The sequence below is a fragment of the Ylistrum balloti genome, unplaced genomic scaffold, assembly GCF_031769215.1.
Source record: "Ylistrum balloti isolate Yb309-2 unplaced genomic scaffold, AGI_CSIRO_Ybal_v1 Utg369876, whole genome shotgun sequence".
Taxonomy (NCBI): domain Eukaryota; kingdom Metazoa; phylum Mollusca; class Bivalvia; order Pectinida; family Pectinidae; genus Ylistrum; species Ylistrum balloti.
The window spans coordinates 1,281,443-1,425,621 of record NW_026782016.1 but is presented as its reverse complement, the minus strand read 5'-3'; the positions used below and the strand labels follow the sequence as shown (position 1 = coordinate 1,425,621).

Below are 144,179 nucleotides of genomic sequence, written 5' to 3'. Positions count from 1 at the left end.
TTGTTCTATCAGTATTAGACAAACGAATGGTATTTTATGCGAGGTTTAATGGCTGAAATAAGAGAGAATAAAAAACCCCAAGAAACAAGAAAATACCAACATATTAAGATAATCTTTACCCAACCCCGAATTCAATGAACAAGTGCAAAATGTTAACACGGAGACTACTGAAAAAGGACAAGAGAGAAAGACTAAGAGAGAATAGGACCAGGTGTTCCGGAAGTGTAAGCGTCGTCTGCTTCTTCGATGACATTCACCATGTAAATCATAGTCAATACGAGGTAAGACGTTAATAGTGTTAGTGGATGTGTTAAAACAAATGTGGACTTCTTTAATCATTTATAAAAGGACATACCAAATAGCCATCAATACAGATGCATAATATATGTTCCATCTAGTAGAAGCGATAAACTATTCGAGTGAGGCAGAGTATGTTAATGATAATTATACCTGATGGTACCAGATATAAATAACTCCATGACATGATTTATATCATTATAAAAGAAATCAAGAAAATACCAACATGGCAACATAATCATAATTCAAACTCAAATTCCATGAAACGAGGGCAAAATATGAACAAAGAAAGGTTTACAAGGAGACTCCTGAAAGAGTACAAGGAGAAAAAGACCAGGTGTTCCGGAAGAGTTAGTGTTTTCTGCTTTATCGACGACACCCGCCATGTAAATAGGTATTAATTATGTATCTGCAATAATAACAATACGCTGGAGATCGCTGTATACAATCGAGAAATGGAGGTTGGAATATTTTGTGATGTTATTTTATTCATTTGGTGGGTAGTATTCAGATTATGTACATATGTTTAATAATAACAGTTAAATAACCAAAATACTGATTTTTGTTTAGTTTAATTATAAATCCTCTTACTGTTAAACTAATGAGACAATGAATCGTTACTTACTCTGTATATGATTTCCTACACTGTAGTTGGTGTTTCCTCCGATCTGCATGTACAGAGTGGACGAGTCACTGAGCCAGTCTTCTGGACAGTCGTAGGTTGGCATTGAAAGGCTAAATATACCTTTTGGCCATACTGGACAGCGGGTATTAGAAATAAGCAGGGTGTAAATAAAATGAATAGAACTTACTGTTTTATGTGTTGTGTACTCTATTCGCAACCAGCATCTGTGCGTTGATCTGTTTTTGACCATTTACATTATTCGGAATACACTTAACAATACATATTTATAGTTTGTTTTATTTAATGTAAATAAAGAGTAATAATGAAAATATATCGGTCAGTACTTTTTACATTTTTTAAAAAAAATTTCGCACTGATACATTCATCTTGGAAATAACTAGTATTTCCGAAATAAAGATTTACCGACGTCAAAATGTTTAAGTACCATGGGTTTTTTTTGTTCGGCGACTGGAAATAACATTTTTGAGATTTACACCATCTATATAAACGAATGGATGTAAATATCTGCCGTATATAATAATGATGAAAAAACCCTAATTCTAATCTGCTGATTGTTACAATAGTTATGCTACAGTTTATTTCTATATCAATGTATGGGAGTTTATGTCAATGTAGGTGATTATGTTGTTGTCGCAGGGTTAAGCTGGCGAATACATGTTGTTTTGAGTATGGACGCATTGTAATTATGACAAAATATGACAACGTCAAGGCGTCACAGGTCCCTTATCATATTATTACGTCACAATAGAGATAAGATGATTTTCTACAATAGTAATCGTGTTAAAATCATGATTAACCCGATAAAACGATATCGAATTGTTTTAAATACAATTATTAATTTTAAACTTAAACTCGCCATTGAAAATTTCATGAAGGTCAAATGAAATGAAACCTTTGTTAAGACCATATATGTCGTTGAGTAATTAACTTACATAACTATCTTAATCGATAAAATATATATATTTTATATCGGCCGATTCATCATGATTCCTTCCCCCCTTTTGTGTTTTCCAGGTAGTGACGATAATCCTTAGCAGACAACTAGCTACGCTACTGATTCATATCATTAAATTAATATCATTTTTGCATTATCAAAGTACTATTGTTCCACATGAACTCAAACTTGCAAATTCCGATATTTACTGTAATGAAGGGTATTGAAGATGCATGATTATGATTAGAATATTGATACTTAGTATTTAGATACCTTCAGTCATGAAATGAAAGAATGTACAACCAGGATTAAAATTCATTGCCCTGCAATCTGCCACGTCATTTACATTCTCTCGATACAACAGCTCACAAACAGATCCCGCACTGGCATCACATATGTTCAAACCCACACATTTCGATGTGCTGGAAATGTCTTTTTCATTCGACTCAACGCAATATCGGGCGCACTGGATCTTGGACAGGCTATTGTTGAATAAAATCCCTATGTCTTGGTATCCCAATGTAACATCAAACGTGGAAAGTCCGCATGCACTCTCAAATCTGAAGTTTTCAGCGGAAAACACGGAAGAAAAATGCAACCATTGAATAGTGAAGTGGATTAAAATATGCAACATATCCATTTTTCTGCTATGCTTTCTGAAACAACCGATTTAAGGGTAACGTATTCAATCCTAGAGTCGGATGACAAACTTAATAATTTGTCGTTGTAGGTATCACTTCAGATAAAAAGTGTTTAAATGACTTTCCAGAATGATATTATACATGTATTTCTCTTATTTCCCTTTGGGTTTATACATCCTATTTCGATATTGGTGGTGGTTAATAGGATCATAAAATATTTCGCTTATGTGATGAATATTTAATGTCATATTCACTTTTCATTGTAGCACATGCCTTAATAGGCAGTTCTTAATTATTTGGTTTTTCTATTTAGAAAACTAATCGATAATTGATATAAAAACGAATCTAGCTTGACATTTACAGGACATAACTTATTTATTGTTTATCTGTTGATCACTGAACAGGTCCGCTTGTTTTCGAAGTTGTCCTTTATTTCATCCTATGTTTATTCCCCTGCGAGACCCAATTCAACTAGCCAGGGTATATGGAATATGTTGGTAGTGTACATCAGTGCTAAGTAACGAGCGATGTGGCTATATTAACTCATTGTATTTGTGCATATAGTATATATAAAAATAATTACCAATGTCAATATCAGTTATTAATTGCCAAAAGCCTTTTTCCCTCATGAGAAATGTTTTGATGGGGATATTAGTAAATCGACGGAAATATGCCTGATTAATTAGTCAAATAGAATACTCTTTGTATCAACATATGTGGGACAACGCCAAGAAAGAAATGAGAACAAGGATGCAATATAGGGCTTGTAGGGCGTGGTCATAACAACGTCATTATTGTGGACATGTCATTAATTTCTTAGCCACTTCCCAGATTGCCCCAGCTAAAGGCCTGTATGACCAATCAACAAACTGATTTTCTAGATTTTCAATCGTAACATTTAATAGATGCATACATACATACATACATACATACATACATACATACATACATACATACATACATACATACATACATACATACATACATACATACATACATACATATTGTATACAAATAACTTAATCAGATTACAAACAAGTACGACCACAGAAGACGGTAGATACCACAGTTGACACGTGGTATGATACAATGTATATGGTAGTTATTACGTGCTATTTTCGATTATTTTCACGAGAATATGTTGTTACAAGGCAGAATGATGGATAATTTAGCATTTTCATTGCACGATGCCATGTCTGTGATAGTGACATCATAAAGGAAAGTAAAAACAAAGAAATTGATTTACATTGATGACATTCAGATGTTATTGGATTGCATTGGTTACCTGTCGTCTGATTGGCTATGAGACTGAGAGATGAATCTTTTTTTAAAATACTCCGGAGAAATCGAATCATTTTAGAACAGGTTATTCAACGGTAACAACACATTGGAAATTGATCAATGATGATCCTCATCATCTACCACAATCAACCATCCCAACAATCCGGAACACCCAGCATCCTTAGCACCCTTCACCAACAACTCCCAATTATCTTCACCACCTACAACATTTAACCATCATTTTCGCTCACCAAGCCCAACGATCTCCATTAACCAGCTCAATCAACCATCCCCATCACCCAAATCCATTACCCACCAGCGCCTTGAAAATAAATATGAGAACTTCATGTTCAGTGACGAATGGTTCGATGGTTGATGGTATGTGCTATATATAAAAGAATAGACATATTATGATTCTTTTCTGTGAATATGTCATAATAGATATTATTTTCAAACATGTAGTTGATAAATTTTATCTCAAACAGGAGTTTTTTTTTTATTTTAGCAGGAAATAATTGTAAACATAAATACGTCCTCGAGGAAGATGTCTAGTGCTAACGGTGATAGATACCAAATTTAGAATTACATCATGTAATACCAGCGGGATTTCCTTTACGAAATTATCAATGGAAGTTAACGTTGCATGCATTTTTATTTCAATTACAACATTGATAAAACGTGCAATACAACAAATAACAAACATAGTCACTTTTGTTTCATATATATATATATACATCTCTGTCACCAATCAAAACTTTTGATATAACTTTATTTTTCTCAAAAGATACTAACGCACAAAACCTGTGAAAAATATGACTATATACCACATGGCATGTAGTCAAATGTGAAAGTGTTCAGAATTACTCAGAAACTTATATTTATGAGGCAGAAAAGAATAAATTACAACTGACTACAATTGTCACTGTCGTATATTGACCATGGAACTGAAGCTGAAGCCATAACTGATAGGCGGGAGTAAATGCCATTTTATTATAATACATAAGTGTAAAGACAACATTTATGATGGACACACTTTCAATAGAAATATTTACATGACATAAACTACATACTAGCTACGGCATAGGTTAGCGTTTTTCAAATCCGTTCAAAAACAGTTTTCCTTGATTGTTACAGAGGTTACACAAAACATGGCTGTGGTATATGGTATTTCTGTTAACCTTGAATTCGTTGCATTTTCAAAAGTTACAAGAAAACACAAACTTAAGCGACGGAAAATCATTAAAGAGAGCGGAAGAAATGTCATATTTTACAACCACGAGTTACCATGACTTGTTTCTTCCACTACAAAACTCTCTCCCGTAATTTACCTGTTCTGAACCCCTTTGTGTTTTGTTTACGTTATCAGTTAGGGCGTAATGTAATGTAATGTAAATCCGCTAATTAATGTATGAAACAGAAATACAGAAATATTTTTGCTAAAATAATCATGATGACTTATTTTTCGTTCTAATTTCCATGAGTGAATATGCGTCCTTTTGGTTCGGCCAATCATAATTTGTCAAATTGTTATACCACATGTGAGATATCACGTATGTTTACAACAGCTGAAAGAATAAGTTAATGACACCCATCTACTGTTAAAAAAAAAAAATACAATCCTGATATGTATGATATTGTCTCAAATATAAAGTCACAATTAAAGAGATATTCCACACAAGTTGCAAAATTTCTGACTGCTTTGTACGTTTTAATAATTCACTCTAATGTCAGCGTCAATCTTAGAAGGCGAAATTCGTAGTGCATCTGGAAATCCGTAACTGAAAGGTCACTGGATCACTGATGTTAAGCAGTGTATGGGGTTAATACCCAAGCGCGTATGCTTTTCACTAAAATTCCTACCGAGGTTACAATTTTATTACTTCATTACTTTTATGTCCGGTTGATTTTATAATCTACACAACTATTTCATCCTTTTTGGCTTATAGCAAAACAAACCTGTTATAATATAACCAGCGCCACAGGGACGTTTGTAATTTTTTGTAAATTAATTACCATAGGTTTGTTTAAATGATAAATTGAAGCGTACGACTTCCATAAGAATATAAGCAGATGCTTTTTGTACAGTTTCCTTCAAAGGAATCCCATGAAATCCTAAATTGTGCAGAATATTTCTTTAAATATTTCATAATCATGAGAATTTTAGACTCTCAGACATGCATTTATGTTGTCATTACTATCATGCTGATGTATCAGCCCTCTTCCTTGAGTAACATTATACGTCACCTGTTCCATTTCACAAATAAAATCCCTATTTTTTTTTAATGTCATGAGTCCTTGCCTTTAACTTTTTAGAAAGATTCATCATCAAATCACAGAAAAACTCAAGTAGCTCCATGATGGTCCCAATACTCGCTCCGATAAATAACCCCATATATCCTCCAACGGCAGCTGAAAGAAATTCAAACACAACGTGAAACTCCAAAATACAAAGTCCCTATATTCTTTGAAACAAACTGCGATAGAAAATATTTGAATAAGACCAGGTGTCCGGAAGAGTAGGCATCTTCTACTTCATCGACGACACCCGCCATATATAAACCTTCCATGGAAGTAACATTGTTAGAAATTGCTGATGTAGAAAAGTCTGTAGTGTTTTTGATTTCCAAACCTGGTGGGTTTATACGATGAACGTGGTCAATGAATTTATGAAACGAAAACCTCATACTCTTCAGACAGTAAGTTACGAAAGAAAATAGTGTTAAGTATTCTCCATTCTCCGATGTAAACTATAAAATGCACCATAAATTATGCAACTTAGGCACAAGTAGGTATAGCATGTTCTGTACTAAAACTAGATTATTTAGAATTAGTTGAAAATAACAAATTCCAGTGTGTCTATCAACATATCAGCTCTTTATCACTTATTTATCTTCGATAAGCACGTGGTCATTATTAACAGAAAACCAACATTAAAAAAAACTTACCTACGAGATCCGCTTCTGTAAATTCTAATATCTGCTTCCTCTGTATGTACATGTCACTTTTCATGAAGACCTCAAACATCAGCCCATTGCTCCTAATTCAAAAAGAAGCAAACTTTACCAAATATTGATCCATCTCTTCACATTGATTTTATTGGCTGATCGATACCACACAGGTAAGGATGATATATTTAGGCCTGACAGTATAACTGACGGAAATGGATCTTTTATTATTATTATTTTTCATTTTCACGGAAACTTACTTCATGTATTCCTCTGAAACTTGGATATCCGGAAATGTGGTTGTCAGATACCCAGGGTATGGAAATGAACCATAGGATACTTCCGGTAAATATGAGATTTCTTCACAGGGATTACCGCATTCACACGAACTGTTGCTGATAAAGGAAACTGAACAGATTTTTGTATGAATGCTCATTACCAGTTATGATGGATCGTTCAAATAATGATAATCCTAGTAATAATGATATTGTTTTTCTATTCTAATGCATTATTTATTGACTATTTATAATTTCAATTTATCACGCCTTCGATATAACAAAACTTCCTTTGGATAATTATTACAAAATTTAGACACCCGCGTGAAGCACATCACATTTCAAATTTTGAAATGGTTGGAATGGTTGAAAATTAAACATTGTAGATAACGACGATTTGATAATTATGAACAATTAATTTGGTAATTTTTCTTTCATGCAGTTTCTTGGATTGGTATTAAAATGATGTATAAAAAGGGTAAAAAGGTCATACCTTCAGCCGCCTCAAAACAATTAATCCTTTGGTCAATATTGCATACTGGAATGTCTCCTGAAATATAGTAAATATTTCAATTAAATTGTATGAAATATTGCATAGCATCGTCGTTGAACAATTCTATGATTACCGTGATATCACTCGTGTTTTAAATGTTTTAGCTAGAATTGTTTTGTAATTGTCTCTTTTGCATCTGAAAATGTTCATTTCCCAAATTTGACCACAATTGTTAACAAAAATGCAGCAGAATTTGTAAATATATCTTATTAATATGAAATATCGATACCAATGGATTGTACATTGGTCACTTGATTTAAAACTGTACAATAATGAAGCTTATTAATCGGGGGAAAAGTTACACAACTCTTTGTCAAATCTCTTTTACCTTACACAGAAATAAAATCATGTCATAAAATTTTCAGTGAATAAAATATTGATTGCGAATTATATATGCTGTGCGAAAACTATAAACAATTGAATTTGCTGGCAAATATATTTTGAGAAAAGTTGCATGTATCTCTTTTTTTTTCCCCACCGCGTTATATCAACATGTTTTAAGTGTTCTGATGAAATATCGGAGCAGCTTTTGCTTTACATTATATAGCAACTTTTAGTCACAAATTTCATGTTTTTGATTATTTAAATTCAGTGGTAAACGTTTGTGCCAGCGCTGAAACATTTAGATACAGACTGCCTTGCAGTAGATTCAATACAGAAAAAACATCATAGATTATGTACATATCCATGTTCATCCAATTCACTATAAATATGAAGGGAGAGGCTACACTCAAAAGGTACACATTTGGTAAAACATGATAAATAAACATTTGACTTTTGTGTATGAATATGTAAGAACATTAGATATAAAACGTTTTGAAGACTCATTTCTGCGATAAAATCTCTTTAGTTATTCAGGTACTGAGAGTAATGTTCAGTACTTCAGTGCTGTAAGTTCTTCATTGTTTTATACCTGTGATTGTATTGATATGATATCTCTCAGAGAATCATACCTGGCATGAACACATCTCTACAACCACAGATTTCTTGCACAAACGCAGTGAAACAGTCCGTAACACAGGCGCCATAGCTGTACTTGGAGATGTATTTGAGCTGATGAACATAGTCACTTGCCGTGGTGTCTACACAGAAGTCATCACCAAAGGCAGGAATGGGAAATCGCTGAAAAGATGTCTATAAGGTTTCCATTATCAGAGGGTATCATCATGTAACATATGACACAGACAATGGCACATGTATAAAGAAGTATTTCGTTTGATTCATTAGTTTTTAACCTTACCGCAAAAGCAGTAGTAATAACAATCTTTTGTTTTGAAAACCTTTCATCACTTAGTTTTAGATAACTAACTTTCGTCATAGTGTACGCGTTAGTACCTAGAAATAGAAGTATATATAGCAAGGGGAAAGCAGCATCCATTTTCAAGAATGTGAAAGGAAAATATTAATCAATGTGTTAACAATAATGTGTTTGGTCCTTAATACTGTGAAATAACATTGATGCATTTACACGTCAGTCCGTTAAGAACTAAGCTGATAACCACGTACATCTGTAGAATTCTGATACTAGTATTTGGATTTTATTATTAGATATATGATTGGTACGTTTAAGGACCTGATGGAACCTACCTGGTATTTCGTCACAGCAATGATACTTGCCGTACCAGGAGAGAGCGCGAAGCCATGTTCTTCAACATCCGGTTCCTCATTATGTGTGTGCAGCAGCACCTGTTTGGGTTTGTTTGGAATCACTTATCAATGTATGTCAATGTATAATTATTTATGTAAATATAGATACACATATCACTATCATCTTAAACACAAAAAGCAGCATGCTTTAACTGAAAAACTCTCTGATGATGCGCAATTATTTCAATACAATATCGATGAATTTATTCGGCAAACTTTTATGACCAAGGAATATTCCGATGTTCAAAATGTCATTTATTCTAGGTTAGTGATGGAATGGCATATGGTTTGAATTTAGAAATTTACAATCCGATACAGTGTCGCAAAATAAACTACATCATAATTTATTTTGTCATCTAGGAATCGAAAGTAATACTAGATTCCTGATGTGAGGAAGTTTAGGAGTCGACTGCGGAACATCAAATTTGTTCGGTTTAAATCAATGTCGAAATCTGAATGAAGAAACGCCATACTAAAATCAAACAAATTTCGTAATATTTCTTATCTAATAATTTATAGAAAATCTCAAATACGTGTGTATATTCTGAATCATGATGGTTCGATTGAGGTTACTTACCCTAAAGCCTGCACCAGCTCGAGAGGTGACAAGATAATCCGAGATGTTAGAATGAAGTATTACTACAAGGCCATTTCCGCTTCCAACGCCACCACTTTCCGAAAGCACCATGCCCTTATGGGTAGCACATATCCCCGCACTTGTCACCCGTTGAATGAAGATTGACGAACACGGGATTGGTTTTTTCTCCCATGTACACAGCAAAAACATATCAAACACAGAGTGGTTATAGAATATATCAGAAACGTTTATACTTCTTAACCAATTCACATCAAGGTGATTAAAATAGGATTTGTTTGTTGCGCTCTCCATGTATGTCTTGGTAAGGACCTCTTGGACTTGTGGATTCTGGACATTACTTTTTTTGACATTGTTGACATCGCAAATCGTAAGAGATGGGAAAACTCTATCTTCGTTAAGAGCTGAATGTTCATTGAGTATAGTTTCCCTCTGCAGATATCGAGATATTTGAGTGTAACACTGCCACAGCAGTAATCCGAACATGGCGGCAAGGAAGACGTACCAGACGAACCTAGAATGGACAATCGCATTTTATACAGCCCTGTTTCTACACAATGTATTCACTAACCACTATCATTTGTATTTCATGCATGAGTATGAATGTTTATTGAAATGGAAATCAAAAACAATTTTGATGTAATGTGGTATTTTATTTCAAAATTTACAAATGAGATTGTATTACGTTTAGCTATCAAACATACAGCTGGAACCACGTTCGTTTTCTATATAATATAAAAAAATTCACAGATATTAATGAGATGTTATTAAGATGTTAATGAGGCTAAACATTGCATAAATAACGAATAGTAAAGGAACGTGAATTCACAAACAGAGTTATATGACACACTGATTCAAAAAGAGCGGCTAATTATAGAGTGCGCCTTTCTCTTTATTTCTTCCAATGGGAGATAACAATTTTTATCTATAAGCAATTAAACCTCTTTCCTGTCTTTTTCCAACATTAAGAAAAATATGTTAAAAATGAAATTGAACGTCAAAATTTATACAAGGTCCGTTTCTGCATACTCCTACATGACGCTAAAAAATTTGATTTCGACTTTAATGGCAGGTCAGCTCAAAAGAAAGCAATGTGAATTTTCGGGGAAACATACGATTGAAAGGGCATGAGTCTAGCGAACATGTTCATTAGATTGTTTCTTAAATCAAGTGATATTTAGTATTGTTTTAACAGTTGTGATGAACGTTTCTGCTTTTAATTTACTGAAAGTGATCAAGATACTACTTACATTTATATTAATACGTGACATGCGAAGCCAAAAATAAAACAAAAAACGTGAAATTGAAAAGTAATTGTTAATGTTATAGATATATATAAATAAGAATGGGTTACCTCCTCATAAGTGATGACTCGACCTTGGCAGCTCGCGAGAGACAGTGAAGAGTAGTAGATGAAGAATAGTTGTGCCATACATTAAACAATCCATCTTTTATATCTTTGTCATTGTTACATTTGCAACCGGAATCTTCAGGCTTTTCCAATACAGAACTGTCACCAATTTGATGTTTCAAAACCATTTTGTCGATAGAAAAAGTCGACATATCTAAAACGTTACACAAAGAATACAGTTCACCAGGACAGTGATGCTAACGACCCAATCACTTTCCTAACAGGGTTGGTTATACTGTCGCTATCACAGTACGCTGTGTTCAACCGTCAATACCATTACCAGGAATCTCTGGAACTGGGTTACTAACATCTAGTATTGTCAACATTATACATTTGTACAAGCTATAGACTTAATAAATACAATAAGTTATATACATAGCCGACAGGACCTAAAAGCATAGTAAGCAAGACCTTCGTTATTACATAGGCCTAATTTGTCAGGTGAGAAAGCTTTAAAGGGGAAATGCTATCATTTGAATATTTACATCACAAAGCTTCAAACACTTTGTATAAAATGATGATTGATGATAATGATCCTTGTATCGTGTAGTTAGCCAAATGTGTAAACATATTCGGTCAATTATGCAACAAAATGATTGTTCATTACTGGCGTTGATAGGAGTATGTTGGACAAGGCTAGACTTGCTATAGTATGTTGCTATATATAATTAATCGTTGATGTGTAATGCTTTATCAAAGACCATGGGAATACAAAAAAAGACAATAAGAAAAGAGAGGATTGAAACAGTTTTGATAACATCTGATAAACAATTTCCTTCGAAATAAAAAAGAACATTACATAATTTACGCATGTACGTCTGTTGTTTGGAGTGCATACCGCGATAAAGTATAATAAATATATGTTCTAATCAATTTCTAAACTCGAAACAAGAATTAAATATATATATATATAATGAATTCACTATGTGAAATGCATTAACACAATTTCTAAATAAATGTGCAATCTATATTTTGAAATGTTTTCATTATATTTATTTTTATTTAAGAATTAATGATATATTGCAGGGTACTGAAATATTTCATATAGTTGTGTTATATTGATGTTTTCTTAGGTTAGGACATTAGTCTCAATCACTTTCGCGAATACTTTATTTCGCAAACTCACCTCTTCAGACATATTTTAGAAATATATGAATTGACGAACGGTATTCTAGAAATGACTTTAAATTAACAAATGATGGGCTATTAGATATTTGGACTCCGATATCGGTAACTGAATCAGCATGGATGCCATCATGATTATTTCTGTATCTGATTTGGATTGAAATTCGCAATTGACTCTCCTCGCGAAAATAAATCCTACACGAAATATATGTGATTTACAGTCTCACTTTTCTATCTAATATTTGAAATATTTATTTATCGAGTATGACAGGATTTGCACATATCAAAAGTTATTATCTGAGAGCAAACATTGTCTATTCACGACTGTCTAATTGATATATGAACGACTGAGGTTTGTATTTTAATATAAATTTCAATCACTTTCTATGAAAAGCACGATGAAAAGTCTGTCTTGTTCCCAACCATATATTTTCTTTTTATTCAATATTCAAGGGCATGAATTTCAAGAGGGAAGTCGACAAATAACGGATAAACTTACAACACAGAGATGCAGATTGATTGAGAATACGGGAAAGTGTTGAATGCGCTAACATGTCATTGGGGAATATCCATTCGCTTTTGCGATATAAGTTATATGTAACAATGCACGGTCGTTTTAGTGGTAATTTGATGTTGACTTAGACTGACTAGGATTAGGACGACAGTTGTCGTCAATAAAGCGATATTTTCCTGTTGTTAATGGCCATATAGTAAATAGAAAATAAAACAATGGCATAAATTTTGGAAATGCTTTTTGATATTGATAATGGTTTTCAGCGATTCTAAAATGAGGCCGTACCGTACACATAGAGCACCAATTGACATTTTGTCCTGGTCAATCATGATTTCGATATTTGCTCATTCATTGCCATGAACTTTGATATAAAATCCATTATCAATTAAGCTTGTTTACTGGACAGCGGGGGCGTAAGACATCAATGAACCAATCACAGAAAATAATTTAAAGGCAAAGACTACATTACTGATGGGTCAATAGGTAGCACTCTCAGTTTTGTTCATATAACAATGAACAGTTTGTAAATGACTATATTTGGAAACGTAATCCGCTCTCAAAGGTGATCATTGGTGCATTCGGTTAAATGTGTTGTATACTTGACTCGGAAGCCATGTTTAGATTCATATGTTTACATATGCGCTGCCACCAACTATATAAAGATTAAAAGAAAACAAAACGTGCATAAGGCTATGAATACAATAATATTCACATGTCATTTGATAGAATATTTCACACGTAGTAACCTGCAAAACAGAAGGAAGGGGGGACCCCAGAGGATTTCGAATAAGGCATATCATCATCTAGAAATGGATTTTTCCGTATTGCATGTGAATGACCTTCTGACCTTGCTTTTAACTACTCCTACATTTCTTGATTCTCTAAAACTAATATAACCTCAAATCTGTCTGCAATATGACTGAATTGAGCTTTATCTGACCTTGGAACGTTTCTTTCATTGCCTTTTAGTTATCCTTTTCATCTTGTACATTGACTCAGACCGTTCAGAGTGTTTAATATCTCCTCGGACTTATTCTTTGAAAAGTTGGTGATATTCGTTTTCGATATGTATATACATTTATTATAATTAATAACATTATTAACTCCCCTTTTATAATATAACAATCATATTACGTCACAATGTAGGTTACTAAGTAAAGTACAGTGTACATGTAATGTTTATCACCTGAAGATGGCCGCGAGGCCTGAAAACGTTAGTGATATATATTTGTTTGTCATGTTAAGTGATTAATATCTCTCTCTCTCTCTCTCTCTCTCTCTCTCTCTCTCTCTCTCTCTCTCTCTCTCTCTCTCTCTATATATATATATATATATGTGTGTGTGTGTGTGTGTGTGTGTGTGTGTGTGTGTGTGTGTGTGTGTGTGTGTGTGTGTGTGTGTGTGTGTGTGTGTCTTTGCCTTGCTTAAGTGACTGTGGAAAGCTCAATTTAATGGAGCGGATATCATTCTTCATTTGTTGATCTTGAACGTTTTAGTAATTTGATTAGATTACTTATAGGTATACAAAACACCTGAAGATTTCAGTAACAAGTTTTTTTCTCTTTATTGAATAAATGTTAGTCCATGGAAAGTATCCTATATCGCAGTACATGTGCGAAATACTTATGTAGAATACTCTTTTCTGGTCCTGACCTCGTCCTCTATGCAATCGTCGCTAAGGACGGAGCTCAGCGTTCTCTTCATTGTTGATGTAAGTGGTGGTATGTAATCACGGGGAATGAGGAAAGTAGACAGGTTGAACAAATCAAGGAAAATCTTGTATCTGTCACTGAAATAAAAGTAATATGTACAAGGCACGACGAAATTTTTCATAGGTAACAGGTTACAATTCATAAATATTATAATGTAATACTTGTGTCCGAGAGGTAGACCAGTATTGTTCTGTAATCCAGACTTAAGATATTTGTAGATATCTCCAACTTATTACGGGCAGCCAGAGATGTTTATTCGATATTAATAAGTAATTACCGTAGTAACTACAAGCTATTTTTAAGACAACGCTATAAATGCTAAATATTATTCATGATTTCTTTTGACATTACATTTATATTCCTAAAATGTTTTGTTCGAATGAACAAATAGACGCATTGTCATGACCTATATACTATGCATCACAGAATCTGTAGAATACAGACATGTCATGCTAACTTTACTTTTTACTAGATAACTGCATCAAATATAGAAAATGTAATTCATCATTAAAAGATTTTCAACGTTGAACAGGTATGTTTTATCTATTTGATATAATATGAGCCAAAAGACCCCAATCAGATAATGCACATCAATCCTTTCGTAAGTAACACTAAATATGATTACTAAGATATCATGTGTCCCGGTAGCAGGAATGTCACGTGTTCTTGCATGTGACACGATATACGTTCTATATTGTATCCAGTAGACACGTGACGCTGTACCTGATTGTTGAGCGAAGGTAGTGGTATCCAGATGATCCGCCCGTGCCCACTTTACTGCCGATCATTCTCTGTACCATCATCACGTGGTTATCTGCATTAGTTTAAACACTGATTACAATATATGTGATCTATTAAAGATTTCGTAACGAATATGACCTATTTTTTTCATAAATGGTAATACCCTTCCCCAGTTACTAATAAAAGATAAAGTGTTTCGAAAATACACAGATTAGATTTGTAAATAAGCCTCAATTAATTGTTGATTTATTTGCCAACCATTGTATCAATAGCAAAGAAAAACTTCAGAATTAGATTATATTACAGGTAAGTTCATATTCCATGCGTATGAGTTATCGATGATTATATTCATTTTTCTACATTTCTCGGGATTGTAAAAACCGATATACAACTAGATAGCACGTTTCAATACAAATATACATTGAAATGGATTTCATTATTTTTTTTTAATATTCGTACGTTCCCGCTGTAAACATCTCTAGTCTCCAAATATGGGTAGTCGTTTATCCTATATAGTTTCATCTACTTTTCTTGTGGTGGATTGCCAAAAGACATTATGACTCATTTAGACAAAAAATGTTAGCTTTCTGTAGTTCATCTTACATCTCCATTTTGTCATGAGGGAGTCAATGTCCACAAGAAGCGTGAGGAGATGAAACGGTTGGTTGAAACGTGACTCGTCTCGGTACAGCGAAATCATCAAGGCACCCTGAAAAGCCTTGTGACTTAGTCTCCTTTCACCTGGAGGAACAGTTAATTAAACATTATCATATATATCATATATATACTGCGAACGATAAAGTTATCTCCCCTTCTCTTATGTTTTATGTATGACGTCATAATTTCGTTAACAAGACATTGTAATAAATGTATCGCCTGAACATGGCCGTAAGACCTGAAAACGTTAGCGGAATACATTTTTTCTCATATTTTATCGATACACAAACCATCTTTAAGTTACATATATATAGATATGTATGTACAGGTGTACATATATGTATGCATGCATATGTGTACCATCTGTGTGCATATAATGTTATCGACATTGTCAATTCATACTTCTATTCGACGATTTGTGCATAGTTATCAGTGGAAAGAACAAACAAACATTTCCAAATTTATGTACGCAAAATAGATTAATATTTATCTATTTCTTCAAGCAAACTACCCGCCATCATTCTGTAGGTCTGACATAAAAACGCTGGAAGATTTTGTGACGACGATGATTAAAAGTTAGGCTTAACGCTAGGGCTATCAAACGTAATGATTCGATGTAAATTTATCAGACATAAGCCACTCGCGATGGGTTTTTCATAGATGTTGCTGAATAGAAAGTCTTCCATCGACATCTGATCATTAAGATTTGTGAGCACATAAGGTAAGATGAAGTGGTCCCATACCAAGAGATTTAATATTTAGCATGTCTGCGAGGAAATGGGTTGTTTTTACAAAATTATAATTTTGATTTCATGTGTGTTAAGAAACGGGAGCATTTTCATTCGGTTATTAAATATACTTCTATCAATTTTCAAGATGCATCAATTATATAAACAGGTTTCAATTAACATATGAGATATGAGGTAGTTTGGGTCAACTTTTAACAAATCAAAAGATTAAGTATTGGTCGGGAATAAGTCTGAAATAATTATCATGGTACTTAATGACGTTTTTGCTCTGATGATGAAAGATACCTCTACCGGTCTTCGTATTCTCATATGAAGTTCAGTGATGCGTGTTTACTCTGCGGAGGTCACAATGACCTTGCAGAGTCCTTCAATTTCCCTTTCAGATACCAAGAGAGTAATTGACATGGTCATCAAACATAACAACCAGAATTGGAAATCAAGGACGCGACAAACTGCTTTATTTTAGAATACATCAGCGACAGCTTTCCAACAAGTTGTGTGATAAGCGTGGTGATTTCAATTTCCCTAGTATGAATTTCCCTTTTCTGGATGGAAGCAAATCCTATATCCCCATTCTACGGTGTTTATATGTTGCAGTTGATTCGATATTCTGGGGCGTGTTCCAATTGTCATGATTTTCGTGCAAAAAGGCAAATGACAAACTCGGTTTCGAGAGACACAAAGAAAGATTATGGAAAGTGATAAGGATTTCATCGAGAAATATTCTATTTCTTTGTGCGATATAAAGCTGGGCGTGCTTAATGTTCGTTATCGTATCTGTTGGTTCCGTTGTTGTTTACCTTCTTCTCATTTGGGAACATGACACTTCTTATGTGAATTGACAATATTATCACGAGTCAATGAAGCATATGACGCTTATCCTTCCGGAAAACCTTGTATTATCATCCTTGTACTTTTAAAGGTATCTCCGTGTAAATTTCTCTTTTGTTATTATTTCCCCTTGTTTCATAGCATTTGCGTTTTGAATTACGATGACCCTAGCTGTTCACGGGGTGATAATTCCTGTAAAGAGTTGTCTCTCTTCCCCTATCTTCTAATTAGTGGCCTTTTACCAGAAATAACGCTATTTTAGTTGAATTAAATTTACTTCGACTACCACGAAACATTCAACATTTGTTTTTCCCGATATTAGTAATCTTTGATACAATGGACGTGTGCACAGCCTTTAAAGTGTTCAAATAAACTTCTAATTCCGACATTCATGAAACACCAGTTTATATGATATTGTTCGTCAAAAATGCAATAAAGCGGAATAATTCCCGCGGGTTTGTTCCACGATAGCCCCTTATACATAATACTGTAAATCAGGTTTTTTCCGGTTCATCTTGTTTTCGCTTTATACGCGACGACTGCTGAACGCAAACTCTGCGATCGTGAAACATACCCTCAGACACAAATCTATATTCATATTACATGTGGGATCTATGTCAATGGAATTAAATAATGGCTAATTGACCGTGACAACAGTGGCAATACGAGCTGACGTTTGGTGTCATAGAGATACATGTGACTGTTTTATTAATCAATTTATCATTTACTGCATTAAAATGGCGTTTTGTTGTTACCAATCAGAGGATGGCGAAAATAAGGTCACTAGATAACATGCGAAATCGCGTACTTTTAATATCGCGAAAATAACTGGGTATATGGTATGAAGTATTGGCTGGATGTCGACTAATGGACAGATCGCGAAACGATATTCTAAATCCTTCTGACAAGTTCTTAGTGGGACAATGAAGAATGGTTACCTGACTTGTACAAATTAGCCTTTAATGCTTCCGCTGATTCAATGTAAATATTAAATGAATTTTAAATAAAGGATATAAACTGTCTGGGTGTAGTTCTCTTAAGTGTATTTTCGGTACATTGATACACTTCAGTATAATATGTGATTTTATAATTAATATCATTTATACTACCTCGTTCCATAGCTTTTTGATGTTTCTCCGGATCAAACACAGTGTCAAAACTGTCCTAAAATAAAGAATATCTGTATTATAAACAACGACGTTATTAATACATGACGTTATATACCTCATGAAAATATTACCACATGAAATATATATATATGAATATTAGTATATAAAGAGAGTGTAAGCTATACGGTTGTTTATCTTTACGATTTTTTGTTTGGTTTTTTAATCAGTAAACAGCTGGACAAAGATGTCTCCCCATACCTTTTGTTTCTGATATTCTGCCATTAGTGTTTCCTTCACTTGAGGATCGCTTTCCTCCTGTAATCAAATAAGAAATTTTGAGTTGATAGTCAAACAGGGCAATAGTCTGATACCATCTTCGTTAATTCTTTCTCATACTACCAGACAAGCAAGACATCTTACCATAATAGGTTATAGTCACTGGTCCTTCAACCTTGATATTCCGCAATATCAGGCTGTAAAAATTGATCCTTAAACCTAAATATTTCACTATACCAGGCTGTAAACATTGATCTTTCAACTTTGATATTACGCAATACCAGGTTGTAATAATTGATCCTTAAACCTAAATATTTCATAATACCGGGCTGAAAACATTTATCTTTCTACCTTGTTAGATATTTCACAATGCCAGGTTATAATGATTAATACACTTAGCAATATCAGGCCATTATTAACATTGTCCGTCAACCTACAATGTAAATAGCTCACAAAAGCAGACTGTCAACATTGGTCCTTCAACCGAGATATCACAAAATCGTAGGCTTTAAACATTTGGTCCTATTTCAACCTTAATATATAATAACAGAACGCTGTTACAATTACCTAAATATGTAACTATAGCTGGGTGTTGCGATTGGCCATTCAATATAGCTATCTTACCGTAGCTGGTTGTAGCCATTGGTCCTCCAACCAGCGGGTGACGGCATTCTGGTACCTCTCCCAAAAGTGGAACTCTGATTTCGCCAGTCCAGGAGTTCTTTCCAACCAACGCTTTATTGTGTATGATAAGTAGAAAAACGCAATCTGAACACAGTGTATGTTCTGACGAAAACAATGGAATTGATAAACAATTACTTTGTCATTTTAGATTCTTTCTTCTCCAGTATCTAGTTAAGCGATGAGTAGATCAGGTAAAAGTTTCCATCTGACCATGCATGAAAACATCTAATCATATGATGAATATCGTTTGCAAATCTATAGTTTATGCAGCATTCAACAACAAAATATTTATAAACTTTTCTATCTGTTTAACTCAAGATTAATGGAAAACGGTATTGTTAGAAATAAGCTCATGAATATTTCAGATTTGCAGGAAATTCGTTGATTTTTTTTGGATTAGGATTTTGGATTAGAAAACGATTAATGTAAGCACAGTTGTATTTGCAGTCTTCCACAAAGTGTACGGGGTCTTCATTGTAAAATATCTCAAAAGCATAATAAAACGAAAATTTCTAATTCGGCATGGTTCTCTCTTGACAGTCAGTAGTGAAGAACTTAAAATATAAATACATTGTGTGTTGTACCTACCTCGACCAGTGTAAGTAGCGAGGGACTGGTGATGGAGTCCTGTAGCTGTTCAATGTTTTCGGGGTCATTGAAAACCTTCATGTAATGTTGCTGGTTGTACTTCACACGACTCTCCTGTCACGGGGAAACATATATAATTACTATAATATCTGTGGTAAGTTCCGCCCTAACAGTAATGGCATTTTACAGTTATCAACAAAATACCTATAAACATTCTACCGGGGAGTTGTAAATGAACGAATCAACCTCTCTCGCTAAAACATTTAATTATCTGTGAACATGTATAATACATATCATATAAATTTACGGAACATCTCTTACCTCTTTTAGACCAAGTTTATTTTCAATCAAGCGGAATTGTAGACTTTGAAATCCAGAGGCAGTGGCAAGATGTGTTCTGTAAAAAAAATCATCAAATTAGAAAATCGTCCCAAATCAATCAGTAGGTATGATAAAAAGAAAGAAATACTGACATGTCAACAGAATATGTATTTATTCTCAAATGCGATAAAACAAGGGCAAGCTTGAGCAAATTAAGGCTTTACACGTAGTCCCTGGAAATTTTACAAAAGATAAGAAAGATAAGTGAATCGTATTTTTATTTACTTGTACTTTAGAGTTAGATACATTAGAGCCAAACAATGCATCATACAGCTGCTTGGTCCTTTTAGAACTCGCCAGTGATGTTAATGGCTTAGATTTAAAGGCAACTAAGGAAAATCTAAAATCTTCAAAAGAAATATATATCAGTAATTTCGTAATTTTCATTTATCTGATGTTTAAGGGGAATTAGACCGTGTCTTTCGGATGGATAAGTGTATTCATCGAAGACAACCACCGATCAATCGAAATGAGTCTATTCTATGCCTTATATAGTAGATTTCTATCCCCTAATGTTCATCCTAGCGACAGATAAAGCAATACCTAGATTGCGTGTCCTGACACATGAGCTTATTGAATTTTCACTAGGGATACTACTCTCTGCTTGACAAAGCTTTCACGGAGTCGCAGTAAAAACTTTTCTTTCTTTCATTTGTCATTATCTTATGACCGGATGGAGTGTAATATTTCAGCGTACCTCCTTAATTACCATCACTTAGCTGTATTCATATGACTGAAGCTATTGTGAGGAAATCAACCTACGCGAAACGCACACAAAACTGTTACGGTATAGCAAAATGATGAAATACAACTATATCACATAGTTGTGTCGTCCTTCTGGAACTCATCTGTGAAGCTATGAAAGCCTGAATTGTTGAAACATGGGAGGCGAAAGAGGGAAGTAGCCGATAGACAGATGGGAGTTAGGGTTGCACTAGCCTGTAATTCAATGTTCAATGACCGATGACATCAAAAGAAATCCTAGTACACGTGTAGCATCGAGGGTGTGGCTACAAAAGCGTATTCCTGCCACGTTGTGTTTTATTTTATCTCGAAATATCGAGATGCGAGTTAGTAATCCGAAATTTTGATATATTAACCCGAAATTTCGAGATAGCAACGCGAAATTTCGATTCACTAACTCAAAATTTCGAGTTGCTATATCAAAATTTCGGGTTAATATCTCAAAATTCCGGATTACTAACTCAAAATTTCGCATTACTAACTCGAAATTAAAAAATAATTTCGAGTTAGTACCTCGAAATTTCGAGTTAAAATAAAACACAACATGGCCGGAATACGCTTCCGCATGCGGCCAACTTCAAGGGCTAATTCTAACTGCAAACAGTCTTACCACGTGCAAATCCAGATATCTTTTTATAGCAAAGTTATATCACATACAATCTTTTTTAAAAACTAAAGTTTGATTTAAGAGAAGGAAAAATATAAACAAAGGTAATGGTGTAGTAGCTTGTTCTATTCAATCAAAGCACTATGACTGACAGACAATTTATTTCCCTCCATGCCAATGCCAGGACAAGGACGAGTGGAAAATAACGTGACCTGGGTTATTTATTTTGCAATGGAATTTACTTAACCAGTCAGCTTACAATACAGCATTACTACGCAGTGTGTGACCCAATTTTATAAAGCTGAGTACTTTACAAGGTGCTACTTGACACAGGTATTTGCATTCTCGGACCATTGTCTAGAGACCTTTAACTAGTTGTTGAATAAGACAACAGACTAAAACGATCAACCTATAGTCATACAGTGTACCGGGTTGTACACAATTTAAAAGGATCAAAGAGTCACATTTTTACCTCATAAATGGACACTCAAGATTACAGACTGATTTCGTTGGTAATCGTGTGATAATATGAAAAACATGTTGGTCAAGTATGAATGTCCGGTATTTGTTTGGTGATACTGACCAGTATACATTATTTAGTAAACATATAGCGTAGTTGTACGAATTGAACGATTCACTGGAAAGCAATATAAACGTTTATGCATATGAAAAATAATGAAAATATTACCTAACGTTGGATTTTGTTTTATCTACTTAAGACTTGGTTCAGCCTCAAAGACGCATGTCGTTGGGTAATAATAAAAAAAACTCCTAACTAGTCTTAATCTTACCGAAATTCTAAAAAGTCTAGCGGTGTCATTGTCTCCAGGATAAGAAACTGGTCAACCAATAACTAAAAACAGAAGAAATGACAAACGAGAAACTAGTCATATTTCATGCCTCTTTAAAATCATGAAGTTATGTATCAAGGCGTTATATTTTCTCTTAAATCTTTTCCATTGAAGTCACTAGCAACAAAAAGTGAAATTAAATAGTAGGTGTAAAATGTGGAAAGTCAATATCTTTTTATTTAAGATGAACAATATACAGTATGTTGTAAACACATGAGATTCCTTTACCAGAGATAAGATTCTCTTTTATATTCCTAAAATAGGAAAATACGCCTCCAAATTTCCATATGACATATATGAAATATTAAACGATTTATATGAGATAGTTTACAACTTTTTTGAATGCTCTAAATGTTTAACTGATTCACAATATAAATGCCTCATAAATATGTAAGATATCTGAAGTACGATCAAATTGTAATCACTTTCTTAGGAACGTGTAAGATATGAAAATTGCCATTTCCTATTATTTAGATGTATTAAGATATATTCCATAAAGAGTATGTATTATTTAATGGAAAAAAATCTTTTATGATAAATATCTTAACTAAGCAAATATGGTGAACATTACCTGAAAAAAATATAAGCTAGTTTAATTTATTCTTTTGTGAGGTAGCACAAGCAACAAGTATTTCATTCGCATTTACCTTTAGTATCAGTGTAATGCGGCCAAGTTGGTTGTTGATGTGTCGTGTTTTACCTTCATCCAGTACCTGAAACAAACATTGTACAAACTTGTTGACCGATTTGATCGCATGGTTGCCTGTTGGATATTGTCAGTAAATGTAAAATATCGCTTTTTATCACAGTCTCTGTCTTTACAGTATGAGATACGGACACATCGCTTTCAGATCTTAATGAGACCATGTCGAGACAAATCTGATGTTGCCTACTGCTTCATTAATGCTGTTATGCAATAAGTTTGTCTTGATATTGTTCATGGCTTTCAAGCAATGAACTTACCGGTGCTGTGAAAATGTCTCGCACAGAGTCCAGCTCAAACAGAATCTGCTTGAACCATAATTCATACGCTGAAATGGTAAATAATGAATAAAGAAATCTAAATATCCGAAAATATAAATGCAACAGAAAAAATATGTTCTTGTCTCTTTCTTACCTCATGTATACGCAACATAATCTACCAGTTTCATTTTTGGAAGCAACATTTCAAAACGTCCACGTTAGAACCTTTGTTGATGTACCTTGCCTTTTTCGAAATTCTATTTGCTGACAATAACCTTCCAATTATAAGATGAACTGAACTCGGCGCTTTTTACCTTGGTGTGTTATGATAAACAGATGTTCGTCATGTACCGGCTTTCCCGCCTCTGCACTGGTCATAGTCTGGCATTTCAACAGACCCGACAACTAAATATTCAAAAAATATATAAATATGGCAACAATTAATACAAAGTAGTCATTTAAAATTTTTAGATGTATAATTGTGCGTTATGTAAATTTAATCAAGATATAACTACAGTCGATCCTCGTTATCTCAAACTCGTATAACTCAAAGACCCCGTTTAATTTGAAGCATTTCGTCGGTCTCTGTCTAACTTTACACTGAACATTCGAACTCAATCAAATGAAACACTCGGTTATCTCGAAATGTTCCCGCCAAGTTCGAGATAACAAGGTTTGATTGTACTTATTTTTGAAAAAGCAATTTTACTTTGCTTAGACAATAATTGCACGATAAAGTGTAGCTCATACAACACAACACAAAAGTGTATTGTTGATACAGGTGTTCTTAGTATCTATCATAGATGCTACAAAGTATGGCTATATGGTTCAACATGTTGGCTACCATGTCCAAACGCATATAAATATATATATGTAAACAGCAGACACACACGTTTACATTGTAAATTATTTTACAATGCAATCATAAAAATATTGAAGTTAGAGATGAATCATAGCGTCATTTAATTAGATATAACGTTTTCTAGGTCTCACATTTATACAATTAGCATTACTGATGAGTCCCAAGAGGAATTCATAATATGGCTTCACTGCATCTTAATCAAAACTGAAAGGTGTTATGCGCGTTTGCCTTTTGTACAACCTTCATGAAGTATATGTATCTGTGTATTAAGACTTGGATTTAGTAATTTTTTATTCTGACGGTTATCAAGCTATTGTAGATAATGACTATTTGTGATTAGGATATAAGGTTCGGCCATTCTATAAGATTGATATCACACGATAACGTTTCGCTCGTTAAATAATTATGGACACTTAAATAATTCTGGTTGACATTTAGGTTATATCTATTCTAACGGTCATTTTTCTAATGATGTGATTTTCGTGGTAGAGGGAAATAAAGAGAGTGAAAACACAGTAAGTTTCAGTTATGGTAAACATATTTCAAGAGTGGGAATGATAATGTTTCCAGACAACAGACAGGAGCAGCGACTGAATAATTAACATGTATAATCTATTGGGTATGTTAATTTCTAGGAAATACATATTATCTGAAGTTTCGAGGACAGGAATATTTTATATTCTCTGTTTTTCTGACATGGCCAGTCTACCTCAGCCGCGAGCAGGAAAACCAGGTAACCCTAGTTTTTTTCCATGGTCATCTTTGGTTTTCATACTTAAAGACCTTTTTCACTTTCTAGCATAAATCATAAACAAGCCTTACAAACCACCTCTCCCTCTCTGAATTCACTTAAATGCCCTTTCCATGTGTAATGTAGCTTCCCATTAAAAATAAGGCCTTGTTTACCAATGCACGGTGTCCTGTCGAGACGAGAGAGTTTACAGAGAGGGAAAATATCGCGCCCGACTTACCTCCAGGTACTCCCCGTACAGTTTTGGCCTATCCTTGTTCGAGTCTTCTTCAGCCATCCTGAGTAAATAAGATTATGTAACGTTAGTATTTTTACTGATTCGTCATACAGGTATTTGCCTGAACGGATATGTATGGAAGATTTGACTTACACTATTTCATGAATTCCGTTATTAGTACAAATCCCGTCAACGAATACAGTAATATGTGTGGTTTATAAACGTGTTCAACCTAACGTATTGTTTACCACCAAAGTCTTACGTTGAGTTTGAAAAACTGTATAGCGTTCACAGTCTCCTGGACTGCTTTCTATTGTCAACGGGACATCGTTTTTACCATTTATTCAAATAACAGATACATTTAGTTAACGAGTTATTAATGGTGTCACTTTGATACTGATATGAATAAACAGATATTTAAATGTAATTTACCTTAATTAGTAACATTACAATGTCAAATTAATGATAACATACACTTTAATATATCTATTATGATATATTCCAAGATAACATTTGCAAATGTAGTAACACATTGAAAGGAATATGAGCGTTGGGTTAACAGGTAGTAATCACAGTGAAATAGCGCTTAATATTGATGTTAACTTTTACAATATATTACTGTAACAGGGAAAATTAAAGATGTCATTCATTTGAGTCGATGTTGATACTGTTTATATTCAATTTGTGCTATATCGAGATCATGTTTTTGATATCACAATTTAGTCCTATTTAAATTGCCGTGATCCGTGGCTCGTCCTGAAACAATTTTCATTTGAGCATTCTCTTGAAAAGCACTGGATGAATCGTTCAAAAAATAATATAGAAGTTTCCCCTGTCCACAGTTGTGATTTTTGATTGAAGAAAACCCTGGACTTTGTCATTTGGCCTATCTGTTTCCATGGTAAGAGAAATAGTGTCTAAATGAATAATTTCGCCATAGCAAAAGATACTCCTAGCTTAATATGTGTAAAATGTTTTTGAGCAATTAACTTGAATGGTTTCAGAGCACTAATTCAGAAAAACTGAAATTTGTGATGAGGGTTATCGGTTTCCATGGTAACAGATTTTTTTACTAGGGTACTCACCTAATATATACATAAGGTTTTGTGGAGTGGAGTTGAATGGTTTCAAAGTTGTAGCCAGGGAAGGAAAGTTAATACTAATTTCATATATTTTGAATGTTTCCATGGTTACAGAAAAATATAAAAACAAGAATGTCGTCAACAGCAAAAGGCACAACTTGGACACTTACCTATTATCTACAGAAAGTTTAGTAATTTGAGTGGAACAGTTTTGAAGTTATAGCCAGGAAAGGCCCTCGGACGGACGCACGCACGCACAGATGGACGGAGCCAAAATTAATATCCCCAGTAAACGCGTTTCGCGTGCTGTCTTAAGAATGACGAGATAAAGTTAAGGAAAACACAAACACAATTCTTTTCAATTTAACTTCCCGACAACGTCTAAGTCAGATAAGAAAAAAAATCCGCTTAACTCTGAATACGAGCAATATGTATTTAAAACTTGGCCTTGACTATAAGTGACCTTGTCTTGAAATAAGTTTATCTGGCAAAGGTATTTCTTAAAAAAAAAAAAAAAAAAAAAAAAAAATGCATTTCGTCTCTAGTGTTAAAACAGCATTCACCACACAAATGGTATGTAGGTCAATGTCAAAAACATATTTACGTAAACATCACCGATACCTGACTTTATTTGCTCGGAGTTCAGTTAGTTTAAACATATGGTTGGTGAAAGATTTCAAATACGAATATAAAACAATTTTAAAGTTTTACAATAGTAGATTTGTGAAGACTGGTAAAATTGATTTTTTGAGTGACACTTCCTTCGAAAAGCCTTGGGGTTTTTTCAGTGGCATTAATTATGCTTTCACACTAACTACTAACTGAGCCAGAGGACATTGACAAGTGTATTAAATAGGTATTTAGGAATCCATTCGGACATATAATTTTAGTACCTTTACTGTTCAGAATATATGTATAAACACATTTATTGATTATTACGTATTTATCTAAATGTTTCTTTTTTAAATCAGACTATTTTTTATCAATATATATCATGCAATAATCGAAAGACCAGTACATATGAAACATAAATATTAAAGATCTTTCATTTCTTCTATTTATGAAATACTATTATCTATTGTAAAAAATGTAAATATTCTGTAATAAACATTATCTAGTGTACACCCAACATATCCTATATACTCCTACCTAGTGTACACCCAACATATCCTATATACTCCTACCTAGTGTACACCCAACATATCCTATATACTCCTACCTAGTGTACACACCCAACATATCCTATATACCATTACCTAGTGTACACCCAACATATCCTATATACTCCTACCTAGTGTACACACCCAACATATCCTATATACCACTACCTAGTGTACACCCAACATATCCTATATACCACTACCTAGTGTACACACCAACATATCCTATATACCACTACCTAGTGTACACCCAACATATCCTATATACCACTACCTAGTGTACACACCAACATATCCTATATACCACTACCTAGTGTACACCCAACATATCCTATATACCACTACCTAGTGTACACCCAACATATCCTATATACCACTACCTAGTGTACACACCAACATATCCTATATACCCCTACCTAGTGTACACCCAACATATCCTATATACCACTACCTAGTGTACACACCAACATATCCTATATACCACTACCTAGTGTACACACCAACATATCCTATATACCACTACCTAGTGTACACCCAACATATCCTATATACCACTATCTAGTGTACACACCAACATATCCTATATACCACTACCTAGTGTACACACCAACATATCCTATATACCACTACCTAGTGTACACACCAACATATCCTATATACCACTACCTAGTGTACACCCAACATATCCTATATACCACTACCTAGTGTACACCCAACATATCCTATATACCACTACCCAGTGTACACACCAACATATCCTATATACCCCTACCTAGTGTACACCCAACATATCCTATATACCACTACCTAGTGTACACCCAACATATCCTATATACCACTACTTAGTGTACACACCAACATATCCTATATACCACTATCTAGTGTACACCCAACATATCCTATATACCACTACCTAGTGTACACCCAACATATCCTATATACCACTATCTAGTGTACACCCAACATATCCTATATACCACTACCTAGTGAACACCAACATATCCTTTATACCACTACCTAGTGTACACCCAACATATCCTATATACCACTACCTAGTGAACACCAACATATCCTATATACCACTACCTAGTGTACACCAAACATATCCTATATACCACTACCTAGTGTACACACCAACATATCCTATATACCACTACCTAGTGTACACCCAACATATCCTATATACCCCTACCTAGTGTACACCCAACATATCCTATATACCACTACCTAGTGTACACACCAACATATCCTATATACCACTACCTAGTGTACACCCAACATATCCTATATACCACTACCTAGTGTACACACCAACATATCCTATATACCACTACCTAGTGTACACACCAACATATCCTATATACCCCTACCTAGTGTACACACCAACATATTCTATATACCACTACCTAGTGTACACCCAACATATCCTATATACCACTACCTAGTGAACACCCAACATATCATATACCACTACCTAGTGTACATACCAACCATATCCTATATACTCCTACCTAGTGTACACAACAACATATCCTATATACCACTACCTAGTGTACACCCAACATATCCTATATACCACTACCTAGTGTACACACCAACATATCCTATATACCCCTACCTAGTGTACACCCAACATATCCTATATACCACTACCTAGTGTACACACCAACATATCCTATATACCCCTACCTAGTGTACACACCAACATATTCTATATACCACTACCTAGTGTACACCCAACATATCCTATATACCACTACCTAGTGAACACCCAACATATCATATACCACTACCTAGTGTACATACCAACCATATCCTATATACTCCTACCTAGTGTACACAACAACATATCCTATATACCACTACCTAGTGTACACCAACCATATCCTATATAACACTACCTAGTGTACACCCAACATATCCTATATATCACTACCTAGTGTACACCCAACATATCCTATATACTACTACCTAGTGTACACACCAACATATTCTATATACCACTACCTAGTGTACACCAACCATATCCTATATAACACTACCTAGTGTACACCCAACATATCCTATATACCACTACCTAGTGTACACACCAACATATCCTATATACCACTACCTAGTGTACACCCAACATATCCTATATACCCCTACCTAGTGTACACACCAACATATCCTATAATACAAACCTAGTGTACAATTAAGTGTGTCGTTTCGGCAACAGGGATTGGCTAATTGTTACACACCTTCTAAACATCGGGCTGGCAGTTTTCTCTCGTAAAATATGTGCTTGATAAACGATTTTAGTACTGTGGAAATTTACCCGGTTAGTCGGCAGGAAATTCAGTTGATACAAACAAAAAGAGTTGTTCGGGTACTACAAAATATTATGTTAAATGTGCTTTTGAAAACATCGTTACATTTGTTTATTCAAGTATGAATTATACAAGTTAAAATGCATTTCCTTACACTCAAACAAAAAGTTTCTGACACTGGCCTCAAAGGAGTGTCGAGATTACATGACGGTAAATTCGTATCGTGTTCCTTTGTGTAAAGTCCATTTAAACGATTGTATAACTTTCTTGCTTTTTAAGATATAGAAACAAGAAAGGTTAAAAAAACTGTGAATATTTATGAAAATGCATTGGGAACCGATGAAGACTACAGTAGCCATAAGCCCTGGAAATAAATAGATTTTACAAATTAATTTGACTCCGCAGTGTCGTCTATGACAAGTTTATGCCAGCGTCGTATTTCCAAGTATAACTAAAACACATGAAATTATCACACAATATATATATATATATTTTCAACATTACATACCTGTCCGACTGCATCTTATCCATGTAGGCCACAGTACTCTCCAACAGCTATTACACCTGGCTAGCGTAACGACTATGTATAAATGTTAGCTGGGTACAAAATGTAGTAATGTCCAGTAGGGTTTCGCTCAGTCTTAGTGTATGTACAGTGTGTGGTTATAAATCTGTACCGGTGACAATTTGAAAGGCAGACAAATCTACTAACACGTGAGCCATGACATTACCAGATATCGGTCATGTGTACGTTATGGCTTCTGTTTTATCTGACGCACCACATTTTCGTCGACTATTTATACAATAGAGAGATATTATTCGGACAACAAAATTTGGGTATATCGTGTTACCGATGTCTTATCTGGAGAAAATATGTTTAACCCTGCTTTTCATGTTTATAATTGTGTGGCTTCACACGACTGCATATGAGTAAGTACAGTGTCCGGACAAGACGGATAACGGCATTTGTTCAAAATGCTACACATTCCTTTTATTTAAATTACTTGTCAGTTTGAAAAGTGGAACGAAACTGAAACATTAAAAGTTGTAACATTGCTGTGATAGATTTGAGTCTTCCATTTCATACTCTGTTGATGCTTATTCAATAATTGCTTGTTCTCGTATAGTTACAGAACAATTATAATTAAAATAAAAGAAATGATTAATAAGGACGAGGATGATAAGGATATACGTAAATACCTACAGTAGATTCACTCTCCTCTATTCTGGTGTTTGTTTTATGGCTGTAGGATCAAATCTATTTTGTATGTGACAAGATTTAGTGGGTTTTTTTTTCATTTTCAACTCCACGACAATTTTTTACATAACATTTGCTGTTTGAGTATATTTTTTCTCATGGTCCGTTCAAGATTAATGTGATATTTTCTAAATTATGTAACCAATACACTCCTGAAGATGATTTGCGCAAAATATATTTATGACGTCATAGAAGTTAAAACAACACTGTGACGTCAGAGTGGACTAAATGAATTATTTAAAGAATAATTTACATTTTACATTATACTGAAATGACGTCATAAGAGTTTTAATAATCTTGTGACGTCAGAGTGGACTAAATGGGTTATTTAAAGAATAATTAACATTTTACATTATACTGAAATGACGTCATAAGAGTTTTAATAATCTTGTGACGTCAGAGTGGACTAAATGGGTTATTTAAAGAATAATTTACATTTTACATTGTACTGAATTGACTTCATAAGAGTTTTAATAATCTTGTGACGTCAGAGTGGACTTAATGGATTCTCAGCGATGAAAATCAATAATCTTAAGGGATCGTTTTTTCAAGATCACATTTTTTAAAAACCCAACATATCTCGTTGTAACTGGACTGATAGCGAGTCACATATAACAAGCATGAGTTCAGGACCTAAATATCTGAGTTACTGAATAGTAACTGAAGAATGTCGAATGTTATTGTTACTTCGTGATAATGTCATTATTAAAAAAATTCTTCAATTAATTTCCATGCTGTAACAATTAGTCCATTTGCATTATATATCATCATATATTTAATCTTCTTCAATATATACGTCTACTCGTGTACAAATGAAATGAACATAGGAAGATGCAGTATATATCGAAAAGTAAAAGAAATTTCTGTTCAAAAAATTATGGTACATGTATAAAGTATTTTTTTATCCCAAACACAGATCGGTACTGAAATACTTTTGGTGATTTCGAACTATACTAAAAGGGTCCGTATGTTTTTGCGATTATCGGTAGGTCGTTTAAATGTACAATACTGAGTATTCATTATTGTCTTATAGGGATGTTTTGAATACTTGTATTTCATATTTCAAGCTGTATGTAATGATTCTCATACAATGTCTAGATGATCCAAAAGTCCCGCATCAAATAATTATACAAAATTTAGCCGTTTTCATTACATCTTGAATTAAATGATCTTATTCTATCGACGACTGAATGACAATTGAATAACGTGATACATGTAACCTTCCAGAAATACCTTCCCTATCATAGATCTTATAAACTTAAACATTCATTAATAACATAAAATTATGAAGGAATATCCAAATCCTATACACGTCGTGTGAGTTAATGTCATTTCAGACACGTTATATAAAAAATCTGTATGTAAAGTTGATTTCAGGAAAGTTATATACCATTAATGTAAATTTTTAAACAAGTTTTCAAGCAATTGTGTATCTTAAAATGTTTTCAGACAGGTTATATACCATTTATGTAGGTTTTCAGACATGTTATATAACATTTATGTAGGTTTTCAGACAAGTTATATAACATTTATGTAGGTTTTCAGACAAGTTATATACCATTTATGTAGGTTTTCAGGTAGACTATATACCATTTATGTAGGTTTTCAGACAAGTTATATAACATTGATGTAGGTTTTCAGGTAAGTTATATACCATATATGTAGGTTTTTAGGTAGACTATATACCATTTATGTAGGTTTTCAGACATGTTATATACCATTTATGTAGGTTTTCAGGTAAGTTATATACCATTCATGTAGGTTTTCAGGTAAGTTATATACCATTTATGTAGGTTTTCAGGTAAGTTATATACCATTTATGTAGGTTTTCAGACATGTTATATAACATTTATGTAGGTTTTCAGACAAGTTATATAACATTTATGTAGGTTTTCAGGTAAGTTATATACCATTTATGTAGGTTTTCAGGTAAGTTATTTACCATTTATGTAGGTTTTCAGGTAAGTTATATAATATTTATGTAGGTTTTCAGACAAGTTATATACCATTTATGTAGTTTTTCAGACAAGTTATATACCATTTATGTAGGTTTTCAGACATGTTATACACCATTTATGTAGGTTTTCAGGTAAGTTATATACCATTTATGTAGGTTTTCAGGTAAGTTATATATCATTTATGTAAGTTTTTAGGTAAGTTATATATCATTTATGTAGGTTTTCAGGTAAGTTATATACCATATATGTAGGTTTTCAGACAAGTTATATACCATTTATGTAGGTTTTAGACAGGTTATATACTTATTGTGTATCTAAAGATGTTTTCAGGCAAAGTTTCATACCAATACAATACATTGATAAAGTTTCATGGCGTCAGTAATACAATACAATACATTAACAATTATACAATCCGACACACCTACGTGATATCCAGGTGTGTTCGGTTTACTGGACACTTTCAATGTGATTATTTATGGGTATTACTAAAAACATATTTAACCTAGAACTACAGCCGTATCTGTAACTTTATCATCATGTAATGGAGCTGATGATAAATATTAAATAAAATGATTTAGATCTTTATAAAGTGTATATATATTACTCTCCAGCAGGTGTATTAATTACTGCAATATTTTGCTTACCTTAATGTATTTGCTACAGAACGCCTATGACTCATCATAACATGGATAGTTTTCGATATTAAGTATTGATGTTTTTAGTTTGAATAATGCACAAAAACATGTCTCTTTCTTTTAGATAATGAAAATCCTTGTTTCGCAAATCAGCCTGACAAAATAAATCGGTACGGACATCACTGTAGATCAGACATTCACAAAAATAGGAGTGTAGGATAGAATCTCTGGTCCTCTGGTATGTCTATTCAACGTCATAAATCCAGCAGTGACGTGAAATATGCGATGTGACGTAAGGTTCAGGACTTTAATAATTTTTAAAACATCTATAAATTCTGAGTTTATTTTCTTGGTTAGGCTTATATTTTTATAGCTTACTAAACCGGATAACTGCACCCTCTGAGATGAGTATAACATTAACGATTAATGATTAGCTAATTGTACAAGATTAGACATTTTGTTTATAAAGTCAACATTTTCCTAAAGGCTGCCAAACCAGTGTTGATTTGAAATTTCGAATTTGACTATCGACACGCCATCTGTCGTTTTCATACCGTTAACTAACTATTTTGCATTTCATTTGTGTATCAAATTCATTTTTATGCATTTTAAATGATATTTTAACTTAAATTATCATATTCTATTCACGTCTGAATGACAATGGCGTAACTTATTAAATGTAACCATCCATTAGACCTGAAACAGAAATACCCATTATATCATAGATCTTATAAACTTTCAGATACAATGTCATAAAGCTATGAAGGTCATTTATCGCAAAATGCTATACACATGGGCCGTGTGGGAAAATGTCATTTCCGACACGATCTATATCAGTTGTGTAAGTAAAGCTGTTTTCAGAAAAGTTATCTACCGATTGTGGAGGTAAAGATATTTTCAGAAAAGTTATCTACCGATTGTGTAGGTAAAGCTGTTTTCAGGAAAGTTATCTCCCGATTGTGGAGGTAAAGCTGTTTTCAGAAAATTTATCTACCGATTGTGGAGGTAAAGATGTTTTCAGATAAGTTATATACCAATTGTGTATCTATAGATATTTTCAGAAAAGTGATATACCAATTGTGTATCTATAGATATTTTCAGAAAAGTGATATACCAATTGTCGAGGTAAAGATGTTTCAGAAAAGTTATATATCAATTGTGGAGGTAAACATACTTTTATACAAGCTATATACCAACCCAACCGTGAAAGTAAAAATTACTTTATACCAACTGAGAAGGTGAGAACACTGTCATGCAAATTACAAACCATCTGTAAAGGCAAGGGAGCTATGATGCAAGTTATATTTCAGTTTTCCGGTAGGTGATCCTATACCTATAGTGTAGGTTAACATGTCATTAGGTAAGTTAATTTCAGGAAAGTATTGTCACAGTATTGATAAAGTAGGTTAAGGTCATTATTATGTAGAACGAACTTATATAGGTAAAACACGTTTTTAGAAGATTCATGTACCTATTGTGGTGTTAAGAAACTCTGAATGCAAGATGGGTAGTCGGATGGCGCAGTGGTAACGTACATGTCCTCCACTGAGTCGACCGGGGTTCTATTTCCAAATCGAATGTAGCAACGTAGCAATTAGTGTTAGTTAGTAATAAAGCACATAACAGAAGCTTCAGTAGTATAGTTAAAGTTATTTAATGTAAGTTCTATAGCAATATTATTTAGATAAACATCCTTTCATAATAGCTCTGTTACTGTTAAACAGAGGAGAAAATTACGACAATTGGGAAGTTCGTTTGTGGTTTGAAATACCATAGTAGCTTTTATTTCAATTGATGACAGCGTCATTAAACTGTTACAATCAAATAAATATGTTTCCGATAGACGGGGTGACGAGGTCCTCAGTAGATGTCGGGGTCACATACCAGCTATAGTCATATGACGAGGTCCTCAGTAGATGTCGGGGTCACGTACCAGCTATAGTCACATGACGAGGTCCTCGATAGACGTCGGGGTCACATACCAGCTATAGTCATATGACGAGGTCCTCAGTAGATGTCGGGGTCACATACCAGCTATAGTCATATGACGAGGTCCTCAGTAGATTTCGGGGTCACGTACCAGCTATAGTCACATGACGAGGTCCTCGATAGACGTCGGGGTCACGTACCAGCTATAGTCACATGACGAGGTCCTCTATAGATGTCGGGGTCACGTACCAGCTATAGTCATATGACGAGGTCCTCAGTAGATGTCCAGGTCACGTACCAGCTATAGTCATAAGACGAGGTCCTCAGTAGATGCCGGGGTCACGTACCAGTTATAGTCACATGACGAGGTCCTCAGTAGATGTCGGGGTCACATACCAGCTATAGTCACATGACGATTCCTCGATAGACGTCGGGGTCACGTACCAGCTATAGTCACATGACGAGGTCCTTGATAGATGTCGGGGTCACGTACCAGTTATAGTCATATGACGAGGTCATCAGTAGATGTCCAGGTCACGTACCAGCTATAGTCATAAGACGAGGTCCTCAGTAGATGCCGGGGTCACGTTCCAGTTATAGTCACATGACGAGTTCCTCAGTAGATGCCGGGGTCACATACCAGCTATAGTCACATGACGAGGTCCTCAGTAGATGTCGGGGTCACGTACCAGCTATAGTCACATGACGAGGCCTTCGTTAGATGTCAGGGTCACGTACCAGCTATAGCAACATGACGAGGCCCTCGCTAGATGTCGGGGTCACGTACCAGCTGTAGTCACATGACGAGGCCCTCGCTAGATCTCGGGGTCACGTACCAGTTATAGCCTCATGGCGATGTCATCGGTAGATGTCGAGGTCACGTACCACGTATAGTCACATGACAAGGTCCTCGGTTGATGTCGAGGTTACGTACCAGCTATAGTTACATGGCGAGGTCCGCGGTAGATGTCGGGGTTACGTACCAGTTATAGTCACATGGCGATGTCATCGGTAGATTTTGGGGTCACGAACCAGTTAAACATATGGCATACATGCCGAGGTTCTCAGTAGATGTCGGGGTCACGTACCAGCTATAGTCATATGGCGAGGTCCGCGGTAGATGTCGGGGTTACGTACCAGCTATAGTCACATGACGAGGTCCTCGGTAGATGTCAGGGTCACGTACCAGCTATAGTCACATGACGAGGTCCTCGGTAGATGTCGGGGTCACGTACCAGCTATAGTCATATGACGAGGTCCTCGGTAGATGTCAGGGTCACGTACCAGTTATAGTCACATGACGAGGCCCTCGGTAGACATCGGGGTCACGTGCCAGTTATAGTCACATGACGAGGTCCTCGGTTGATGTCAGGGTTACGTACCAGTTGTATTCACCTTACGAGGTCCGCGGTAGATGTCGGGGTCACGTACCACTTATAGTCACATTATGAGGTCCCTGGTAGACGTCAGGGTCACGTACCAGTTACAGTCACATGACGAGGTCCGCGGTAGACGTCGCGGTCACTACCAATCATAGTCACATGACAAAATCTTCAAAACCTGTCACAATAAAATATTCTGAGCGCCTCGAATATGTACTTATATAACGATAGAGGTATAACGCGTTTGAAAATGTGACTAATATTTATTATTATAACGAAGGTTATTTTTATCATATACAAACATCTAGAAGACCGGTGATTGGCTGTTGGGCCATAGTATTTCTACGTAACTGCCTGAAGGCTCCACATGCATTCACCGAGGATATGGCTAAGGAGCAATGCATTGCCCCTGTAAATTTTATATTAGTGTTCTTCTTCCTCACAAATGCTAACTAAAATAAGTTTAACATTTTTTTTTGCAGTCTTCCTTGATTTTTCAATTAATAATAGATGTTTGAACATCGTCGCCATTTTACATAGCCCCCGCATGATGTATCTACATATGAACATGGCAGGAAAACACCCATATCATCATCTTTTTCGAATACGATGTTGAATAATGAGTATTAATGATACATGAATGGTACCATCTGTATTAATGTTTGTGTAACTTGTCTTCCTTCGTCAGTTATGTTACAACTTTCAAAAATCAATAAAGAAATGTTACACATCATATCATAAGGTATCTGGATCCGGTGATTTCAGATTTTATATTGCCAGTCGTGATTGTACCGGATTTGTGACAGCTATGTAGTAAAAACTTTTGTGTATAGATGACGCAACGTCCTGTTTCACAAACATCTTCAGGTCTTCCGGCCATATTCAGACACGATCTACTTTTATCTTAAAAACGGCTAAGTTACCACACATCAACGTTATCATCAATACCGAGTCTCTATAAGTTTGAATTCGACTGAACAGCAAGGGTGACATTTTTTATAAATTGATTTACACGTTCAGAATATGCTCTAACATGACATCTTTAACTAAGGACCGAGGAATAGTGTGGTCTTCGACCAGACTCCAAACTTTTCTTTTGATCCCGAGGCCAAGAGACTTTCTGACAGAGAAACAGCATAACGCCTTCAGCGTCCTGACGTCACGGTGATATTGCGCCACTAAACTTGCCAATGTCTCATCGTCCGGCTTAGCTGTCAGGGCACAGTTTAATAGCGCGTCCGAAAAGTCAGCACCTGATTGGAGAAGGACACTCAACACGTCGGTATCAACAGTATTCGTCTGTACCGCTTCTATTAAGGGGAGTTGATATAAGGGCTCGTCTAGCGGGCAATTCTCTTGAAGCAGTATCTTCAAATGTTCTTTACTTTTTTTCCTTATTGCACAAACAACAGGATTTTGTTGAAGAATGAGTTCCTGTGTCACTTTCAGTCCCAGTTTAAACAAAAGTTCAGTGATGCCGTAATTTGATGTCTGGATGGCATCAATTAATATCTCCCTATTGTTTTGACTAATTTCACAGTTAATATCGGCGCCGTATTCAACAAGATCCCTTATAATCGATACGTATTGTTTCCGACAAGCAAGGCGTAGAGGAGTCAAGCCCATTTTATCCTTTGCATCTGGATCCGATTTAGCTTTAAGAAGGTATCTAACTGATTGCTGATCTTTCTGGGAGACGGCGAGAATAAGTGGCGTTCTGTCCATCAAAGAACGTGTCGCGACGTCAGCTCCAGCGTCAAGTAAAATACGAATAATTTCTGGCATCTTTTCACTGTGACACACAGCACTCAGCAAAGGCGTATGGCTGTGATGTCTTATCCTCCTGTTAACGTCTGCTCCATGCTTTAAAAGAGCATCAACAGTTTTGAAAAAATCTTCGTCTTTTTCTGGCGTAAATTTAGAAATCGCTATCATGAGTGGGGAAGATTGGGTTGAACCCTCTTCGACCTCGTTACAGAGTGACGGGTCTAGGTCAGCCAGGAAATTTACGGCATGGTAATTCGCATACGAACAGGCGGCATGTATAGGCATTTGATTGGTGTCGTCTTTAGCCCTAATATCAAATCCGTATCTTACAGCTTCGTGTAAATATTTAACAACGTTCGCTTCATTTCGACATTTACAGATACAATGTAAAATCTGAGATCCTTGGCTCATGTCAAAGCCACATTTCCCTATGGTAGATTTAAACAATGTGAAATTATTATCAGCGATAGTACTGTACAATGTATTGAGATGATCAACAGTATTGTTCTCAACCTCGTTTAAAGCATTATCAATATCCCTTTCACCGTTGCGAGTTTTGATCGTACTTCCGCTTTCCATTGCTGCTGCAGTTCGGAGTTCCGGTTTCAAAGTTGATGTTGCTTGCAGTATTTCAGCGTTGCTCAATACCGGTTGTAGAATTGGCTTCTTGCTTTACTGACCGACGTCGAAATCTAGGGAGGGAATTAAAAATCAAACGTTATGTTTTTTTGTTGTTTTTAAATACACATCCAATGCATATATGTTATATAAGTAAATCCTATACACGTATATGAAAATGCTTTCGCTATTGACTTCGTAAAACCTATATAAAAATCCCAATGACGATATATGTTTGACTGTAGACCATAAGGTTCCATATATCCATTTTTTTTCTTGTCCAGATTGAAGTCGATATAATTATATATATATATATATATATGAAGACAAAAGGTTAACTAACATGTGCCCAGTACAATTTTAATATTAAGAAGAATAGGTTTAGAGATTTTAATATTTCTGACCTTTGAAGATGAAAGTAGGTCAAAGTGATTCAGCTAGACTTTCATCCTATCATGCAGTAGGAACAATATCAGTACCCAGCGTCTTTTAATTATTGCGAAAATGATTAAAAGACCTTGGTCACTGATAAGCCTCATCGCGGAACCACAAGCCATCAGCATTTCTAACTTATTTAACAGGAACTGTAAATTAACACGCACTAAACTGTACCTGACAAACCTCTTGTACAACAAGAAAAATTGTGATGGATAATGAGAAAGTTGTTGATCAATATTAACTTACAGTTTCTGTTAAATAACTTAGAAACGCTGATGGGTTGTGGTTCCGTGGTTCCGTGGGGCGGACACCGCACCATGGCACCACAAGACGTCAGCATTTCTGAGTTATTTAAAAGGAACTGTAAGTTTACTCGCACTAAAAAGTGCAAGGTTTAATAACCTCAAGAAATGTTGTATAACTAGTAAAAAAAACGTGCTGGATAAGGAGAAAGTTATCGATCAATGTCAAGATAAACATCATATTATATAAGGGCTCGTGTGAAATATCGGGAATGTGGGTATATCGACCTCCTAAACGTGTTGGGGGCGGGGCGAACTCATATAACACGTTACAAGGAGATACGTCACAAGATATGAAACTACTATTGAATAAATAAATAAATAAAACCCTGTCCTACCTACCTTAAATTTACACCAAATGACCACAGTTTCACTAGCTATGATACTTTCCATCAGTACAGCATGACAAGACCTACAGCCGAATTTCAATGCTTTTGTTAATTTTAGAAATGACTGTTAGAGTATCGTTGAGTCATACCTTGCACTTAATTTTATATACAGTGTGTATGTGTATATACATCCATTATATCAAATTCACACGATATGTAGTATATGATGATAAGCAATATAAATATAGTTTTCCGAATTAAATACAAAAAAATGTAATCTTGATATCAGACGACGAGTGCTCTCAAGCGAAATTAGGCATTTATGAAAAATAAAATTACCCCAAATGGAGCCTCATCGGTCATATCGCAAGGGGGACGACTCTAATCAGAGGTTCTCCACCTGGAACGTGGAAGGTGAGGTCTGTGTACTATTTATGGAACATGGTACTTAGTAGCATGTGCATTCTAGTAGAAGAAGCAGAAAACACAGTTATTAGGTCTGATAGAACGTGACCAGTTGACTATACAATGTTTATTATGTAGCCTTGTCACAAGATAACCTTTTACATGTTGTATGTAGCTAGATTGTCAACGTTACACTTGTTCAGGCATCACCACCAATTGGTTTTAACGTGTGAACTTCTAATAATTAATGAGAGCTGTGCCGTTGTATCAACTTAGTCTGGGGAGAACACAATAATCTGGTGTTTTACCTGTGTATAATGGTCTGGGGAAAACACAATAATCTGGTGTTTTGCCTGTGTATAATGGTCTGGGGAGAACACAATAATCTGGTGTTTACCTGTGTATAATGGTCTGGGGAGAATGCAGTAATCTGATATTTCCTATCAATGATGGCCAGGAGAGAACTCGGTAACCTGGTGTTTTACCTGTCAATAATGGCCTGGAGAAAACACAGTTACCTGGTGTTTTACCTGTCAATAATGGCCTGGAGAAAACTCAGTAACCTGGTGTTTTACCTGTGTATAATGGTCTTGGGAGAACACCATTAGATTCTGTTTTACTGGTATGTAATGGTATGGGGAAAACACAGTAACCTGGTGTTGTACCTGTCTATAATAGTCTAGAGAAAGCAGTAATCTGGTGTTGTACCTGTCTATAATGGTCTGTGGAATACACAGTAACCCGGTGTTGTACCTGTCTATAATGGTCTGTGGAGAACACAGTAATCTGGTATTGTACCTGTCTATAATGACCCCGGGGAGAACACAGAAACCTGATGTTGTACCTGTCTATAATGGTCTGTGGAATACACAGTAATCTGGTGTTGTACCTGTCTCTAATGGTCTGGGGAGAACACAGTAACCTGGTGTTGTATGTGTCTAATGTATGGGTAGAACATGATAAGCTTGTACATTACCTGGTTTTAAGTCTTGAACTTAAAGAATTTATGTGCCCAAATATAAAGATTGAAACAGAACATTACATTACATGCCCCTTTGTCCTTTTTTTGTGCAGCAGTTCCAATGGCAAAGAAAGTGTTGATCACTGGTGCATCTGGACTTTTGGGAAGAGCTTTGTATAAAGAATTTCTGAAAGATACAACATGGGAAGTCTTAGGGCTTGCATTTTCCCGAGCACATGGAGACCTGCGCAAAGTGGATATAACATCAAGTGAAGAATTAACAAAAGTCTTTGATGATTTTAAGGTAAAATTAAATTTTTAAAAATCCATTTCCTGACAAGAAATCATCAGTCTTTTGAACAAGAATTGTTAAAGTACTTGATATTCTCATTCATGACAAATGTTGGAGTGAAGATATAGGGTTGTTCTCAGATGTATTTCCGACAAATTTGAAATCCAAGATTCTGAAGTCACTATATTTAGAAAATCCTGCTCAGTGCTCTAGCAGCTGCATTTCTGGTAGGACTGTAATCAAAATCCTTGTTGGTGCTCTAGCAGTTCCATTTATTCACACACTAATATTGACTATAGTATATCAGACAAAGTTCAGGTTTGTAGGGTCAAGGTCAAAATCGCTGTTACAGATTTTAGAAAACCCTTCTCGGTGCTGTTACAGTTTCACTTCATGAAGGATTTTGATTAAATGTCACAAACATATGAAGGAACCAAATGTCTTGGACAAGTTGAAATTTTTTTAAGATTGTGGAGTCAAGGTCAAAATTACTTTTTTTTATATCTTCATCAGCACTTTAGAGGTTTCATTTATGTAGGAATTTGGATCATACTTCATATTCATTCAAAGGACTATACTATCACAGACAAGTTTGAGATTCAGAGTTGTAGGGTCAAAGTTTAGAAAATATTTGTCAATGCATCAATGACTTCATTCCTGAAGCGATTTTGATCAAATTTTACACAGGTGGCCATCATCTCCATCTTTCTATGTCCAGGTGGGAGAGTGAGGGGAATAGAATCATTTGCATTGTTTATTTACACCTTTTCTAAGATTTTAACCTTTATTTGAAAATATATACAATCACCCAATTCCTGTATAATTGCTATCAAATTTACCATTATCGAGAGCATCCTTGATAAATGCCAGTAAAATACACCTCTATTTCACAGCCACAGGTAGTAATACACAGTGCTGCGGAGCGTAAACCAGATGTTGTAGAAAAGCAACCAGATGCAACACGACGCCTCAACATTGATGCCACTAGGAAAATTTGTGAATTGGCAGGTAAACTCCCACCCTTCCTATCCCCAAGAACTGAGTTTGTATGGACACGTTCATAAACATGTACATGTAACTGGTACATTGTGAACAGTATTAAGATTGAAATGAGAATTGGCATTTGCACCAATTAATTGAAAAAACCATTATCATTTGTCTAACAATAGCATTTGTTATTGTAAACACGCATGAAATATACAAGATATTTTGCCATAAAAATATTGATGTTACCGGTGTTGGTCTCTCTCATCATATTCAAAGTCATGTCTTAAAAAATCTTAAATTAGATTTGGTTAACATTCACCCCATATTATTATAGCATCAAGTCTTACACATTTTCGTATAATTGGGGTCATCGGTTGAGGTAAAAGGGTCAAAGGTCATATCTGACAACTTCTGCAAATTCGTCAAGCAAGGATACTCCAGTTCACGGGAGCAGAGTCTTTATGTCTACAGACTTTTTCTAGTTACAGACCAAATTCAACAAAGTAAATATGTGACCTTGACCTTGAAGCATCATTGCAAGTTATTTCCGTAATTTACTTGACAGGAAAGATTGGAGCCTGGGTGTTATACATCAGTACTGACTATGTCTTTGATGGGAAAAATCCTCCATACAACGAGGACGCCACTCCCAATCCTCTCAATAAATATGGTGAAAGTAAACTGAACGGAGAGCTAGTTACTCTGGAAGTCTCCAAAGGTAAGATAATGAAATTATTAAAAATGAAAAATAACATCAAGGAATTGTCATAAAAAACATTGGTTTTTTAACTAAATAAAGATCCAGTTTATTTATATGCTAATATTTTTCAATTGCACTCTCTATAATCACAGGGCTTTCAGTGATGTATTTTTCCAAGTAGAAAGTTTGGTCAACAAATTTTAAAATTCAGGTGAGCAATAATTTCTTTGTGGGCCTTTAACTAAATGATATCTTTTACCTTTGATCCACAGAAAATGGTGTCCTACGAGTTCCTATCCTATATGGAGAAGTGCATGACCTTGGTGAGAGTGCTGTCACTGTTCTGTTTGATAAAGTCAAGAACACAGGAAGTCAATGTGTGATGAATGATTATGAAAGGAGATATCCAACACATTGTGCCGACATAGCAGTAGTCATCAGACAGTTATCTGATCAGAAACTACAGGTACAAATACTCATTTCCTTGGTTTGTTGCAGTTTTTTGGCGAGATGTTTCCCCCTGTAACCAACCATGATAATTCCAGACATCTGGGGGTTATAATCAATCACGAGCTCTTGAAAGCAGATCATCATATCAAATATTCTTGGCCTACAAAAGAGTATTTAAGATGTGGTCTCCTGTAACAGCTGGTGGCTATCTCACTGAACAACGTGCAAGAGGCCCATCAAATACTGTTTAGAGCAAATGGAGTGAAGACAGCTTTAGATGGTCATGATCTCAGTTGAGAAATATAATCTGCACTACACAGGGGTCAAAACTTGTTATCAACGACAATTCTAAAGAATATCCCATTATTCTTGCTTCAACTTCTCCAAACAGCGAAGTTCCAATTCATATTAATTATGATAATTATGAGTCAAAAATATCTACATTAAAATATTGAACATTTTATGTAGTTCATGCAAACTTTGTACAAAATAAGAAGCCTTACTTAAGATTATCGAATTTGTTATTTGCATATTACACATAAATTATTATTTTTTTAAAAAATCGAAGCTTTCCGATTGGAATATTTTGGAAAGGATATGGAGATGGTCATATGGAAAACTTCATATTCAGTATTTGTATCAAATGTCCCTAAATAACCTGACAATGATTTATTTTTATTTTTTATACACAGGATCTGCTTGACTGGTAAAAGGTGCAAGTAATTCATTTCATGGAATTGCTATCTTTTCCATAATAAAACAAAGGAGGGGAGGTTGGGAGGGGTTTAGGGTTGGAGGGGGATGTCATACATTTTTATGAATATGATTAGAGTTCAACCTTTATGAACTTATCTTTTAAATGAAACAAGTAGACTATTAATGTATCCTTGTCAGAAATTCATGTTTCCCTTCTTTTTTCCTCAGGATCCTAGCAATATAGGAGGAATATACCATTGGAGTGGTGATGAAAACATGACCAAATATGATATGGCAGTTGCTATGGCTACAGCTCTTGGAATCTCAACCAATCATATTGAAGCAGACAAAAATCCTTCAGTTGGAGCAACAAGACCCTATAATGCACATGTTGGCTGCCAAAGAGTTGAAAGTTTAGGTTTTGGAAGAAGAACACCTTTCAAGGATGGAATAGTTCCAGTGTTATCTCCCTTTGTTGGAAAATAAATTGAATTGTATATATCGACCAACAGAGACAGATCAGAATATCTGATAAGCCACTGCATGTTTGTCAGATATGTCAAGGACTGTATCATTGACTCAAATCATCAGCTTAAAAATCAAAGATACAATGCTTCTGATACCTGAAAGCTGTATCTTTTCGTAGGATAGTTTGAACCGAATGTTACCTATGGATTCAACAAGGTTGTTCACTTTTTTTATTCAATAACACAGACTGTGAACGAAATTGGTTCAAGAAATATCCCTTGTGTAGAGCATAGCTTCCATTTTGGTAAATTGTATGGTGATTGGGTTTGTTAGATTCTCGCAAGGTTGATGTAGTTATATAATTCATATATACTATTGGTGTTGGTTTTACTAGTAATATCCCAATCTACAGACAAGTTATTACAAGTAGGTCAGTGCACTACCAATCTACAGACAAACTACTACATTAACATTGTAGGTCAGTGTTCTACCAATCTACAGTCTTGTAACTACATACATGTCAGTGTTCTACCAATCTACTGACTAGTAATATACAGGTCAGTGCTTTACCAGAATATAATTGACTGGATGGAGGATCCTTTTTGCTGAATCAGTTACAGGAAACAGATATTTCAGTGACGGAGCATCCACACACTTAAGCTTTAATATTTCTGTAATCTTCTTAAAGGGGAATTTTTTCCCAATACTGAGTGTAGATGGGCAAAGGCTGCTGTGCAATTCAAGTACAGAAACACTGCCCAAATATGTAAGCTACAAAATATACATCATTCCTGACTTGGTTATTTTTCAAGTTGATTATACATGCATTCATTAAAATATGTATTATATACTTTAACATGTCTTACAATTAATTCAGCTCTCAAGGAAAAAACAAAGATAATCAAATATATATAAAGTTATAGGGCAACAGTGATTTCTAACTGATTTTTAATATACATGTATTTAACAAGCTTTAATGGAAAATGTATGTTATGGAAAATACTAATTCAAATAAAGATAAAGTATTTTATCTGTGATACTCAAATTATTTACATTTACAAGCATAATAAAGAGTTTTAGTTTTTATAGAATTGTGTCATATTTGAACAAGGGACTCCTTATTTTCATTGGTTACAACTGCGGAATAAATGACAAATGAATGAATAATTTTGGAGGATCTTAAACTATTTAATATAGGCATATTGTAACAGTTCTACACTAGTAAATTTTGGCATTTTTGCCATGGACAAGTCATGTACAGGAGAGCGTATTTTGATCCTGCGAAGATGTGTGTCTCTGCCATTTTGATGGTTGGATAACACCGCTATTTGCACCATAAATGTCCGTATGGGTTTGTTGTTTACTTGCTTCATAGGGATGGACACCCAACCAACCGGTTCACTTAGCTCTATTTGTTCAATTTCTAACAAGTCATTGAAATGACTTCCAGCACGGATGGAGATCCTGAAAGATAGAATATAAAAACATATTTCATGGACAGTTATGATATACATAGGTATAATTAATTATCTTTATTTTGCTATTGTTGTAAAATAAAGTTTACAGTTTCTGTACAGTTCTGACACAAGAGCCATGCAGGGCAGAACAAATATACATCCACAATGTACCAAAGAAACTTATATTCATGATACAAAATGCATAAAAATCTGGAAATGTAGCAATCACAAAAAACGAAATGGTGCTAATGAATTATAATTAAAACTCTCATTCCTGAGCGATACAATGTACAGTAATTAAATACAGGAAGGTATTTATACCCCTAACAGATATCAACAATCTGTGGGCAATGGAAGGAAATGTGAAACACATGCTTGATTAAAAGGTCAACTGAGAATATATGTAAAATATTTCAATTTTAAAGGACAGACCACCTTTCCCGATCAAGGACTACAGTTTTTGTAACCATAGCAACAATTTGTGAAAGAAATGAAATGCACACTGTTAGGGGGAAGTTATGAGTTACTTGTGGTATAAAAAGTTTAATTGACACCACCTACAAGCCTGAGAAGAATTGCCTGTACAAACATTTGCTATTTTTCAACAGAGGGACATGAATCAATAAGTAACCTAGGAGATAGTTTTGATATGTGTAGTTTAAGGACCTGGGAGTTATCTAGACAAAGCTTTATATGTAAATATCCTCTTCAGGGCAGAGACCATTAAGAAAAGGAAGTAAAGATCAACTTATTGAAACGTCATAAATTGAGGATTATGAAAATCATCAACTAAAAGATCGTGGCTCCCCCAATGGGACAAAATTTAAGTGTGAAAAATAACAAAGGGCAATTAAAGAGCTATGATTCTTGTTTACTGCCCTCAATTTTTTGAGATCTATCGTCCTATGAAGTTTCATATTGATACTTCTTATAGTTTTAGTGTAAAATTCCGCACTAGGTATGAAAAATAACAAAGAGAAATAACTCTTAAATTATGCAAAAGAGTGATGATCTCTTTGTTGTACATAAGAAGTTTTATGTTGATACCTCTACATTTAGAGTGAAGTGTCTTGTGAAAAAACACAACAACACATGGTGGTTCATAATCTGAGATGTCTAGCTGACGACTTCTTCTGTTCAGGAAACCCCTCTAAAATTTAGCATTGATAACATTGCACAATACATGCAGTATTTGGTAAGTACAAACATATCATGGCTGGCAGGCAGAAATGACAGCGACAATACTAACACAGTAAAATCCAGTTTTTCTTCCATCACCAGATTTTGTTATGGGTGTGGCAAATGTTATTTGATAACTCTTAAGTCAATTCAGAATAAGTAACATTAATCGCTAACCTTTTTTTATGAGCACATTTCAACAAAAACCAAATACCATCGTTTATAGGGTGATATCCTTAATCTATACATGTATATGCAATAATAAAACAGAAAGAAAACTATTGTTTTACCCTGACATGGCTTTAACATTGATATATCCTACAAACCTGCACCCTCTGATATGAGCTATCATTGTATAGGAACAGAATCATGAACTACAAAATAAATCCAGTCTACATTGTAACTTAGATATTAGACTGTCAGTGAGTCTCTAGGTAAAGCTTATGTACAAGTAAATCTTATAGTTTGAAAAAGCATGAAATCTACCTGTTTGGTGTGTAGCTCTCGTCTGCCTTGTAATCAGTATAGATACAGATGTCATGAATGGTAGTTTTGCGGCGAAACTGAATATTGACAAGGTGAGGTTGGGGACCATCAGATTGCCAGTATGTATCTGAGGAATCATCTCTCAACTGGTCTACACCAAAACCTACATTTTCAAACAATATATTTATATACAATTTAAAATACATATTGACAAAGACATTTCACATTTTTTGAAGCCAATCACATATACTGTTATATCAGGTCAGTGAACGTCTGAGGGGATGTATCAAGGCATTTTATTTCTCTCTTTAATTGAGAATACATAAATACTTTCAATATGAAGGCTTCAGATTGATTTAAAGTTGATGTTTTATCTGGCCATTATACATATTTTCATCCAAAGTGCACTATACCATACAAGTAGTGACTTTAATTGTTGTAATTGCTACTTTGACACTGAACATAAAATATTCATGAATTTTAATTGTCAAGCTGTCACACCCAATTATTATAACATATGAAAATGTAGTTTTTCCCAAGTAAATGTATAATACCTGGTTTACATGATGACAAAGACCAGACTGCGTGACCGCCGACTTCTCGCAGCTTCCCTTCTCTCTCTTCTTTAAACACATCAAGATCTGGGTTGGCTGTTAACTTGGAACTCATGACTTCTACAAATAAACAAGATATATTTCAAGATGTAATTCATTGTTTAATTGATATAATTAAGTGAATTAGTACTTGTCATTCTAAGTGCACACCTAATTGTAAATGTTATCTATTAAAATGCATTATGTATTTGCAAGTACATGCTGTTGTCCATGTATGTATATCTTTGAGGATGTCATGATCACTTGACTTACCATGTAATGTGTGCATTCAATAAAGTGGTTGTTTGTGTTAGTAGCATTAACCATATTTTGTAATCTGTCTTGCTTTACATGTTTGTTGCATTGTCTCATTTCTTTCAGTTCATACCCTATTATTAAACCAGTAAACACCTCAAGGTCGGGGTATAACTGTAGCTAGTCACGCGGTACGGCTGCTGGGAATTTTCTAATCAGTCGAGCTGTAGATAGAAATGTCCAGCTAGAGACTGAATAGGCAGGGAGTTTTTCGTTACTCCTTCCTATAACATACGTACCAGTCATCTGTAGGCCGTTTCCCTCTGGTTTTGTCTAGTCTGAGACTAGCTACAATATAAGTGAAAGTAAGAAGTACACAAATGCAGACCCTGTACAGTAGCCAGACTACTAACACACACAACAGGCTTTTCGATCCTTTTCGTGGTTTATCCCTACCGGCAGGAATGTGATCATGACGTTCTATGGAATGCGGTCTGCATGATCTGATCCCTTTAACGAGATACATCAATGTACATGGGTAGAGTTTTCGCTGGACATGTACTTACTTTTGTGATGTCAATGTTAGCCAAAGTCCGGACATAAGGGCATCGTTGTTAGTTAATTACTCAGCCTTTGTAGTCGCTGGAAAAAAGATTGGCGGGTTTTGTTTTGGAACTCTTTTATTTTGAATCTACTGACCGGAAGTAGATTTAACACATTATCTAAAGTATATACATTTTATTGATTAGTTTGCAAACTGTGAAACGTGTATTTTTTGTTTATGTTTTTATTAATTTTACATTTGAATCCACACTATACTAGATATACACATACATTGTGTGTACAAACAAGAACTAAAGTTTATTTCCGGAACATTGTCGAACGCTATCCGTGCAATTTATTGTTTTATGTAGTATACATCCGGTCCGAAATAACTTGCGACTAAACGAATAAAGGAACAAAACATGACTAAAATGCAGCAGTATTCACATATGCATCTATGTACGCGTAAGATACAACGCAAGACAACCCTTAATCGCAGGTTCTCATGTAAGATATTTTGATTAGGCCAAGAGCAAGGCAATTTTAATATCACGGTACATCTACAGACTACAACAGAGTTCTCGCAGTTAATATTTAGATTATCTGAACTTGTCTATGCATCTTTGTTAATCACAATTAAGCCCTCACATGATTTACATTGTATCAGCATTTACCATTGTCATTTGTTGCCATACATTTTTAAAAATATTTGCGAAATATTCAGAGTTATTGCCCTTTGTGTGCTGTCATTAAGGATTTTCTTTGCAGAGATACGTCTCTGATCTTTGCAGGAATAAAATGCAACAGGAAAATGCAATAGGAAAGTATACGGAACCAACGCAGGAAGACGGACCAGAAGGCAAGATCATCTTTAACAAAGTGACTGAGGGCAGACACATGTATGTGTATATCATAGTATGTACATGTATATCTCTTTATAGAGGGTAACGTCAGTTTTGCCAACCTCTTCTTACATTACTAAAACAAAACATAAACTAAAACAAAAGACAATATCATTGGTGTCTGCTCTTCCTCTGTCATTCAATGACAGGGTATCTGTGACATATACAGACAGACTTATTAATCAAACAAACAATTAAACTAATGTAGAAAATTTCATTAAGTGGTCATTAATCTTTTCCAAGTGGACCGTTTGCCTTGGGTATATGAACATTTTTTTTATTTACCATTTACTTTCGATATATCAGCCAAATGTTCTGTTTAATGAAGAGTTAAGCATGATTTATTTATATTTTCATGGTGAATTGTTCATTGTAAAGTGAAAGGGGTCAGGTTAATTTCTAAACATTTCTTCTACAAACTGATATGGTATATAATTTTTATCTACAAGCTTTTGTCAGTGATTATGTGAGAGAACAGGATTATGTAATTATATAGTTGATTCTTGCATGTATATTAACTAGTGTTTCTTGAATATCTCAAGTCAGTTGAAACATTTTGAAATTTATTCAGATCCAGGGAATTACAGTTGTATAGCTTGTCGGCCTCCATGGAAAAGTTGAGATCATTTCCTGTGAGAATCAATCATGCAGGACCAAGCTGCTGAGACATTACTGGATGTTGTTACACCAAATTTTGTACAGTATAAAGATGCTCCTGCAGTTAGGTTTGATGATGGAGAGGCCATTGTAGTGTCTACTTACTCACAACTTCAGAAGTCAACTGAAAAGGTATCAGAATTACCTTTAATGAACATCAAAGTTACCAACCATGTGAACAAGAAATATTTACATTTATAATCAGTACACTGATAGATCAGATAGAAAATTTAAAGATCAGCTTATGGTTATAAGCAGGATTAATCTTGAGTCATTTTCAGTCACAGATTTATACCTTTGAGTACTAAAGTAGTGTCTATAATTACTGTTGGAAATGATGAGCAACAGCTCCACAATTTACATAGGTTGTTGTCTTTTTATAAGTATGGTTTTTACAAAATTAATACCTTTCTTTATGAATTACATTTTTGCTTTTTAATTAGATAACAGCTGCACTGGAGAGGTTTCATGTAAAGGATGAAATTGTTGGTGTTTGTATTCCACCATCTCACAACCTGCCTTCTGTTCTCCTTGGGTAAGATTTATCTCTATACTGGTATGTAACCAGTTGTGTTATAGAAACAGGTTGTAAAGTTGGTACCAGATTTGCCAGATCACACTTTAAAAGTAGTGATTTAAAAGTGAATCAAATTATCTGCTGAGAAATATGTCTAATTTTATTTGTGCTCAAGAATAAAGAGAACACTAGTAGTAGTGTTGTATCTGGTTTTCCATCAAACAGAAACATATGGCAGTGTAATTGATAATATATATCTGGTAAATGATTGTCCAGTTTTTTACTCAATATGGAAAATACCCACCATAATCATATCTTATAAACTATAAACTTTATTTATTTTACAACAATTGCCAAACAAGTTATTTCAACTTATACTAATCACTCTTTTTGGTCCGGATGTACGTGTGCGAAGGGTCGGATGGCGCAGTGATAACATACTCGCCTTTCACCTAGCCGTCTGGGGTTCAATTCTCAGAATGGATGTGAAAAGGCATTGGGTCACCTCCCACTTGGGTCTTCCCCTGGTACTCCGGTTTCCTCCCACACTCAGACCCCTCGCACGCTTCCATCAGAGCCAACAATAGTGATTAATATAAGTTGGAAAAACTTGCTTTGCAATTGTTGTAAAATAAATAAAGTTTATTATAATCATATCTTTATCGTCCTAATCACACTGCAAACATTTCCATATGTAATACAGTGAAGAACTCTAGGATTTTTTGTCTTGTTGTATTATTGTGCAAATAAAACAAATTATATGCTGACCTATATATTAGTTTCTTTAAGAATATGTTGACAGTTTTGAGGTTGATGCCTAATAATTACTGAGTATATATCAATATGAATTTCTGATTAGAAATAACCCAATTCTAAGTTATTGTTACATCAGCATTGTATCATTACTTGCCAGTCATGAAGTTGAACACTTAATATGCACAAGTTTTGTTACCAAATTTTCACTAGTGAAAAGGCCAGTATTGTGACCTGCTTTTGTCAGTTCAATATGATATGGGTTACAGGATTGACATGCTCACGTTGGGAAAATTGATAGAATAACTTGATATTTCCTGACTTTCTATTCAGTATTTGAAAAATAGAAATAAAATGGATCTAATTGAGTTAAAACAATGTTCAAATATAACATAGAACTTCATATGAATACATACAGATGTGATAACTATTCAAAAGAATTGATTATGAGGTATATTTCTTCGATGGCCTTTCAAAACACACTGTTACCCTTGATTTCGAAGGGCTGTGAAGAGATATTAGATGACTAGAAGTTGACAACATTGAAAGTCTAAAAATTTAACTGCATGTCTTCTATTGTGGTATGCAGGTTAAAATGATATTTACTTGGAAAGAGACGATCTATGAATTATTTTAATGGTAAAAATGTTGACATATATATATATATTAATAGTGTGCTGGGGAGTGGAGGAGCCTTTTACAACTTTGAGCCAAACTGTGTGAACTTTGTCCAGCATGTTATCAGGGAGATGGGTATTCGTGTTGTGCTAGTTGACCCTGAAAACTTACAGGTTTGTGAATTTTGCTATGGTGTTAACAATCAGGATTAGAAAATGCAACATTAAACTACCTTGACATAACATTTCCTGCTTGTTTTCTGAAATGCTAGTCTATCTTTTTTCAGCAAGCACCAATATGCATATTGTGCATATTAGAATATAATTATGTGCTCAATATATACTAATACTGTGTTACATTTGAAAATAGAAAACTACTATTTCTGAATTGGAATATACGCTGTTATTTTAAGAATGAAAAACGTGCTTCCTTTTCACAGGTTTATGTGAATGTATGTGTTGTAAACACTAAATGATCTTTATAGTATTAATTTAGATACAATAAATCAAGAGGCAACTCGGTGCAACTTACTATGACATATTTATGAATTTTACCTGTAGATAAGGAAGATTAACTGGTTAGTTTGAGATATACATGGATGAGGATAGTCCAACACTATTAGCCATTTTTGTCCAAGGGTTAATGTTGCTGCTACAGTTTTGACACCTTGGTCTTACAGTATATCAATAGTTTAACATTTTCATGCTTTTGATTTTCTTTGTGTTATGTTTGAGTAATCAAAGTGCCATTTTGACCATTTTTTACTTCACTTAAAGGAAGTAATCAATTATTATCAATAGAATTTTGTAAAACTATACTTTGGATGATTTTATTAGACATAGTGTGTCCTCCTGTTTACTGTTATAGAAGTTGGAGCCTATGCTGCTTGGGTTTGATGCTGTGACTGTAAGTGATGCAGGGATACGGGACATAGGTTTGATGCTGGTCCAGCTTCAGGGAACACACTGTAAACACACTGGGAGTCTAGCCTACTGCATCACCACCTCAGGCACAACTGGTACACCAAAGATAGTACGAGTACCACACCAGTGTATCCTACCTAACATCATGCATCTCAGGTACCTAACATCAGGACAGCAACTTAACATATATAGTCACTGATATCCAGTTTGAGTACCTTTGGTTACAAGAAAATGACAAGATGAGTATATTTAAGTTTAAAATCCATGAAATTGTATGGGTTTAAGATGATCAGGGAAGTCAGAAAATTGCTTCAAGGCTATTGAAGTTGACAATGACTCCTTGAATGTTTGTTTTATTATTATTGCATTAGAAGTATATATAAATCACTGCCCTTTATAAATGGCTCATTATACTTTTATTGAAAATAAAACCTGCAATGCTGTCATTAAATATTAGGTACAAACATCTTAAGGTATGAAACATTTAAATATGTATATTGGTCCTCTAATTGTTACAGAAATATTTTCAAGATTAAAGACAATGACCTCATATTCTTAAGCTCTCCTTTGACCTTTGACCCAAGTATTGTTGATGTTTTCCTGGCCTTGGGAAGTGGTGCATGTCTGTTGATAGTCCCACACACTGTAAAGATGATGCCAAGGTCTCTGCTGAGTATGCTGTATTACCGTCACAAGGTCACCTACCTACAGGTCAGTACCTTACTAGTGTCCACTTCATTGTCCTACCTCAAACATCTCATAGCCAAAGGTCACCTACCGACAGATCAGTACCTTACTAGTGTCCACCTCATTGTCCTACCTCAAACATCTTATAGTCAAAGGTCACTTACCTACTGGTCAGTACCTGACTAGTGTCCACCTATTGTCCTACCTCAAACATCTTATAGTCATAGGTCACTTACCTACTGGTCAGTACCTGACTAATGTCCACCTATTGTCCTACCTCAAACATCTTATAGTCATAGGTCACTTACCTACTGGTCAGTACCTAACTAGTGCCCACCTCATTGTCCTTCCTCAAACATCTTATAGTCAAAGGTCACTTACCTACTGGTCAGTACCTGACTAGTGTCCACCTATTGTCCTACCTCAAACATCTTATAGTCATAGGTCACTTACCTACTGGTCAATACCTGACTAGTGTCCACCTATTGTCCTACCTCAAACATCTTATAGTCAAAGGTCACTTACCTACTGGTCAGTACCTGACTAGTGTCCACCTATTGTCCTACCTCAAACATCTTATAGTCATAGGTCACTTACCTACTGGTCAGTACCTGACTAGTGTCCACCTATTGTCCTACCTCAAACATCTTATAGTCAAAGGTCACTTACCTACTGGTCAGTACCTGACTAGTGTCCACCTCATTGCCCTACCTCAAACATCTTATAGTCATAGGTCGTTTACCTACTGGTCAGTACCTGACTAGTGTCCACCTATTATCCTACGTGCATCTCAGACGTCCTATTGTTAGACCAGAATGATTTGTAAGCCTGAAAAGTGGGAGTATAGTAAAGGATGTTGTATCATGAAAACATGTGTGCTGTTTATCTGAACAATGAAAAATTGGTCATGGGCCAGAACGTAAATGTGGTCATCCAATAGGAATGAATTGTGAGACACGATAAGTAATTTTGGTCTGATTTAACAAATATATAAGTTATTATGGAATGGTGTTTGGTCTACTTAACCTCAAATCAAGATCCAAGGTGCATGGGTCATCGTTCCTTACCAGTGGCAGTTTGTGTTTCTCAGGAAGCTGAGAAACAGTCTGGGCTGTGGCCTTGAGTGAGACACTTTACCCTAATTTCTCTGTATAAAATGTGACAAGCCTCCTGTATGTTTTCAGAACAGTGAGGTAGCCATCAGGTATTACAAGAAAACCCCACCTCAAAATGACTCTGACTGTTCATTGGGTGATAAACCCAACAAATATAAAATTGCTACCTTTTATATTCTACCTACTTGTTAGAGTCACTTTTTGTGCCACACTTGTGTTCATCCAGTAGGTGTCAACCAGCTCTCAAAATCAATATGTTTTCTTTAAACTCTATACATGTCTTTTACGTTTCATCAACACAAGCATTTGTTTTATCAATTTTTTATGTACTCTCAGTTTAAGATAACATCCTTGCTAAAATTTTAATCTCATCTGTATTTTTCCAATATCAAGTTGAGTAAAAGTGTTGTGATAAGAGATTGAAATTAAACCTTGGAGTCTGAATGATTAGGAACAGTTGTCTTGTAAATAATTGGTCAGATTTACTCTGTACACATGTGTAATTATTTTAGGCCACTCCATCCCTGGTGTCTAGAATAGGATCAGAAGTTTTGAAGAAGACGTTGCTTGGAAGTTCCTCTCAGCTCAGAACTCTTGCTTTTGGAGGAGAGAAATTTCCTTCAATATCCCTAATCCAGAAATGGAGAGCTCCTGATAATTCAACAAAGTTTTTCAACCTGTATGGTACCACAGAGGTGTCATGTTGGTCTACATGCTATGAAGTGACTGACAGGGACTTTAGGTAAAGTTTATGCCTATTGTCCATGATGCTTGTAACCATTCATCAGACTCTTTTCTGGCTGGAATACATAGCCTTTTTCAATATTCAAGTACAAAATGTTTAGATGGACATGCAGTAATGAAGTAACAAATTCAGACTAAATAATTCTACTCATCATTTTTTCTAAAGCTGTTTTGTGTTTATCTTGTTTGGAAATTAGAAGTAGTCAAACTAATGCGTTTCGGACATATAGCAAGAAATACAGTTGAATGGTAGGCCTGCTAATTTTTTATAATATTTAGGTACTTATGAGTACATCAAATGATTGAAGAACATAAAGGACAAAAATTTGATAGGGAAAGAAAGTATGTAATATGATAAAAAATTGTCAGGTAGCAAGTTGTAAAAGAATGTGTTCTGTTGAAATTTTAAAAGATTTGATGATGTAATTCAGGATTTCTTCCTCAGGGTTGATGTAGGTGGAGAACAAGTCACTGTGTGTTTACATTCTTTCCAAAATGTTTACTTTTCACACTTTTTACAGTAACCTGACTGATGACATACCTTTGGGTCAACCTCTGAAGGATACCATAGTAACAGTTCTTGATAATTGTGGTAGGGAGGTCCTCAATGGCAGGGGACAGCTACACTTGGGTGGTAAGTCTTTGTTAAACTGGATTTATTGTGGTCATTCACACAATTCAATTTGCTTATAAGTGGCATTTAATACTTTGCCATAAATCAGTATGAATTATTAATGAGAGATTTCTATTGTACTTAGATAAGGCTATCTTTTGACCTGGAACTGTGCCTGAGAGTGCTACCGCTTTTACTAATATAAGAAACTAAAGATTTGTCCAAGAAACAATGTTATTGGTCACTTGTTTCTGCTGTCTTTTTTTTCAATTAATTTAACATTACTTCCAGTATCATATGCATTTAAAATCTTCATACAGGAATAAAAAGAAGGCAATGTTACTTGGTTGGAGAAGAAGCAGACTCAGGACAATCAATATTACGGGCAACTGGTGACACTGTTGCCATCAACAGTAAAAGGGAGATAATCTTTCTCAGTCGTGAGGATGACCAGGTCAAAAGGAATGGTCAAAGGATAAATCTTTGTGAAGTTGAAAAGGTAAGGGAAGGTAAAATTCTGCATTTACAAGATTTACTTATTTCTTGATACAAAAGTACATTTATCGCTGTCATGTATTATTCAAGGAAACATGTTTTTGAATTTTAACTGCTCATTGTTTCAGTCCTTTTTGTTTGTTTTCAGTTGTTTTTTGGTATCTTTCCGTTTTCATGTCACTACTAATGATCTTAATGATGTTCCTTTGTAGGATTCTATTTAAGGTCTAATTATATCATGAAATATAGTACCTTAAATATAAAATTGATAGAGAAACTAATGATTACTCTCTTGTGTATGTTTCAAGCTTTTGGTAAAACTGTAAATTAACAATATAAAGGATGTTTACATTTCACTTGTTTATCTTTTTTATGATCCTTTGTTGATGCATTAATAAACAAATATTGTTTATAGTTACAGTAAACACAACTGTTACTGAAATAAATTCTGAATTCTACGCAACTTTACTATTTTCTTCCAAACAGACAGTACTGAAGCTGGAAAATGTCGCTGACTGTAGAGTTGTATTTGATCAGAAGAAACTTCTGATTTTTGTCATATCACAAGGCACAAACAAAATAGTTCCACTGGAAATACACCACTGGATACAAAAATGCCTTCCTTCTCAATACTGGCCTGACAGTGTTGTTATAGTTCCCAAATTTCCTGTCACCAATCATGGTAAGATAGTGTACACTAAATTTGATCTTATGTGAGAATGATACCATCTAAAATATTGAAAAAAAAATTGAATAATTAATTTTAAAATATTCACTGGTTTTGTAGTATTTGTTAACAAGTGATCAAAACTGTAAGGTTAGATCATTATATTTACTTATCGTTTTAAGTTTTTTTTTTATTTGATATCTTCACCTGAAGGAACAATTTTGCTTGGACATTTTATCTTTCCTGGAATAAGCATATAAGCATTTTTTAAAAAAAATTTGGAGTGGAAACTGTTCACTGAAATATTTTATAACGGAGGAAATGTGATATATTCCTCAAAAATCCTCAAAATGATCACTGAATGAAATTGAAAATAATATTTACTAGAAGTGTCCATTTCATCATAAGATGATGTCAAATGTGGGAAGGATTTAACTGGTGAGTTGTGGACCAATTTCGTTTCAGCTATTTGTTAGTATTGGTCCATAACTTTCCAAATTCCCCAACCCCAACTCTGAAGGATTGTTTTGTTTTAAATCTTGATCAACACCTTTTAATTCTGACATATTACTTTGACAACAATGAGATAATCCATGATAACCATGCTCGGAATAGTTACTTTGTCACTCACTTAAAAGAAATAGTTTGATGTACTGAGAGAAAATTTGTGAAAGAAAAAACATTTGCAAATTATATTAAGTTTTGACATTATACATTGAACTGTTCCAAGTGATGCTTTGTATAATGAAACTATTGTAGGTAAACTGGACAAGACTAAATTACTACAAACATGTTATGAGCCTGGGACTGTAATGAATGTTGACACAGCTAGGAGGATACCTGTTATTGTCGAGAAGATCTGGATGGTAAGACATGACATTTTCATATATTAAACACTAATCCACATATAATTTCAGCAAATTTATTTCACCTAAAAACTGATACCTAACGTGACCTACATTGATACAACATTTGGATGGTTGAACAGTTCTGATATAAGTCCCTTTTAATTGGTGCTGTACTAATGCTACTGATCTCATGAGTCTAGAACTATGTAAATCAGGGGATTTTTCATTAGAAAACGTATGATGACTAATATTTATTTGACCTTTTTCAGGATATTCTGCTAAGAGATGAAAGACCAACCACAAACACAAGATTTATTACTAGTGGAGGTGACAGTCTGTTGGCAGTTCAGTTTTCAGACAAAATAGAATCAACTTTCAACATAAGACTTCCCAAACTTTTAGATGTTGTTTTACATGATGTATATACTGATATCCTTGGCTATATAGAGGGATGCCTCTGTGATCAAATACCACTACAACAAAACAGTCGAAAGGAGAAGGCGTGTTCACTAAATCATCTCAAAGCATCAAATAACACTGAACCAGTATTAAAAAGATTAAGGACAGAAAACTTGAATGTAAATTACGTGGATGATTTAATAGAAAAAAAGAAATTAGATTTATCCATCAGTCTTAAAAATAATGAATTGATTAAAAAAAGGAAATGTGCTGATAAAGATAATTTAGAAATTTACAAAGATGAAAATCAAGGCAAAAAGATTATATGTGATGAATCGCTGATAAGAAGTAAAGACAATCATTATAAGTCATTTGGTGACCAAATAATCTGGTCAGTTGGGAGAGGAAACAGCGGTATGAATAGAGGAACTGATATGAAAGCAGATTTAAGGAGAAAATACAGATCTTTCTACCACAGTAGTACATCTGATCTCCAAACACCAGACAGTAACCTGGAAGGACAACAGGCAGAAAACCTCTGTGGATATACACCACACCAGAGAGATATAATCTTGAGTGTCTGTTGGAAAGTTAACACAGGCAAATGTGTGGATGCCTCACCTGTTATAGCCAGAGACAGGTATTGAAGAAAATATTAATAGTAAATTATTGTTTCAAATGTAGAATACCACCAAAACTAAACCCTTTTTGTCAAAAATTACATTTCTATACTAATATTTTATAAATGATTATAAATTTAACTTTATAGGATTGGGGGACATACAGTATACATTGGCTCCCATTCACATGAGTTTACTGCCATCACCATGGAGACAGGAGAGGTGAAGTGGAAGACAACACTGGGTGATCGCATTGAGTCATCAGCTTGTGTCAGTGCTTGTGGACATTATGTCATTGTAGGTAAGTGTTTTGAAGATCAACTTTGCATAAGCTATATATTTCAGTAATATCATAATAGATTTTTGTGTTTAAAAAGAGTTTTGATGTTACTTATTTTGGACGTTGTAGGATGTTATGATGGAACTGTTTATGTGATGGAGCATTTGACAGGAGAAATCTGGTGGAAGTACAAAACCGGGGCAGAGGTGAAAAGCTCGCCTGCTGTGGATCCTCAAACAGCTGTTATCTATGTAGGATCACATGATCAACATCTGCATGCTTTAGATTTAAAGGTAATTAGACCTCAACAACTAAGATGTAGCAAACAGGACCTGCTAGTGTGAAAGTAAATGTGATTGTGAATGATATAAAGAAAAGTGCTGGCAATATTTGATGATTTTCTTTGTTCTGAAATTGTTGGGGTAATATCTTCAAATAGTCATATTAATATGTTGCTTGAAGAATATGTAATTTATATGTGTTATCATTAGTTCACAAATTTCTCTCAACAGTAAAACTCATCAGTTTGAAATCTTTGGCATATGTTAAAAATGCAATGTATTCGTATGGTGGTACAATTTTAGTCATAATTTACTAAACTTAATGCTTGTTTACATTTTAGATGAGAATGTGTCTGTTTAAGACTTATCTGGGAGGAGGAAGCGTGTTTTCGTCTCCCTCTGTGAATTCTTTACTTCACACTGTCTATGTTGGGACGCTGTCTGGTGCTGTGTCGGCTGTAGACTCAGTAAGTATCATGGACAGTATAACAATGATAAGTGATATATAATTCAACTGAAATCATCTATTAAATGCCAATTTGCTGCATTTGTATGGAACTGAGGTTCAAAATAAAAAATAAAAAATCAAACAATGGCGGTTTTATTTCGCAATAAATGCTGCTTCTGCTTAATTTCAAATATTTCTTTCTGCTGTATTTTAGAGAAATGGTGACATCCTGTGGACCTACGACTGTAAAAAGCCTGTATTTTCGTCTCCTTTTGTATCATCAGAGGGCATTTATATCGGCTGTGTGGATGGGTGCCTGTATCATCTGTCCACAGATGGTGTTCTGGTACTATCTCCTTACTGTTCTTTAAAAAAAGACAATTATTTTCAAGTACTCCATTGCTTACACCAGGGTGTGTCTTATCTCTACTTATCAGCCAAAGATTTTGATGAAAATTAAACCATGAGTAAATGATGCTAAGGAATATTTAAATGGGTAATTGCTATAACGTGCAATATCTATGATATTTAATCCCTGCTCTGTCTCTTGTAAAGTTAGAATGATTGTGCATGTGCATTAGCAACTAACTATTCAAATGTCAGAACCCAGGAAAATGTAACCACTAGATGATTAAGTCACGCGTAATTTGTAAGTGAAAACCCAGGAAAATGTTACTAGCAGATACTGAATGTATACATAATTTGTAAGACACAACCCAGAGAAATGTTACCATCAAATAGTAAATTTATACAAAATTTATCTCGTTTTCCTTTACAGATTTGGTCCTTTCACACTCTGGGTCCAGTGTTTTCCTCACCAGCAACTTATCTACAACTTCGGCAGCAAGATTTAAAATCATATAAAAATAAATCATCCAATCAGATGATCGTATTTGGATCACATGATCACTGTGTATATTTTTTATCATATGATGGTAAGTTATTATGGAAGAAGAAGTTGGATTCTCCAGTATATTCTACACCTTTTTGTTTTGATTTGATGTTTGATGAACAGTGGAAACAATCTCAGATTCGTTTTGAGTATGAAAGTGTTAATTCATCTAAAGAGGATTCTGTGCCTGTTGAGGGAGATGTTAATGTGATAAACGGATCAAAGTCACATCAACAAGAAAATATGACAAATTCAAATATTAACTTTTCCTTAAATCAACGTCATGTGCAAGAAAATTGCTGCACCAAGTTCGGAATTTCTGGTGAAAAAGACTTTAATTTTGAATCTATGGAAAGTGATGAACTTTCTGGTGGAAAAAATAAAACAAAATATGGACCCACGGATGTAGAGTGTTGTAATGATTTAACACAGTGCAATATCACAGGAACATTAGTACATCAGCTAAGTGATAAAGTAAATTCTAATGTTGAAGAGTTGTCAAAGGACCTTACAGTGCCTGAAAATCAGGAGTCAAAGTTATTGGTACCTGAACGGTTTACATCACAAGTTGGACATAAAGACATGTTAGATTGTCAGCAATACACAGAAAATCCCATGTCAAGGTCACCACATCACATTATGCCTTTGTGTGTAGTTGCCACAACAACAGGAAGTATCCACGTGATTGACAGACGTGTTGGACAGGAAGTGGGAATGGTGAGGCTCCCTGGGGAGGTTTTCTCCTCTCCTGTTGTTTGTGGAAACAATATCATAGTTGGCTGTCGGGACAATTATGTTTACTGTCTCAAGGTCACTCCTGGCACCACCAGCACAGATGCCAACAATACCTGATAACTAGGAATGCCAACCTTCAACTAACGACATACAAGTTGTGCAATAAATTACGTTTTATTAGTTAATGTTGTTCGAGTTTTACCAAAATGCCTTATATTAGAATATGTATTGTTTATATTCACTGCTAGGTAAGCTTGCTTCCAACATAACTCTCTGTACCATGTGACATGTCACTGTCAGGAAAAAATCTAACAAAACAGCATCCAATTCTATGAAATCAACAGAACTTTTGTAAAACTTGAGCAAAAGAATGATATACCGCGAGACTTTCAAAAAGACCAGGTGTTCCGGAATATTAACCTCCTACTTTATCGACAACACCGCGATGTAAATCTTGGTCAATGTCACATTGTCAAATGAAAAAAGTTTTAACAACCGTGAACATTTTTATCCATTCACGGAATCAATTAAATATCAACACATATTATGTGCAAGCTAATTCTAAATACCGATGTGATTGTGGAAGTACAAAACTACCAACGTCTTCGTGAATTACCGAAACGTCTCGGTAATGAAACCTACGGGTATCGAAACGCCGGTAACTCATAATGAACAGGCATACAAAATGAGCATCGAAAACGCATTAATTTCCATGAGAGAAGGAAATGCGAGTAACGCCTAAGGAGATCATATTGGCGATCATGATACTTTCACAATTTTCCATCTTCAAAAGTTTGTTAAAGCAATTCCTTAAGTATGCGGTTGCAGGGAGAAATTGCAGAAATGACTCTAACACGAAGAACACGTTTTATTACAATTTTAATTACACTGGAATTGTCCTTTTTAATATTGTGTTATGATTGTTTTTTTTATAAATATGCCACATGAGGAATCAAACTGCATCATGCAGGACTCGTCAGTGATCGTCCTCGATACTCCAGGAGATACGTTTACTTTCGCTATCAGCACCCCTGGAGCATGTTATGGCAAAACTGAAGGTCCTTGTGCGACATCTTGTGGACAAAACGAGATGACTTGTTTAATCCTTTGATGTACATCAAATGAATCTCGAGGTCGCAGGACGGTATATTGTAATGGCTTAGAAGTATAGCGTCGCTCGTTTGTAATCTTTTAAAGGAGCATAACATCCTGTGATTGGTCAGGTTTTCTTTCTCTTGGAACCAATACGATTACTTCACCCGTGTCTGCAATTTTGCCTTGACATGTTCAAGGGGTGCGGAGAGGGAAATTGATCGTAAACCTTGGAGTATCGAGGATGGTCAGTGATGTACATGGACTGACTAGAACAGCTTCCATAACATGCCATGACGTTACTTCACAAGGACAAAACACTCAACGTGTACGTGGTACTGCTGGAACCTTGACATTGTGAACAAAAAATGTAGGTGACTGTATGGTCTTATCTATTTTATCTTAGTCCCTAGTTCTATATGTATTGTAGATCTGATCAATAAACTTCAGGTTAGATCGATTTTTATTACTAGTATATAAATACTTTAAACATAGATTTCGGCTCCCCTGATTTTAACAACACTGATGATGACTTGTCGTACGATGGAGTTATATCATGTATTATCGAGTAATCACATTTGTTGATAGCTAATCGATTACTTTGTCTCTGCAGTGGTAAAGACAACTTTAAATTCCCGACAACTGAGATGATACTTGAGAACTTTTGAGCTAGTGTACTCCATATCTAGATATTTTACTTTCTTTCTATCGCTTTGGATTTTCCTTAGTCGCCTCCTAAACTTTTAAATTAACGTTATTAGGATCACTCACTAGCGAGTCCTAGAAGCACGGAACAGCTGTATGATGCAGTTAAATTCATTGTTTGGTTCCACTGTATCTGATTCTAAATTTGAATTCAAATATTTCTTTTGTACAATCTTTATAATGATCATGGACTATTACTTTAAGAAAATGAAAAGGGTATTGTTAAACTGAACCCCTTCATTTCCCTTCGACTTCGTTGTTGTCTGTCCTGCGAAAACACATGTTTCTGTAAACTTCTGAACGCTAAACAGTTAGCCGTTCAGATGAGAAATCGGAAATATGAAATTATTGTTTCATATCAATATCACAAGTGGTAAGATGGTTGGATTTTTATGTTTTATCCAGTATACTTTTGTAAAAATGATCACTGAATGATGATAAGTTCTAATAGAAATAATTAACTTTCAAAAACTTAATATATTTCTTCCTACTGTGGGTCTGATTTCGCCACTTATCTATCCTTAAAAGAGTTTTGTGATTGTGGTAGAATGTTGATGTTTTATTCTCTATCACTGACTTTTGACAATTTGTATGTAGAAATGATGATAGCTATCATGCGTTTGAAACATTCCTACCCTATTTTTTCTATTTTATTGCATCGAGATTGTAACCAACTTATACATCCACAGCATATCTATTAGCTATCACATTTGGTGACAAAATAACATGATAAACACTCTTTTGGTGACAACAGGAGTGAATGGGTTATGTCTTTTTATACCATTGGTGGCAATGTAACCTAATTAACACAGTTTTGGCGACAACAGGACCTAATGGGAAATATCTGAACTCACATTTGGTAACAGCAGGACACAACCATTCATGTCTGCATGCACTTTGAGCTATAACAACTAAGACCAAACGGTTGATGTCTCGACACTGTTAAGTTGGTGACAACAGGACCTGATTGTTATTGTTTAAGTCGATTGTTAAAACAACAGCCAAGACCCCAAGGTCACTGTCTGAATGATAGGACGTAGATTTTTTTTCTGATTTAAAGTTGCTGACGTGACTTAGATGATCGACAGAGCTAACAGTGTGGTTTACTTCCTTCAATTCGACTGAGCTCGTTGATGGGAAAAAAAGTAGATTATATATACTTTTTTCATCAGCGAGCTAAGTGCTTGTGATTGTTTATTTCTATTTAAATTTATGTTGAAATGGTACCATTTACTTGTGTAGGTGTTGTAAAATCTGTTATATACCTATACATTTAGGACTATGTATTCGCCAAGGAGTGTCAAAAGTGGGTCACTACACGTTTCTAAATATAGGACCAATTCAACCATAGCTAACTTTACTCCGGAAATCCCAGGATCTCGGGCCCACGGAAATATACGTTGATATAATTGTTAGGTGACAATGAGTTTCGTCACAATGCTTTAAGGCCACACCAGGGATGGCAGCTAGGAAACCAACAGGAACACCGCCTATGATCACGTATTAACCCAAACAGAAATGTAGGGGTGCAAGATTATCACCGCCCGGAATTGGGATTGAACAGGTGAATATATCTCCTCAAATATTACTTTTGGCTAGATGCCACAAACTTTCACGATGCTCTTTTAATACGAAACATATTTGAATATTCTTAATATTTAAGTTGATAAGTGCATGGCATGTTGAAATCAAAGTGAAACCAGTAGGGGAATAACTCGCTGTGAATGAGAAATCAGACACTACACTAATAAAGGTACGTCACTCTGTCGGCCTTGCGAAACGACCCGATTTCTGGACACTTGTGACGGTCACTAGACCGTTCGAGATATCTCACTGGAAATATTGTTCTAAGTCAATAGATAAACAATTTTCTTTAATTAGGTATTGTTTTCCCTATGTATGATGTCAGGACGAAAACACTGTATAATGCAGTCTAGCTCATTATTTTAGCGACACATCGTGGTAACTTTGTGAAATCGAAAAGTGATACTCACTTGCGTGAATCTTGTATAATCCTTTTATAAGTGTTTTTGAAACACAACCATCCATTGATGATATTTCTTGATTAACATCATCAATATTATTACCTATCCTTAATACATACATACATACATACATACGTACGTACGTACATACATACATACTGTATGTATAAAACAAATCAAGGAAACAAAGCAACACGTCTTTGAATATAGAGGCGTTGCATGGTTCCTTTGGAGTCTGGTCTCTTTTCGCCAGTTCTGACCATCTCTCCACGAATTATTTCCTACTTCTGTCGTAGCTGATTTACGAAAAACAAGAATCACGGAATGGTAATGAGATCCTTTCTCACTGGCTATGTTTCTGCAGCTGTCATTCTGTGACGATATTAACAAAATACTCGCTTTACAGATCAAGCATGGATAAGAAGCCGAAGTTTGTGGCTGCCATTAAAATCGGGCATGCATATTCCGGATATGCTTACTCCTTCGACGATGAATTTACACAGAATCCTTTCAAGATAGGAATATCTTCCTGGCACTCGTCTGCCAGGCATACTTCACTGAAGACGTCCAGTGCTATTCTATGTCAACCCGACAGGAAATTTCACTCATTCGGTTACACTGCAGAGGACCGATATAGTAATCTTGGCGAGGAGGCGAATCAATGGTTCTACTTCAGTACATTCCCAACATATGCGGTAGGTGTATCAAGATTATAACATATGTAACACTGATATTCACATCTTTAATCACAATTATGCCATCGAACTCAAGTTTACAAAGATCACAATAGACAAACTTTGCTAGCACAATGTATAAATTAGGACAATGTCATCACGTCAATGTTACCCCAAGCATCATCAAGGTGCTGCTCACCTGTTTGTCGTCTGTACAAAGAACAATGATTTTGTTCGTTTTTTGTATCTTTAAAACCTTATAGAATTTGACTTAATTAATATTTTATTGTATTAGATTCTTATAGATTTTTCAGACCAGTTCTCTTAAACCGTTCACGGCAATTACCCGATACTTAAAACTTTGTAGAGGAATCAAGGTAGTATGAACAATTAAAGATAACAAACAGAAATTAAACTTGTTGTAATATTACCATCTATATATATGTGTGAAATTGTGTGTCTGTCTTTAAACAGCGGGTTGCGGGGATTAATAACACACTTTGCATTATCTTGTTTATATGATAAACGCTTCGGCTATACAGGAGCTGATTACTTATTTGTCTTAAATGTGTGAATGTGACATTACGTAAACAGATTCACCAAGATTTACATGGCGGGTGTCGCTGATGATGCAGAAGACGTTTACTCTCCAGAACACCTGCTCTTATTCTTGTATTTTTTCAGGAGTCGCCGTGTAAATCTTTCTTTAAAGTAAAGTATAGAGAAAAGCACTAAAATATGATTAACTTTAGAAACATACATTTTCAGTAGATGTTTTGTAGCTTATCTAATGAATCATTCATATGATTGATTTTTTAAAACATGTTTTTATTACGGTAAGATTTTGTGTGAAAATTGCAGCAACTGGACGAGACCAGTGAAATGACAGATGTCACGGGACAGAAGAGCATGCTTACCCTGGATCTGTATACTATGGCTATACGATTTTTACGTAAGAGCCTTGCTGAAAAACTCCATGCTCGGTTGAGCAAATTAGACGAAACAGACATAAACTGGATTTTAGTTACTCAAAGGTCATACAACGCTGGTTTCATTTCCAAAGCGGCGGAACAGGTAAAATTGACATTGTGTTATATAAAATTATGCCTACATTAATAAAACGAAGACTGATGATTCGATTTATATAACGTAAAGTTATAGGTTGTAGAATTAGACATATATATGCTCCCTGACTTTTTAGTCCCAAAACCTCACTGTAGAGTCCTAGATAGACAAACAGCTTCGTATGAAAACACAGCAAATGGAGCGGCACAGTTCCAATAAGCATGCCAATAGTCTGTTGGAAAATCTTACCACCAAACTCGACGAAGATGTCAACCAGAATCTCATTTTCATGATTTTTGCTTCCATATAAGTTTTCACGAGATACACTTCAGTATAGTTCACGACAACATAGTTGTACCGACGTTCACATTTCTTGGTAAAGAATGCTATCATAACAAGATAACGGAGGCGCTCTTTCAGTTTATAATGGGATATGGTGGTGTACAGAGTGGATTTATTATAGAAGAAATGTTTTAAGTAGAGGATGCTGAAGAGTAGTCAAAAACCCTTTGAAGCTCTTTAAAATTCACATACTATTAATGCCACTTCTTGAGAAAACAAGATCACAATGAGACTGTAACTCACATTTGGTAATTCTAACAATGGTGACAAGTTGTTTGGACAGGGGTTTGATTGAAGAGCGAGATGATATTGAAGTAAAAGACGTTGTTCATATACATATGTATATGTCCTTAGTACAATGATTTAAAAGTATTGTATATTTTGAAATGAAATGGGTCATTGGCAATGTTTGAAAGAGTTAAGTTATTGAAAAATGTAGAGGTAGTGATGAAAATTTACTTCGCAACATTTAATACATAGTGAAGGACTGAAAATCACATCGAAAAATATCTTATTTAACCAACGGTAATATGTTCATACAGGCTGGGATCACTCAAAACGTCACAGTTCGCACAAAGATGAATTCCGCCTTGACATACTTAGAGTGTTCGTCATTGTTTAATGGCCAACCCTTCACAACGGGTGAAAAGTTTCTCGTCTTGGATGCTGCAGGTATGTGTTTCTTAAGTCTGCTGGCTTATAAATAGTAATGATAAAATAAATTCAATGCAAAACATTAAGTTTTTAGTAAGATGAACTAATATCATAAAAAAAAACAAAATACTAACATGCCACCTTAATCATAATCCAAAGTCAAATTCAATAAGACTAGGGCAAAGTATAAACAGAAGTAGGTTTATACGAAGACCCCTGAAATAGTTGAAAAAGGAGAATAAGATCAGCTGCCATTTTCAAATACAGGAAGTGTCATTGAAGAGCAATCAAGACATGGTGGTAAATAATGTGAGCGTAAATTTGTGCTTTTATTTGGCATATATAAGCATTAATATTATTCTTTAATTTTTAAAATTTGCAATCTTTAAATGATCTCTCCACAGCTTCATCAGTTGAACTGCTCACTTGCCGAAACGAAAACGGAAACGTGGTTACAACGAATACAATTACTATAACTGGAGGCGGAAACGTATTGAACAACGGAATCAAAAGTCTAATTGAAACGGTTTTGGGAGTGGACGACTTATCAGTGCAAGACGACATCAGACCACTGATTAAAGAGATCGAGTGCAAAAAGAAAACAATCAAACCCGGTTCCAGAGAAACGCTTGTCCTTCAACTTCCCGCTCGGTATAAAGATGCAAAGCCAGTGAATAAACGGATCGAGGGAAAGACAATTCCAGGACTATTGGATGACGCAGATTTTGACGGAAAGGTGAAACTAAAGAATGGCAAAGTTCACATAGAATTTGAGGTCATTGAAGGCATATTTATGGCTTGCGCACGAGATCTCGTTAGTTTGCTACGAAAATCCCAACAATGTTCAGAGTTGAAAGAAGTGAGTTCAATCGTTATGATTGGAGGATATTCTTCCTCAGCATTCTTGAAGAATGAAATTATCCGGGCATTTCAAGAGATCAAAGTACATACTTTATTTGAATCAAGTATAGCGGATCTAAAAGGGGCTGTGATATTTGGACACTCCAAAGGTGCACTAGAGATTAGTAAGTAAACATTTACACAATGCCAACTCTTTATCAATTGTAATGAATCAAGGTTGAAGTAGAGAATTCATGCGGGTTTTTAACTTAAATTATTTATAATATATACTTGGAAATTATAACATGAAGGGAAAACTTGTTTTATCTCTAAACTGCTGTTTCTACAATTTGTAATTTCAATTCAGAACTCGTGCATCTCAAGGTTAAAGAAGTGAGTACATTGGATAATACTTTCAAATTCATACAAAATTTAAAAGTACATTTGTATGTTAATGAATGTTTGGAGGTTGTTTGTAAAACTAATGAAAACATGTCTATATTTTCATGTTAATATCAGATATGTCAATCACTTGGTCCAGTATAAAAGGGGACGTTGACATTATGTATGTGCCCTCGGCTTTGCAGAAAACTTATTCATGCTTATTAGAAAATTATTTTTGAGTATCACAAATTTATTTTTCAGGTGATTCAGTGCGCTTTAGCCGTGAAAAAATCCAGCATTACATAAAGACTCTCCAGGATCAAACAGAAAAGGCGCGAAATATCCGGATTATAATAGTAGGCCAAGAACACGTTGGGAAAACGTCATTATGCAAACGATTATTAAATGAAAATGATGACGTTATTGATGCGATCACAAGTACTGATGGCATTGAGATATACATTCAACGGTTCCTCATCGATATGGTGACAAAGAAACGAATAAAACTTGACGCTAACACGGAAACTCAAAATGTGAGAACAAGGATTCAACAGTTGCTGCTCTTGAACAAACTGAGTGATAATGTGGAAGATCTTAGCACCGACGAAGTCCAGGAGCAGCAGGTGACTCTAGAGAAAGAACCAGGTACTCGAATTGTTTCGTTTATCTGTTGTTTTACCTTACTTTCGAAATTCTTAATATATTTTTACTGATATTGAGATTTTAAAAGAATTTTAAATATCTATGTATAGTATTTTCTACTAAGTCCGAATTTTGTGTATAATGGTATCAAGAACTATATTTTTTGTCGTATATCACCGATTTATAATGCAAGCATAACGATTAAGACCTGGATCTATCCAGTTTTAAGCCTGGGTATAATTCAATGCATTAGATGGAAACCCAACGTACTGTTATCGTTGGTGCCTTCATTGGTGGGAATATGCTCATGATTTTGTATTGACACACTTTAATTGATCATAAGCCTTCGATTGCTTCATACGTCCAGAATTTAATTTTTTTAAAATATGTTTTATTTCTCAAAGAACATAGAACGTCTGTCATTGCTGAAGAGACGACGCCACAAACGAAAAAGCTGCCAGACACAATGACACCACCGCTGTCGGCTAAGTCGCCTGTGTTAGGTGTGGATGACATGAATGTAGACACATTGTTGGAGACAATTGGGTCAAACCAAGTTGCACAAGAGCATTGGGCCAATGATTTGGGAAGATTTATAGATGGGGCGAACAGTATGAGCAGTCCAAATGCTGACCAGGCATATTTGTCATTGTGGGATTTCGGCGGAGAGGAGCCATACTACAACACGCATCATATCTTCCTCAGTAGTGACGCTGTCTTTCTGGTAGTTTACAACCTTGAGGAGTGTATTCTAGGATCAGAACAGGTCAAGGACGCAGCAATCAGTACGCTATTTGTTTTCATATTTGCTCATATGAGCCACTGATGGCTCTTTGATTTCCCTAGAAAAAAAAACCAGTATCTAATGTCACCTTGAATGAATAAAAGTCTATTTGATAGGCCCAGTTGAACAAAATTGTATTCAACTTGGTTTCGGAAGGCGTTCATTTTAAGCCAGTATCTCGGATATTATTCTCATGTATTCGTTGTTATCATGCACATTGATATCCATGTCTCAAACGAGGTGTTGTTTATTAAGTTTTGGTAAAACTGAACCTAACATATCATACATGGCTGTAATAAAGATGAATAGAGTGATATATGATTTCTTCGTTATTGTTAAAATTGGTCTTCTAAAACATGGAGTTTTCTACTGAATCTTATAAACGCTTGATGCCTTAACACGTACGCTGTTTACTTCTAGAACGTGTTGACATATGTAAATCTCACTTTCGCATGTTGTAGACGATCGTATCGCAAGAAACTTTCCTTACCTTATAGGTTTTCTTTCATACCTATTTATATAAATAATCATTTTCTTTGTTCTATTCGCATAGAAAGAATCAAATACTGGATTCGTTCTGCCGTGAATTACTCAGAGAAGAAAAACCCTCGAAAATGCTTTGTAGCAACACCTCCAGTGATACTGGTAGGCACTCGCTTGGATAAGTTGTCAGGAACGGTATGTATTTGAATGCAATCGTGTTAAAGCAAATATGGCCATAAGCTCATGACAAAGATAGAACATTGTAATTTATTTGATATATAAATCAGAAGGCTTCTCTATTGTCTTGAATGGTATATGTGAAAATTGCTTTCTTTGTCCGAAGAGAACTAAGGTTAATTATCTTAAATATGCTTAGAGATATGCTATTTTCGTCGATGAAATAGGAAACATGTTTTGTGATGAATACTCGCTATAAAAAGAAGCAAAATAAAAAATACACAAGTAGATCATTTAAGTTCATGATATGAAAGGCATGTCACGTATCTCTACCATATTTTAAGATACAAAGAATCTGATGTCTTTATTCGGATGTATGTACAAATTGAACTGATACTAAATCATGGTATACTAATACCATTTTCTTAAAATTAGAAAGAAGAAATCCAACAACACCTGGACAAGTTCGAAGAAAAATTATGCGGCATGGCAGATTTTCAAGCAATGAAAGGTCACATATATGGATTCTTCGAAGTCAACAATAAAGTTAGGAACCATCCGGGAATTGAACAGCTGTGGAATGCTATCATAGAAGTGGCACCATCGCAATCTCAGTGGGAGAAGGAATTGCCAGCCCGATGGCTAACTCTGGAGAGGGAAATGATGCGGATGAAGGAGACTGGAGAAAAGGTTATGTCGTTTGAAGATATTGTGTCTCTTGGAAGAAGATGTGAAGTCGAAATCAACGATGAAACAGACATACACATGTTCTTGAAGTAAGTACACGTTTGATGTTACGCACTAAATGTCAGTATTAAGAATTTGAAAAAGACAGTTTAGCAAGTGCAGGCTTGATCTGCGCATTTGATGATATATTTATGTCTTCATGATAATGATGTAAAAAACGAATATTGCTTCCTAGCTTCACACGATAAATTAACTTAGTATCCCTACAAACTATATTATCCAATAAGCTTATCAGAAATCATTCACAAGACCTAAACATAATTTGTTTTGTTTTATGTATCATGACAATCTGTGGTGATTCGAGAATTTGTTTATTTGGTATCTGAATAGAAATATAATCGCTAGAAAAGAAACATGTTTATGGCAAACAATTTCAGTACTAGACTTGATGCACATGATCAGTGCCAATGGCTTATAAAAGTGCTTGTGTTTTGCCTTTTATTAAGATGATAATCATGTCGATGTAGCACTGGCACTGACGTTAGTCTATAACTTGCAATTCTTAATTTTCTTAAAGGTATCTCCATTACACAGGCAGCATTTTGTATTTTGGAGACGAAACAGAAAATCTTGGTTTGATATTGGCAAAAACTGTCATTCTGGATCCCCAGTGGGTAGCTCAAGCCTTCCGAAAGATCATCACCGTACCCAAGTTTGTTAATCGAAAAGACAAACGAGCCAACTTCTTATGGAAGATGTATCAACAGTCTGCCATTTTGGATATGGAGTATCTGCAGATTGTTTGGAACGAGGAGAGGCAGTTACGATTATGGGAGTATAGAGAAGTCATTCTAGCCTTCATGGAGCGACTAGGGTTGATTGCTAGACCAAATCATCAGCAACGTATCAAATCTGCGGGGGACGGAAGTGGGCCAGAAGAGTCCGACGTAGCTGTGGAAATATATCTGGTCCCGTCTTTGTTGTCTGGGAAAGTCATCTGCTTCCCACGTGAAATGACAGACAGGTATGCAATAAAAACAAGAACACTGTGCCTCGTCTTCTCCAGTCGATGTGTACAATTTCCTGTATTTGATAAACTTCTTGCTGCATGCATTGAAAAATTCAAGGTTATGAAAACAGAGGATGAAATCTGGTTGAGAAGAGGGTTCGGCATTTTCCGTATTGACAGTGTTTGGTCTGTTGTCATCTCTTGTGGCAACAATATTATCAAAATTACATTATTCAAGCAGTCTCCCGTCCCAACGATCGAACCCGGAGCCGGACTTAGAGTGAGATTGTTTATTGAGGAAGCACTAAAGAACATTATGGAACTTTACGATCATAGAGATCTTAATTTCGCATATCACCTGCATTGCAAGGCAATCGTAAAGGACGGGGACGTGACAGTGCCTAAAACGGAACTTGAACAACGCAAACTACTCCCATGCTGTTTATCTGAGGGAGATAAACACTTCGTCTACAGACACGAATTACACCCATGGTTCTCGGAAGCCAGGCCTCCGGTATGTTACCCTCTTTTTTACTGTGAAATTTAAGGTCATGTTCGCTTTTCATTGTGGATATTTTTGAAATCGATTATATTTTTCAACGTTGATCTTAATAATACAATTTCAATGTCGTTTCAGTTGATGCAAGACGAATATGACGAAGGTAAGCGTTGAATAATAGTTTGAGTCATTTAGTTATTTAGTGAGCTAATTAAACTATGTGTCACCCCATGGAAATATCTATATGCAAAGTAATGAATACTCTGTATGTTAAGCATTCTTTTGTTTCTATTGCAGGCTATATAATATTGAAAATGATGACACAATATGTTATTTCATAAAAAAATTGTAATTTTTCACAACATGTTGAGCTAAAAGGTAAGTTGTATCTTAGGCCAGGAGTGCATTTTACAAGTTTATTTGTCATTCACTTATCTATACACTCAATGTCAACGAAAATATCCAAAGTTTCAAATGATGTCTTATGTAGCAATCTTACGTAATTAATAAATTGTGTAATATCTTTGTAACTGTTTGCTTTGCCTTACTGCTTACAGAATACAACCTGGCTTCAGAGGTACTTGAGCGATGTCCGACAGAAGTGGAAATGCTTAGGTTGTCCAAACTGATAGGTCTAGAATATTTCGAATTCTTCGTTTGGCTTGGACTTGAAAGCACGGCAATATCATTGGTGAATATAGAATATCAGAGTGAAACGATGTGTGCCAGATTTCTGCATATGTTCGTTAAATGGAAGAAGGCTGAGAGTGACAAAGCCACCATCAGGAGAATCATGGATGCCATGAAAAAAAGCGGACTTGATACCAGTGAAGTTGTTCGAAAGGGTGTATTTGACACGGCGATACACGAGTTTTGATGTGTGTTTGTTAGCGTTCGAGTGAAAAGTTTAGATCGGATAAATGTGTCATGACATTTATTAGCCCAACATCATCAGATAAACATGGTGAACAATTCCATACCACCCTTTATGGCTTTTTTGTGCTGGATCCCTAATGAGAACACAAAAACGGAAAGAAAGTACTGTTAGTACGGAATTTCAATTAATAGCTCCGGCAACTGAAGCGAGTCCCTTAAAAACAGAATGACTTTTCCCCAGGAACTGTTCGGTTTTTCACAGATGATCTCGCGTTGCCAACGCTTAATACACTGCTGTAATCGACAGCGAGACTGTGAAATAAAAATTGTGTTAATGTTTTGAAGCCAAATGATATCAGAATTTAGCTTCACGGCAAACATGAAACATAGATCACATAATCAGGTCTGTTCCTCGCAGTTACGTTTTTATTAGATTTACTTAAAGAGAGTTATATCATGTCTTCCAATCTATATCTTCCAAATGCTGAAATTATTACATGGTGTCTTACCCAAACTAGAGGTGTAAGAGTGAATGAATTACACAACAAGACCACTTAAAGGTAGAGAAAACATTGTCAGTATCCATACTTGTGTATAAACTGTTGATAATCTGTTATGAATTTGATGATCTTCTTTTCTCTCATAGATAGTGTTATGATTACCACTGTAGATGTGTTCAGTCTGTCGTTTGTAAGTCTAGTCTGATATTTGACCACAATTTATTTCGCTTAATGCTACACCATCGACGTGAAAATAAGGAAATGTTTTGCAGTACTGGGGTAGCATTAAGATTGAAGCATTCATTACCTTCAACGAGAAGTTACATAATGAAACAGTAATACAAACAAATAGCTTTGGTGATGGGTCCATATAGAAAAATATTTACCTTTAGCATTGTTAACATAACCATTATTGATTATCAATCACAGAATTAATGTTTTAATCTAATCATGATCTGTATTTTCGTAAACTTACAGTTACATTATTGGCAGCTATTATAGATTTTAAATTTTCTTTGCTTTATTTTTCAAACTACGTTGAATCGCAAAATATGTCGTATAAACTGGGACAGAGTCTCAAATGGCTTATTAAAACACATAAACGCTAAATCCATCAACCAAAAAACAATTATGGGAACCTTTCATGGCCAATGATGAACGTAACTGTATAAATCATACGGGTTTCAGATGCTATTGGTCCTGGGGTGGGGCCTTTTGCTGAATATTCCTCTTAGACCTTCTAACGTTTTGTATAAAAATGGTATCCGTGACATTGGATCACAGGTATCTCCTGTCGACAAGTTTTCTTTACCATAGATTACAAAGAATATAATACTTTCAGGTTACATTTTATTTATACTCATTTGGAAGTATTTGGTGAGAAGGCAACAAGGCCAGAAAAAGTCAATTTAGCAAATTATTCAATGTTATACTAATATACAAATCCTCATAGGACACATAACTATTTCTAAACAGTATACAACAAACTTAAACGGTTGTATTGTTTTGCCAGTGTTCAAACTATCTCAGAATAAAAATGTAGCCCTGCTCAAATGTAATTTTCCATTAGCTCCTGTTTACACTATTGAGTGATCTCGAATCAGTTTATTAGATTTTTATACTGTTTATGTTTCTATTCGTATTTGTTACCATTGTGGTGCTTTTTCTTACCTTTTTACATTTTGTAAAGATCTGTTCACTTTCATTTCATATAATGAAGAATGCTTATACCAGGCATATGTAATAACGAACTGTAAAGCTACTATTCTTTATATTCATTGGATATTTTTTCTTTTTATCAGTAAAATACATAAGGGTATGACTGAGATAAGAGACGCATGTTTATATCCCAAAGATCATCGATAATTTGATATGACAACGGAAATAAATGACGACAAAAGAAATTGATAACGCTTTGTTGTACGATTTGTGATATAATTTGATACTTACTGCGTCCATGGAGTTAATAATAATATATTGAAAATGGGTAAAATTTTGTTGTAAATTTTTAAAACTAAATTATACAGAATAGGAAGACCATTGCATTTAGATATAAAGATAAAAAACAAGTATATTTTAGAATTTCATTTTTTACTGAACATGTCATGCAATCTGCAATTCATACGACTTATGCTTTTTAAATCAATAAAACATATTTCAAATATTTTGTTTATTTCAAACATGGAATATTGTCTCGTTTTCCATGTATCAGTTGTGATGTCACTGTATATTTTCTTTGATTACTGAAACGTTCTGTAAATAAAATGTGTACTTGGTCAATTGACGTCGATACAACAGAAGTAGCTAACTACTAGTATTGTCTTATTGCAGTTTTTGTCAAAAGACCGTTGTACTGCGTTCCCTGGCCAGGCGGAGCCCCAGGTTAGTTGCAGGAGGTCGGTTGGGCAATCCCCCTCGTTTTGCCCAATAGCTCGCTCTGTTATTCAGAAAAGTACGCCCTCTCTCGGCATATATTCTCTCGTCAGATCCGCGTCCTGAAATAGTAAACAAAATTCACTGTTTACAATAGTGACATTCATTCTGAGCATTTATATTTAGTTAATCATTTACTGATCTGGAGGTAAAGCAAATTAATCATGCTAATACCAATTAAGAAGACATATACTGAAATTTATTCACTGAAGAGAAATCAAATTGCAATCATTTTATACATTTTATATTGTTTAATTCCATTGAACACTGTGATGAAGACCAGATGTATATGTTTGTGAAGACGAAGATGGGTTTATTATATAAAGATCCATAGAAAAACGAAGTTTAATATGAATATGGGCGAAACATTTAGGAGATGTATATACATGAGCATCATAAAAAACATAGCAGAAGAGTAAAAGCATGTTTCAAAATGATGACCGGCCCATGTGTAACAATGACAACTACACAGGACACATACACTAAATATAATACTAAATAGGATATCTATGTTGTAATATCACAAAAAACTGTGGTCGCAAAATTTAACCATTCTCCACTTTCATCCTTTTATATTGCAAATTAATTCCATTGTTTTTTCTCTGTCAAATTACATAAACAATATTGAAAACTCATTTTGACTGTGAAATTGCAAAGAAAAGAGGAATGCATTCCTCATCGCAATTACTTGATATTTTGCAAGATGATGTTAAAAATTCTGACAAAGGTATAAATTGATCTTGAATGTGACTCGTTATAGAACCTATCAAGAGTTCCTTATCGTGTATATCAAAAAGAGAGATTATTAAAAAATATATTGGATAGTAACGGCTCTTCTTCTTCAACCTCATTTTCATAATTTTTCTTCTCAGGAAAATGATCACATAATATGAAAACTCATGAGTAGCTATGAGAAATTATTGCATTAGTGTTATATGATAAATAACAAGAGATCCAAGAAGGAACTTGACGCCTTGATATTCTTTGCTCTTGCTCTTATTCATATGAAAATTGGAAATTTGTCCGAAGAAATAGTGAAAATAATCTTTAAGTGTCGCATTAAAGATGATCGCCTGTCGGCCATGTTATTATTTTATCACTCGCAAAATCAAATATGCACAACGAAGGAATATGTAATAAGTAATTCTATCATGGTCAAAACTCAAGATGGCCACCCAAAGTCATTGTTTTACATTATCAATTCAGAATAAAAAGGACAGCATTAGAAACCAAGAAGAGGAACTAACATATGAAATTAAAAAAAAAATATCCAAGAAAAAACGGTGACCAACCTTCAATGTCAAAATCCAAGATGGTCGCCTGTCAGTTTTTTGTGTTTTTTCTGATCAATCCAAAAATCAAACGGACACAATTAGGGACCAAGGTGAACCTTTTTACGAACTCTGAACCATCCACTAGAAAAACGACAACTGTTTTTGTCAGCATTTGAGATGGCCGCCTGTCAGCAAGTTTTATTTTCTGATCAGTCCCAAAATCAAAATAGCACAACATGGAACCAAGGGAAACCTATATATGATATTTGAGAAAGATTCCTTCCGTACTTCTCAAGAGATAATGATGATAAAAAAGTCTTACGGGTGGACGGACCATGGACTTAATCAATATGCTTGGGCCAGGTTCAATGTTTTTGTTTGTTGCTAATGTGTATATTCAATCAATAGATAACTATGCAGCATGTGTATTTTTGTATGGGTTTCCAGCCTTTCATTTCCACAACGTTATTATTCACAAGTCGGCTTTGTGGGGAAGACATTTTGTTATGTCTTTGTGGCGGTGGTTTTTAACCTCACATTGGCTTTTTATTATAACTACTGAAAAATAATCTTTTGTTCATTTTATGATTTATGTAACTTTAAGACATGTTTTTAATTTCATAAATAAATACAAAATCACCCTCTCTGTAATGGTGGCCTTTTCATTCATATTCATTGTTGTGTCGTTTCTTGTCGTAGTGTGCAGATACATAAAAGGCAGCTAAGACATTAGCGTAATTTATGTATCGGAAACACTAAACAAGATACTTTTATTGTTTAATTTTTTGTTAAATAGATATATGAGTTATTTTTCTGTTAAAGAATTATAAGAGTTATTTCCCTTGATTTTCTTGCCAAAAATAACTAAGAGTTCTGTCCCTTGGATCAGAGGGCCATCGGTCATCTGATTAGCCAGTTACTTTCGCGGGGATGCTGAGATCCCTCTCATAAGGCAGCCATCTTTAATTGTAGCAATACAAGTCTTACGGGTGGACGATTCCTTCTGAAGTGCAATTTACCTGTGTATTCAACAAACTTGTCCAAATACTTTTTATCCGTGTAAAATTCTTCAAGAAGTTGCGGCATCTTTTTTTCTGTCGGATAATCTGATATTGATGACGTGGCACTCGTTACAGCACGACACGAGGTGGCGCTGGCGACAGTCTCTCCAGTCCTTCCGGTGGTTACACTGAACCCGGATCGAGACATGACGTCACTCTGGCCCTTTGATGATTTGCAAAGTCTGCCGAGGGATTTTGGAATGGCATGACGTTGATCGTGGGAGGAGTAAAACCGCTGGGACAGAACGTCATCCGGCCAGTTCTTAATAGTCTCGGGTCGAGGTCTTAAGGCAGTGAACAAATGACCCAACTGGAATATAAGAGTTTTTGTGATTGGGGAATATACTGACAGTGGTTTAATGGCAGAACAGAATTCACTTGCCTTCGCGTGGTGGTGCATTTAGCACCGCGGCCTAAACTGACGGACTTGAAAGTGAAACGGTAAGTCATACAGAAGTTACAGAGAAGAGAAAACTAAATTCCTAACTTTGATGATTCACAGGTAATCTATAGCCTGCTGGGTGCAAAATACATCAATATGTCAGTTAGCGAAAATCCAGTTATCTGTTTTCGCACTTTCTAGCTGATGTTAATAGCCGAGTATTTTGCGATAGAATCTTTACACGTGCATTAATCTTCACAATTGACTCATAAATTGGAAAGTTATTCTTCATTCGAATAAGTTACCTGTCCAGTGCCTTTTTCCAATCCTAGACCCGGAATGCCGTCGAAAATGAAATCTGTTACCTGACCCCTCTTCACTCTCTGGCCCTGAAAGGAAATGAATGATTATGAGGCTTCAAAGAGATGGTAAATAATAACATATAATAACATATTAACCATTTGCTATATCATTCAGAAATGAAAACACAGAAATCCAATCCAAACTCAATTTGATAAATATGCAAATTTAGGTCACTTGTATTCCAAATTGTTTAATAACAATAACAACATATTAACCATTTGCTATATCATTCAGAAATGAAAACACAGAAATCCAATCCAAACTCAATTTGATAAATATGCAAATTTAGGTCACTTGTATTCCAAATTGTTTAATAACAATAACAACATATTAACCATTTGCTATATCATTCAGAAATGAAAACACAGAAACCAATCCAAACTCAATTTGATAAATATGCAAATTTAGGTCACTTGTATTCCAAATTGTTTAATAACAATAACAACATATTAACCATTTGCTATATCATTCAGAAATGAGAAACACAGAAATCCAGATTGTTTATCATTAAATAATGCATTCATGTCGTTTGTATATTTTCATTGTTTTGTTTTGTTACTATATTCGGCGATAAACTCGGGTTTTTGTATTTTATTTTCAGTGCCGAATAGAAACTTGTTTTATGTCAAATGTATGTCCAAATAATTTGTCCCCGAAAGATCTTTCTCATACACTTTTCTTGTAAATGTATATCTCATCTCACGTGGTGTATTGATTTACTTATAATAACTGAAAGATGAATTTTGTTAACGCACCATTCATGTACCGATGAGTTATGAATCATGGTCGCTGTGTAAGTGCATAAATGGTCGTAATACACGGATGTTTTAAGTAAATCCATAGGAACATCTGCAGACAATGTGTCTTGATTTAATTTTTTTATTGATTTAAAGCGTAATGAATGAAGAATAAACAAATTTATGTACATTCATTTATACTGTGATAAATATAGCACACCTAAACATAAGACAAATTCCCAGCAAATGTGAATTATGCAAGTGAACCCAAGCAATGCTTCTGAACTAAACAATCCAAAGTATGACAAAAGGTTTAATACTTATGTTCGCTGTTAAGCATTCAGTATTTTGAAACGGAAAGCAATTTCTGAAATAAAATCAGACCGGGAATCTAAATGAAATCAATTTAGCTTGATTTTAGAGTAAGATTCACTGACCATTGAAGAAACACATTTACAACTGCCATACATTATGAGGGAAAAGGGTTTATGTTTGTTTACCAGAATCAGCCGCAAGGGCATTCAAGTTTATATATCTATAACCATCTTAGATACCACCTGTTCTTCCTAAAGTAACTCACATAATTTACACTCAATATCAAAGAAGTGTTTTTCCATGTCACCATCACATCACACTTGAGCCAATTACAAATTGTAGCAAAGAACATATATATTGCATCTTGTCTATCTACAATGTATATGGCCTGAATATACTTCTAAACAACAATTATACGCAGGCCTCGAATTTAAGGCTTTTTACTGGCTATTTTCACGTAGAAATCCAAGAATTGCAAGTAGAAAAAATAATGACTTGCTTTTTTCAGCAAGTGGGTTCAACAGATGCAAACTGTGAGTGTCTGTCTATTTATAACATTTCACAGAATTAAATTATTTTGATTTTCAAAGTGTAAATATTGGGACAAAGCAGTTCTTCTATAATGTTGATATATATTGGATGAAGCAAGGTAATACATTATAAATCACAAAACAAAAGACATTATTTGAACATGGAGATTTGCGATAATAGCAAGTAAAAAGTCATGTTAGCAAGTACAAATTTAAGGCACTTGCTGTTTTCAGCAAGTGGCAAAAAATGTTAAATTCGAGGCCTGATACGTCCCACTTTCGGAAATAGTTGATATTATTAACATAACATGGTGAACGATGACAACCGCATTGGAGACAAATTATTCTTCTATAACTAAAGATACCGCACCCTTCGTGTTGAATGTATTTACAATAACGTCCTGATTTTTACCCCATCCTACATGTTAAGATAAAGAATAGGGCTACTTGCGTTTCATACCAATCGACAAACTGTCTTAAAACGAAAACGTGAATACACAGCATATGACAATTTGATTATATGCTAGTTTTATTTTTCCACTGGATTAGGGGGCGGTCCCTTTACTGTTTCCCAGAGTGAGATGTCTCTTCATTTTTAACGGGATATTGCAGCAAAGAATAAGAGAAAAACCAGCACCTTTACATTACACAACTCCATCCCAGACCTTCACCAACACGTATTCTAGACTGGTTATATAGATAGGCCGTGTGCACCATATAAAACCATGAAGCTTGGCTTAAGATTTAGGTTTAACTAGCTACGAACTTTGATATTCGGGTCAAATGTTACCGTTCTTTTCTTTGGTGTGGGTTCCTCCTGAAATCAATTTGCAAATGAGAAAAACGAACAAACAATGTAGATCTATCTTTCTTTTCGTCAGATGTTGATACTAAGGAGTCATGAGTCCGATGAGACTATATATATCAAATTGTTTAAACTGTGCTATTTGAAAAACACATTCAAGTGCCGGAACAGCATGTGATAGAAAAATCCAAACATCAATAACATATTTGTCATTTATAATACAATTATTCATATAAAGGCTTGAATGTTCTATAGTTTTTAACGACCATATTTTTGTTGTAACTGGAATAATGTTTGTTTACGCAAAACATATAAAATGTTCGGATATATAAGCATACTTATTTCTGTCAGACCGATTCTGAATTGTCACTTAACTCTACCTTTCTCATGTGTTCAGCCGTAGTAAACAGTCGTTTCCTCAACAGCTCTCTACTTGCCGAGGAAAGATCCGTGCGACCCTGAAAACAATAATACACCGTGGCGTTATAAGGTGATGGGAATTAAACTAATCATAATATTTTATTATGTCGTTTTAAAATCAACACATTTTTTGTAAAATTTGAAGGCGTTATATTTTGATGACAAGATGAATCAAACAATTATTGAAAGCGAAGAAGTACCAAATATTGATAACCCTTCTACAGTCTGTTTAAGTATGTGCGGATAATATAAGACTTTTTAGTACCTGTAGATCCCTGTAATTCAATAATACCAAGTGCACCTCACACATTAAAACAAGTAAATAAGTACACACGTTTATCAAACCCTGTGTGATTTACTATTCGAAACTGTTACAACTTTATAATGCGTCAACATATCATCGGTAACTAGGGCCCAAGTTTTCATATGCTATGTACATATGTACATATGACAGGCAACCAATGGTGTTATGTCTTTGCTACGATTACTTCAAAGTGCATATGTGGTCTGAAACTTTCATCTGAAAAACAGTTTGTAATACCGTAAGTCCTCCAGCGTGTTGACAAGAGTATTCATTTGACAACTTATTCATAGTTAAGCAGGTTTAAGTTTCGTACAAAGTTGGTTTTCTAAATGTGTTGTTATTCGTATAAATAATCGATATAGACTTTCTTTTGGTTGATGATTGAACAAAAAGTGTCCATTATCCAAACTGTGTCAGTATTGACGAGTCTTTGTGTCTATTTGTATCTTTTTGTTTATTCTTCTCAAAGAAATCTAAGCTTGTTCTAGCAATTTACTGTACTAATGCTGTAAATACGGATACACAATAATGGTTATATCTTGTCAAATTTTCTGTATGATAATCCTGATTCAGTTCAGTAACAATTACATAACATAAATTGTTTTCTTGACTTTGTTTTGTCACAAACCTTTCTAAAGAAACCTGCACTGTTGTCCCGATGTCGGCCACCGGACGACGCACGTGATTTTACATCCCTCGTGACAACAGACGCCCTTGACTTTACATCTCTCGTGTGCGTGGACAGCCGTGACCTGTTGTCACGTGCTAAGATCCCAGGTCGCATGCTTGCGGCATTTTCCAAAGCAGATAATCGGCCATCAATAATGGACACCCTGCCGCCAGCACTAGGACCATTCAGTCTCGGAATATCCGCGAATGTGACAGGTAGGTCCTGTGTTTTTCCTTCCGTTACAGACACTGAGGGACGGACATCACGCATGAGGGTGTCGGACAGGTTACCAACTCCCTGGGCGTTTGATTTGAAAATTTTCTCCAGTTTTTATGTTTAAACTTAACACTAGATCACCTCTGGAAGGAAGAGAAAAACTTGTGTTTCTAGATCTTATACACCTTCTGGTAGTTGATGAATTCATACCGATAGAAAAATAGATAACATCAGTGTAAAATTTGATTTTATTGAAATAAGAAGAATGCATTATGTTAAAGTAGAATTTTCAATTGAGCACACTTCTTCATTGGTTGTCAAATTCAGCTTCCGTTATTTACGAAGTCGATAGTTTAACACAATAAATGTAGCTGGACTGAATACGCCCATAGACATGAAACATCTATTCTGTGAATAACTCCTTTGTTGTGTCGACTATATAGTGAGGTATCGCTCTCAGATTACAATCGTAAAATGAGCATCTGCTAATGAGGGCAAACAAATACATATACATATACACACAAGTGTTAAAACCCAAATCTTATCTTCTTCGATCAATATAAAACAACCTCGTAAAATACGTATATTTCGATATTTGAGCAGTTTATATCCAGCATGAATTTGAATAAAAAACTGAATATCATTGGCATATTTTCGGTTTGGATAGAATTAGATAATTTTTTGTTTCGAGTAAAATTCATTTCTTCAGCTACAATATAGCGTCTTACTTGCTCATATATTATCAGCTGCGGTCATCTATCAGCTGTCCGAGCACCAAAGATTCCCATCACAATGGTCCAAATGAATGGAAGTAGAGAAAAATAAAGCTGAAGTTGTGTTATCCGTCGAACCCTACACAGTAGTATTGATTTCCAAAATGTGTCGTCTCTTACATATATATCCGCACCTGTTACCTGGAATGTACAGTCATAATTTATCAAATTTAAATCTCGGTACGGTGTCTTGTTAAACTTGACATGTTATCTAGATTTGGATCAAATGTAAAATCGGATTAAACTCTCCACCCACAATAGGGAGATCCTTTAATGATCAGATATATAATGTATTTGAGACCAAATTTAATCTGGACGAGGCGACGTCTTCTGTCATTAATTGGCTGTATAGTTGTCAATCCAGAAGCCGAACACCTAATCGTGATTATACATGTAAACTTTTGCGAAAGGTTAAAAGCTGAGGTTTTAATGTAAGGTTTGTTTATTTAATCATGTGATTAGTTGAACGATGTCCCAAGATATTTAGAAATTTAAAAAAACCTACTTGTGCTTCATACAATTTCGAACAATCGACACATAAATATAGGTACGTATATACTGTAATTTCTAAAATACTGACCCATACTTTAGGGCCACTGATTACTTGTGAAGATATTTAAGATAAAATAAAATTGTGATGAAATACGTACCAGAAGAATGATGTGCTCCACGAAGACTGGATCAGGATTTGAACATTAATTAACGACGGCAGTGTTCACGAGAGTATGAACAACACATACCCGTATTACATGTGGTGTGTATGAACACGGCGCCCTATCTGCATATCATCCATTGTTCTATAAACAATACGCCGTAAATGCCTAGACGGCCATGTATCTAACGACAATGCCAAAATCCCGAACTGTTCTATTAGATAAGAAACAAATGTGCTCGTGTGTAGATATATGGCTACCAAAATACATGTATATATATGTACTATCTTTAAAACATGAGGTCAAAACTAAAGCTGTGCGGAATACGATTTTGTATTCTGTTTACAATTATTGTCACTCAGATTTCTGGCGTACCTCTGGTAGTGGCTGGCGCACGCGACCTGCCTACTCTCTGGCACGGAATTTATTGTAGAATACAACTACCTGTACGTACAACAGGGGTATATAATGACTGATATGTATCATTATTGCAGCAAAATTACGATAATTGTCTTCTTCAACAGCAGAATGAAGTTAAAATGTCTCACGATACAATAGAATGAATATAATGTAGTTGTATCATTCTAGAAATATAGCAATGATAAGTGGAGCGAACTGTGAAGGGTACTTTTTTACGTTCTGTTGCTTCTAACAGACAATTTTAAGAGGGAAGAGGGGATATCAGTATCACAATCCAACAGTAGTTATTTAGGAAGTTTAAACAACTACGGTCGTTTTGTCTGCAGAACAATACAATATTTATGATAATCAGATAAAACCCGAGTCCTTGTTTTCTTCCTTTCATCCGCCAACTTAGAAAGTTCCGATGACATCCACGGTCTTAGAATCTTTATATCCTATCCCCATGACGTCACGGGACGACTGCAGCCAGCGTGACTGCAGCAGTGAGACAATGTACTTGCTATGCGCTTTGCTAGCTATTTATGTGATATTAAGATGACGAATCATTGGATATATCTCATACGTCCAGCAACATTATGCGTTTTGACTGGTTTATCAACGTATATATCATTCACCATCATTGTGATATATGGTATGCTAGGATGCAGCGATGGGCTCTTATATTGTCAGCCTATCAATACGATATTGAGTATCGGAGGACCGCACATCATGCCAATGCAGACGCGTTTTCGCGGTTGCCTGTCAAAAGTGATGGGAAGTCCGAGGAATTGGAGGTATACTACTTCACTCAGATGGATGACTTACCAGTGACATCTGAAGACGTCGCGAAGGGGAGGAGACAGGATGTAGTACTGTCTAAGGTACTTGACTATACGCTGCGAGGTTGACCTAATAATGTGTCAGATCGCGACCTGCAACCATTTCATCAGCGCAGGAACGAACTGTCTACTGAGCAGGGTTGTGTGCTGTGGGGTTTGCGCGTAATCATCCCACCAGCCTATCGAGAGCGTATTCTTGCCAAACTACATGAACAGCATGTTTGAATGAGCAGGATGAAATCTCTAGCCCGGAGTTATTTGTGGTGGCCTGGTCTGGATAAAGACATCGAAGCGGTGGTCAGTGCCTGTAATGCGTGGCAGGCTACAAGGAAAATGCCCCCGGTGGCACCCCTTTACTCCTGGTCATGGCCTACTCGAGTGTGGCAGCGTGTCCACGTAGACTTTGCGGAGAAAGACAAGAGAAACTTTCTTGTGGTTGTGGACAGTCACTCTAAGTGGGTTGAGGTGACTCATATGGCAACCACTACTTCTGAGAGGACTATCGAAGTCCTGCGTTCACTCTTCAGTTCTTATGGCCTACCTTAAAAAGTTTTTTTTTCTGATAATGGCCCCCAGTTTGCGTCCACACAGTTTGAACAGTTCCTGAAACGGAACGGGGTCAAGCATACCCTAGTAACGCCCTATCACCCAGCTTCAAATGGAGCAGCGGAACGCTCAGTCCAGATCTTGAAACAAGCACTCCAAAAGCAGGTTTTTGATGGTGATGAACAATACACAATTCAGCATAGGCTCAGTAACTTCTTACTGAAGTATCGATCTACTTCACAGGCTGCTACTGGTGTATCGCCAGCTGAATTATTTCTTCAGCGACAGCTACGCACACCGCCGCTCTCGTTGTTGAAACCTGACACTGGAAGACGCGTTCAACGGAGCAGGCTGAGCAAAAACGACAACATGACAAAAGGTGAGTTCGGGTTCGAACATTCTCACTGAGAGAGTGCGTGTGTGGAATTTCGGTGGTAGACAGAAAAAGTGGATTCCGGGTATGATAGTGAGACAGTTAGGTCCTCTTACTTATCTCGTGCGGGTAGGACCAAACATTCGCTACACCCATGTCGACCATATCGTAGCGTCAGGGGAGGAATTGTTACCTGACGATTAACCCGTGGTGTCCAATTACGGATCAAACCAGTCGCAAGTGGATACACCCGTGGTACTACCAGAGACACTCTCGCGTTCTCCAATACCGTCTAAGGAACCTGAAACACCTAAGGTGCCTATCTCTGTACCTGACACCTCAACAGTCGTGGCACCGTTTCCAGCTCCTCAGCTGGAATCGTCGACGAGTAACATTCAGACACCCGTATTCTCGAGCGCCAGTCCGGTCGTTAGTCGCAATCCACCAAGGAACCGTCAGCCCACGCAAAAGTTGAACTTATTCGTTGGCTGTTAGTCATATCATTGACAGTGATAAGTGCTTGTGATTGAGATCTCTTGTAATTACAGTATTTGCAGTGAATGTTGAATTATCGTTTCTTTTAGTTCAGAAGACCAAAGACTGGTTAGCAATAATTAACAGAGATTTTGTGTAATTTGAATATTGAACTTGACATTTTGAAGAGGGAGGAGTGTGATATATGGTTCAATCCAGTACGAGTATTTGGTACGACCCTGAGCGTTATCTCTTCTGATGGAAGGTAATAAAAGCAGTTGGAAACATGGATGCCATTTCAGAGTTGATTGTTCAGTAAACCCAGTATTAAGAACCAGATATACAATCATCATTGACTCAGGATCAGGAGGGAAGAATATCAGTTAATGAGGTCAAGAAAATGAATAAAAAATAAGATTACTCAACCCTCACAAAGTCCTTACACTTCAATGCTTGTACTTGGGACTAAAAAATACGGTTCTGTACGTTTCTGTGTGCTTAAATGATGCAATACCGAAAGACGCATATCCACTGCCAAGCATCGATGAATCACTAGATGCATTTGGTGGTGTCTTTTTCCTTAAAAAGTGACTATTGGCTAGTCGAAATGGATTCGACCAATAAGGAGAAGACAACGTTTGTCCACACAAATAGCTTTTATGAGTACAATGTTATGCCATTTTGGTATAATCAATGGTTAATGGAATGTGTATAGGATAGGTTATATGCTTACTCTATCAGGACATTATTATTTTTTCTATTGATTTTGAGACTCCTATTCAGAGACCCGACGTCGTGCTGAACAAGCTACGCCAGGCCATGTTGAAAAGCATACTTAAATACTTAACGCAAGAGAGCTTACGGTACCATAGGAAGGAGGTTGTGATGAACCCCGTGAAAGGAAGAAGATCGAATGTGAAGAGTTTATGAGAAAGTGTAGGGGAAATGGATGGCAGGCTGGGCTCTTCCCAGTGGAGGTTGGCTGCAGAGGTCTTTCCGCCCGCTCTTCATGGAGGATGTTGCAGATACTAGGAATCACAAGAGACAGAACTGCAGCCATCAGATGTTTAGCACAAGCTGCTGGGAGAGCATCGTGCTGTTTATGGTATTGTCGAGGTAAGTCGAAAACTATTAGGCTATTTCTTTGATTTCCATGTACGAAATTGTGGTTAATCTGTCTAGTACACAAAGATAAGTTTCTATGCCCAGTGGCGTGACGTACAATACTGTATCATACGTTCCTCACTAATATTACATGATCAATCGGGAAATGTATCTTCCTTTCGAATGCTATCTTTTTACAATTGATTTTCCCATGTTTGCATGTTTCGGGATGGAAGTGATTTATATCTAAAAATTGTTCTATATGGTGATATTTTAGTTGTACGTAAACAAATACGAGAAATACAATGTAAATTCCCCACCCCCTCACATATGAATTTGTACCGGAAATGGGTATTCGCCCATTTGTATATGAAGTTTGAATGGATTTCAATGATACATTTAATGTGGAAGACCTGTGTTCGCAAAGGTATTCGTAGAACTTTCGATCTAGTGCAACGTTTTCAAATGAGCATACAGTATATGTAACTGTATAGTTGTAATGATGAACTGAAAAAAAATTTATGTGAACGTTTCTAATCTAGTATCATCGACGACGGTGTTTGGTACCAGAGACGTATGTATATGTCTCTGGTGGTAAAAAAGCATAGAACTGTAACAGCCAGAAGTTTTAACCACTACAAAAAGACATCTTAATACAGACATGGACGATATCTTTACGCAAGTGAGAGAAGGGAACGCTTTTCATTTGCGGGTATGGCTGGATAACACGGAGAACGACCTGAACCAAGGGTAAGGAACCCAAGTGAAAATATGCCTAGTCTGCTCCCATTATCGTTTCTCCTCATATATTCCTACCTTGAATTTAGGTTTTGTAGAACTCTAGCATTTTCGGAGTCTTAAATTTTTTGAAGGCCTTTTACTCTTTATTGAAATGTATTATTGGACGATACATATACATTAAAGTAGGTCAATTTATTTTTGTGTTTTGAGAGGCCATAGACAAGGTGATTAATTATATGAGCAGTGTCATGTTCATCAAAATTCAAAGAATGACTTTTGATCAAGAGAACAAAATATATATACCGTATATATAGTATGTTAATTTAAAAACATTTAGATCGATTTTTGGTAGTACATGGGTGTTTTGAGTGATCACTGGAAACGGACAACGTTTCGAATGACAACTTAGCCAAGTGTTGAACACTAATTCAGCTCATTGCCAAAAACACAAAAACAACTGTCCGGAGTCGGATCCTCGTAACCGATATTGATGCTCCTGCTGTACTTGGCTACGATTTTCTACATACTCACAAATGTCAAGTTGGTATAAGAACGCGTTTTCTCAATTTTCAAGGTTAAAAGTAGAAATGCGAGAGAGAAGGCATGATGGGTTCTCTTTTCGGGATCAGTTTATCAGGAAATCTTGTTATTTCACGGGAAGGTGGAACGGTTGTGGCAACAGATGTTTCAAACAGTGTGTGCAGACTGGAGAATATCTTGAAACAACACTGTAACAATGCTCGGAGAGGAATTAGTGTACAAGTCACAATGTCTTCGGTACATCGAAGCAAGACAGAATTCTATTACGTCTAATCAACCTGTCTAATTAACCACAATCCATCTACAATGGTCCATGGGCAGCAACATGTGAAGAGGTTACTCTATTCAAAACACAACTTGACAAATCCAACGACGAAAACAGGGTAGATCTATGTACAAGACAGTATTCATGTGAGTCTATAGACACTTTTAGACAGATGTGAGGAAAGCGTGACACCCGAACAACAACAGAACATGAGGAAATTACACTTCTATCATATCTAAACATCATTGCAAAGGCAAATACATATCAAGGAAAATATAACGACATTAGATAGACATTGGAAATGTTGTCCAAGTGAAACACTCCGCGAAGACTTTCGCCTACCAATGGTTGTGCTTGGGACTAAAAAATACGGTTCTGTGCGTTTCTGTGTGCTTAAATGATGCAATACCGAAAGACGCACATCCACTGCCAAGCATCGATGAATCACTAGATACATTTGGTGATGTCTTTTTCCTTAAAAAGTGACCATTGGCTAGTCGAAATGGATCCGACCAATAAGGAGAAGACAACGTTTGTCCACACAAATAGCTTTTATGAGTACAATGTTATGCCATTTTGGTGTAATCAATGGTTAATGGAATGTGTATAGGATAGGTTATATGTTTACTCTATCAGGATATTATTATTTTTTCCATTGATTTTGAGACTCCTATTCAGAGACCCGACGTCGTGCTGAACAAGCTACGCCAGGCCGTGTTGAAAAGCATACTTAAATACTTAACGCAAGAGAGCTTACGGTACCATAGGAAGGAGGTTGTGATGAACCCCGTGAAAGGAAGAAAACCGAATGTGAAGAGTTTATGAGAAAGTGTAGGGGAAATGGATGGCAGGCTGGGCTCTTCCCAGTGGAGGTTGGCTGCAGAGGTCTTTCCGCCCGCTCTTCATGGAGGATGTTGCAGATACTAGGAATCACAAGAGACAGAACTGCAGCCATCAGATGTTTAGCACAAGCTGCTGGGAGAGCATCGTGCTGTTTATGGCATTGTCGAGGTAAGTCGAAAACTATTAGGCTATTTCTTTAATTTCCATATACGAAATTGTGGTTAATCTGTCTAGTACACAAAGATAAGTTTCTATGCCCAGTGGCGTGACGTACAATACTGTATCATACGTTCCTCACTAATATTACATGATCAATCGGGAAATGTATCTTCCTTTCGAAAGCTATCTTGAAATTGATTTTTTCTTTATTATCATGTTTCGGGCTGGAAGTGATATACATCTACAACATATATTGCATATGGTGGTGTCTCAGTTGTACAAACCAAAGGCACCTGTATCTGGAAAGTAAACAAACACCAAGTAAAACGGTCCACCATGCATCTTGCACCGGAAACTGCGATTCGTCCATTGTATAAATGCATACCTATATTTTATGTAATCGGCACTAGAGCGCTGTGTTCGGACGTATTTTCTGAGAACTTTCTGTCAAATGGGCATACAGTATGTCTAACTGTATAGTTATAAAGATGCACAGGGAATGGGAAAGCTTCGGATCCTAGTGGCTGAATTAAGCTGGGAACTTGGGGTGTTCCGAGGTTGACAAGTACGTCTAATAAAGATAAAGTGCTATGCCCAGTGGTAACTTCTTTTACATTACCTTTTGTGTTTGTTCACTGAGCTGTGAAGTCATTGAAGTCCTTTCTATTGTTGTTATTCAATTTTATCTACCTGTGCCTCTTTGCTGTAACCTTGACTTGGCACTGGCCTTGCCGAAGCCATTTTAATTCATTTGTCGACCAGTGAGAAGTGAATCTCATTTTCGTAAAAAAAATGAGCAAAAATACTGATGCATTAAGTTGAAGAGTTGTAAAACTTACATAAGTCTATCGGAAAATTCCTCAGATTTTTAATTCCATTTGAGTTTCTTCATATTTCGATATTTCGGGCAGAATTTGGTATATAATATGATGTGGTATTTCAGTTGTAAATAGCTTAAACGTGCTTTTGTTTCATAAATATCAAAAGTTTACAAAAAAGTACGTGTCGCTAAAGCAGCACAATCTATTTGAGAATTAATCACCTTTCTACTACAGCTTATTTTGAAAAGTTAGATAAGTACTTTTGGAGAAAATGGTTTATGAAAACAGCAAACGTTACCATTAACATATATCAGTGTATTTCAGTTAAGAGAATTCAATTGATCTCAAAATAGTTTATACTTTCTGTGATAAAATCGTAAAGCTTTACGCTTGAACGTGAGTTGTACTGGCTTAAAGATGTTAAAATAACTTAAAAACCAGGACAGTGATACCTGACTGTTTGATCAAGAAAGTTTTCAATTGAAATATATATATATATTTATTATCATTGTTTTAAAACGTATCGAACAGCATTTTATTAGGTAGAGTGGGAGATCGCTATACGTGTAATTAATGTAATAAGTTATCACCATATTTATATTTCCGGGGGAAATCGTATTTAAGTTTCGGTAAACGTCAAGTTTGACACGTAGGGAGTCGTATCTATATGAACTTGTAGTAGAAATGAGTGTGAACCGTTATTGCGCTTGTTCGTTCCTTATAAATTTTGTGAATTTGTTTTGTATAAACCGGACTTGAATATAGGATTAAAAAATATAATACGTGTATCCACACTGTATAAGTTCGTGTTATAAACTTGAAAATTCAAAGCAATGTGTGAATACAAATGGAAATTTTGTAGTATCATGCAAAAATGTAATGAAAAGATATCGTTATTGAACGTTAAGTGAATTTTTTTCTGTTTACTTCCTTTAGTAGCTAAACTTTCCCGCGAAATTAGAATCAGCTATCTTGTCATTCCACATGTTCCGTCAGTGCGTATAACCACGGACTTATATACAAGTCCGTGGTATAACGTTCAATGAACGACGACTGTTTTTAAGGAGTGAAAATGAAGAAAAAAATGCTTTTAAACTATAAATGTAAAAAAAAAAATCTTTTTTAAAAAATCGGTTTACATAGCAGTTCACTACTAAACTGAAATATTATTTCTTAATTACATGGCAGGTGTCGTACGTAATTGAAGAAGTTCTAATTAGACTGAAGTTTACTCTTCCGGAAAATCGGAACCCGGCTTTATTTTCGTTACACTTTTTCATTAATCTCCGTGTAAATCTGTCTTTTGTTCACATTTTGCCTTAGGTTGATTGCATTTGAGTATTTCGATTATGTTTATGTTGACATGTTGGTATATGTTTGAAAAAAAAACTAATACAGTGACGAAGAATACTGTATCATACGTTCCTCACTAATATTACATGATCTGTCGGGAAATGTATCTTCATTTCCCTTGGAATACTCTTTTTTGTTTTTTCTTAAAATTGATTTTCCCATGTTTCGGGATGGAAGTGATTTATATCTTTAAAAAAAATGTTCTGTATGGTGGTATTTTAGTTGTACTTAAACAAATACGAGAAATACAATGTAAATAACAACCCCCACCCCCCCCCCCTGACATATTAACTTACCGGAAATGGGTATTCGCCCATTTGTATATGAAGTTTGACTTGATATTCCATGTATACATTTACTGTGGAAGACCTGTGTTCGGAAAGGTTTTCGTAGAACTTTCTATCTAGTACAACGTTTTCAAATGAGCATACAGTATATGTAACTGTATAGTTGTAATGATGAACTAAAAAGGTTTATGACAACGTTTCTAAGTTGGTATCATCGACGACGGTGTTTAGTACCAGCAGGGACGTATGTTTATGTCTTTGGTGGTAAAAAAGCATAGAACTGTAACAGCCAGAAGCTTTGACCACTACAAAAAGACATCTTAATACAGACATGGACGATATCTTTACGCAAGTGAGAGAAGGGAATGCTTTTCATGTACGGGTATGGTTGGACAACACCGAGAACGACCTGAACCAGGGGTACGGAACCCAAGTGTTGATATAGTATGGCCTAGCCTGCTCCCATTATCGTTTCTCCTCCTATATTCCTACCTTGAATTTAGGTTTTGTAGAGCGCTAGCATTTTCGGAGTCTTAAATTTTTTGAAGGCCTTTTACTCTTTATTGAAATGTATTATTGGACGATACATATATATTAAAGTAGGTCAATTTATTTTTGTGTTTTGAGAGGCCATAGACGGGGTGATTAATTATATGTTATGATTTGTTATGGTTGTATTCTATAGTCATGTAAATCATCCTGGTCCTTCCAGAACTCATCAAGTCTGTTTTTGAAAGTGTTGGTGGTTTCGTCTATGAGCAGTGTGGATTTCGGGTAGTACATTGGTGTTTTGAGTGATCGCTGGAAACGAACAAATTTTGAATTACAAGTTAGCCAAGTGTTGAACATTACGTTCAGCTCATTGAATGGACACGCAAAAGCTTGCTACTTTTTTCTTTTGTTCAAAACATTAATATTTGCATGAAAATATTTCATATGTATACCTCACAGAGACAAAACAGATCTTGTGTATACATATCAATATAGTTAACATGGTACTGTTTAAAGCCCCTGAATACAAATAACTAAAAATTTTACTTAAGGCCAGGAATACTATTAAGATGTGTGATATTGTTTGAATTTTGAGAACGTCAGTATTGATACGTGATAGTAAGTTAGTAACATCTCTATTGTATAAAGTTAAAGTATGCTTCAACGGAGACGTTTATAAAACATATATTTATATATATTAGTCTCTGATACAAGTTTTGTTATTGTCAAAGATTCAATACATGTTTTGAAGGCAAACAATACTTGATGTATGGTGCAGTTAGCATCCAGAAATGTTCTCTCTTTTGGCAGAACACTTGACAATAGTTTGCGTATATGTTAGTTGGTTTCCATTCATATTTTTCAAAAATTTGTAAGAGACACAGTTACATATGAATGTTTTATAGCATAAGTCTTCAACAACTTAATTTTTATTGGGTTTTACATCCACTGTTTCAGCCTTTCATTAGACAAGTCTTTTTACAAGTCACTAGCTCGCAATACGCAGGGGGTTTACATCAAGGCATGTTGACTAATGTGGACGAGGGCATCACTGTTGGCTAGGGATATCACGGTCTAGGTTTTGATTATCAAAAATAGTGATCTATAATCACAATAACAACTACCTTTACTGGTAATCACAGGCTAGAACTGGATCCAAGTGTTTAATGTCCCTGTAATGAAAAGAATTTTGGGAAAGAATGCTTTAAGGATGTTACCTGATTTACCTGAGTAGATTTCTTTTGAACAATTAATTCCAATCTATGATCCATATATACATAAGATTTCGATGTAGTCTTGCATCTCATAGGTCAGAGTTAGTACACTTCACACTAGTCATTTGTCTGATAAAGGTGACCGTGTTGCTATCGAAACATCACACTCCAATCTTCTACTGGTTTTGTTATAAGAACTTCTATTCTCTAGAGATGCTTATTGTGTTAATTAATTTTCATGGTCATTACTGGTTGATGATAAAATTTATTGATACACGTCTAGTTATTGAATGACCTGTCATATACTACTGGGTAAAGATGACTTTTGTTGTCTCAACCTTGGTTATTCAAAGTAAGTTTCAATCAACGACACACACCAAGCGTCACCTGATGAAGCCTAGCGTCAGAGGGGAAACTAGTCGGCCAGTAAATGATATCCCAATCACTGGGTTCAACACTTTGTGTGTGTTGTGACTGAAACTTACTTGGGGTAATTTTGATATTTTTATCCATCACCCTGCAGCACCCAACTTGTCGTCCAACTCACTCTTAAGTGATGTTGGCTCTATTTATATCTATCAACTTTGGTTATTTTTATACATTATTATTACTATTGTACCAATTACAATTGCCATGTATACCAATGTTAATACTGAAGTAGTTGTGTTAATGGTATATTTTATGATCATTACAATTAACACCAATTGATTATCAATACATTGTATAGCAAGATATCTTCAACTGCTAATGTTCTTAACTTCTCATTTGATTTTGAAACATTTCAATTCTATACTTTATAACACCAAAAATAGATCACTCTGAATTCTGAAATGAAATTTCTAGTGATCTGAGTTCAATGCTTTGTATAAAAGTTTGTGAAAATCTCTCATCAGAATAAAACGCATCTTGTCATGCTTAAACATACAATATAATCTGAGATCCATTGATTAAAGGCAAAAAGTTTTACTGTTTAGGAAAGAAAGGTGCCAATATTCCATTCTAGAATACCCTCAGTATATGAAAATTGTGCAATTCATTGCTGAACCAAATGTTTAGTTTTACGTTGTACTATGTTGTATATATTAGGCACAAGTTGCAACTATTTTACATACTTTTATTGGTGACTTCTTATCATGTGTTCGTGATCAAACGGGGGAAGCCAGTGTGATATCACATTGTAATTGCTGTTGTTTTGTGTTTGATCTTGAAGGTGCGCACCATTGGTCATAGAGAAAGACACTCAGTCTGGTATATTAGGTTATCTGAGATTATCAATCCCTATAAATAGTATTGATACACTGGATGTATCATGTTACGAAATAGAGTATAGGTAGCTTTCAGCTATATACATGTGTTACACGTATTTGAAGACGGGGCCGCGATGGCAGAGTAGTTAAGACGGTTGACTATAGTCCTCCACCTCTGGGTTGTGGGTTCGATGCTTACATGGGACAGTCGTCGGGTACTGGCTGCAGATCGGTGTTTTTTCTGGGGAACTTTGGCTTCCTTCCACCATCCAGACCTGATATATCCTTAAATGACCCTTAGGGTAGGAAATGAAGCAACAATTGAATATATGAGTACAATACATAATTGAAGACTGTTGATTGTGTAAGATGATATAATCTGATTATCACAGATTTCTTTGTGCCATCATCAAGTCCTATCACTCAGGATGATGTAAACTGACCTATTCTACACTAGTTACTAACACATCTTCCATATAAGTATAATGTGACTGACTCGAACAGTTGTATTCAATGGTAGAAAACCTCCAGGCTTAATGTTATGTACCAATATTGTACAATAAGGTTTAGTGAGTTAACACAGATTCTGGCTCAAAGTCAGGGAATGGGCTTAATGCAGGAGAATTGAATAGTTCTACTTTGTAAAAACAGATAAGATGGCCATATTATCATTATCTTGGTATTTACATAAAAAAAAGACCGAGGGTCAGAAACTGATCTTTTCTTGATTAAAGATGTTGATGTATCATGCAGGATTATTATAATTAACATAAATGAATTTTAAGACTGTTTATAAAACCTAACTGTCAACTTGTGATTGAAGTAAAGTGATGAAAAATATATTTCTTGATTTCAAATTAGTTTGGATAGATGTACCTGTATTTATATCACCAACTTTGTTGATGAAATACATGTATACTTGTACTGAAGAGGTTTTCAGGCACTATTAAACAGCAATTTGACAATACAGGTCAATTTGAATGATTTATTACTGTCCAACAAATTAAGAAAACATACAAATGTTGATCACAATGATGACTAGCCTATTCTATTTCAAATAATAGTTAAAATTTATAATTATCTGCATTTCAACTGATATGTGTAGTGTCCATGATAAGATATTTACAATATTTACTAAAACATATGTACATTTTCCTTTGTAAGATAAGTATGCATTTACACTATAATATATTCACAATGAGATCTGTACAGTATTCACTGACTATGAGATGTGCAGTATCTTCTGCAATATTTGTGCAGTATCCATTAAAAGTTATATACAGTATCCTCTATAAGTTCTATAAGGTATCCTCTATAAGTTATATACAGTATCCTCTATAAGTTGTATAAGCTATCCTCTATAAGTTATATACAGTATCCTCTATAAGTTGTATAAGGTATCCTCCATAAGTTATATACAGTATCCTCTATAAGTTATATACAGTATCCTCTATAAGTTGTATAAGCTATCCTCTATAAGTTATATACAGTATCCTCTATAAGTTATATACAGTATCCTCTATAAGTTATATACAGTATCCTCTATAAGTTATATACAGTATCCTCTATAAGTTATATACAGTATCCTCTATAAGTTATATACAGTATCCTCTATAAGTTATATACTATCCTCTATAAGTTATATACAGTATCCTCTATAAGTTATATAGGTATCCTCTATAAGTTATATACAGTATCCTCTATAAGTTATATACAGTATCCTCTATAAGTTATATACAGTATCCTCTATAAGTTATATACAGTATCCTCTATAAGTTATATACAGTATCCTCTATAAGTTGTATAAGCTATCCTCTATAAGTTATATACAGTATCCTCTATAAGTTATATGAGGTATCCTCTATAAGTTATATACAGTATCCTCTATAAGTTATATACAGTATCCTCTATAAGTTATATACAGTATCCTCTATAAGTTATATACAGTATCCTCTATAAGTTATATACAGTATCCTCTATAAGTTATATACAGGTATCCTCTATAAGTTATATACAGTATCCTCTATAAGTTATATACAGTATCCTCTATAAGTTATATACAGTATCCTCTATAAGTTATATACAGTATCCTCTATAAGTTATATACAGTATCCTCTATAAGTTATATAAGGTATCCTCTATAAGTTATATACAGTATCCTCTATAAGTTGTATAAGCTATCCTCTATAAGTTATATACAGTATCCTCTATAAGTTATATGAGGTATCCTCTATAAGTTATATACAGTATCCTCTATAAGTTATATACAGTATCCTCTATAAGTTATATACAGTATCCTCTATAAGTTATATAAGTATCCTCTATAAGTTATATACAGTATCCTCTATAAGTTATATAAGGTATCCTCTATAAGTTATATACAGTATCCTCTATAAGTTGTATAAGGTATCCTCTATAAGTTATATACAGTATCCTCTATAAGTTATATACAGGTATCCTCTATAATTATATAAGGTATCCTCCATAAGTTATATACAGTATCCTCTATAAGTTATATACAGGTATCCTCTAAAGGATATACAATTCTCTATAAGTTGTATAGAAGTTTTCATTATAAGTTATATACAAAATCCTCTATAAGTTATATGAGGTATCCTCTGTTATATAATACACATTTAAATATATACACTTGAAATGGACACATACATAAGTTATATACTTAGTATTTTTTTTAACAAATATATATACAGTATCCCTTCTAATTATATACAGTTCTTATAAGTTGATATTTATATTTCAAATTATATTTTTATATCTTCTATAAGTTATAAGGTATCCTCTATAAGTTATATACATTTTTTCTGTATTTTGTATAAAAACCCTCTATAAGTTATATACAGTATCCTCTATAAGTTATATAATGTATCCTGCAAATAATTATATACAGTATCCTCTATAAGTTATATAAGGTATCCTCTAAATAAGTTATATACCAATGTATCCACTATAAGTAGTTTAGTGAACCTATATATATATATACAGTATCCTCTATAAGTTGTATAAGGTATCCTCTATGAATTATATAAGGTATCCTCCATAAGTTATATACAGTATCCTCTATAAGATATATACAGATGAAATTGAGACAAAAGGAAACAATTCTTGAACTTATTTATCTGAAGTAGAAGTTTTCATTATGCCTACATGAATATCAAAACTCCCTACTGATAGATTACATTGAGTCTTCTGTTATGATTAATACACATTTAAATATATACACTTGAAATGGACACATACATACCAGGTATGTCTTAGTAAAGTTTTTTTTTAACAAATATTAGAATATCACAGTGTCACCTTCTAATTCATTGTAGTGATCTTTAATATGAAAGCAAATATTTATATTTCAAATGTATAATTTTTATATCTTTACTTTAAGAAATTTCCATAAATTCTATTAATCAATATTCATTTTTTCTGTATTTTCTCAAATAACAAAAACTACTTTAAAAAGATATATAGGATTTTTTGCTGTAATAATCTGATGTAATTGCAAATAATTGATATAAACAATATCACTGAATATCTTCCTTTATTCCTAAATTGACTTTTAGATACCAATGGACATGACTACCCTATTCCTAGTTCTAGTCCTATATATATATGTACATGTACTTCTCATCTTTCTGGTGATGAGATACCAGATTAACCCCCTGGTGGAGATTAGTATATTCATTATTGACAGCTCTTTGGGGACACAACTTAGTATATTCTTATTGTACTCTGTACACAACTTAGTATATTCTTATTGTACTCTTTTACACAACTTAGTATATTCTTATTGTACTCTTGTACACAACTTAGTATATTCTTATTGTACTTTTATACACAACTTAGTATATTCTTATTGTACTTTTATACACAACTTAGTATATTCTTATTGTACTTTTGTACACAACTTAGTATATTCTTATTGTACTTTTGTACACAACTTAGTATATTCTTATTGTACTTTTGTACACAACTTAGTATATTCTTATTGTACTCTTGTACACAACTTAGTATATTCTTATTGTACTCTTGTACACAACTTAGTATATTCTTATTGTACTTTTGTACACAACTTAGTATATTCTTATTGTACTTTTATACACAACTTAGTATATTCTTATTGTACTTTTATACACAACTTAGTATATTCTTATTGTACTCTTGTACACAACTTAGTATATTCTTATTGTACTCTTTTACACAACTTAGTATATTCTTATTGTACTCTTGTACACAACTTAGTATATTCTTATTGTACTTTTATACACAACTTAGTATATTCTTATTGTACTTTTATACACAACTTAGTATATTCTTATTGTACTTTTGTACACAACTTAGTATATTCTTATTGTACTTTTGTACACAACTTAGTATATTCTTATTGTACTCTTGTACACAACTTAGTATATTCTTATTGTACTTTTGTACACAACTTAGTATATTCTTTTTGTACTCTTTTACACAACTTAGTATATTTTAAATGCACTGTTTTATAGAACTTAGTATATTTTAAATGCACTGTTTTATAGAACTTAGTATATTTTAAATGCACTATTTTATAGAACTTAGTATATTTTAAATGCACTATTTTATAGAACTAAGTATATTTTAAATGCACTATTTTATAGAACTTAGTATATTTTAAATGCACTATTTTATAGAACTTAGTATATTTTAAATGCACTGTTTTATAGAACTTAGTATATTTTAAATGCACTATTTTACACAACTTAGTATATTTTAAATACACTATTTTATAGAACTTAGTATATTTTAATTGCATTCTTTTACTGCACTTATTACATTTTAAATGCACTCTTTTACAGAACTTGATATATTCTTAATGCACTCTTTTATAACTTGCATAAGTTTCCTGCCAAAGCAAATTGAAATGATCATGTATTAAATACCTGGACGGCTTGGATGGTATATATATATTTTACCATATATCTAAAACCTTATATTATTGTAATCAATAAAAACACCTATAGTTCAAGCTAATGATTAGTTCCTGTCTTAAAGCAGTTTTGTTTTGTTATTTGGGGATTCATGAAAAATAATTTACTTTGTTTAACCATAATTGGAACAAGATATAGCTGTCAGAAATGTTTAGATCTGGTATCTCATCACTAGAAAGATGCAAAGTACATGTACATATATATATAGGACTAGAACGAGGAACAGGGGAGTCATGTCCATTGGTATCTAAGTGTCAATTTAGGAATAAAGGAAGATATTCAGTGGTATTGTTTATATCAATTATTTGCAATTACATCAGATTATTACAACACAAAATCCTATTCTATCTTTTCAAAGTAGTTTTTTACATAGAAAATACAGAAAATGAATCTTGATTAATTGAATTTATGGAAATTTCTTAAAGATATAAAAATGATATATTTAAAGTTTGCTTTCATTTTAAAAATTACTACAATGAATTAGAAGGTGACACTGTGATATTCTAATATTTGTTAAAAAAAACTTTACTAAGATCTACCCAGTATGTATGTGTCCATTTCAAGTGTATATATATAAATGTGTATTAATGATAACAGAAGACTCAATGTAATCTGTCAGTAGGGAGTTTTGATATTCATGTAGGCATAATGAAAACTTCTACTTCAGATAAATAAGTTCAAAAATTGTTTACTTTTGTCTCATTTTCACCTGTTTCTTAACAAAAAGATTCAAATAGTTGCCTGGTACAAAAGAATTAATATTATGTATACATGTATTAAAAAAATGTTGAATATCAACAGATTGATATAAGTTAGAACACTTAAGTTGCTTCCCCAAAACAAAATGTAATCAATAAATGATGAATTTTAGAGAATACATGAGAAATTGTAGAAACTATACTAATAGTAAAATAAATATGATTCATCTTTGTTGTAACTGTACATCTATGTTCTGACAGAGATGACCACAGGTTCAGCCTGCTCCATTGGGCAGCAAGGGAGGGGCGTAATAACATTGTGGACATGCTCATACAGAGAGGGGCACGCATTAATGCTACAAATATGGGGGATGACACCGCACTACACTTGGCTGCCAGCCATGGTCACCGGGACATAGCTCTTATGGTATGTATTAAAACAGGGACAGATAACTCCATCTGTATATATAAATATTTACTTGTGCTATCATATAGATATATGCTTAAAATATATTTATTAATTATTTAAGACAGTGGTAAAAGGTTAAGCCAGCAGTTGCTAGTTGATACTTATAATGAACAATTTATATAGAGTTTTTAATTGAAATTGAGAGCAATATATGACTTGCTGGAGCACAAACCATAAGATATTGTGAGTTACTTGTTTCACCACAACTACATACATTTGATTGAATTCTTGATGGTTAAAGTTCTTCCAGAGTAGACTGTAGATTTTTTTCAATTCAGTTCAATTCAATATGGCTGGCATTCAAGCATTTGCTTCAAACAAAATGCTTTATAAGATTCAGTCATAAACCTATATTATTGTATAGGAGTTCATATCAATTTATTATTAACATTATTTGGACAGTACCTTACTGAGTGTTATTGGGTGATGTAGCAGACACCACCAGATAAAATGTCAGAATGTTTCATTTTCATTTCAAAATCTCATCTGACAATGTTAACTGAATTTCAGTATGCCTTGTAACAGTAAGACTCTCACACAAATGTTTTAATATTTGTAACATTTTCTATCACAAGACTTCAGAAAAAATTATTATCATTGTAGCTGCTCCACAACAAGGCAAATATCAATGCTGTGAATGAACATGGAAACACTCCGCTGCACTATGCATGCTTCTGGGGACATGACTTTGTTGCTGAGGTATGAATTACATAGTTCACACTTTACATGTTATGATGTTATTACAGTACATAGATAATCATATAAAACATACCAGACTCCAGAGTGTATTCCTATATTTATAAAATCAGTCCTGTGTTTCCAGACATTAAATGGTCTCTTCATAGGGTTCATTATGAATGATAGTAGTTATCAATTGTAGTCATAAAAATTTGGATTGTTTTTTAAATTTTAATGTTAGAGTCAAACTGAAAAAAAAATATTTGTACAATGACTTAGGTTGTAGACTGATCAATATAAAAATGATCTCTCTACAGTTCTGTCAAAATAACTACTGTTCAATTTAGAAGACGGTTCACTAAAAGGGAGAGTGTGACAGTGATTAATCCACAATAGTAGTTATTGTTCCCTAAACTGATTTTTTTTCCACTTACAGGACTTTGTTAACAATGGAGCTCTTGTTGGCATTGCTAACAAATTTGATGAGACACCACTGGACAAGGCAAAAACAAGATTAGCTGAGGCCTTAAGAGGTAACAAGACCTAAACTATCTGTAATAAAAAAAATATGTGTATTGTATTTAACATGTAAATATGATAAACTGAATGAATATTGTACCAAAGAACAATGAGAACCTGAAATGTAGAATTAGAATGTATTTGTAATGAAAATCTCATGCTTTGTTTTTTTTGGTGATTGTGTTTGTTGATATGTATAGATCGAGCCTTACAACTTGGACAGGATCTACAGAAAATTCCGTTTAAGGATCGCAGCTGGCTGGGTTACAAGACCAGGAGTAGTAAGTGTTGTCTGTGTTTTACTGTCAATCAAAAACACAATTTCTATATTTCTGAAGCATTTGTTGTATAACGCAATCTCTTAGGATTAAAGTGAGACAATAACAACATATTGGAAAGCTGTAGGAAATACATGTTAGTTATCACCCGCAAAAATATTGTATCTGAACAAGATGATTTTATAAAAGGGTACATTGTACCTGAACTGATTGAGGATGGTCTGTTTATGGATGGGTATGTTATACATGAACTGATGAGCAACCTTATATGAATTTTGGACCAGTAAAAATTAGAAAGTATTTATAACTGACTGTACATGTACATCACAGAATAGTGCATATAAACCACTGTATCCCTGATTTAACCTCATTTAAGAAAAATGTAATTACAGTAATAAAATGGTTATGTTTGGTGTTTGTTTTCATATTGGATAATAAGTTGTTTTTAAGATACTCATACAATCTAATTGTGTTACAGTTGTCAGAAAATATTTTTGCTAAAGCTGAATTTAGTAATCAATATTCTTGTTGAACTTCTACAAAATAACAGACAATGATCTAATTATCTAAATTTCCAAAGGTTAAAATTTGTAAGGAAGTAGTGAGCAGCAGTTTGTTGACTGCTATGCATCATAAGATGTGTGTTGATTTGAATTCTTGTATATAAAGTATAACTAGATATATATCTATGCAATATTTTAAATCAATTAAAAATGATGTTGATAGATTAATACAGAAAGATATGTATGAAAAACAGAGAGATGAGAATCATAATAAAATATGTGAATTTATTAGATTGATGAAGAGCATATTGTAGGCTGTTACTTTGATAGTACTGATGTTCAATATTAATTTTACTCAATTGATGTCATTAGTCATAAATTACAATATGAATATCCATCTTGAAAAAATTAGAAGAATATTCAATCTTTAGCAGAAAAATTGTTAATCATTTCTATTTTCATTTGCTGTGGAAATCATTGATATGTTGAGCTTATTACAAATGTACGAGTGAAATTTTAGTTGGTGTGTCATGTTACAGGTCAAGCATCAATGACAGGTTAAGATATTCTAACAGAAATTATAATATCCATGATCATTTAACATTTCATTTCTCTATCTCTCTCAGTACAAACATGGATAGCCTGCATCTCATACATTGTACTGTCCTACCTTTGTTATCTTTAATGTATAAAACATAGAGTGTAATGAAGTATTCAGAAAATGGAGAATCATTGATATCAGAACCTAATATGTATTATGTTGGATGTGTGATGTTTTTCATGTTAACATGTATCTGCTTTTAAATTGTACTTACTCCATTTAAAAATTATGCATTAATTGTATATCTGGAAAAACAGAACATATATAAATATATACATATATTTATTTAAGAATTCACATATAGTCATATACTTATCAAGGTTTTTCTATCTTGTTTTTCCTATTACATACCTGTTCAGTGCTAATATACCAGTTAGTCAGGTAAATTATTTGAGATATATGCTTACAAAACAAGTCAAGTATATTAAATCCAGGGAGGTACACACAATCTATGTATTGTAAAATTGTTTATATACTTGTTACCTATGTATATATCAACAGGCTGTTAGTTTGTTCATATGCACCTATAATAATTGACAAAGACATAATGATACAAATTTGGAGATATATGACAGTGGCAGAATTTTAAAGGTTTAGAATAAATAGACCTTTTAACCTGCAATAAGCCTGCATGGCTAACAAATGATGTCTGACACAGATTTAAGTGATGAACTGATTAGCCGACTATAAAATAACTGTTGTTGGTTATTCTTTTGTACTGTGATAAATGAAAAGTAGGTTTATTACAGTGTGTGGGGTTATTGTCAAATAGATATTCATGTAATGCTTGGTAATTCACCATAAGCTATATGTCCGATTTGTTACCTTATGTTTGGAAATATTCTTTATTGTTATATTTCTGAATGGTAGTAGGAAAGGGTAGATGAAAAATGCATCATTATATACATGTAGTTACAAAATTTAAGTTGTAATGTTCTTCTTAAACATCCTACTCATATGAATGTGATTTTCTCTTTATTAAAAGGATCTATAGAATTTTGGTAACAAATGCATTCATCTGGCAAAATCTGTCTTATTTCAGGGGATGCCTTGTTGTCTAGACACACTGGTATAGACATAGCACAGCTGAACCTCAGTAAACATGTAACCACAACGCACTCAGGGGAGGTAAGTCTGTCAACACAACAGATTCAGGGGAGATCAGTCTCTCAACATAACACTTTCATGGAAGGTCAGTCTGTCACCTCTACAAATTGGAGGAAGTTAAGTTCAGGGGAGATAATTATCTGATGCTGAAGATATTATGAGTTGTCAAGGCCTGTTATTTGATTGATATTTGTTTGGTTTGACAGCTCTGGCGGGGACAGTGGCAAGGCAATGACATCGTTGCTAAAATACTCAATGTCAGGGAATGCACAACCCGTAATTCACGTGACTTTCAGGAGGAATTCCCTCGTCTGAGGTAAGTGCACCAATGCAATAAGTGTATTGAAATAATCTATATTGGGCAGAATTCTTTGAAATTTATTTCATAAAATCCATTTCAAGAATTTATCTTTGAATCAAATCAATAAATTCTGCAAATACATTTTTGCTGGAATTTTATTCTTTCACCAAAAATCATGTCAGCTACAACCAGTTTTAGCAAGAACCAGTTAATTATATATATAAAGATACAGTTAATAAACACCATCTTGCTATACTTCTACTGACAAAAGAAAAAGAAACATTTCAGCAATACTAAAGAAATGCCTCTCCCTGGGAAATGGTAAGATTACAGTAGTCTGTAGGTAACCATGAAAGTAATGCAAGAACAATTTACAATTTCAGTAAAACTCTTCTTTCCTTGTACAAATACCATTTCTCTATGGAAACAGTTGTAGTGTATGTTCATTTCAACTCTTTTCATTCATGAATTTACTTAAGTGACTGTTTAGGCCCATGAGCCTCTTTTTAATTTTGTATTTGCAAAATGACTTCTGAATAAATATCTTTACAGAAATTAATTAAGGAAAAAAATAATGACTTAAGACTTGCTTTAGCTTCTTTGTGAGTGTTTAAAAAAATAAAAGAGGAAAGAAAATTAAAATTTGCAATATACATGTATACAAAATGTTGTTGTTTGTTAGCTATTTTGACAAATTATTTTTATTTCACAGAATTTTCAATAACCCAAATGTGTTGCCAGTCCTGGCTTGTTGTAACCAGCCCCCAAACTTGGTAGTGATCAGTCAGTTCATGCCCTATGGCTCCCTGTACAACGTCCTGCATGGAGAAACAGGTAGATAAACCATACATAACATCAGAAGATGTTTTACCATATATTTTTGTGTATTTCCAGTAGGAAAACTTGGGAATTATCGGAAGGGACTTAGAAAAAAAAGATCTGACAAAGATTTTGTTATAGTTTATTTCTTGACACTGAGGAATAGTTTGTTATGATCAGTACACTGGTGTTAACTGCTGTGTCTGGTTCTGCTTTATAGATAAAGAGGAAAGATTTTGAAAACAGTAGGTACTATTTTGAATGGCTTTGTAGACCTGTTAATAAGATACCCAATTAACATATGACACTAAAACTTTGGTACCCATAATTAGAACTATATATATCTGGTATTGGGTTTGCTTTTTATTTCTAAAAAAATACATTTTGCATTTAAAAAAACACAGCATAACATGTATCATTGTTGATCAGTATCATGTCTGCAATGTAAGATGTGTGTTCTAAACAAATTTTCCTTTACTGTTGTAAAATGAGATGTTCATTTGTGCTATGTCAGTCACCACATTCGTTGGTCTGTTTTCTCTGCAGGTATTGTCCTTGATCAGAACCAGACATTGCGATTTGCCATTGATATCGCACGTGGGATGGAGTTTCTGCACTCAATGGACCCCCTCATCCCCAATGTTGTTCTGACCAGTAAACATGTAATGGTAAGTGAAAAGGAGTTATCTCTCTTCAGGTCTCAACAGCTGATTTTAAATGTCTTTCTTAAACCACCTTAAAACAATTGTTGAAGAATTATTCTGTCACAAGATTACTTGTTAAGATATTCTTTATTTTTTTTTTTATTTCTTTTTTTGTCCAGTTTTTATTTACAGTCAAAATTATAGCTCAGTCATGTTGAGTTATATTAGGTAGGAATTTATTACCAAAAGTCTTAATTTGAAAAGAAAAAAGTTTTGATTAAAAAGCTAATCAATATCTCAGCAATTGTTTATTTATTTTCCAGTATATTGTATTCAAATTTTCTCACATAATTGTTGTGGTTCTTGTAAAAGTAACAATGATGAATTGCAGATATATATTTTGTTGTCACATTTATCACTGTATGTTCCTTTTGTTTGGTTATTATCACACTATTTAAATTCTAAATGATAAATATTTCTTTCCTCCAGACTATCTCTGTCTTTGGTTTATTTTTCTGCTTTCTTGCCACTTATTGCTTTCTAGATTGACGAGGATTTGGCAAAGATAAATATAGATGATCCTAAGTATTATGGTCCGGATGGCACGGTTAATGGGGTAAAAGTCAACCGACCAAATCAGGGCGTTCTGCATGAGTGCCTGGTTTTGTGATCGTACTCCCCAACATACAGTATCATGATATACTATAGTTACTAACATCTGAAACCAAACAACCAGGCTTTACTTTTCAGAAAAGAAGAATATGAGCTGGTGAAAACCTATTATCACAAAATAACTTAGAACATTTATTCTTGTCACTGTAGAATTTTGCCGAGAGGTCAATGCATCATATTCACATGAATGAAACAAATGAATTTTGCTAGGTACTGAATTAAAAAGGATGTTAGTGCCAGTTCTGTACTGTGACAATTAGAAAAAACAACTTTTTTTAATGAGTTTTCTGACCATCAGGATTCTATTGATGGAATTTTAAGTTTCCAGTACACATTATTATGAAATTCCAAGAAACAGTCGTCTTCATCACGGTGGGGAAAAATGTTGATTGGTTGATGGTCTAGTTCCAGGGCAAATTGTAGGTCTTGAGCAAGTTAAGAAACAGTCATCACATACTGAGAGTAGTAATTATCATGTATTTGCATTAGTCATCTGTACCACAGTCTGTGATACAGGATTTACACTCACAAGTTTTTTTCCTGGTAGAGTCTGCATCAGTGGACACAAACCTAGATATACTGCCTTGTGTAGTCTACCCATTAGCGGTCACAAATATAAATTTACTCAGTGCCTAGTTGGTCTAGTAGATTGTCAGTCAAAATGCTGCCTAGTGTAGTCAATCAATGGGCAGTCTAGATACATTGCCTAAATTGCAGTCGACATCTTCATCGGTCATCTACTACTGGAACTTTGATGAAGTCTCAAATTCTGTTATGAATTTTTTAGCTGCTAATGTACAGTGTTTTAGAGAGGTTTTAAAAAGTTATGTTAAGTCTTCCTCGTGCTTGTTGAGATTTGCATCCAAATTTTACCTTTGTTACAGATGTTTGGTTATGTGCAAATGTACATTTTCCTCCCTTTCATTTTAAAAATTACTCTAAGTTACAGTAACAAATTTTTTATTTGTTTTGCAAATGTTTTGGGTTGCCTCCCTTTTTGTGTGATGGCCCCTTTGGTGGTATGGTCAATGTCTAACGTATCAGGCTTTCTCTTTAAAGTTTTGTGGTTTGGATTTCTTGTGATTGTAGGTTTATTACCTATACTGGGTTAGTGGAAGCTATGTTCTACTACAATGTATTTTCACACAAGTTCACTTTGCATGCTGTTGATGGGAATATAATTTTTCACTGCACAAATTTTAAAAATATCATATCTTCAGTGTACATGAATAATGTAACAAGTTGCATTAGATGAGAAAGTGTTTGACCAGCAGTTATACTGTAATTAATTGGACTTCATTGAGTAGTAAATACTGACATCAAGTGTCAAAATACAGATGTATACAGAGTCCTGAGAGAAAAAAATTATGTTGGAAATAGAAGATTTATAAACGATGTGAAATCAAAATCTCTGAATAGTACAGTGCCTCCAGGCAAATAGGCAGACTCCAACACTTAACAATCAAACTGAAACCAATGAAAACAAGGTTTGCTGAACATCTGTTATTCACCTTTTAGGTTTAGAGAAATTTAATACTGTCTAGTTAGAATGCTGAGTAGTTGAGAATTTGTATAGCTTGATAGTTAGTCTCATGCTGAAAGAAAGGAATTTTACTATATTTATTTTGTTTTTTGTTTATATTTTTTTTTAGTTATAACATCAAAATAATCTGCTATAATAGGTGGTAGAAAAACATCTGCAATTTTATTATTATTTTTTATTTTCAAATTTGATTTTGTCAGTGTTGTTTGCATGAATGTTCATTTCTATATTTTTGTTTGTCTCTAGGTTAAGGATTCTACATGCATATAAATGCAATTCTGACCGTCCAGTTGTCAGATAACGAGTTAGATTGACTACCTTTCATTTATTCCAAAAGTGTACATGCTATTATTTGTAATAAATTCTGAAATTGATATTGTAAACTTTACTTTAAGCCAGCAAACGATGTGTCACTTTAACAAAATAGTGAGTAATTCTGCAGGGGAAGGTGTTGTTGTACATTGTCATCAGAGGAAGGGATTATGAGGGGTTTTAACTTGTTCCAAGGTTACAGGGAGAATTAGTGACTTACTATGATAAACCAAAGAGTAAACGGACAGGTTACTTTTGCCTTATCATCATTAGGGTTTGGCATGTTCACGCTGACTGCATTGAGTTTTTGAAGATTTTGAATTGGTTTCAGCATGTTGTTTTGATAAATCATTTTGTGAAATGGTCAATAACAGCAGGAAAAAAGTGAATTTAGAGAAATAATACATTAGTGTTTAAATTCACTGCATTAGAAGACAACATAAAATATACTTTTGGTCAACTGAAAGATACCTAATAATTACCCATTTCTGTGCTATTTGAACATTATTCTACAGAATTAAACTTTCTTCTGGCAGCTTGATACAGTGAAACGTTTCCTTACTAAGGGTAATTTACTTTGTAACTGATTTGTGTGACAGCCTGCTTTCATGTATAATCATACCTTCGTACTGGTATCTCAGTAGGAAAATGTTTACACTATAACAGATTGATGAAGACTTGACAGCAAGAATTAACATGGCTGACTACAAGTTCTCTTTCCATGAGAAAGGCAAGCTGTACAATCCAGCTTGGATGGCTCCAGAAGGTAAGTTTGACATGACCCTGAAAACTCTTTTCTTCCATCAATTCATGATACAGTGATGATACAGGCCCTATGGGTCTTTTGTTTTTGTTTTGGTAACTAAAAAGACGATGTCAAAAAGAAAGATCTGTCATCTAATTCCTGAAACATACCCAAATCTTGTTAATTTAGTCACCTCTGATTCAGTATTCACACTTACAGCCAGAATCTTAAATTTTTTTATTTTATCATCTAATTAGTGCAATGATAATTGAATTTGGAAATTCTCAGGAACGCTGACTGATATCAAACTTCATTTCTATTTTCCTTGGAGATAAAATTCCAAGATGTCTGCATTAGTTGCTATTTCAAAAAGCTTTTCGTAGACTCCAGGTATACATAATCAACTCTGCTGAAAGTTCATAGAAACAAAATGTACTTTGTTCTAAATGTCATCATAATATAGCTGAAACCTGGGAGTTCCAAGATGATACTCCAGCATATAAATTTTGAGAAAAAATGAGTGATTTAAATAAATTTCTATTGAGTCACCTTGGCTGGCAAGTAAAAGAAATGATACATGACTGTAATTCTTGATGGGCATTTTACCTGTTGCTCTGTTGACAGCTTTGCAGCGTAAACCAGCAGACATCAACCAACGTGCAGCAGATATGTGGAGCTTTGCTATGGTAATGTGGGAGCTGGAGACAAGGGAGGTACCTCACGCAGATATGGCACCGATGGAGGTCGGCATGAAGGTGATTATCAATACTGGAGCATTTCATCATGTTATATGAAGCAACATATTACCCTTTGTAATCACATTCTTAGATAATAGGACTTCTCATCAAGGATAAGATATATGTTTTTCAGAATTATACAGAAAAACATTGATGATGATGTATACTGTTTGGCAGATTGAATAATGAACAAAGTGTTTTAGATAGTGCTGGATCACCACAGTGAAATGACTGTAGATAAGGTGAACAAACTTCACCTTGCTGTTATCTAGAAGTTACATGTCAATCTTTGTCTTAAAATTTATGTGAATTAAGATATATATTTTGTCAGAGTATATTCTTAATGTACTCCTTTATAGAACATATTTTATTCTTAAGGCACACTTTAGATTTTATAAGTTTTTAGTTTTTTATCTCTAGCTGTATTCATGTAGATTTTTTTCTCTTTAGATTGCAATGGAGGGTCTACGCATCAACATCCCCCCAGGCATTGCATCACATTTGTCGCGTCTCATCAAGATCTGTATGAATGAGGAACCAGGCAAACGCCCCAAGTTTGATATGATCATCCCTATCCTGGAAAAATTGAGGCAAAGATAAAGAGAAACTCTTTGTTGTATACAAGCGGGGGAGAAACTAGGATGCAATTGACAACATATTAATGTAACATAGTCTTTATATTCTCTGTGTCAGTGACATGCTTAAACAACACTGGGCAACACTAACTTATATATCATGTTTGGTTTATAATGTAGTGTTGTCTACTGGAAGAGTGTGTTTTTGTAAGTTTAAATTCTACACACAACTTATACAAGGTTTTCTTTAATGATAAGAAAACACTGCAGCAGTCAGTGTACCTAGCATAAAAAAATATGAACTATGAATTTAAAACTCCAAAGTGTGTGTTTTCATTCAATAGAATTACACCCCTAGACTCCCCAACTGTCAACCTGTTAAAAAATTACAACCATGTTTCAAAGATTTGATTTCAAAATATTTTAACATTTTTGTTAATTTATTAAATATTAGCTTTCATAAGATTTTTTTTGTTTTGTAAGTAACTTTTAATGAGCAGACAGTTGTAACCATGAATGTGAATACCAATGGGAGTTTGTTTTACTATTATTTAATAGCATGGAAAACATTATCAAATCTGATGCTGATAACAGTACATTTCAAGCAGTTAGATTTATGCTGAGAAAGGACAGAGGGTAGGGTATTGAAAATATACAGAAACTAAAACATTCTGTAATTAATATACACATCAAGTGATTTACTGTTACGGAAGGAAGCCTGTTTGAATATGTTTACTGACACAGGGAAAAGACTACAATATCTCGTATGATATGGTGCTATTAGTTAAATAATACCAAAATGTAACTTTATGTAACTTATACATGTTTATATATGTATGGTCAAATATTATGACTTCTGCTTATTTATTTGCATGATTGTATGTACATGTGTATGGTGTATTTTTATCTCGTATTATACATTTTAATGAATTGATAGCATTGTCGTGAAAACCAAGTTCGTTAGCTTTACACATACTTTTGTTATATATGTTAATAACTGCTTGCTTCTTTACCTAAATTGATGTAGTGTGACTTACTTAATGTACAATACTGCCATTTTTAATAAATTGTTTACAGTGTAAGTTTTCACGGGGATTGTATTTCGTTGTTGTGGGGATATAAATGAAGGAAATAATGATAAAGTTTAAATCATAAAGGGAGTCTCAATCTCCCTTTCATCATCGCAGTAGACAATGCATTATTGACCCCATTCAATGAGAATAGTTAGGATGCACTCTTATCCCTGGTTGCTGTGCCTTTTTCATGTTGTGATATATAAGTTTTGTTGATATGTACAGACAGATTGTTTCTTTGAAATACACAACAGATAGCTTTATGACATTGAATCTTATTTTGTGAACTGCAACAAAAACATTTCTGCATTGCTTCAGACAGAATCTGACAATCTCGCATCATATTTTTTACTCCACTTTATTAGATTTTCATTTCTTGCTCATCCATTTTATTAGCTTTTTCATTTTTTTTGCTCATAGTGAAAACATCAAATGCATAAAGAAGTAAAAATGTTACAATTTCAGACAGAATTCATCAATACTCAATATCAGTCTTCCATAAATTATCTCCAGAACAATCCAAAGTTGTATGATGCTGTAAAATTTTTTTTTTAAATCGTCCAGAGAAGTGAGCAAATAAAGATGAATAATTATGATAGTATTGTATAACATATATTCATTAATTCAAAACAATTAATTAATTCTAAGGTAACTTTGTTGATTGAAGCATTTTTTTTATCCGGTGGTTATTGTCCTTTATCACAGTTCAGTTTTAATCAACAAGTAGTATCAGAATCTGAATACCTTTACACAAGTTTTCCTGCAAAATGAGATTATATAAGTGAATAATTCACAAAGTCGACTATTTATAGAAAATAATAGAAAATAGTCAGTGTTAAGTAGAGTGCTTTAAAAGGTAATGAAAGGTCTTTAGGAATACATGTAAAATTATCTGTAAACATTGATCTCATTATCATGTGTTGTTTAAACATTGATATCAGTTTACAAAATAGAATGATCTGGAAATGTGTTACAGATACTCCCTACAATAGTCACAGGAAATGCCCAATGTTATATGTAATATGTGTGTATAAATTTACTGTGCCTTTTGTTATTACTTTCCGATCTAAAATTAAATGCTGATTATTTTATAGCAAATTTAATGGTTGAATATATTATTTTACATGAAAATAAATACATTTGTATTTGAAGAATTGATTAAGAAATTTTTGTTACACAAAATAAACTGTGGAATTTGAAATACTTAAACAATTTCATATATGAATTAGGAATACAAGATTATTTGCTCAAAATTGAACTAAAGAAACAAAGCGCTGTCATATGCTAAAGCAAATTTTCTTACATTGCTATTTTTTCTCCAGAGAAATTGCAATAATAACACATTCAATATGTGTTTGATCAAGCTATGAAGAAAATATTGTAAACGTATTCAGTTTTGGTAATCAAATTTTAGCTCTTTATTACTTTTTGGCACATTAGCGCATTCACAATGGTTGTTACATAGATAACAGTCAGACACTGTAATTAGCCCAATACTTTCAGGGCAAAAACCACTAAAATAAACTATCGCCAAAATATGTACGTTTACATTATAATGTTGATGATGTTACTTGTAGAACAAGGTATAGAACTGTATAGATTTATCTGCATTAAAAAAATCTTACTCAAAATTGTGTTTTTTTGTGAAGTTTTGTTTGAAAAAGTCTTGTATTTGTTGACCATTATCTGAATGGTATTTCAATAATGTACAATTGGTGCATATCAAATCTATAAATTAATCTTGTCAAATAATGTTTTAGATGAAAATATTACGTTGATTATTGACAAAACTGAAACTCTTGCTGTTAGACACCCACAGTATCATGATTTCCATGGTTAGTTGCAGCCATCCGTGAGAACAATTTTATGTTTAGATATATTGAACATGTATTGTTTTAAATAACAGAAATTTATAGGCGATGACCATTGTTTATACCAACCAGAATGGGAGATCAGGACACGAGAGCAAATTCTATAGTGAAGCCAACAGGAACAGCTTTCCGCCAAGATTGAAAAGCTGATGATTCAATTTCCCGTTGGTAAATTTTCCAGTCCTAGGTAGACACCTCCCTGCTTCCCCAACCTATATATCAATATGTCACAATTGATTCGATATTCAAGGGCTCGTTCCAAGAGATGCATATTAAATATTTAAGAGAGTTTTATTTTCTAAACGTAAGACGCTTATCTATCCGAAACACGTGGTCTTATTCCTATACTTTTTTCATTGGTGTCTGTGTAACTCTTTCTTTGATTCATATTGTGTCCTATGATTTCATCGAAATGGAGTTTGCATTAAAGTAAGATTCTGTTGATATGTCGGTATTCACATCATTGATTTTAAAATGGTTGAAATTCAGAAACTCTCCGTCCTGCCTCGTCAGAACTACACGAGATCCTGTAACTAGTAATAAAATTTTACCTAGTACATTGTACAGTGCTATGGAAGGCACGCATTATAACATCAAGACTGAATGTGACGACAAATACGATACAAACATGAATTTCTGGGTTTGAATAGAGTATTTGCAGCAGAAAACTGTTCAGAATATACTTACAGCAACATCAGGTACATATGATTAATAAAGTGGCGACATGTTGAATACGGACAACTATAATAATATAATGAAATATTTTAAAAAGGCAAGCGTTTTTTTTAAATTGGATCTAATCTTACAACATGTCGACAACTATGTTTTATCTTAGAATTATATAACAACTAATGGGACAAACAGAAAATACAGGTCAGTAAAACGGAATCGTAGTCAATACTCAAGATCGATAAAACGTAGAAAAAATTGAACTTAAAACATTAACATGGAGACTAAAGATAAAATCAGGTGTTCAGGAAAAGTAAGCGTCTTCTACCTCATCGTAAACATGCGCCCGATATTGAAATCTTACTCAAAATCTTCATGGATTTTTGAAATTAGAACAAACGTAAAACAACGAAACTATCAGGTACACTAACAGGCATGGAACACTTACACAAAGCCGACAATGTAACTTCCGCATTGTCTTCATCAACATGTGTCTCTCAAATCCCTGGGTTGTAAATATGTCAGTGGCAGAAAGCCAGGAATAGGAATAAGCCGTGAATATTGAACCACTCTGACATTTCAACAATATAGCCTGGGGAAGTTGGAATGCTTTAGCTAGAAATGCAAATTTCACAATAGAGAACTCAAAAACATTACGCTGAGGGTATCGGTAGGAAAAGATCGTGTCCTTTCGATGATTATACTTCTTATTTAAGATACGACATAATCAATATATCTAAACGTGAAAATGAAGAACTTTAAGGTTTTGATAAGTTTTTAAATTTGACCACGCAACCTCGTTCGAAAACAAAAACATTTCAGCCAAGAGAAGGACACTGTTTGTTCTCATAGGTATGACAATATTCCATTTGCAGATCTTATAATTACCACTAAACTCGACATTAACAACCAGAACCATCAATGGCGATTTCATCCCTGGTATATTCTTGAGGAAAAAAAAAGCTAGTTGACAACGTAACCCCGTAAAAGAGCAGATTCAAACGCTCCTAGTAAGCTAATGACACAGATGTATCAGTAAGCATTAAGCGATTTCCATTCTGTCATTTCGAATGAACGGGATGTTAACAAAGTTGTACATTGCATTGTCTGGAGCTAGGAAGCACGGAATGACTCTATATTCAAGTCGTTTCATAAGGTAAAAATATCAAACTCTATATTCCTATCAACAAGATTTAAATATCTCGACTTATATGTTATTTGTTCCAGAAGCAAATATGATCATGTTCGAATGGGTACAGTACTTCAGCAATCGAAAACGAACAAAATAAAGTTCTGTTGGACGATGTGAGACATAACTGTTCACCTAAAACCGAGCTTCCCTTGCCGCTAGAAAACACACTATATGTGAATCGTCTTGTTGTCTATAGAGCGATGTTATTGCTGCAGTTGAGTTTCGCCGTCTTTTGAGAAGACTGATGAAAAGTACGTTTTAAAGCTGTGTATGAATCAAGTAAATTTATATTAGAAGGCTTAACACAGAACGTTCTCCGCTACTACAAGCACGGAGACTTGGCACAAATTCCCAACCCACATGTATCATAATTACTAAAATACATAAACTAATACGGACCACGAGTTGGGTATTCGTTGAAGACACTGTGATTACATGTAGTTAACATTTTATCCTATCTTTTTCTTTCACTTATTTAGCCGATAAAAGTTTAACATGTATTGTCGATTATAACGTTTGCCTGGACTCTTTCATTAAAACGACGGAAGTATAAAAGGGATTTTGAACACCACTAATAGTTCACGACTCTTGTAAAAAAAAGACACATCTGTGAATAGCACCATTTAATACAAATTTATATAAGATCCAGTAGAGCCAAATAATGAATAAAAATTCATCATACAGCTGTTTTGTCATTCTAGGTCTCGTCAGTGATGCTACATCATACAGCTGTTTTGTCATTCTAGGTCTCGTCAGTGATGCTACATCATAAAGCTGTTTTGTCATTCTAGGGCTCGTCAGTGATGCTACATCATACGGCTGTTTTGTCATTCTAGGGCTCGTCAGTGATGCTACATCATACAGCTGTTTTGTCATTCTAGGGCTCGTCAGTGATGCTACATCATACAGCTGTTTTGTCATTCTAGGTCTCGTCAGTGATGCTACATCATACAGCTGTTTTGTCATTCCAGGACTCGTCAGTGATGCTACATCATACAGCTGTTTTGTCATTCTAGGGCTCGTCAGTGATGCTACATCATACAGCTGTTTTGTCATTCTAGGTCTCGTCAGTGATGCTATATCATACAGCTGTTTTGTCATTCTAGGTCTCGTCAGTGATGCTACATCATACAGCTGTTTTGTCATTCTAGGTCTCGTCAGTGATGCTACATCATACAGCTGTTTTGTCATTCTAGGGCTCGTCAGTGATGCTACATCATACAGCTGTTTTGTCATTCTAGGTCTCATTCTACATCATACAGCTGTTTTGTCATTCTAGTCAGTGATGCTACATCATACAGCTGTTTTGTCATTCTAGGTCTCGTCAGTGATTCTACATCATACAGCTGTTTTGTCATTCTAGGTCTCGTCAGTGATGCTACATCATACAGCTGTTTTGTCATTCTAGGTCTCGTCAGTGATGCTACATCATACAGCTGTTTTGTCATTCTAGGTCTCGTCAGTGATGCTACATCATACAGCTGTTTTGTCATTCTAGGTCTCGTCAGTGATGCTACATCATACAGCTGTTTTGTCATTCTAGGTCTCGTCAGTGATGCTACATCATACAGCTGTTTTGTCATTCTAGGTCTCGTCAGTGATGCTACATCATACAGCTGTTTTGTCATTCTAGGTCTCGTCAGTGATGCTACATCATACAGCTGTTTTGTCATTCTAGGTCTCGTCAGTGATGCTACATCATACAGCTGTTTTGTCATTCTAGGTCTCGTCAGTGATGCTACATCATACAGCTGTTTTGTCATTCTAGGTCTCGTCAGTGATGCTACATCATACAGCTGTTTTGTCATTCTAGGTCTCGTCAGTGATGCTACATCATACAGCTGTTTTGTCATTCTAGGTCTCCAGTCAGTGATGCTACATCATACAGCTGTTTTGTCATTCTAGGTCTCGTCAGTGATGCTACATCATACAGCTGTTTTGTCATTCTAGGTCTCGTCAGTGATGCTACATCATACAGCTGTTTTGTCATTCTAGGTCTCGTCAGTGATGCTACATCATACAGCTGTTTTGTCATTCTAGGGCTCGTCAGTGATGCTACATCATACAGCTGTTTTGTCATTCTAGGTCTCGTCAGTGATGCTACATCATACAGCTGTTTTGTCATTCTAGGTCTCGTCAGTGATGCTACATCATACAGCTGTTTTGTCATTCTAGGTCTCGTCAGTGATTCTACATCATACAGCTGTTTTGTCATTCTAGGTCTCGTCAGTGATTCTACATCATACAGCTGTTTTGTCATTCTAGGTCTCGTCAGTGATTCTGCATCATACAGCTGTTTTGTCATTCTAGGTCTCGTCAGTGATGCTACATCATACAGCTGTTTTGTCATTCTAGGTCTCGTCAGTGATGCTACATCATACAGCTGTTTTGTCATTCTAGGTCTCGTCAGTGATGCTACATCATACAGCTGTTTTGTCATTCTAGGTCTCGTCAGTGATGCTACATCATACAGCTGTTTTGTCATTCTAGGTCTCGTCAGTGATGCTACATCATACAGCTGTTTTGTCATTCTAGGTCTCGTCAGTGATGCTACATCATACAGCTGTTTTGTCATTCTAGGTCTCGTCAGTGATGCTACATCATACAGCTGTTTTGTCATTCTAGGTCTCGTCAGTGATGCTACATCATACAGCTGTTTTGTCATTCTAGGTCTCGTCAGTGATGCTACATCATACAGCTGTTTTGTCATTCTAGGACTCGTCAGTGATGCTACATCATACAGCTGTTTTGTCATTCTAGGTCTCGTCAGTGATGCTACATCATACAGCTGTTTTGTCATTCTAGGTCTCGTCAGTGATGCTACATCATACAGCTGTTTTGTCATTCTAGGTCTCGTCAGTGATGCTACATCATACAGCTGTTTTGTCATTCTAGGTCTCGTCAGTGATGCTACATCATACAGCTGTTTTGTCATTCTAGGGCTCGTCAGTGATGCTACATCATACAGCTGTTTTGTCATTCTAGGTCTCGTCAGTGATTCTACATCATACAGCTGTTTTGTCATTCTAGGTCTCGTCAGTGATTCTACATCATAAAGCTGTTTTGTCATTCTAGGTCTCGTCAGTGATTCTACATCATACAGCTGTTTTGTCATTCTAGGTCTCGTCAGTGATTCTGCATCATACAGCTGTTTTGTCATTCTAGGTCTCGTCAGTGATGCTACATCATACAGCTGTTTTGTCATTCTAGGTCTCGTCAGTGATGCTACATCATACAGCTGTTTTGTCATTCTAGGTCTCGTCAGTGATGCTACATCATACAGCTGTTTTGTCATTCTAGGTCTCGTCAGTGATGCTACATCATACAGCTGTTTTGTCATTCTAGGTCTCGTCAGTGATGCTACATCATACAGCTGTTTTGTCATTCTAGGTCTCGTCAGTGATGCTACATCATACAGCTGTTTTGTCATTCTAGGTCTCGTCAGTGATGCTACATCATACAGCTGTTTTGTCATTCTAGGTCTCGTCAGTGATGCTACATCATACAGCTGTTTTGTCATTCCAGGACTCGTCAGTGATGCTACATCATACAGCTGTTTTGTCATTCTAGGTCTCGTCAGTGATGCTACATCATACAGCTGTTTTGTCATTCTAGGTCTCGTCAGTGATGCTACATCATACAGCTGTTTTGTCATTCTAGGTCTCGTCAGTGATGCTACATCATACAGCTGTTTTGTCATTCTAGGGCTCGTCAGTGATGCTACATCATACAGCTGTTTTGTCATTCCAGGACTCGTCAGTGATGCTACATCATACAGCTGTTTTGTCATTCCAGGACTCGTCAGTGATGCTACATCATACAGCTGTTTTGTCATTCTAGGTCTCGTCAGTGATGCTACATCATACAGCTGTTTTGTCATTCTAGGTCTCGTCAGTGATGCTACATCATACAGCTGTTTTGTCATTCTAGGTCTCGTCAGTGATGCTACATCATACAGCTGTTTTGTCATTCTAGGTCTCGTCAGTGATTCTGCATCATACAGCTGTTTTGTCATTCTAGGTCTCGTCAGTGATGCTACATCATACAGCTGTTTTGTCATTCTAGGTCTCGTCAGTGATGCTACATCATACAGCTGTTTTGTCATTCTAGGTCTCGTCAGTGATGCTACATCATACAGCTGTTTTGTCATTCTAGGTCTCGTCAGTGATGCTACATCATACAGCTGTTTTGTCATTCTAGGTCTCGTCAGTGATGCTACATCATACAGCTGTTTTGTCATTCTAGGTCTCGTCAGTGATGCTACATCATACAGCTGTTTTGTCATTCTAGGTCTCGTCAGTGATGCTACATCATACAGCTGTTTTGTCATTCTAGGTCTCGTCAGTGATGCTACATCATACAGCTGTTTTGTCATTCTAGGTCTCGTCAGTGATGCTACATCATACAGCTGTTTTGTCATTCTAGGTCTTTTGTCGTCAGTGATGCTACATCATACAGCTGTTTTGTCATTCTAGGTCTCGTCAGTGATGCTACATCATACAGCTGTTTTGTCATTCCAGGACTCGTCAGTGATGCTACATCATACAGCTGTTTTGTCATTCTAGGTCTCGTCAGTGATGCTACATCATACAGCTGTTTTGTCATTCTAGGTCTCGTCAGTGATGCTACATCATACAGCTGTTTTGTCATTCTAGGTCTCGTCAGTGATGCTACATCATACAGCTGTTTTGTCATTCTAGGTCTCGTCAGTGATGCTACATCATACAGCTGTTTTGTCATTCTAGGTCTCGTCAGTGATGCTACATCATACAGCTGTTTTGTCATTCCAGGACTCGTCAGTGATGCTACATCATACGGCTGTTTTGTCATTCTAGGGCTCGTCAGTGATGCTACATCATACAGCTGTTTTGTCATTCTAGGTCTCGTCAGTGATGCTACATCATACAGCTGTTTCGTCCTTCCAGGACTCGTCAGTGATGCTACATCATACAGCTGTTTTGTCATTCTAGGGCTCGTCAGTGATGCTACATCATACAGCTGTTTTGTCCTTCTAGGTCTCGTCAGTGATGCTACATCATACAGCTGTTTTGTCATTCTAGGTCTCGTCAGTGATTCTACATCATACAGCTGTTTTGTCATTCCAGGACTCGTCAGTGATGCTACATCATACGGCTGTTTTGTCATTCTAGGGCTCGTCAGTGATGCTACATCATACAGCTGTTTTGTCATTCTAGGTCTCGTCAGTGATGCTACATCATACAGCTGTTTTGTCCTGGGACTCGCCAGTGATGCTACATCATACAGCTGTTTTGTCCTTCTAGGTCTCGTCAGTGATTCTACATCATACAGCTGTTTTGTCATTCTAGGGCTCGTCAGTGATTCTACATCATAAAGCTGTTTCGTCCTTCAAGGACTCGTCAGTGATGCTACATCATGCAGCTGTTTGTCATTCTAGGACCTCGTCATTGATTCTACATCATACAGCTGTTTGTCATTCTAGGGCTCGTCAGTGATTCTACATCATACAGCTGTTTCGTCCATCTAGGACTCGTCAGTGATGCTACATCATACAGCTGTTTCGTCCATCTAGGACTCGTCAGTGATTCTACATCATAAAGCTGTTTCGTCCTTCAAGGACTCGTCAGTGATGCTACATCATGCAGCTGTTTGTCATTCTAGGACCTCGTCAGTGATTCTACATCATAAAGCTGTTTCGTCCATCTAGGACTCGTCAGTGATGCTACATCATACAGCTGTTTGTCATTCTAGGACTCGTCAGGGATTCTACATCATACAGCTGTTTTGTCATTCTAGGGCTCGTCAGTGATTCTACATCATAAAGCTGTTTTGTCATTCTAGGACTCGTCAGTGATGCTACATCATACAGCTGTTTTGTCATTCTAGGACCTCGTCACTGATTCTACATCATAAAGCTGTTTTGTCATTCTAGGGCTCGTCAGTGATGCTACATCATGCAGCTGTTCTATCATTCGAGGGCTCGTCAATGATGCTACATCATAAAGCTGTTTCGTCCTTCAAGGACTCGTCAGTGATGCTACATCATACAGCTATTTGTCATTCTAGGACCTCGTCAGTGATTCTACATCATACAGCTGTTTGTCATTCTAGGGCTCGTCAGTGATTCTACATCATACAGCTGTTTCGTCCTTCCAGGACTCGTCAGTGATGCTACATCATACAGCTGTTTGTCATTCTAGGACTCGTCAGGGATTCTACATCATACAGCTGTTTTGTCATTCTAGGGCTCGTCAGTGATTCTACATCATACAGCTGTTTGTCATTCTAGGGCTCGTCAGTGATTCTACATCATACAGCTGTTTCGTCCTTCCAGGACTCGTCAGTGATGCTACATCATACAGCTGTTTGTCATTCTAGGACTCGTCAGGGATTCTACATCATACAGCTGTTTTGTCATTCTAGGGCTCGTCAGTGATTCTACATCATAAAGCTGTTTTGTCATTCTAGGACTCGTCAGTGATGCTACATCATACAGCTGTTTTGTCATTCTAGGACCTCGTCACTGATTCTACATCATAAAGCTGTTTTGTCATTCTAGGGCTCGTCAGTGATGCTACATCATGCAGCTGTTCTATCATTCGAGGGCTCGTCAATGATGCTACATCATACAGCTGTTTTGTCATTCTAGGGCTCGTCAGTGATGCTACATCATACAGCTGTATCGTCCTTCTAAGACTCATTAGTGATGCTTAGGGCCTACATTTTAAACCTAGGAGGTGATTTAGGAAAATCCTAAGTGATCGAAAGAAAAGTCAAAATCTAGAAAGGGAAGTGCATTTGCCCCATAGTTCAGTAACTTTCGTAATTTTTATATATCTGATGAGTTTAGTACTTGTGCATGTTCTGAACAATGTCGTTATTCGAATGTATTAAAACGCGGCATGCAGTTTTCGGCTAACCTCTGGGACTGGTGGTCCCTCGCAGTAGCCTCTTATTCCAGAATCAAATATGAACATGTCCTTGACGATGTCACGTGATAAACCGTATATCTCTTATAATTTTGTCATGTATTGGAAAGACATTACTCCCATGAAACATGTTGGCAGGCGAGAAAAATGTCCTATGGTTCAGTGCTGTTCCAAAACAGACATGCCGAACAATGTGCACCGATTTCAATCTGTATGTCTTACGAGTCAGGTAGTTGTGAAGGGTGGCTCAATTGTATATCTTTCGTAATAATCAGGACACGTTGCATATTGCCAATAACTTGATTATCAATGAAAAAAAGTTACATTGTTATGTAATCAACATCAATGCCAAACCAAGCAAAATATTTAAGACTCCGTAAAGGAATATTTTGGTGTCATGACGCATACCCTAACGGTGCTTTTGAATAAGAATGTTAAAGATATTGTGTCTAGGTAGAATTTTAACCATGGAGTAATTTACTGATATCTGTATAGCCGAAATACGATACTGTGTTGAGATTATTTAATAAGGAGGGGAATATTGTGATATTACATGTATATAATGATGTAGAAGATTTGTCAAAATTTCAAGCAAATCCAATTACGAAATCATCCGATACTCTGGTGTTAACTGGACATTGACGGACGAACTCGTAACACATAGTTTCAAAAGATACAGGTTGATGAAAACTATGGGTAGATTTTACGGTCGTCATTAATGATCTCATTGAGAAATGTTCTGTTTCTTTATGCGGTATGAAGCTAGACGTGCTTGCCTGTTGGTTAGTTGTTGTACACCTTGTTCTCCTTTGAGGACATGGCATTACTTACTCGTAACGATAAAGGTCTGCATGGCAGGTGTCGTCGAAGAAGCCGAAGACGCTAACACTACAGAAACACTTGGTCTTATTCTCCTTGTACTTTTTCATGAATCTCCATGAAAATCTTTCTTTTGTCCATGTTTTGACATTGTTTTATTGAGTTAAATTTGAGTTTGAATTATGGTTATGTTGACATGTTGGTATTTTCTTTTTGTGTTTTTGGAGCGCTTAGGTCCATATGACACATGACCTAATACTTATCTTTCATCTTATATACTTTCTTGTGACAGGATCAAATGATACATGCGCTGACCTTATATATCGACTGGTAGTGTAAATGAACTCGCAGAATAACAATATACGCTACATAAAGTGTACTGGACAGTGAGATATATATTTTGAGAGCGAGTGGTATTGGAAGTTCTCTACTAAACTTATTGAATAAATAAAGAACATGCACCTTTCTGGATTTCGATTCAACTAAAAACAATGCTCGCGATTTTTACATAATATCCACCACAAATTTGGTTACCGCTGTCCAGGCAGATTTTGAGTAGGATTAAAGAATCCAGTAGAGAGCAGGTCTCGATATATAGAGTAGATATAAACACGCTATCTGATGGTTGATTCTGACACACCTGTACATATTTGTAAGAATACATGAACCAAGACAATGTACATTATTTATTTGGGGTCTCGTTAAATAATCCCAAAATGAAAGTGATATATTTACATCATATTTTGTTTCCAGGTTACATTCGTTTTAAACAAAACGAATATCAATTATTTAAAGATTAAGAATGTGCTAAATAATATCGTTAAAGAACAACAAATGACGGATTGTTGACAATCCCAAGTTTAACACTGTTTTCAGCACTGAAAGACGCTTTATCCGGGGACCAGTTTGGCTGTCTATACAGCCGCACAGACGGGTTACTCTGAACAAATGTTAACGAACGGAAAGGCTTATAAGTCGAAGGCACTTCCGGTAATGGCGACTGAGTTGGTTTCTTGCCCGCACTTCCTGATTGAGAGGCAAGGTTCTGTCGGACGAATACTCGGTACAGGAAATCAGACATGTGTCCGTTGAGCTTGTAGGACTGAGGTACACTGCCCAGTGGGTTAACATCTTTGTCAGAAGAGCCACGTAGACACGTCAGTTTGGGCGACTTTAAGTTCTTTTTTGAATCTGAAATAAAATAGAACAGAAATTATCATATTATAAAGTTGAATAATTTGACACGATATTAGGGTAGCAATAATGTTTACTAAGGGACAATTAAGGTCTGACCTCAGTAAGATTTATTTTCAATGCATGCTAAAGATTATTCTAAGATGTTATTATGTCATAATATCACCAACATCGTAGCTTAGTAGCTATATATATAGGAAATATAAACAGAGCGAAAATTTATTATCATTTTGACATCTATCTTGATTTCTTATGTGAATGCTTTCCCTACACAGAGGCGGGACCATGATTAAAAAGAATGACCTTCAGAGGGTTAACGTTGACTCAGATTCTCTGTAGACTAACAAGTCAAATTTGTGTTTATCATAGTAAGTAATGTTGTTTACACGTAGCACAGATAGAATATGCATTTAATCATAAATGTAATAAATGTTGTCAATTATGTGACTTGTATAATACATATCATTCAGGGGTTACTATCACTTTCGCTCTCTGTAGGAAATCGGGTCGCTTAACGGTATATTGCAATGGCTTTGAAGTTGGGTATCGCTATTTTGTAATCTTCGATTATTTTTTTCTCTCCTGGAACCAGTCAAAGCACTTCGTTAGTGCCTTCAGTTTTGCCATGACATGTTGTAGGGATGCAGAGAGCGAAAGTAATCGAAACCCGTGGAGCATCGAAGATGAGTAAATATACCTAGTTTTTAGTTGATAAAAATGACATTAAGTTTTCTTACTTATCTTCGCTTGTTTTGTAAAGACATCGCGTGATTTATAATACCGTACTGTGACATATACCCAGGTGCGCAGGTGTAATGTGATTCTATACTACAAAACCATGTAAAATATGAGAGGGGTTCAGAGAGCGAAAGTGATCAAGCGCCGCTACCGGAATGTCCAATATATTACTTATGGATCTTCGGTTATATAATCTTTTAATATGGTTGGAATCACAAATGATCTGTAATTGGAAAGTGGAGAAATTTCCTAATAAAAAGAGCAGATAAGCTTCGACTCCGCTAAAACTGATCATCTCATGTTGTATTGTCCTTAGTCTTGAATTAAAGTTTTCGTTCTATCATTTCGTGTGTCGAGGCGTCCTTTATCAGGAATTGTGGTCGCGATAACCTTTTTTTGTACAGGAAGTCTGTAGCTGTCTTGTCACAGATTATGTTTATCATGGTAAATTGAATTAAGGATTTGGAGAAGTGTTGAGGTGTTTGATAAAGATCATGAAACTAAACTATACGAGATTGTTTGAAACTAGCAACCATTTGTCATTAACTGTATATCGTGTTTTTATCTTGATGTTTGTCAAAAGTTCATATCGCAAGAAGATACTGTCGAAATGGTAGACTAAGGAGGGGAGACATGAAAAATGTACAAGTGGTTAAAATTATATGTAGCCTTTTTTGTAATTTTGTAATCTTCGTGAAAATACAGAAGAAAGCCATCGTTTTAGCAGGCATTGGTAAGGTTGTACATGTGTATGTACCAGGACAATGTGTCCTTGGAAAAGTACGGGCGATTATATATAATATTCCGATTCTGATACGTTTCAAAATGATGATTTTTTTATCAAAATCCAGCAGAATTCAGAGTGTGACTTCTATTTCTCATCAATATTGAGGTTTCATCGATTATGCTATGGTATATCTTAATTTAGCTTATGACAGACGATAGAGTTGTCACTCTTCGCGAAGTTACTCTAAAAAGTGAGCCATCATTAAAATGGAGGTTTCGCTACGGGCATGTGGCACTACATAACTGCAATGACCTTGTGTTCGTCAAAAATATATATGGGCTTTTAAAAATAACGAGATAAGTATCATTATTACTACGGTCTTGGTGGTGTTTTTCCATGTTACGGCAAAATCAGGAAGCAATTATCAGGTAACAATGTTGTTTAACACAACACATCAACACAATGGCGCTTTTCTCTAGCGATGAATCATTACACTTTAAATATGTCTTTAAAAGTAAATACATGTCCCTTATTTATCATCACTTTTAAAAAAATATATATATATGTTTTTTTTTAAAATTAATATCATTAGCAGTTAAACAGTATGCCAGCATTTCTTTGACTTCGTATTCATATTTATGAAGATTCAAATAAAGATTGTTGTTCAAATAAGGTGTTGAGTGTTCATTGTGTATATTAGACTTCCCACGTTAGAGGGCCCTATGGTCCGTTACTACATAAGGTCACCCCACAAAGCCCCAACACGCACCTCAGTCTGACACCCCACTGTGTTTCCGTTCAACCCGTTATTTGTGTTTACATGCTTTTAGTAGTGACTTAGGTTAAAACACATCCATTTATCTAAGGATAGGTGAATAAACAATTTGATTATTCTCGTCGGGAACTAAACATTTACATAATCCGACGTGATGGAAAAGAAAATCTAAATTTGAAATTTAAATAAAGACGGATAAAAGCTAGAATCAGGGTGTTGTTGTTAACAAAATATGTACATGAAATATGAACTTAAAGGTTCCCTCCAAATAACTGATTGTTGGATTATCAAGGATAGTTTTATATTGTCTACCGGGATATCTTTAGGTTAGAAAAACTATACTTAGTTCAGCAATACTACACCTATCCAATTACATCTAAATGAATCTCAAAATAAAATAATTCACTTAAGCCTATCTATATTCAGCTTTTAAGTGGATGTCGGAAAACAAACGCCTCTAAGTTGATTGTGACCTTGACCTTAATGTCATGCGGTATCACGGTTTTAGTAGTTCAAGTTACATGTGTGTAATAATTTGGAGCGTTTACAAAGACATAGTCGTATTGAACAGAATAATGGCTTCACATTTTGAGAGTATTGTAGTTGTGATAATATGGGTTAAGTTGCCTGGCCTAAGAATTGTAAGCGTGCTCCTGTTGATGGATCTAAATTGTGATCAATCTTGAGATGTTCCTTACATGTAGGTGGACTTGGAAGTATTCCTAACTCGTATGTCATAAACGTCTCCGAATGGCGCAACCTTTAGGTTAATATTCACGAAACACGACACCTGTTGGTGTACATACATATGATTTCAATTACTATTGCATGGATAAACATTTGGTTGTCCTGCCAGACGTCACTCAAAGAATAATCTAGGACATCTGGCCTTGTTCGAGTTATAGGTAAAGATTAATAGGAATCTAAATGGATGATAGAAACCAACTATTTCTTATATCAGACATTAATATATATGACATAAATGTTAATTGTTAATATATGGCATTATCGTGAAATTGAACGTGGAAATCGGTTAATGGAGGAGATGGCAACATGACAAGAGGTCTATATCAAGATAAAATGATGTAGCATTGTTCTGTATCACAGGACTAACTGATCCAGTTAGACTTTAATATACATTTATCTATTTCTGTAACTGGTTTAGCCGGTCAATCCAGAATTATATAATACAAGTTTCTTATGTACAGCTGACACTTGGAATCAAATATGAACATATCTGATAATTTTTTTTTTCAATACGACATACTGTAAATGTACATATTTTGGTTTGATATTATTTTAGCGCTTTAGTGTATTCTTTATATTCATCAATGTGCTCATCTAAAGAAATACTGATAATGCGCTAATATTCGGTTACGCTACATAAGCCACACTAACTGCTCGTGGTCAGGGAGTGCAGTGATAACGCACTCGCCTTTCACATTGACGTCCTGAGTTCGATTCCCGGAACGGACGTGAAAAGGTAGGGGATCACCTGTCCAACCATGTGGGTCAACAAGAGTGATTAATATAAGATTGAAAAAAACTTTTCTCACTAATTGTTGTAAACTAAATAAAGTTGATTTATTTTTATGTAAACTATGTACGGACAACATCGATTCCACAAAGTATGTCGTCAGTCTAATTCCGTAATATTTTACGTACATATAATTATGTGCAAAATCAATTTTCCAATACAACTTGTTAGATATATTCATTGTTACCATAGCACATGGTTATGTGTTCAATTTTCCCTCAGATGAGGTAAAGAATTCTGCGTTACCCTACTGTGTCTCTATATCTAAACGTCAAATACAATTAGTATGGATATAGATTCAACACATACTCGAACATATTTGTTTTGAATTACATCTTAGGACTGTATTTGCTAAATAAATTCTTATAACAATAAAGTAAAATTGAATTCTGACAGAACCGCTGTATAATATCGAGTGGTTCAATACAAACACCGTGGGGTTTAACAGGTAGAATAATTGGGTAATAATCGAACATGTATGTATTTTAACAACCCGAGAAAATCATTAGATTTGTTGGTTCTGTGTAAGGACCAATATTCCATTGAATTTTCTGACAAAAGGTTGGCACTGGCGTGGTAATCATGTAAGATAGTTGATAATAATATAAAAAGACCTGTTATGTAAACGTAAAGATAGATAAAAAATAAAAAAAACATGTATGTTTTCCATATAAATTTATAGTCTGTCCCGTTTTAATCTTTCGAGTTCTAACTTAACATCATATTATACCGCTATTGAAATATTGTATATTTCGAAGATTTACAATATAATAATAATTACTTATATGCCACTGAGGAATAACTTATTGTAACTGTGACGGTAGGTAAAGCTTCCAGGTTTATCCCACTGAAATGCACTGCGTGTACAATGTATTACATGATGAAAGAAGATTGTAATAATATTTCCCAATTTTTCCTCGTAGTGTTTAATCAAAGAAGAACTATACGGAGGACGAAATCATAAAAGTGATCAAGATTCTGGTTGACAACATCTTCGTCGGGTTTGGTGGTAAGATCTTTCAACAAACTATTGGAATACCTATGGGAACCAACTGCACCCATTGTTGGCTGACTTGGTTTTGTTTTCATACAAAATTTTTATTGAAGAGCTTATTAAAACAGGTCATAAAGACCTTGCAAAGTCGTTTAATTTCACCTTCAAGAAATGTATTGACCACGTCCATCATATAGATACGACAGACTGCTTATCTCGATCTTCTCCTACAACGAAAGCAACATGGACAGCTTTCCATCAAGCTATATGATAAGCGTGATGATTTCAATTTCCCTATTTTAAACTTTCCTTTTCTAGATAGCAATATTCCCATAATCACAATTTTCGGTCAAGAAGTCGTCAACTGACTGACACACTCGTAACACCAAGGTTAAATAGCTACAGGTTGATGAAAATTATGAGGAAGTTTTATGGTCGCCATGATGATCTCATTGAGAAATAATCTATTTCTTTGTGTGGCATGAAGCTGGACGTACTTGATACTCGTTAGTTTGCCTGTTGGTTCCGTTGTTGTATACATTTCTCTCATTCTACAACGTGACATTACTTACTTGGATTGACCAAGGTTTACATTGCGGGTGTCGTCGCTGAAGCAGAAGACGCTTTCTTTTCCGGAACACATGGACTTATTCTCCTTGTACTTGTTCAGGAGTCTCCGTGTAAATCTTTCTTTTGTTCATATTTTACTCTAGGTTTGTGGAATTCGAGTTTGATTGATGATCATGTTGTCATGTTGTCATGTTGTTGTTTTCGTGATTTTTTAAAACTATTCTTCATGATTTTATAGACCGACCAAGACAGACGTAATAAAAAATTGTCGTCGTAAGATGCATGATGTGCGTGATCTTGAAGGTTCGTGCCAAACATGCTAAATGTCTGTTTTCTTTAATTTATTTTTCAATTTGTATTTATGAATAAAGATTATGACTCTGCCGTCAATGTGTCTGGAGTGTGTTTTGTTTTCAATTAGTGTTTATGAATATTAATTATCTATTTCCGTCGTCCTTGATTGAAATGTTCACACGTCAGGACACGGTGGTAGTGTAATAACTAGCACGTCTAAGGTCAATAGGATCATTGCTTTAAGTTATCACCCGCCCCATCTCCACAGCCCAGAGGACTCCATATATTCTTATATAATGAATGTAGTGTTCATTATCAAGTCAATAACGTATAGGTGTATTGTACATAGTACCTCTTATCAATATATAGCTAGATTTCTCACACGTGATTTCCTCTACTGGATAGTTAAAGGGGAGGCATATGGTTGATGTTTAGATGTGTTGTAGGGGGTCGAGAGGGGATATGGTTGATGTTCAGATGTGTTGTGTTGTAGGGGGTCGAGAGGGGATATGATTGATGTTTAGGTGGTTGTGTTGTAGGGGGTGGAGAGGGGATATGGTTGATGTTTAGGTGGTTGTGTTGTAGGGGGTGGAGAGGGGATATGGTTGATGTTTAGGTGGTTGTGTTGTAGGGGGTGGATAGGGGATATGGTTGATGTTTAGATGTGTTGTGTTGTAGGGGGTCGAGAGGGGATATGGTTGTTCTTTAGGTGGTTGTGTTGTAGGGGGTGGAGAGGCGATATGGTTGATGTTTAGGTGGTTGTGTTGTAGGGGGTCGAGAGGGAATATGGTTGATGTTTAGGTGGTTGTGTTGTAGCGGGTACAGAGGGGATATGGTTGATGTTTAGATCTGTTGTGTTGTAGGGGGTCGAGAGGGGATATGGTTGATGTTTAGATGTGTTGTGTTGTAGGGGGTGGAGAGGGGATATGGTTGATGTTTAGGTGGTTGTGTTGTAGGAGTGGAGAGGGGATATGGTTGATGTTTTAGATGGGTTGTGTTGTAGGGGGTACAGAGGGGATATGGTTGATGTTTAGGTGTGTTGTGTTGTAGGGGATACAGAGGGGATATGGTTGATGTTTAGATGTGTTGTGTTGTAGGGGGTCGAGAGGGGATATGGTTGTTGTTATAGATGTGTCGTGTTTTAGGGGATGAGAGGAGGTGTGGTTGATGTATAGATGGGGTGTGTTGTAGGGGGTCGAGAGAGGATATGGTTGATGTTTAGATGTGTTGTGTTGTAGGGGGTCGGGAGGGGATGTGGTTGATGTTTAGATGGGGTGTGTTGTAAGGGATCGAGAGGGGATATGTTTAATGTTAAAAAGGGGTGAGCTGAAACGGGGTGGGGGGGAGGGGGGTGTAAGAAGGGATATGGTTGATGACTTACAGCATCTTTTGTCAATTTCCTACGATGTGTTGCACTCTCACAAAAAGCAACAAAGAAAATATCGACATGATAACAGACTCTCCAAACACAAAAGCAAAGAAACTATCTATGTTACAATATGAAGAAACGAAAGATTTACGCTGACACTTATAAAATAAAGAATAATTCAGGTATTCGTGAAAGGTTTACTGAGTTTTCTGCTCAGCTTTTATCTCCCAATTTTGTTTTTTTTTACCAATGTAACACATGAACATTATTTTTCTGTATTGCTCAAAACTAGTGTGGTATTTCATCAATTTTGAGCTCTTCTATTACCAGGTACAGTTCGTTAAGGTGATGGATTTAAGTAAATCCTGCGGTCTGTAATTCATTATTGAGAACATGAGTGTACACTCGCGTAAACACTCTGGATTAACGCAGCTTTAGAGCCTAATCGGTCCTCAGTTCTTGCTCGTAAATATTCTGTGCGGATCGGTGTGTAATTTATTGAAACCGAGCAGTATCAACATAATTTATCACGCAAAATGATGATCAGCGTGTTAGAGAGTATAATAACAATAAGATTTTCATATTTCAGTTTGAATGTTCTGTGTCAGATCTTATCGTTTTTCAGTTTAATGTTTTAATTATCTACATGTCTACAATACTGTTTTATTTCTAAAATTTACTGCTGTTTGCTTTTCTAAAGCAATAAGGAATCATTTTAATACTGACCCTTCCTACCTGGTTTTGTTACCGTTGGCGATACAATATTGTGTTACCACGCCTATAATACTAAATTATTGTTGATTTTTACATTACAGAAAGATTTCATTGTTAATTAATCTCGTGTTATTGAAAACTGCCTCGCCTCTAATGGGTTAGATACACCACTTAATCTAACGATATCGCCAACTATTCTATGTAAGTCGGTCTTTGTGCACGTCAATGAAGACCCGATCGAATCGTTGATAACTTGTATACAAGACACAGAACCTGAATAGCCAAAGATACTTTATGTTAAGATTACGTTTGTTGGAAGTTTCTATAAATCAGCAGGTTTCTTTCAAATACTTTGCCCTGAAATATGAAAGCTTTTATCATCAAGTTTTATTTGTCAACATTAAGGAATGTTAACATCACTATATAGTATGAATTACATATATATATTCTGAAATCATCCTCGATACTCCAGGAGTTACGTCTAACCTATCTTTTATTCTCTTTGTCGTGACTGTCAATGTATGTTTAAAATCTATTGTTTCTATCATTAATATTATTTCTATTTTTATTTTTTCTGAAACAATTATCTCGTATCAGCACTGTTGCTTTTTTGTCATATCATTACCTTATTATGCTTTTCTTCAAATATGGTGTCCACATTATTCACAAAATTCGGACGTTATATTACCTAATCATGTGACTTTTTTTCTGTGTATCCCAAACTTTTGCCTATTTTCTCTGAATCCTTGATTTTTAACTGTATATATCTTTATAAACCTGATTTTAACCTGCCTATTTTTCTGAATATCTGGCTTTTTATGCCTTTTTTTCTGAATATATGGCTTTTTATGCTTATTATCTGAATCCCTGACTTTTTATGCCTACTCACTCGAAATCCCTTTCTTTATATGCCTGTTTTCTCGGAATTAGTCACTTTTTATGCCTACTCTCTCGGAATCCCTCACGTTTTATGCCTATTTTCTCGGAATCCCTCACTTTTTATGCCTACTCTCTCGGAATCCCTCACTCTTTATGCCTACCCTCTCGAAATCCCTCACTTTTTATGCCTACTCTCTCGGAATCCCTTTCTTTTTATGCCTATTTTCTCGGAATCCCTCACTTTTTATTCCTACTCTCTCGGAATCCCCGACTTTTTATGCCTACTCTCTCGGAATTCCTCACTTTTTATTCCTACTCTCTCGGAATCCCCGACTTTTTATGCCTATTTTCTCGGAATCCCTCACTTTTTATGCCTACTCTCTCGGAATCCCTCACTCTTTATGCCTACTCTCTCGGAATTCCTTACTTTTTATGCCTATTTATCTGAATCCCTCACTTTTTATGCCTTTTTTCTCGGAATCCCTCACATTTTATGCCTACTCTCTCGGAATTCCTCACTTTTTATGCCTACTCTCTCGGAATCCCTCACTCTTTATGCCTACTCTCTCGGAATCCCTCACTTTTTATGCCTACTCTCTGGGAATCCCTTTCTTTTTATGCCTATTTTCTCGGAATCCCTCACTTTTTATTCTTACTCTCTCGGAATCCCCGACTTTTTATGCCTATTTTCTCGGAATCCCTCACTTTTTATGCCTACTCTCTCGGAATCCCTGTCTTTTTATGCCTACTCTCTCGGAATTCCTTACTTTTTATGCCTATTTATCTGAATCCCTCACTTTTTATGCCTTTTTTCTCGGAATCCCTGACTTTTTATGCCTATTTTCTCGGAATCCCTCACTTTTTATGCCTACTCTCTCGGAATCCCTTTCTTTTTATGCCTATTTTCTCGGAATCCCTCACTTTTTATGCCTTTTTTCTCGGAATCCCTCACTTTTTATGCCTACTCTCTCGGAATCCCTTTCTTTTTATGCCTATTTTCTCGGAATCCCTCACTTTTTATTCTTACTCTCTCGGAATCCCCGACTTTTTATGCCTATTTTCTCGGAATCCCTCACTTTTTATGCCTACTCTCTCGGAATCCCTGACTTTTTATGCCTACTCTCTCGGAATCCCTGTCTTTTTATGCCTACTCTCTCGGAATTCCTTACTTTTTATGCCTATTTATCTGAATCCCTCACTTTTTATGCCTTTTTTCTCGGAATCCCTGACTATTTATGCTTACTTTCTTTTAATACCTGACTTTTTTTTCTCGGAATATCTGATCTTTACCAGCACATTTGATCTGGATGCCATTATTTTTTTTTACTTATTTACTCCAAATCCCTGATCTTTACATTTTGCCTGACTTTTGCCAGCTTATTCGCTCTGTATTCATGGCTTTAACTTATTTTTTGCTGTAGACCAAGCCTTTTATTGAATATTTTATCTTAATTTAACGGATGTGATTTTGGGAAAATGTTTTACCCTGTCACTGCGATGATACAATCGTGATCCTTTAATTCCGTGATTATAATACAATTGTGAAAACTTTGCAATTTTATAGTCCTCCTTACTTTGATATAGTGTGCCATATTCCCCGTATTTCGTGTGATCTTACCAAGTGTCTTGGTAATCAAATTATGCTTATCTCACTCATTTCTTGCTGATAACATTTCCTTTATAATTCTTCAAGTTTTCGTTCTTTACATTACTTCTTTCTGCCTGGCTTTAGGTACTTACCTTTATGGGTTTCTGGGTTAGCACGTATTGCCGTCGCCTCCAGATCTGGGTTCCAGACCTTCCCTGGAGTCAGAGATGGGAACTCTAGGGTCTTCGATCTCTCAATGAAAGGACCAGTATACTCCATATCTTTCTTTTTTCTGGTATACGATGACCTAAACGGCAAAATTTCCGGCTCACTCTCGTGAGCTGACTTCCGTTTGTGACGTTGTCGGCATGCCTTTGCTCGCTTCCGGTTCACAATAACAATACTCAATCTGTTACCTAATGCGTTTTTCGACAGATCAATCGAATCTGATGAAGAACTATCTGCTATACACTCACCAGCCAGATTCGAGTTTGATACATTCGTTCCTTTCACAGACAGAAGAGGGTTTTCACCGTGTAATTTCGGTATGCTAGCTACAGCAGGAGCCACGTGTGGAATTGTTTCAACCACTTCCGGTGTACTGACAGAATCACTTCCGGCTGAGGCATTTTCTGATGTGACAATTTCGATTGAGCCTTTCGTTGTATTTCCGGGTGCAATACGGAATAAGCTAGATGAAAAAGCCTCTTCGTTGGAACCTGTAATTTTAAGAGTAGGGAGGTCACTCTGTTTTCGAGCAAGAGTTCGAGCCGATCCCTCAAGCGTATAATTGGGTGGTGATTTTCGACTTTGTCTCGGTAACGATTTGCTAGTTTTGGCACTGGGAAATGCGTTTCTTGGTTCATTCGAAGAAGTAATTTGAGTGTTTTGAACCTTTTTCTGTTCTTCGACGTCTGTTGATATATCTGGTAGGGTCACTATGATTTTCCGTTTGTTTTGAGGTGATGAAGACGATGTCTCAGAACTCTCCTCGTCAAACTTCATACTGTCGTGGGACGCTAGACTGGGTAGTGGAGCACGTGATCCCCACGTGTCCTCCCTCTGTAATGCTGTTTCACCACTCGGAGGGACAGGGTGGATGGGATCAGTAACGTTTATAGGAATAGATGTGGTGCTTCGGGCAAACGTTACATTTGGCTTCGGCTTTTCATATGTCGATGATATAAACGTAATTTGATTGTTGACCTTAGTCACGGGTGCTGATCGTTGCACAGGCTTGCCGGGGGACGTCACCGCAGGGGCAGGCGAACATTTCGACAACCCTTTCGTCGGCGAAGGAGTCGGATTATCTGTAGTCACAGTGACTACATGTAGTGGCGTATTTTCAGAAGACGAAGCCAAAGCTACCGATGTCGATGGCTCTGATACTGATAACGACGATTGTACCGCCGATACGACTTGTGTAGACGTCAGCCTCGGACTGGTCACTAAGGGAACATCTACAGTACCAACATCTGAGCAGACTGTCGAGATCGCAGCAGCTGACGTCGCTCTCGATTTTGAATCCTGTATATGGACAGATTCCTCTTCTACATGTTTGTCCTCGTCAGTATCTACAATGTAAGCGTCTGCCAGCACGGTGATATTATCGGTAGAAGGCGAGTTAAACCGCCTTTCCTCTTTTTCAGGTGAACCGACTACATTGGGCGTATCTTCCTGTGTGTGAACCACTGATTTGTCCGTGTCCTCTGCATTTATCTGGCCTTCTATTGTCCATTCTGTAAACGGGGTCGTGTAAAACATGTCTCCTATGTCATTGTAAGCACCCGTTGTAAGCGGACCATAGTCCCAAGCTTGTTTGGGTTTCACGTTCATGTGCAGACGTAGAGGCCTTTGATTTCTCACATTGGCTTTGAATTTCTCCATAACTTTATTCACCAGTAATTTCAACCTTTTCCGTTGTAGATATTTACGTGTAGTTTTGGGTTTTTCAATGCTTTCGTCCTGTTCCATTGTGGCTTTGTTGTCGTATTGTGGCTCTGACGGGTCCACGAATGACACAGTACGCTTAGACACACCGCCATTCTCAATTTCCCTTTTATTAAATGTGTCTAACAGTAGGCTATTGTTCTCGATATCCTCTACGTCAGACTCTAACTCACCTACATCCGAGAAATCATCAACACCGTTTGACAAAAAACTGGATTCTCTGATCTCAGAATCAATCTCACTAATTTGTTGATGTTGAGTATCCGGGTCCTGTGCGAGGAGCGCTGACGTGTTGATGTAGTGACCGGGTACAGAGGAGGTGTTGTTGTGAGTCGGTGATAGGTCCTCTCTAGGAGGCAAATCACCAGACTCCGATACTTGACTCATATTTAAAAACACGCAACTTTACACATTTAAACAGCTGATGAATTCTAGTCCTCTTAAAATCACAAACTATCCAACAAACAATCCTGTTTTTTTCACACGATAGCGCGGTATATGATCCAATATCTGATAGTATTTCTGATGACAAAAGAAAACATTGTTTGTGAAGCTTTTTAAACGATTAAACTTCCTAAACAAACCCGTCCATCGTTTCTGAGTTTCTCCAGCACTGTGTTTAAATACCGGCCTTCCACTTCCGAACGGACATTGTCAAATAACACTGCAATAGATTATTGTCATGGAGGGAGTTCCATCATGATCGGTCTGGTTATACAAAAGAACTCGCAAACACTGCTTTCAGCACCACAAGGCGGCGATCACTCGGAAGAGCAAGTCTTTTGAGCGTTTTGCACCTCATTGTGTGCTGGCAGGTACACAGGCAATATGTGATTAAGTATCTCTGGACCTGGTAGATCTATGTGTATATATATATACATACATATGTGTTAGACTATATAGAATGACGGGTGGTAACACAAGACAAACACATAAAAGGCATATATGGAGATTTAATTTAGATAATTATCGATTTGACAAAATGTTGTAAACTCGCCATTATAACATTGATATAACTCACGTATGTATGTGTAGATGTTTGGGTTCTATTAATCATTCATTATACAGGCGTTCGCTCAAGGTTCGGGTATTGATCACTCTCTACAACATATTTGTATACAAATTAGATTTATTTATCTGTGTAATATTTGCCTGGAGGCCAGTAAACAATTACAACCTACATATGTACCTACACCAACTAACCACATTGTTCATTGCTCATAAACACCATTACTGTGTATAAACGCTATTTCTAAACAAGATGAAGTAGAATGCATATATCCTCCCAACCATTAATGTTCCGAAAGTCATGTTTGGCTCTCTCATTGGTCATACATGTACATATTATAAACATAATTTCATTTATAAGATTGGGAAGGAGGTTCTGGGTTCTGGTTGAAACGTGTCGTGTTTGTGTCGTATATTATATCGATAATAATGGGTTTATGTTACTCTGACTTTGGATGACCTCTCTCATGTTAATATCACCGAGGTTAACTACTTATATACAGGTAAATATGACGTTTACATACACAGCTAAACGTGATAATGTATACTGAAGTCGATACGTGTTCCATTTTTTTTAGGAAAGTGATTTCACTGACCTTAAAGGCTTTCCGATCGAGTTGTCAAACATTAGTGGTCAATTTTACATGGTTCCTTCAGTGCGAGTGTCATATCAGTGTGATTTAAACCATCACTTGTGTAAACTGTGTAAATAGGTCTCGGAGTATCCTTTTTATAATGACGGAACCAACCATCTGACAGTAATCCGCAAGTTATACGGACTGTTTACTTGTACTTGGTGAAATTTAATGAATGGTGTGAGTGGATGAATAAAAACAAGTACGCTTGCTTGTGTAAAAAATTATTGGTTATTCTTTATATACAGTACTTTCAAACAAAACTGATAATCGCTTTCGTCGATTCATAGCTATAAGTTAGTTATAAATTCGTTTCGAAAATGAATATGTAGTATTCGGATTAAAAAAAAAACGAAGACAAAAATGTATAGTGTTCACATTTGCAATTACTTGGAGTGGTAGCCTTTGTAACATTATTGTCAGTGAACATTTGAACCAGTGAGACATATATCAGATAATGTGTAGCACATAAGAATGCATGATCTTGTGAAATCCAATTTCCTAATTTCGATTTAACGAGAAATCCAAGGTGGTCCGTATCTACGTTGTTCTCCCGTCAGAAGTATTTCTCACGTTTAATTACCTTTAAAAGTTGTTACCTTTCATACTTTGATGTGTTGATAAAGATAACTTCACGGTTATTTTAAACTGTAAATGACCTTTGGAAATTATATATGCCATAAATGCAATCAGTGGACTTGATTCTGATACATTTCTTGGTAGGAGCTATATATGAAACACCTATTTACACAAGGGATACATATCTCCAGTTCACAATCCTGCGTGATACCAATCAACGTGGCAATTTCCTAATTACATACTTGTCAATTAAACACGTGCATTTGTCGATTAAAGCACCTGTTTTGATTACATTTCTATTTATGACGATCACGAACAAACAATGGTTAATATAAAAAATTCTAGGTATACAGATTGTGTATTTACGATACCGGGTTTAGACCCAGAAGTAAGCGTTAAGTATCTCCGGACATCTGCATAGTGGTTTTAATTATGTGGTTTAACAGATATAGATATTAGTGTTAACATTCAATATATATATATATATATATATATATATATATATATATATATATATATATAGGTTATATATATATATATATATATATATCTACAGGTAACAAGACCAATAAAATATAAATTTAAGAAATATTACGGTAGGTAAATGGGGACCATAGAATTATTGTATATATATAACGCCGTGATTTTAAACCAAATTGGTGCTAGCCCATTTGGTATTTGACGACAAGCCATGATTTGGCAATGTTCTTAATCTTACGAAACTCGTCACTATAGTCCATAATATTGGTACAAAGTATTTCTAATTTGAAAAAGAACATCAGTAGTACATGTGTATATTCTAACTCGTGCAACTATTCGATAATCCACAGGTTAAAAAAAAGTTACAATATTTGGTGGTAGATGCCTGGGACGAAGCGCGACACGATCTCGAAGACATGACCTTGACCCAGATTCAAGGTCACGGTGTCAAATTTGTTAAAACTCTCAAACAACTAATTCTGATTTACC

The 144,179-nt window shown here is 35.1% G+C and overlaps 11 protein-coding genes across 18 annotated transcripts in view; 4 read left to right on the top strand and 7 right to left on the bottom strand.

Annotated features, from left to right (window-relative positions):
* LOC132546227 (uncharacterized) overlaps window positions 1–1,025 on the bottom strand; it is a 2,442-nt gene extending 1,417 nt beyond the window's left edge. The window contains exons 1-2 of the mRNA XM_060209935.1: window positions 923–1,025; window positions 1–5 (exon numbers count right to left, since the gene is read on the bottom strand). The exon at window positions 1–5 is cut by the window's left edge and continues 121 nt beyond it. Coding sequence (XP_060065918.1) covers window positions 1–5; window positions 923–1,025 — 108 coding nt within the window. The remainder of the gene's footprint in view (window positions 6–922) is intronic.
* Window positions 1,026–6,068: 5,043 nt separating this feature from the next.
* LOC132546226 (acid-sensing ion channel 4-B-like) lies at window positions 6,069–11,353 on the bottom strand. The gene is made up of 8 exons (XM_060209934.1): window positions 11,169–11,353; window positions 9,797–10,328; window positions 9,160–9,258; window positions 8,526–8,694; window positions 7,513–7,569; window positions 7,005–7,152; window positions 6,745–6,836; window positions 6,069–6,208 (listed from the first exon to the last, which is right to left on the bottom strand). The coding sequence occupies exons 1-8, from the start codon at window positions 11,351–11,353 to the stop codon at window positions 6,069–6,071; spliced, it is 1,422 nt and encodes a 473-aa protein (XP_060065917.1).
* A 3,102-nt stretch (window positions 11,354–14,455) lies between these two features.
* On the bottom strand, window positions 14,456–30,714 carry LOC132546152 (tryptophan 2,3-dioxygenase-like). Its single transcript, XM_060209857.1, has 14 exons — window positions 30,647–30,714; window positions 25,591–25,648; window positions 24,072–24,162; window positions 23,758–23,825; window positions 23,442–23,507; window positions 22,735–22,796; window positions 20,533–20,608; window positions 20,212–20,325; window positions 19,564–19,674; window positions 18,922–18,978; window positions 18,664–18,718; window positions 15,921–16,058; window positions 15,300–15,390; window positions 14,456–14,653 (listed from the first exon to the last, which is right to left on the bottom strand). Exons 1-14 carry the CDS (start codon window positions 30,667–30,669, stop codon window positions 14,488–14,490), a joined length of 1,176 nt encoding a protein of 391 aa, XP_060065840.1. The 5' UTR covers window positions 30,670–30,714; the 3' UTR covers window positions 14,456–14,487.
* A 7,594-nt stretch (window positions 30,715–38,308) lies between these two features.
* LOC132546225 (ankyrin repeat and KH domain-containing protein 1-like) lies at window positions 38,309–39,646 on the bottom strand. Its single transcript, XM_060209933.1, has one exon. It carries the CDS (start codon window positions 39,644–39,646, stop codon window positions 38,309–38,311), a length of 1,338 nt encoding a protein of 445 aa, XP_060065916.1.
* A 1,501-nt stretch (window positions 39,647–41,147) lies between these two features.
* LOC132546149 (methionine adenosyltransferase 2 subunit beta-like) lies at window positions 41,148–46,804 on the top strand. Of its 2 annotated transcripts, none has more exons than XM_060209853.1 (6): window positions 41,148–41,173; window positions 42,234–42,424; window positions 43,306–43,420; window positions 43,965–44,117; window positions 44,372–44,565; window positions 45,474–46,804. In XM_060209853.1, the coding sequence occupies exons 2-6, from the start codon at window positions 42,242–42,244 to the stop codon at window positions 45,729–45,731; spliced, it is 903 nt and encodes a 300-aa protein (XP_060065836.1). In that variant the 5' UTR covers window positions 41,148–41,173; window positions 42,234–42,241; the 3' UTR covers window positions 45,732–46,804. The 2 variants fall into 2 exon arrangements, with proteins under 2 accessions (XP_060065836.1, XP_060065837.1); XM_060209854.1 differs by having other exon boundaries at window positions 41,160–41,168.
* Window positions 46,805–46,880: 76 nt separating this feature from the next.
* On the bottom strand, window positions 46,881–50,346 carry LOC132546151 (anaphase-promoting complex subunit 10-like). Of its 2 annotated transcripts, none has more exons than XM_060209856.1 (4): window positions 50,250–50,346; window positions 49,390–49,509; window positions 48,836–48,998; window positions 46,881–47,177 (listed from the first exon to the last, which is right to left on the bottom strand). In XM_060209856.1, the coding sequence occupies exons 2-4, from the start codon at window positions 49,502–49,504 to the stop codon at window positions 46,898–46,900; spliced, it is 558 nt and encodes a 185-aa protein (XP_060065839.1). In that variant the 5' UTR covers window positions 49,505–49,509; window positions 50,250–50,346; the 3' UTR covers window positions 46,881–46,897. The 2 variants fall into 2 exon arrangements, with proteins under 2 accessions (XP_060065839.1, XP_060065838.1); XM_060209855.1 differs by lacking the exon at window positions 50,250–50,346 and adding an exon at window positions 49,983–50,098.
* Window positions 50,347–50,644: 298 nt separating this feature from the next.
* LOC132546144 (beta-alanine-activating enzyme-like) lies at window positions 50,645–63,605 on the top strand. 4 transcript variants are annotated; one of them, XM_060209842.1, is made up of 18 exons: window positions 50,645–50,733; window positions 51,018–51,125; window positions 51,700–51,917; window positions 52,229–52,320; window positions 53,729–53,846; window positions 54,541–54,752; window positions 55,115–55,307; window positions 56,911–57,140; window positions 57,664–57,776; window positions 58,076–58,254; window positions 58,737–58,932; window positions 59,677–59,783; window positions 60,035–60,804; window positions 60,934–61,085; window positions 61,194–61,357; window positions 61,687–61,812; window positions 62,008–62,139; window positions 62,572–63,605. In XM_060209842.1, the coding sequence occupies exons 3-18, from the start codon at window positions 51,774–51,776 to the stop codon at window positions 63,535–63,537; spliced, it is 3,894 nt and encodes a 1,297-aa protein (XP_060065825.1). In that variant the 5' UTR covers window positions 50,645–50,733; window positions 51,018–51,125; window positions 51,700–51,773; the 3' UTR covers window positions 63,538–63,605. The 4 variants fall into 4 exon arrangements, with proteins under 4 accessions (XP_060065825.1, XP_060065824.1, XP_060065826.1 ...); XM_060209841.1 differs by having other exon boundaries at window positions 50,653–50,733; window positions 50,995–51,125; XM_060209843.1 differs by having other exon boundaries at window positions 50,653–50,733; window positions 50,995–51,141.
* Window positions 63,606–66,631: 3,026 nt separating this feature from the next.
* Window positions 66,632–78,443, top strand: LOC132546145 (uncharacterized). Of its 2 annotated transcripts, none has more exons than XM_060209847.1 (12): window positions 66,632–66,781; window positions 67,609–67,897; window positions 68,738–68,950; window positions 69,826–69,955; window positions 70,342–70,962; window positions 71,423–71,806; window positions 72,208–72,306; window positions 73,141–73,265; window positions 73,683–74,023; window positions 74,512–75,457; window positions 75,581–75,605; window positions 76,000–78,443. In XM_060209847.1, exons 2-12 carry the CDS (start codon window positions 67,616–67,618, stop codon window positions 76,317–76,319), a joined length of 3,486 nt encoding a protein of 1,161 aa, XP_060065830.1. In that variant the 5' UTR covers window positions 66,632–66,781; window positions 67,609–67,615; the 3' UTR covers window positions 76,320–78,443. The 2 variants fall into 2 exon arrangements, with proteins under 2 accessions (XP_060065830.1, XP_060065829.1); XM_060209846.1 differs by having other exon boundaries at window positions 72,208–72,588.
* Window positions 78,444–78,654: 211 nt separating this feature from the next.
* On the bottom strand, window positions 78,655–85,881 carry LOC132546148 (uncharacterized). Its single transcript, XM_060209852.1, has 5 exons — window positions 85,570–85,881; window positions 84,598–84,675; window positions 81,773–81,856; window positions 81,044–81,395; window positions 78,655–78,812 (listed from the first exon to the last, which is right to left on the bottom strand). The coding sequence occupies exons 1-5, from the start codon at window positions 85,879–85,881 to the stop codon at window positions 78,655–78,657; spliced, it is 984 nt and encodes a 327-aa protein (XP_060065835.1).
* Window positions 85,882–96,043: 10,162 nt separating this feature from the next.
* Window positions 96,044–117,831, top strand: LOC132546147 (integrin-linked protein kinase-like). Of its 2 annotated transcripts, XM_060209849.1 has the most exons (13): window positions 96,045–96,420; window positions 104,886–105,051; window positions 105,697–105,792; window positions 106,208–106,304; window positions 106,491–106,571; window positions 108,715–108,800; window positions 108,986–109,095; window positions 109,793–109,914; window positions 110,446–110,567; window positions 111,088–111,159; window positions 113,737–113,836; window positions 114,440–114,570; window positions 115,003–117,831. In XM_060209849.1, exons 1-13 carry the CDS (start codon window positions 96,332–96,334, stop codon window positions 115,150–115,152), a joined length of 1,422 nt encoding a protein of 473 aa, XP_060065832.1. In that variant the 5' UTR covers window positions 96,045–96,331; the 3' UTR covers window positions 115,153–117,831. The 2 variants fall into 2 exon arrangements, with proteins under 2 accessions (XP_060065834.1, XP_060065832.1); XM_060209851.1 differs by lacking the exon at window positions 111,088–111,159 and having other exon boundaries at window positions 96,044–96,420.
* A 10,648-nt stretch (window positions 117,832–128,479) lies between these two features.
* On the bottom strand, window positions 128,480–141,375 carry LOC132546158 (mucin-17-like). Its single transcript, XM_060209865.1, has 2 exons — window positions 139,191–141,375; window positions 128,480–128,850 (listed from the first exon to the last, which is right to left on the bottom strand). Exons 1-2 carry the CDS (start codon window positions 141,373–141,375, stop codon window positions 128,480–128,482), a joined length of 2,556 nt encoding a protein of 851 aa, XP_060065848.1.
* Between the last annotated feature and the right edge of the window lie 2,804 nt (window positions 141,376–144,179).

Excerpts from the sequence above, each read along its gene's own strand:
- LOC132546145 (XM_060209846.1), top strand. The coding sequence starts at position 67,616 with ATGGATAAGAAGCCGAAGTTTGTGGCTGCCATTAAAATCGGGCATGCA. Across the intron at positions 71,807-72,207 it reads GACTCTAGAGAAAGAACCAG|AACATAGAACGTCTGTCATT; the intron begins GTACTCGAATTG and ends TATTTCTCAAAG. Across the intron at positions 74,024-74,511 it reads GACATACACATGTTCTTGAA|GTATCTCCATTACACAGGCA; the intron begins GTAAGTACACGT and ends ATTTTCTTAAAG.
- LOC132546151 (XM_060209855.1), bottom strand. Across the intron at positions 48,999-49,389 it reads TTTGTCATCATGTAAACCAG|GTTTTGGTGTAGACCAGTTG; the intron begins GTATTATACATT and ends TTGAAAATGTAG. Across the intron at positions 47,178-48,835 it reads GAGAGCTACACACCAAACAG|GATCTCCATCCGTGCTGGAA; the intron begins GTAGATTTCATG and ends TCTATCTTTCAG.
- LOC132546226 (XM_060209934.1), bottom strand. The coding sequence starts at position 11,353 with ATGGTTTTGAAACATCAAATTGGTGACAGTTCTGTATTGGAAAAGCCT. Across the intron at positions 6,837-7,004 it reads GTTTCAGAGGAATACATGAA|GAGCAATGGGCTGATGTTTG; the intron begins GTAAGTTTCCGT and ends TTTTTGAATTAG. Across the intron at positions 6,209-6,744 it reads TACAGAAGCGGATCTCGTAG|CTGCCGTTGGAGGATATATG; the intron begins GTAAGTTTTTTT and ends AATTTCTTTCAG.
- LOC132546225 (XM_060209933.1), bottom strand. The coding sequence starts at position 39,646 with ATGGAAAGCGGAAGTACGATCAAAACTCGCAACGGTGAAAGGGATATT.
- LOC132546148 (XM_060209852.1), bottom strand. The coding sequence starts at position 85,881 with ATGCGTGATGTCCGTCCCTCAGTGTCTGTAACGGAAGGAAAAACACAG. Across the intron at positions 84,676-85,569 it reads GTGCAGGTTTCTTTAGAAAG|GGTCGCACGGATCTTTCCTC; the intron begins GTTTGTGACAAA and ends TATTGTTTTCAG. Across the intron at positions 81,396-81,772 it reads TGGAAAAAGGCACTGGACAG|TTGGGTCATTTGTTCACTGC; the intron begins GTAACTTATTCG and ends CTTATATTCCAG.
- LOC132546149 (XM_060209853.1), top strand. The coding sequence starts at position 42,242 with ATGGCAAAGAAAGTGTTGATCACTGGTGCATCTGGACTTTTGGGAAGA. Across the intron at positions 42,425-43,305 it reads AAGTCTTTGATGATTTTAAG|CCACAGGTAGTAATACACAG; the intron begins GTAAAATTAAAT and ends TCTATTTCACAG. Across the intron at positions 43,421-43,964 it reads GAAAATTTGTGAATTGGCAG|GAAAGATTGGAGCCTGGGTG; the intron begins GTAAACTCCCAC and ends TTTACTTGACAG.
- LOC132546152 (XM_060209857.1), bottom strand. The coding sequence starts at position 30,669 with ATGGATAAGATGCAGTCGGACAG. Across the intron at positions 24,163-25,590 it reads TGTACGGGGAGTACCTGGAG|TTGTCGGGTCTGTTGAAATG; the intron begins GTAAGTCGGGCG and ends TTGAATATTTAG. Across the intron at positions 23,826-24,071 it reads GTTTATCATAACACACCAAG|CGTATGAATTATGGTTCAAG; the intron begins GTAAAAAGCGCC and ends TTACCATTTCAG.
- LOC132546144 (XM_060209842.1), top strand. The coding sequence starts at position 51,774 with ATGCAGGACCAAGCTGCTGAGACATTACTGGATGTTGTTACACCAAAT. Across the intron at positions 57,777-58,075 it reads GGGACAGCTACACTTGGGTG|GAATAAAAAGAAGGCAATGT; the intron begins GTAAGTCTTTGT and ends ATCTTCATACAG. Across the intron at positions 62,140-62,571 it reads TGTCCACAGATGGTGTTCTG|ATTTGGTCCTTTCACACTCT; the intron begins GTACTATCTCCT and ends TTTCCTTTACAG.
- LOC132546147 (XM_060209849.1), top strand. The coding sequence starts at position 96,332 with ATGGACGATATCTTTACGCAAGTGAGAGAAGGGAATGCTTTTCATGTA. Across the intron at positions 96,421-104,885 it reads GAGAACGACCTGAACCAGGG|AGATGACCACAGGTTCAGCC; the intron begins GTACGGAACCCA and ends ATGTTCTGACAG. Across the intron at positions 105,793-106,207 it reads GACATGACTTTGTTGCTGAG|GACTTTGTTAACAATGGAGC; the intron begins GTATGAATTACA and ends TTCCACTTACAG.
- LOC132546158 (XM_060209865.1), bottom strand. The coding sequence starts at position 141,375 with ATGAGTCAAGTATCGGAGTCTGGTGATTTGCCTCCTAGAGAGGACCTA. Across the intron at positions 128,851-139,190 it reads TAACCCAGAAACCCATAAAG|ATTCAAAAAAGAACTTAAAG; the intron begins GTAAGTACCTAA and ends ATTTTATTTCAG.